Source organism: Dermacentor silvarum, chromosome 11 (genome assembly GCF_013339745.2).
Source record: "Dermacentor silvarum isolate Dsil-2018 chromosome 11, BIME_Dsil_1.4, whole genome shotgun sequence".
NCBI classification, from domain to species: Eukaryota; Metazoa; Arthropoda; class Arachnida; order Ixodida; family Ixodidae; genus Dermacentor; species Dermacentor silvarum.
The window spans coordinates 106,283,740-106,423,649 of record NC_051164.1 but is presented as its reverse complement, the minus strand read 5'-3'; the positions used below and the strand labels follow the sequence as shown (position 1 = coordinate 106,423,649).

At 45.7% G+C, this 139,910-nt stretch overlaps 1 protein-coding gene across 2 annotated transcripts; it reads left to right on the top strand.

The window, feature by feature from the left end:
- The first annotated feature begins 54,542 nt into the window (after window positions 1–54,542).
- LOC119432897 (kinesin-like protein KIF21A) lies at window positions 54,543–139,461 on the top strand. 2 transcript variants are annotated; one of them, XM_049658993.1, is made up of 33 exons: window positions 54,543–54,741; window positions 83,424–83,603; window positions 84,683–84,725; window positions 89,273–89,455; window positions 89,897–89,953; window positions 90,046–90,135; window positions 91,248–91,376; window positions 91,825–92,022; window positions 94,998–95,113; window positions 97,841–98,036; window positions 100,623–100,882; window positions 101,201–101,428; window positions 102,508–102,614; window positions 104,103–104,291; window positions 105,432–105,637; window positions 108,097–108,346; window positions 109,649–109,713; window positions 109,777–109,845; window positions 110,428–110,499; window positions 112,014–112,226; window positions 112,691–112,850; window positions 114,488–114,527; window positions 115,642–115,696; window positions 118,384–118,646; window positions 119,500–119,646; window positions 123,918–124,037; window positions 125,160–125,299; window positions 126,097–126,280; window positions 132,820–132,984; window positions 134,582–134,702; window positions 135,332–135,502; window positions 135,757–135,965; window positions 137,353–139,461. In XM_049658993.1, exons 2-33 carry the CDS (start codon window positions 83,458–83,460, stop codon window positions 137,459–137,461), a joined length of 4,701 nt encoding a protein of 1,566 aa, XP_049514950.1. In that variant the 5' UTR covers window positions 54,543–54,741; window positions 83,424–83,457; the 3' UTR covers window positions 137,462–139,461. The 2 variants fall into 2 exon arrangements, with proteins under 2 accessions (XP_049514950.1, XP_037555979.1); XM_037700051.2 differs by lacking the exon at window positions 54,543–54,741 and adding an exon at window positions 61,699–61,799.
- The last annotated feature ends 449 nt before the right edge of the window (window positions 139,462–139,910 follow it).

Here is a 139,910-nt window from a genome sequence, read left to right as displayed (position 1 = left end):
GGCCACGTCGTCTGCTGTTATTGTGGGATCGGGGCGGCTTCTAGCGGCAAGCACCGGAACTATGAGGGACGGACGCCGCCTGTGCATTCCGCTCCAACGCGCGGGCACGAAAACTATAGAGGAGGCTATGACCCAACATTAACGAAAGACTGCGCGTTTCTAACGCGTTTGTGCTAGCGCGTTACGGCCCGTGCAAGAAGCTGGTGTAAGACGCTGTGGCCTCTCCGCCTTACCCCCGTATTCATAAACGCTGATGGCGTCGGCAAACGCGGTGCACGTTCCGGCATGTGTAAATGGCTGCGTAAGACGCTGTGGCCTCTTCCCCTTAGAGTACTGTACGTTTCTAACGCGTTTGTGCTAGCGTCCCCTTAAGCGGGAGATGGTGCAATTATAATGAAGGGCGCTGTTATAAAATAGGAATGATGTCACATAGGGCGCGTGTCATTGGTGGAAGTCAATCGTTCGATTTAGTGCGGCGAGACTGGGCGAATTACACGGAAGATTCACGGTTTACCGATGATTCCCTCCGGAGCTTCGCCCACTCATCATCATTCACCCCGTGGATATGCGGTGTTTTTTTGCCTTTTCAATAATCTTTTCGAACTTGCGGAACAGTTCTACACCTATACGCGTAAAAGGGGTGGTCTCAGGAAGGAAAAAGTGCATTACCTTTGCATGGTAAGAAAAAACGCCGGAGTTGCCCGTTATGTTATCTGTGGTTGTTGAGATAACAGTTTTTTGTAACTTGCGGAGTGGTTTGTCAATGTTGCCTTGCTGTGCTCGATTATCAGACACAGACAAAGTATTTGTAGGAAACTCACCAAGGCTGCCAAAGCCCCAACGGGGTTTATGAACGATGGCATGTACCGTTGAGCGAATTAAACTTCGTTCCGAAGGCAACAATCCCTGTCTCTAGTCTCATTCGAGTCTATCGAACGCAATATGAACCACAGAAGCATGTTGGTTAGTTTGTTTTACACCTCATGCAAGAGTTGTTCACTTGTTAATTTTATGTACTCTTTTTACAGTATTAGGTGCGAAGCACATTATGCGCTCGGCTGTCGGCACCTCTGTCGCAATCGTCGCAGTCGTAGTCACGGAACGCAAGCGGTTCCTGCTCGCGCTTGGCACGCGCTCCTGCCACTGCTCCCGTGTTCGTCGTCGTGGTTGTCGTCTTCCACAGCTGGGTGCGTTGCCGCTCATCATTCCAGCGTAGAATTTCTCTTCTGTCGTCGTAATACGCAGGCCGCGTTTACGGGGTTGTGAGCAATCACTTAACGCAGTATATGACCCCCATTAGCGGTGCATCACTGCATGCTTCGCACCTCCCGAGGTTTCACGTTAGTGGAGCTGCATTTCGCTCAATGGGTCATTTGACACTCACGCATATTATTTTTATTCTTCAGCTGTAAGAAATGGCTTTGGTTCAGTTGCAGCGACTCCATAGTGTGTCTGCTTGCTTCTAAATACTTGTTTTGTTCGAATAAAATCTTAGATGTTGCTTAAACAGTCGTTGTTTCTATTCTCCGCTGTCCTTATTTTTTCAGGCCACCTCCCATTTTGCCACGGATACGCACTAACCCGCCCAAATTTGAATATTGGATGCTAGACTCGACACCGTCGAATTCCACCATGTTGTCAGATTCATTAATGGCGACGTTTTGCGCCAATCGGAGAGGCCGCAGCAGACCTCTCGGACAATCAGAGCAGACAATATGGAGAACTCGACAAAATGGCGGAATTCGCCGATGTCCAGAATAGCACCACTTAGCTACGGTACAAGGAGACTCCCAGCATCGTTATCCAAAATCGCAGCTCAATTTGCTGATTCGAATATGGCTAAGAATGTAGAAGCCACCTCGAAAATGTTTTGCGTTTCATCTTTATGCGCCAAGCGAACATTACGTGGCTCATATACACAACGTAGCTCGACCAAGTAGTACGTGTATTTTTAAACTTATTTATATTTACGGTGATTTAAGCAGACCTTTATCAAATCACGCAATTACATTCTTTAACGATAATTTTAGTAATTCATCGCATGATGACACAACTTTGTTAACTTGTATATGTTTTGACCACTCTTGTAACGCGATCCGATGCGACATATTATGGCATTCCTCGGTTCTTTGATTGCCTACTGGCTGTGCTTTTGTATTTATCGTGTATTTTGTATTTATAGTGCATCTTTTCGGGAGGAATTCTTCTGCGGCCCGCCGGTAGAAGAATCGCTTTGTTTTAAATGAGAATACAGAAAAAAACAATGTGATAGTCAGTTTCAAAATTACGGCATATCTAAAGGCTCTTCTGCTGAAGAGAGAGGGAGAAAACATTTATTTAAACCATTAAGGTCGCTCATCTTGAGGACGAGTGGATGGTGTCCTCATTCCAGGACTCCAATGGCCATAGCTGCTCCATGTACTTGCTGGACGAGAGCTTCTTGTCCCGCCAGGGTATCGCCGGTCAGCTGTACCATCCACCGCTCAAATGACGTGTAAAGGCTGTTTCACATGATGCGATTTTTCACTGCGATTTTCGCAGCTGCGATTTTCGCAGATGCGAAATTCGCAACGGCCGTTTCACATGGTGCGATGTCAACAATGCGACTGATGCGACGCCCAGGGTGGCTTGCTACCAAATTTTGTCCCACACGCCGCATAAATTCGTTTAATGTAATGAAAAAGACTTGCGCGTTAGAATATAATTGACCTCTCTTTATTAGGACCAAATAATACGTGCGTTTTGTAATTTAAAAACGCTTCAAAGTTTAATTTGTTATGGAGTGCGCAACAGCGGTTTGTGAAGTTCAATACGAGGAGAAATGGCGGACGTAAACAGCTGTTCGCAGGTGGTCGTTCAGCGTTGTGTGCTGTCTCGTGTGTGTTTTATGCCTGTGTCGTTCTTCCTGTGGTTAAACAAATTACAAGAGCTATCAACAAGCCCCTATAGCTGTTGTCATCGCATATGCAGTATTCTGAATTCGGCTGCAGCGAAGTCGTCATGTCAACACAGAGACCCTCGCGCTACCCGTGCTTAACGTCAGCTTCTGAAAAACGGATGTGTGTGTATTGCTCGTGATTGCGCATTAGCGGTTCCTGCTTCTAGCAATATTCTTGCACCAAAATTAGCAGCAAGCACCAACACAAAAGCTCACGTCTGCCCCTGAACAAAGCCGCAAATGATCTGTGTGTAACTACTGAACGTGCAATGGAATTTGTGTTGTGAACGTTTATCTTAGCGCCAGCCTGGCTCGTCCGTCTCGGTGCCTGTGCTGTAATTATTCATACAAGTGCTCTCTGAATATTTCAAAAGGCGTAAAAGCCGACACCACATTTTTTTAGGAGCTGCAGTCACTTGTGTACGTAGTATCGTATCATTCTGGTAGACATGGGCGTCGTCTATTTTCTCGTCCTGTTCTTGCGCTGTTAGTGTGCTGTGAATCTTTATCAAGAAGCTTAAGTTAATATGCTGCAGTACGTAGCGCAGCCGCGTAGCCACACGGCTAACATTAAAATACCTTGTTAGGAGTACGTTTGTTTTTTAATAACAATATTGAACGCTCAAATTTTGTATTCATGGTGGCAAGGGTAAGGTAATAAGCTATCGAAACTATCCGCTAATGGAATGCTTGTGCTTCTACCTGCTTCACCACGTTATCCTTAAAGTGAGGCTGAATACCCCTGATAACCAAAAACATATGCAACTGGAGCAGGTGCTATGATTCCTTTCCTGGAAATGAAAGCCAGCATCCCAGTCTGTTAAGCTAGTCATGTACTTAACCTATATTAGACCAATGTTAGAGCATGCTAACTGGAGCCATTTCAAACTAGGTTATTTGACCAAAATAAGAAAGTGCAAGGAAAGTGTCGAGGTACAGTCTAATCTGGTATTCCCGAACCGATTGTATTAGCAAAACTTTATGCCTCCCTGAATTGCCTGCATTAACCCAATGCTGAAAACAGGGGAAGCTGATTCCCTTTCTTGCTGTTGAAAAGCTGCTAGAATCTCAATACCAGACTACTTATGTTCTGAGAGAAAGTGAGGGGCACTGACAATATCTCGAATCGTTTGTATGAGCCTTCACCTTGAACGAAAATGGAATAAAAATATTTACCTTTGCAAGCCTCAGAATCCAAACATTCTCAAAATTTTGAGGAGCCACATTAAATTTTTGAGATATAAACAATAAAAAGTCTGCCTAAGTACAAGTGCACACTGAACACACTTGAGTGGTTGAGTGGCCAGCTGCGAATGCAAAAGCGTCCATAGCTGCTACCTCGAGGTAACTGCTAGGTTGCACGTGTGTTTCTCCTATAGCCCAGGTACCTGGCAAGGGGAATGGTTATACGTAGTCCTGTGCTTTTTTTTTCAATAGGTGGTGGCTAGCTGATTTCATCTGTTTATGTATTTATCATTTGCGTGCATCTTATGTGCATGTGTTTGTGTCATGTTCTGATTGTTATACGCGCAGTGATGCAAGCATCCTTTTTTTTAATATATTGCACTGCAGTCATGTATTCAACTTTGTGTTGAAATGTACAAAATGTGGCCACCCAGTAATGGCTAGGACAGCCAGCAGGATTGGCAAAAAATATGATGCAGATCCAATGCACTTGCTTGAATCGACATGAGGCAAAACTTTCACGCAACGATCAGTTAAACTCTAGAAAACTAACTGCAGTGTTTACAGTTGTCCTTATTTCACCCTATGCAACACGTACTCATAGACAATGTTTGCTTATTCACCGCACAGGTCACATAATGTAATGTATACATAGCACGGTGAACTCACTCATACGTTGGCTCACTAAGACTTCGAACTTCGTGAGTCTGAGTTCGTTTGAGCCTGACTGAGTAGAATTTTGGTGAATACGAATAAGAGCAAGCTCAGTTGAGTAAACTTTTAGTGAATATTGTCATGTGGTAGTCAGGGAAAGCTCATCCAAGTATAATTTTAGTGAATATGAGTCAAAGCAAGCTCGGCAAGTAGATTTTTGGTGAATATGACTCAGTGCAAGCTCACCTGAGTAGAATTTTGATGAATATAAGTCAGAGCAAGCTTGGCTAAGTGGATATTTGGTGAATATGACTCGGTGCAAGCTTGCCTGAGTGGAATCTTTGTGAATATTAGTCAGATCAAGCTCGGCCGAGTATATTTTGGTGAATATGAGTCGGAGCAAGCTCGGATAAGTAGAATTTTGGTGAATATGACTCTGAGCAAGCTCGATTGAGTAATGATGGGATATGGTTATACGAGTTCATGCAGTAATACATGTAAGTGCAGACTCATTAGCAACATTGCCTCCATCTTGATGGGCAATACCTACGCCTCGTGATGAGTCTGCACACTTTATGAGCGGTGGGCATGCAAGACACAACCACACTTGAAAAGATACTATCATTCACACGAAGGAAAGCATCCGGCTGACTTCACTGCTCAATTTTGATCTGCTTTTATTTAATGTGTTATCCACGACTTATAAAAACCAGATGTCTGCCTGCTTTTCGCATTATTGCATGCGTTTTACATGAAGTAGAGACAGAGAAGCAAGAAAAGGCAAGGATGTTTATGGCTAAGTAGTTTCTTAGAGTACTGCGATATGTTACAACCAGCATAAACAAAAGTAATTCAATGCACTGAAGTAAGCGAAATGTGCAATTACCTTTTAATGTGAGGGTTAATACAGATGCAGTAAGGATACAAAGTCTGCAACACACTGACGGTTTATTGGTTTTTTTATTCAGGAGAAAAATGATGCATCAGAAAAATGAGAAAAAAACTGCTTAAATATTGCTTCGAAAACAAATTGGCAACACTGTTTATTCCCAGTCAAAGCGTGAAACATGCTATTGTGGAACATTCATTACGATATCCAGTTTGCACGTTCGCTTTGCGTCTCGCAGCGGAAGTAACAGAACCTTGAAATGAGATAATTCATTGGGGAAAATGCACATGAAAGCCCTAACCAACCGACTGCAACTAAATGGTCGCGCGTTTAGCGTGACCTATTGACCATAGCATTTGTCCGTAGTTGGATATTCTTTAAATTGTTCCGTCCGTAAAAGCATACCGCGATAAAACTGTGGCGTTTTCGTATATAGCGAGCTGTCTCCAGAACCAGAAAATTGGGACGACATCCGAAGGCCATGCCTTCCCGTGAGGGACACCTGTAGTATTTACAAACTCGCAGCGCGTGTGAATAACGGAAAATCACGTAATAGTACGTACTATCAGCACCCGAAGCCAACCTAAAAAACAGCGTCGCCAGATTAGCAACGTAGCGTGTCAACTCCTAGAAATCACAGAACCGAATCTGACCTACGAGTCTTTATCTGCACTGTTCGCGTGTCGGTGCTGATGTTACGTACCGATTGCGCAATCCAAGGTTCCACTGCAATTAGTTGCACTGTTCGAGGCTTGTTGATCCAATATTTATATAGACAAAAAAGTATCTATAAACGTTGCGTTGAGCGACCGCCGCCATTTTCCAAGACAGACCGCGAAATACCTCTCGGCGCAATTTCGACGGAAAAATCGCAGCGATTGCTGCGACGTTGCGACGCTGCGACCAACCGGTTGGTCGCAGCCGAAAATCGCAGAATCAGCCCTGCGACTGCGATTTTCGTCGCATGCGACGGAAATCGCACTTCCGGTGCGATAATCGCAGTGGAAAATCGCACCATGTGAAACGGCCTTTATGCGTCTTTAAGCGTTGAGGTTTGCCCCCGAACCCCCCCCCCCCCCGAGATGTGGAAGTGTGTAGGGCGTGTGTCGCCGCACCAGCGGCATATGCCGCGATATGTTTGTGGGTATATTTTGCTGTATCTGCGTAGGTTTGGGAATGTGTTTCTTTCAATAACTCTGGATAAGTTATCCCGGGAATACGTCGCGAGGGTAGCTCTTGCAGAAGTAGTCCGAAGTGACACAAACTCGTTAGGCAAGAGGACCAGTGTAGAGTCCAATCGCTCAGAAAAGTGCACAAAAGCACAATGCGGGCAGGAGAAAATACCGGCATTGTCCCGAGGTGTTTGGGGCTCTCCGCCAGTGAAGGTGGCATTTGAGATGGGTGATTCACCCGCTAATCATTCAGACTGTGTGGTAGAGGTGGCAATCGTGAACGACGATACGCGTGCCGGTCACCACGAGATGCGAGCGGAAGTCTCGGAAATTGGCACCGGAAAGCGTGCTAGGAGAAAGAAGCGGTGTCGCAGATTCCGTAATGCGGCAGAGAAGGCAACGCAGCCTAATAAAACAAAAAGCGCTAATGCCTGTGGGGAGCGCAGTGAAGGATTTCGAAAGGCGCGTTGGCCGATTGCAATGTCTCCAGTTAAAGCGCGTCCGAGCCGCCGGGTGAGGAAGCAGGGAAAGGGCCGTTCGGCGCGGGGGCGGTTCGGTTCTTTGCAAGGGGTGCAAGGCTTGGCACAGGAGAGAGAGCCGGTACGGCGCCGCGAATTAAGTCATACGCGTCAGTGAAGTCGCAGTGCGATGCCTGAGAAACACGTTACCTGTCTGTACAGTGTCGGGGGTGGGCAGCGAGGAGAATGACCTCCGTACCCTTTGTAATTCCCTCGTTGACAAGACGAGCTGTCAAACCACGCCCGCCTCGAGTACGGCTTAAGGATATGGCACTAACATAAGCTACTTGAAATGAAAAGCGACGCAGGTTTTGTAGAAACAGTTTGTTTGTTTCTTTATTTTCAGTGTTCGGTTAATTGCTCCAGATCTCCGATACTAGAGATCGTTTCATTAATTAAGCAAGTTGTAGGGATTTGTTTAAATTGTTTTAATAGCTCTCCGATATTCTGAAAGAGCTGGTTAGCGCGCGCATAAATTTTTGAAACTTTGTTTTCTTGGTATATCGTTCTTTCTGTATCAGGTAGGCTTGTTTTTCGGTGAGATATGCTGTATCAGTTCATTTTACTGAAATGTTCGTGAGATTTTTTTTTCTTTGAGAGTCAGAGCTTTATTTGAGGGAGCCATTGTGTGGCCATACCTGTTAGAAATTGTTTGTACCGTTCCGTTAAAGCGTGTCTTGCGCGGACACCAAGGAGCACAGCGCTGGTGCGTGTCTCGCACGTGTGTTTGGAAGACGACAGCATTTTGCGTTTCATTTGGTGCGTGGAAGTACTTTGCAATATGCGCGAATGTTCTGGTAGTCTTAAGCGCGTATTTGGAGCCATTTTTTTTTTGCAGTTTCACTAGTACATGTATTAATCACGGACGTAGAGTGAGCAGACTGTTCATGGCGTTTGTGCTACATGTGATATTTCAAGTACTATTTATTTGGGGTCATTCTGTAGTTAAGTTGGAGGATTTTGGGGCTGTACACATAGACGTGTAGTGTTCTGTTCAATTTTTTTCGTATAGTACACGTTGTTATTCGATTATAATGTTATGTATACAAGGAACGGTGTTCTTTTTCTTTTTCTTTTTTTCTCTCGAAAATGCAACTCGCGTAAGTGAATATTATGTGGTAATATTCTGAATGTGGGGGGCATGCAGTGTCACGGAGCGGCATATTTTCGAGAGTTGTCGAGTGGTTTTGACGCCAATTAACGGCCGCCAAAAAAACGTCGTGTCCTCACTGTGCGGCAAATAATTTCGAGAAGGCGACACGCCCATTAACGGGCGTCAAAAACGTCGTGGCACAACCGGGTGGAATCTCGTTTCGAGAACTCGTCACGCCGATTAACGGACCCCGAGGTGTGCGTGTGCGTCCGCGTGGTGCAGTGCCGGGGTTCGACTTTGGAGAGAGGGGAATCTACCGTCCTCCGTCCCGGGTGAAAGGGGCGCGGCCAAGACTTTTGGGAGGAGTCACGAATAATTAGGTGAACTCTGCATTACCGGTAGTTCCCCTACATACGGAACTAGGGAAGTGAGAGGCTATTTAAGTACAGGTTTTGGCCCCTGCTAATTAGTCTAGAAGCTGAACCTATGCGCTGCTGAGAAGCCGTCGGCGGGCTAGTGCCGTCCAGTATCGCCTGGGCCGCCTGGCCACGTCGGAACTCCGAGGAACTAGTTGACGTACGAGACGAGAAACCAACTTCTGCAACGAAGCTCACGGTAGTTCGCCTCAAGTTAGCTCAACGTGCTTGAGAGAAGACGTCAAATCTAGACCCCCGAGAAATCCAGCCCAGCAATCTCATCCACCTCAGCAAGATCGACCCACCAGCATTCTTCGGGAAAGCTCTGCGCGCCGACTTCACGGTTTATGGCCTTGCTGCTGCTGCCTGGCCACGCGTATGACATCGTTGTTTTCTTTTGAACTTTGTTTTATTGAAATACTGTTAAGTGTAGTCTTGTATATTTGATCCACGCCCTGTTTCATTTTTATATCCACTGTTAATTGCTCGTCGTATTTATTCGTCTTCGTCATTGTGTTATATTAAGTTCAGGTGTGGTAGTCTGTGGTGTTTTGTTATTATTTTAATTATTTTATGTTATTAATTTGGCTATATTTATCAGCTGATAAATATCGTGTTCTTTTTTTTTTTTACTCCCGATTCTGACTCTTTCACTGTGTTCGCTTGAGTACGGAACGACCAACCGGCTGGTACACCCCGTCGATATACTTCGCGCCGACGACGAATCGAAGACAGCTGTGACAGCGGCATACGCAGAGCATTCTGGGAATGAATACCAGAGGACAGCATCGAGGAGCCGCTGACCGTGAGGTAGTGTTTGGCGTAAGAAGTTGCGCAAGAAGCTCCGCTCTTTGTTGACGGGCTCGTGATATGTGTTAAGTGGTGTCGCGTAATTGGCTGCACGAACTTAAGCCCTCGCCCACCGCACACGTAGTTTGAGCCGATGTCGATCGCGTTTTGCTGAGGTGAGACTTATCAGAGTCGCCGAGTTCGCGACATTATACTACCGGCGGACCTGAGCGACTGACCTGATGAAGAAAACAGATTTTGTAGTTCGGTTTTGACGATATGGATTTGTAATAAAATATCCTTCATTTCGCACAGTGCACAGACAAAAATCGAGAAACAGCGACACGGCGAACTATCATCATCGGTACGTTGCCGTTCTCGAAGGCTGCCAGCAGCGCTCGCCGGCCACTACCCTAAATTAAATATCATTACGCACATGGGCACATTTTAAGGTGTTTTCATGCTGACTCATTACTTATTTCACGAGGTGCAGTGTTTGCCGCTGATCCCAAATGAGCAACAAGCGGAGGCCCCTTCGATACAGCAGCGCAAACAGCCGCCTCGTTCAGCTGCCAATGGTGTCAGTGCTGGCATCGGCGTTTCCTCGAGAGAACTACGCATTCTCTCAATGAACGTTATACACGCAATGTTTTAATCTATCTATACGTTATGGAAGACATAAATTGTGTGCATGAAAAGAGAACGAGTAATGGCAAGTGTATAGCAGCATAACTACGGTACTATATGGTCTCGCACTCGCTGTTTTCGAAGGTGCCCGGTCACTCATACAAACGCGACTCAGGGTGATGCGACAGAACTTACATGCAAAAAAACCTGCGTGTTTTGCTATATTCTGAGATTATTGGATGTCACTGACGCGCAGCTTGCATAATATATCAAGCGAACGACGAGCTGTCGCTGTGCCATGTCGATGTAAACAAATGCACTGATCAATGCTTTGGACACTCTGCAGCGTTCTTGCGGGGAAATAGTGCGCTCTCTAAATCGATATACAAACGCGGAAAGCAGCATTCCACAATATCTTATAAGGAGTTTGCGAATCGCTAACTTGAGAAGGGGTCAAACACCTAAGATAGTAAACAGCACGTATCAAATCAGTGGTTAGGGTTACCCTTGGTCTGCGCGTAACAACACGTGTTGCGTTGGGCGCCGGCTCTCGTCGTGGGCGCTCAAATGCGAACGACGATTCATGGCTATTGAATTAATCGGAATCGTAGCTGTCGCTGTTTGGCAGCGCCGAAATGCTGGTGCAGCTGACACTGTCACCCGAAGACATTGTGACAATGGTACGGCGTGGTCACGAATCATCTCAGTGTCTGCTCTTCACTGTTTTCGTTGTCCGCGCTAACGGACCGGCATGACTTGCACGCCTTGCCCGCTGGTTCACCGCTCGTGACATCACACGAAGATGTTCGCTCGACGCCTCGGTCGAGTATCCGTTTCACTTTGGACTTTTTTTGCTTATTTAAATAAAACAATTTTTGAATTGCGGATCAATTCTACAAGTACGCGCGTGAAAGGTGGGCCTCATGAACCTGAAAGTTTGTTACATTGACATGGCCAAGAAAAACGCCTGAGCTGCCCATTAAATGCGCCATGTGTGAATGTTGAGGTAACAGGCTCTGGTAACTTGCGGAGCAGTAAGTGCAAGCTGCCTTGCTGTTCTCGGTGATCAGACAGAGACCAAGTATATGTCGGAAACTCACAATGGCTGCCAGAGCAAATGCGCGGTTTATGAACAATGGCATGTAGCGTTGAGCGAATAAAACGTGGCTCCAGAGGCACTACCCGAAGCGCCTGCTTGCTGCACGGTTTTCGATATTCTTTATTGTGTGCAATATGAACATCCAAGTCAGTCGACACTCCTTGATGCCTGTTAATTTTGTGTATTTTGTAAACACTGTTTAAGCTTATTTTAAATGCGAAGCATTCATTTCTTGGCGAACATTTGCCACTTTGACAGTATCTATCTGTCTAGCCGCCTACGTCTCGGTGCTCACATGGTCGTATCGTTAACTCGGTATTTACCAAAATTGGCATACTATGACAAGAGTGTATGACGAACATAAACGAAAAGTCATGACGTGAATATCATGACATGTGTGTCATGTAGGTCATGAAACAGCTTCCTACGTCTTGGTGCTCTCATGATCGTTTCGTTAACTTGGTAGGTACCAAAATTGGCATAGTATGAGAACAGTGTGCAACGAACATAAATAAAGGTCACGACATGAATGTCATGACATGCGTGTCATGTAGGTCATCAAACAGCCACCTGAAATGACAATGACCCAGTGCAAAAAAAAGCATTAACACTCAAAAAACATTAAATTGAGTTAGAACGTGGCTACTAAGAAGGCAACACTAAATGATGATGCTAGAAGTCATAGTCATGAGCATGACTCAGCAAAAAAGACAGACAGCGAAAAAAGGTTAACACTCAAAAACTATTCAAATGGGTTCTGACGTGGGTACTAAGTGAAGGAAACACTGAATGATGGTGGTAGAAGTCAGTCATGAGCTTGACTCAGCAAAATTGAGAATGACTCAGCGAAAAACGATTACCACTCAAAAACCACTCAAATGGGTGCTGACGGGTACTAAGTAAAGGAAACACTAAAGGTTGATGCTAGAAGTCATAGTCATGAGCATGACTCAGCAAAAATGACAGTGACTCAGCAAAAAAAAGATTAACGCTCAAAAACCACTCAAATGGGTTCTGACGTGGGTATTAAGTGAAGGAATCACTACAGGATGGTGGTAGAAGTCATAGTCATGAGCATGTCTAAGCAAAATTGAGAATGACTAAGCGAAAAAAAGATTAACACTCAAAAACACTGGAATGGGTTCGGACGTGGGCACTAAGTGAAGGAAACACTGGATAATGATGGTAGAAGTCATAACCATGGGCATGACTCAGCAAAAACTACAATGACTCAGCGAAAAAATATTAACACTGAGAAACCACTGACATGGGTTCTGACGTGGATACTAAGTAAAGGAAACACTAAAGTATTGTGCTAGAAGTCATAGTGATGGCCATGACCCAGCAAAAATGACAATGACTCAGCAAAAAAAGCTGAACACTTAAAAACTACTGAAATAGGTTCAGACATAGGTACTAAGTGAAGGAAACACTAAAGTATGCTGCTAGAAGTCATAGTCATGAGCATGACTCAGCATAAATGACTATGACTCAGCAAAAAACATTAACACTCAAGAACTACTCAAAGGGGTTCTGACCTGGGTAGTAACTGACGGAAACACTAAGGGATGATGCTAGCAGTCATAGTCATGAGCATGACTCAGCAAAAATGACGACTCGGCAAAAAAAAAGATTAACTCAAAAACCACTCAGATAGGTTCGAACGTGGGTACTAAGTGAAGGAAACACTAAAGCATAGTGGTAGAAGTCATACTGATGACTCACTTCAACTGATTGAAGTGAGTTGGGCCTCATGCTTCCCTCAAGCAGGTTGAGTTAACTTGAGGTGAACTACCGTGAGCTTCGTTGTAGACGTTGGTTTGTCGTTTCATACGTCAACTAGTTATTCGGAGTTCCGACGCGGCTAGGCGGCCCAGGTGATACTGGACGGCACTAGCTTCTCGACTGCTTCTCAGCAGATTACAAGCTCAGCTTCTAGACTGATTAGCAGGGCCTAAAACTTGCGCTTAAATAACCTCTCCTTTCCCTAGTTCATTAGGTCGGGGAACGGCACGTATGTGTAACAGTTCACCTAATTACCTCATGACTCCTCCCAAAAGTCTTGGGCAGGCCCCTTTTAATCAAGGGCGAGGGGACGGGTGATTCCCCCCCGCTATCAGAGGTCGCGCCCCCGCACTGCACCACACAGACACACATGCACTCACTTGGGTCCGCTGACAAGTAGAGAAGCAACAGCGGCCGCCGACCATATGGCGCCCGTTAGTCGGCGTGTTGCTGTCTCGAAACTATGCCATACCGCGAGACCACGACGTTTTGGCGCCAGTTAATCAGCGTGTTGATGACTCGAAACTATGCCGCTCCGTGACCGACATGGGCCGATCTTGGAGATTGTGTAGAAAGGGTCCAAACAAACTCAGTGGGACATGCCAGGGGCAAAAAAAAATGCCAGGCCTGCGCGGCACGCGCAGCACAGTCACAGCGTAAGCTATACGAGCGTTTCGACAGTACTACCTAGTAATTTAAGTGAATGCGTCAGGAACACGCTTGGGACGCCGTCGCGCGTGCAAGCGGACGCGTTCCATCGCCGAGGGCTAGTGCCTCTCCCGCTCTCGGATAGCAAGCGCTTGCGTGTCTCAGTGGTAGAGTATCCGCCTCCGACGCAGCGGGCCTTCATCCCGGCGGAGAGCGGGTACTTTTTAAAGACGATAGTCTTTCTTGGGGAACTTAAACGCTGAAAATTTGGTCGGTCTGTCTGTCTGTCTGTCTTTCTGTTTGTCTGTCTGTCAACCGATTCAGCCACCCGGCCAAAGTTGGACCACTTGCTTACCGCCCACACTACTTAAACTGGTACGGCTGTTCATACTTGTGAACGTTATCGATCAAAAAGTAAATATTACGCATATCTGAGGCGCAACATCACTAGGTAAGTATTAGGAGGTGTGTTCCTTTAATAGAAAATACATAGATACGTAACTCAAAAGACCCTAGTTTCTTAAGCTGCGCTGAAAATGCCACACTATGCGCGCCGACGAACGACGTCTGCCACGAAGGGAGGGAACCCTCTGCACAAGCTCGTGTTTCCCCGACTGCGCGCCGACGAGCGCCCTCTGCCATGGAGGAAGGAAACCCTCTGCACAAGCTCATGTTTCCCGATGTATTGCCAGATGGCGTCCATGTCTCACGCAGCACCTCCTCAATTTTATCAATGCCAGCCAGATGCGGCCGATTCCGCACTCAGTGTGCCAGTGGTACCAGTGCCACTGTGGAACGTGATCGTGCCTCACACCCTGGCGTCACCGGAGACGGGAAGGCGTCTACTTCGGCGCACCAGTAGTACATGCGCACAGCCATTGATCCTTCCACGCAATAAAATACATTCATGTCTCACAAATGGTTCTTCTTTGCAAACTATCATGCTATACAGTATACCACACGCGACCGAAACATTGCTGACATATCGTGGAGGTACGAACACATGGCATGCCAGCCGTGATAATGCGGTAAAATGAAATCTGTTCAAACAAACCTCCATTGCATTTATCATGCCAGGACGGAAATGGTACGAGAACAGCATCACGGGTGGCCGCGGATCAGACCAGCACTCATGTAGTACGGCCGGCAGAAGACTATCGTCTTTCGACGACATTTGCAGCGAAGCACGCAGATACGCGGCCATTTTTTTCACATACGATAGCGGCTACGGGGCGGCGGCGGCGGCATCATCGCGACCCGAAACGGCTATTGGAATGAGCCCATAACAGCTTACGCTGTAAAAGAGAGAAAGAAAGAGAGAAAGAAAGAAATCAAGTCACCTGTTCATATTTTGTATATATATATATATATATATATATATATTCATTTGTTCGAAAATAATAAATCAGTTGTCAGTCAGCGCTCGTATCGTCTCTTCCTCTGTCCTTCGTCCGGGTAGCGCTGCCCACCCCTACGAAACATGTGTTCAGTTACCAACTCGCCAGCTTGCTGTGTTAATAGAGAGATAGAAAGAGAGAGATAAAGAAACATATAGATAGTGAGAGAGAAAGAGATATAAGAGAAGGAAAGAGAGAGCGATAGAGAGGAGGAGGAGCAATAAACATTTTATTAAAATAGCACACTGAGGTTCTTGCGGGTGAAGCCCCTACTCCAGGGCCCCACTGGCTCTAGCGGCTCGTTCGGCTTGGTCCAAGGTTGCCTGCTGGCTTCCCAGGTCCTGCCGGGCGAGTCGCGCCTCCCACGACCTTTCAAGTTCGTTGCGTGTAACGAGGGGTGAGTTTCCCTCTGCTGGTCTTTGTTTGCAATGCCAAGTGATATGTATGAGGGTTGGTGTATCGCTGCACCAAGGACAGCAGTCATCGTATTGGGACGGGTGTATTTTGCTGAGTGTGTGTATATTGGGATATGTATTCGTTTGTAGGCGTCTCCAGTCCTGGGATTGCCAGCGTGTGAGTTTAGGGTGGGGTGGCGCCATTGTCTGCCTTGCGCGTCTTTGGCTGTCGAGGATATCTCGCGGCAGCGTAGGTGTGAGGTATTCCTCCCGGGTCGATGTGTCCGCGGCTCGGAAAATTAGTCCTCGAGCCAGGCGGTCCGCCCGTTCGTTTCCCTGTACACCTTCGTGAGCGGGGCACCATGTGATGATGTGATCTGATCGAAGGTTGTTTCCTAGAATGCCTAGGACGCTCCGAGGGAGAACGCCCCTGAGAAACAGTCGGCAAGCTTCTTGAGAATCCGTGAGAACGTGTGCAGATTGCCTCTTGACCTCTGCCGCTCGTATGGCTAGTGCTATGGCCGCCGCTTCGGCCACGGCCGTGCTCTTGCTACGGATCGTAGCCGACGTGATTGCTTCGTTGCCTCTAGTGACGACCGCAGCAAATGCTCTCAGCCTCGAGGGGTAGGGAAGTGATAGAGAACAAAGAGAGAACGAGAGTGGCAAAAAGAGAGAGAGAAGGAGAAATAGAGAAAGAAAGAGAGAGAGAGAAAGAAAGAGAAGTAGAGAGAAAGAAACAAAGAAAATCATCACGAAGGTCACACACGACAAGCTTTTAAGCGAAGCAACGAAAAAAGGAAAATAAGAGGTGAAAGACAGAGAGGTTAACCAGGTTAAGTGTCCAGTTGTCTACTCTACACAGGGGGATGGGGAAAGGGCCGAAAAGACTAGAAAACAAGAGAAGATTAAAAAGTAAAGAAAAAGAAACGCATCAATTCGCACATTCTATAGTTTTTCACCTAAGTCCTGTTTCTTCTTTAAAAAAAAGTTGTCGCAGTTTCACCCGAAAGGCGAAGCACCAATTGCGATAGCAAATTAGTAGAGAGCTATACGGAGTAAGGATAGTAGTTTTATCAGCTGTATAAACTTGGACATGCAGCAGCACCAGCAACGCGCAGAACTGTTGTCGACGCCAGTCGGCGTTCTGCCGCGTTCGCACCGAACGCGCGCGGCGTTCTTATATAAATACGTATTTGGTGCCGCATCTAAACGTCGCCTCCCCTCCCTCCCTCCCGTCCCCCCACAGCCTTTCGCGCGACGGGAAAAGTGGCGTTTGCTCTCTATGTATGAAAAGGAGGAAAGAGACGCTTAATTCTGCAGCCCTTCAGGGAGCACAGACGCGCGTTTGCTCGCCGACGTGCGTTCGCTCCGCGTGAAAGCGCGCCTCCCTCGCGCCCTTTCACTCGCACATACAGCGTCCGGAGCGCGGCGACGATTTCATCGCCGTTGACGTCATACGAAACCTCATGGCGACGACGACGGCGACGACGATAGCAGAAATCTGCTTTGGAGTGTCCATATAATTGCTATCGCAATAAAAGCATACTAGTGCTTTTAAAGCAGTTCGTTCGGACGTCGGCTGGGACCAGGGACCAAGAATTCTGGCTTCCGTAAGGGGACGGCTGTCTATCTTGTCTAGCGTGGTGCTGAGGACTTTTCTGTGTGCACTAAAACGACGACAATCACACAGAAGATGTGCTATCGTCTCTTTGCACCCGCAAGTTTCACAATCTGGAGTTGTGGCCATTCTGATAAGGTAGGAGTACGCGTTGGTAAAAGCTACTTCAAGCCATAGGCGACAAATGAGAGTTACCTCCCATCGTGGTAAGCCATGTGGAAGGCGGAGCATCAGATTAGGATCCAGGGAACAGAGGCACTGGTTTTTAAAGTCCGCTGAATTCCAGTGGGGCTAACGTAAGCTCGCGAGCAAGCGTACGGAGCTTTCCTGCTGCGTCTGTTCTGGACGTAGGGATAGCGACACAATCGGCACTGGTATGTGAAGCACTGGTATGTGAAGACTGCGTCTGCTTGCTCGTTTCCAAGGATACCACCGTGACTTGGCAGCCATTGAAAGACGGTGTCATGTCCTTTGTCAACTGCCAAATGGTAAATTCCGCGTGTGTCCGCGACAAGTCGTTCGTGGGGTCCACGGCGTAGTGCAGAGAGCAAACTCTGGAGGGCGGCCTTGGAATCACAGAAGATAGACCATTTCTGGGGTGGTTACTGATCGATAAATTCCATTGCTGCACACAGAGCTGTAAGTTCGACAGCCGTCGACGGTGACAAGTTCCATGTCCGGAATTTTATCACTAGATTTTCCTGGGACAAATACTGCAGCTGCTGAACATGACCGAGCCATTGGCGTAAACATGTAAGCGGTCACTGTGGACCTCATGTAGTAGCAATAATGCGGCCTGCTTCAATGCTGCTGACGGCATTTGTGCCTTCTTCTTGAGGCCTGGCATGGTAAGGCATATTTGAGGTGAATGCAGAGACCACAGTGGCAACGAAGGCCATGCAGCTGGGACGTAATTCGATGGTAGTGATGCTCCGTGAGTAGTCAGGAGACGGCTAAAACTTGTATGCGGCCTAGTTTTTGGCAGGCAAGCAAGATGGTGAAAGGGTGTCCTTGCGACATGTCGAATGTACACTCTTAGAGCGTCGACTGCAAGGTACGTTGCTATAGGGTGGTCACGTGCTATGACGATTGTGGCCGCTGTGGATGCACACTAAGGGAGGCCGAGGCACGTCTGCAGACCTTGGGCTTGCATACTCTGGAGTGTTCCAAGCTTCGTTTTACTGGTGCTTCCCAGCACGGGCAGGCTATGTGTTAGGAAGCCCATAAATAGTGTATGGTACAGCTGTAGCATCGATTGCACAGATGCACCCCAAGACTTTCCGCCGACAAGTTTTATTACATGCGCTATTGCAGTCAACCTCTTTTTCATATATGAAATATGTGGCGAACAAGACAACTCACGGTCGATGATGACTCCAAGTAAGCAGTGTTTTCTTTCGTAAGCAATTACTTGTCGATTTATGCGTAGAACATATGGAGTCATTGTTTTTGCGCGGAAATGCGACTAATGGGCACTTTTCGGAGGATAGATCTAGGCCTTTCATACGGAGATAAGACGACGTTTGTGTGGCCGCCTTCTACAGTCTCGCCCGTATCTGCGGACGAGTTACGCCGGACGCCCAGATGCAGATATCATATCTGCAGATATCTGCAGATATCATATCAGATAGCATATCTGGACCGTCCTTGGCAATGATCCAACGAGGCCTAGCAGTGCTACGTTGAAGAGCGTGGGGCTTAACACTCCGCCTTGTGGCACCCCCTTGCTGGTGACATGGTGGGATGTCATTCCATCTTCTGTAAATACGAAGAAGGATCTACCCTCCAAATAGCTATGAATCCAGCTCAGTGCACGGCCACCAAGGGCCACGTCGGTCAAAGCATCGAGGATTGCTTGGTGCGCTACATTATCATATGCGCCTTTCACATCAAGAAACATTGCCACCGTTAATCGCTTCATGCTCTTTTGGTGTTGAATAGATGTTACCAAATCAACCACGTTATCGACCGATGACCGACCGCGCCGGAAGCCCGCCATTCCATTCGGATATACCTCATTACAAGTACCACTCAAGACAGGTCAACACCATCCTTTTCATTAGTTTCCCAACGCAACTGGCAAGAGCGATCGGACGGTACGATGCGAACTCTAATGGAGATTTAGAGCTCTTAAGTAAAGGTATTAGCCTGCTGACCGTCCACTCACAAGGAATCAATCCTTCGCACCAGGATTCCTTGTATCTCTCCAAGAGTACACTGCGGGCTTCGTGGCCAAGGTTTCCAAGTGCCTTATATGTGACTCCGTCGGGCCCAGGCGATGATGACTTCCTACAAGTCGCCAGCGCAGCTTCTAGCTCCTCCATAGAGAACAAGAGATCGATTCGAGAGTCCTCGGATGCCGCACCATCACGTGCTAATGATACAGGTCGTGATGGCAAGCCAGCGATTATTGCGCAGAAATCCTCAGAAACGTCAATCTCACGTCGTCCTTGATGCAGGGCAAGAGACTTAAAAGGGTGGCGCTGTTGCGGAGGCGATTGTAGGCCACGCAGAGTTCTCCATACGTGGGACAGAGGCTCACGAGGATCCAAGGATTCGCAAAAGGATTTCCACTTCTGAGATTGTAGCGTATCGATGCGGCGCTGGATTTTCTTTTGGATCCGCCTCGCCTCCCTCAGATCATGAATACATTTGGTGCACCTGTATCTTCTTTCCGCGCGTCGGCAAATCGCTCGAAGCCTTTCCAATTCACCTTCATATTCATTATACTTTGCAGAAGGCCTGAAAGTGAACGTAGCCTCTTCCAGCGCATTTCTAATCTGATTCTCCAGAAATGATGGGTGGCCTTCTTGACATTCGTCTTCCATAAGCGATATGAACTTCGTGCAGTCTGTTCTACGGAGGGCAGTAGATAGAGACTCGGCCACTCCCTTGATCTTGATCTTCAAATAGGTAGGAATGTGATCACTTCCGTGGGTTTCTATGTCTGAGAACCACTTTATACTGCTTCGAAGACACTGAGAGACGAAAATGAAGTCCAGACAGCTGCTGTAGGTTAGTCCCCGTAATTATGTCGGGCTGCCGTCATTGAGACAACAAAGCTCTTGGTCCGAGGAAAATGCGACTAATTTTCTTCCCTTGGAGTCCATATTCACACTCCCCCAGAGCGGGCGTTGTGCGTTAAAATCTACACTAAGGATCCAAGGGCCAGGTGTTGCGGATAACAAAGCACCCAATCGTTGCGTGTCAAAACGACTGGTTGGATAAATATATGCAGCGACGAGAGTGAATGTAAGCTTCTTTGTTTTTACAGTTAAACACACGTATTTGTCGTCGTCGTGAGGCACAACTGAATGTAGCACGTAAGTGAGTTCACACCGAACATAAACGACGACCTTGCTGAGGACATTACACGACGCGGATGAGAAAGCTTCATAGCCCGATAGCCGGATTGGAGTTTGAAAGTTTGGTTCGCAGACGACGATGAGGGGAAACTTGTTCGCAAAAATTAAAGGTCGACAATCCAAAATTCTTGATCTGATGCTTTGGGCATTCCACTGAAAAAGGGATGCTTCCTTGACATCTTTATGGAACGACAGAGGTGAATGAGCCATGATGCCATTCATGACTTGCAAGTACTGGATTCATCGCGTCCAGTACCTGCAGTGTGCTGCGAGCATTCGGGGTGTTTAGGTTCGTCAGTAACGTACCCAACACATTCATGAGTGACTTCAGCATGGCGATCACTTGCAAGTCCTGGCCTTCTGCGCGGATTGCTGCAGGGCCTGCTGTCGGGCCATTCGTAGTTGTTGGGCGATTCGTGTCTCGTGGTTCTGCGAGCTGGCATGGCTTCGGTAAAGGTGGCCATGCTTGATTTGAATCATCTGCGCTGGTATTGCACGAGGTCAGCGGTTGACGACCAGCCTTCTCCGGATTGTGCACTTCCTTAGAACTACCACAGTGTTTGCTTGACTTGCGGTGCCGGGAACGTCGGCGTCGCAGTTTAGTTGCGGCTTCTTTATGCGTCGAATGGTCTCTAACCATCTGCCTCAAGATATCCTGTTCATTTTTATGGAACGGGCAATCTTTCGAAGTCGCATCGTGCGCACCCTTGCAGTTGGAGAAGTCCGTCGTGCGACAAGTGTCAGAGCTATGTGACTCGGCGCAACTTAAGCATATGCCTGGGTTCTTACATGCAGCACTCACGTGTCCACTTCTCTGACAACTGCGATAGTGTAGGGGCTTGGGGACTAAAGGTCGTACACTATGACGAAAATGGCCGACCTTACGTACGATGGTAGGCTATCCCCTTTGAAGAGGAGCTTCACGCAAGTTGATTTGCCACTACGATGAGCTTGTATTATGGGAATGCTCTCTGTCGTTGTTTTGATCAAAATAGGCAAATCACTGTCACAGATTGAAGCGTCGATGTCGTAAAGCACTCCTGCAGTGGTTTCCAAGGTCTGAGGAATGTGGCAGCGCCTTTTAAGCGAAGCTGTATAGGTTCACAAATGTCGGTGGTGTTGGTGGTGGTTGTGTCATGCTGAAAAGTGGGTCGATCCTGGCGATAGTGCAGAAAGGGTCCAAGCTCAATGGCACACACCAGGGACAAAAAAGAAAGAGAAAGAAAGAGAGAGAGACAAACAGAAATGAAGAGGGAGAAAGAAAGAAAGAGAGAAGGAAAGATAGACAGAGAGAGAGCGAAAGAAAGGGAGAAGGAGAGAGAGAAAGAGATAAAGAAAGAGCGAAACAAAAAAGAAAATCAACACGAAGGTCAGACACACACGGCAATCTTCGCTTACCGCCATTTTCTGGACAGGGGAAGGGCAGGTGATTTTTCGGGTGTCACATATGATGAGAAGCTCAAACGTGGTCCTCATATTGAGCTAATTGAGTCTAATGCTGCTTGTGCTTTAGGATACCTTGCCAGGCTGAGCAACCGGGGCTATGGGCTATGCCGAGGCACTCATATTATGACTAATAAAATGCATATGCACCCTATATTGGAATCCGGGTGTGTTTTGTTTTGGGAAGTCCTGCCTATTAAATTCTGTCCCTGGTCCTCTTAGAATCTGAAGCCCTGCTTCCGTGCCAGGGACTCCAATATTTTGTAGCAATCAATGTTCTATATCAGGAAGTGCCCCTATCAACATTACCTTTGTATTTCGCATCCTAATAGGTCAAACATGTTGAATGCGTAAGTATTTGTATACTTACTAAACGAGAAAAATGTGAGTCCTTCCCTCCGTCCGTCCGTCCTTCCCGTAAAAGGATCGCTTTCAAGATAGAGCCCGCAGCAGCGAGCAACTTTACCTTTCGTGCTGCCTGTCGCTTCAACGCGAACGAAGGCGCGAGAACACAGCACCTACGAAGGACTCAGCACAGCCTGCCCCCTTCGCAGATCGCTTTCAAGATATGGGCCAGCTCGTCTCTTTTCAGCGCGAAACGGCGAAAACACAGAGCTTGGAGCTATCAGCAGTGGGCGCTGTCTGTCCGCCAGCTCATCACGGGCTATGCTTTGGAAAGTGACAACATCGTGGCCGCGCCGGAAGAACTAACTACACCTGCCCTCCTCGAAACTGTCACCAGCGAAGACAAGGCACCGATTAGCGACGTCACTAAGAGAGGTACCGCGAAAATCAACATGAAATTGGTAGAATTTCAATTTACGAGGAAACAAATCGCCAATATGTGTGACACTTGAAATTGATAAAGATTGGATCGCACTACCGTCTCTGCAAGGCGTTGTAAACACGATATATGCATAATTAACTCAAACGCAGGTGCCGCACACAGAAGAAAAAAAAAACGGGCAATTTTGATTATACTTGCAGCTACTGCAATGCGCCGAGAGACAATGAAGACAGACATGTTCGATGATAGCACAGATTGTGCCGCTGTCCGGCGTGATCTTAACGCGACCGCGTTAAGTGCCCCGTGTCGGTGTCAGCGAAGACTTCCGTATACATTTAGGTAAATGTTTATGTCACGCCTTATTATGTGGCATGCGGTATATGTGGGTTATATTGCCCCACAATTCATCACTAGAGCTACTCATACCTTGTCTTACATTCTTGACAACGTTATTCCTGGGAATTTTGAGAATGACAGCTCACAAACAAACGTCATGAAACGAAACAGCGACAGTGCATGCATGCCTTCTGTGCTAAATTGTCTCAGACTGAAATATTAAAACTGCGCAACAATAACAGAAACCTTCTTCTTTCCGTGCTTGTACGTGCCCAAACCAGTTCTGATTATGAGGCACGCCGAAGTGGAGGGCTCCGGTTTAACTTCGACTATCTGGGTTTTTTCTACGTGCACAACAACGCAAGCACACGGGTGTTTTTGCATTTCGCCTTCATCGAAATGCGGCCGCCGTGGCCGGGATTCGATCCCGCGATCTCGTGCTCAGCAGCCCAACGCCTTAGCTGACTGAGCCACCACGGCGGGTCAATAACATAAACCTGAAAATGACGTAATGTTTTTTGGCGCGGCTGTGCACTACCTGCGGGATCAGCACACGCAAAAGGCCGCGCTTTTACCAGAAAGCTCGATTTCGTGCCTAGCGTTCGCCGCAAGCAGTTCCCTGTAAACACTACGGTTACGTAAGCTGCAGCGTGATGAGCAGTCAGGGATCTTTGGATGCTCTCGCGTTCCACTCTTAAATGTGAAGCTTAAACTTCATCCACCCTTTATTGCGATAGCAACTGTATGGACACACTAAGCGCATTTTTGCCGTCACCGTCGTCGTCGCCGTGATGTTCCGTGTAAAGTCAAACGGCGATAATATCGTCGCCGCGCGTTCGAGTGAAAGTGTGCGAGGGCGAGCCGGCAACCGCAGCTTAATCTCGCGCTCGTAAGAGAGGAAGGCGGGCAAGTCATCCAAGTTCCTGAACGTTTCGGGGCACCACAGCAGCAGGAGCAAGTTAGGATGACTTATGCGGAAGCCGTACGATGTCCATCGCTGCATAACACCTCAAACATCGTGAGCACCACGGAACAGATAGAAGTCGGGTTCAGGCGTCGTAATACGCCATTCATGAACGAGTCCAGGCCAAGAAAGAGTCATGTCTTGCGCACTCCTGGCCACAGTCCGCTCTGTTTTCATTGCAGTGAAGCCGGGAACATCTTCAGGACGTGTCGCTACCGACGCGTGGGTCTCCGTGGGTTCTCCCCTAAGCACCGCGTCCACGACCTGGAGGTGAGCGCCCGCTGGAGATCGAGAGCTTCTTCGCGAGTCGTCCCAATTTCTTCGAACAGCCAAGGCACGAGCCTCGCTCGTCATCACCGGCTCCGTCACGATACCGGTCGCCAAGTCCTGCTTTCCGTCGAGACTCCACTAGGCACCGTTCGCCCAGCTCTACAAATTGGGAAAACTGAGTTCAGCGACCTCCGGGGGTGATGCCGCTGACGCCGAGTGTACCGAATATCCTCCATTATGACGCAAGCGACGACAACAGACCGACGTTCAAACGCACTCAGGCGATATAAGGCACGTCGTAACAACGGATATACCAGTACGCATAGACGACGAAGAAGTCACAGCTTTAATCATCATCATCAGTGGACACCATAGTGGGTATGTGCCGCTACCATCAAGGCTTTACAATTACATCTACTGGCGAAAACACCTCTGTAAGGAGCAGAGAACTTGCCGCTGAACTGAAGGAAGTTTACACGCAGCGAGTACTTGCACGAGTGAATACTTGCGGCTTTACGTACGTCGGGTATTTCATTATCCTGCCGAGTTGTTCGAGAGAGTTGATCCTCGGAATGGATTTCCTGCAAACAAATGGAGCCATCCTTAATTTGCAAGAGTCGCGGCGCACGCCGTAGCAAGCAACAAGTACGGCAGTCATGACAACGCCTTGTACATCGTCGATGACAACATCGCGTTACCACCGAGTAGCATATTGGCCCTTGGGCCGTATTCTGAAACGTTCCACTAGGCGAAATTTCTTTTTTCGCTTTCAGGCGCGCGCTGATTGGCTGTTTTAGCAAAATTGGATGAGCTGATTGGGTCGTTGAGCCTGACGTCATTCAATTTTGCTCAACCAGCCAATCAGCGCGCACCCTGAAAGCGAAAAAAGAAATTTCGCCTAGGGGAACGTTTCAGAATACGGCCCCTTGTAACCTGCGACGCGTCCGATGACTCTGAGGGCATTGCCGAGCCAAATATTCCGCTGCTGCTTGAACGGTATAGACGAGGCAACCTAAAGTTTGCCCGCGCGGCACTAGCACCAATACTCCCCTGGCGGAAGGATGGAAGTGTCGAAGGTCGCCGCTGGGCCAGCGCGCGCCCGTGTTCTCTGCGGCGCGAGCAATCGTGCGCGTTCTTTTCGCAACGGCGAGCGCGACCTCATCAACCAGGAAAGGTGGCACGCAGTACTGCTGTGTTGTTGATTGCCACAAGAGCTTCGAAAGGTCGAAAGCCGCCCGTGAAGTCCTACAGAATTTCGGGGAAGTGGTACGAGAAGGACAGACGACAAGCGTGGATAACTGCGGTGCGCCGAGTCAAGTAAGTCACGTACTTTCGCATTCGCGACCGCTCGCTAAAAACGCAATAGTAATATGCCTGTATTTAGCGCATGGCCGTTTGTTTAGACATGTCGCGTAGTTGAATCGTACAGTGACATCCGCCGCGTTAGCTTAGCGGTAAATGCATACGTGTTGCTCCGCTAAGCTCGACGACGCGAGCTCGATTCCCGGTCATGGCGGCCGCATTTCGATGGAGGCGAAATGCAAGAACACACTTGCTACCGTGCACTTTGATTTTTGTGCACGTTAAAGAACCCCCGGTGGTCAAATTTATTCCTGAGAACCTCCATTACAGTGTGCCTCAATGATTCGTGCTTTTGGCACGTAAAACCCGCGAATTTAATTGATTGTACTGTTCGTTCACTAGCGATCGGCAAAGAGGAGCTCAAGATAATTATATCCTTTTTCCAAACGCTACAACATAAATTTCTAGTTGTGCAGGCAACAAAAGGGGCCGCACTTACTTGTCTTTGTGTGGTGGCAATCCGTATTTAATGCAAGCTGCGGTCATCGCATGCGTCGGTGAGCGGCAGATCGCAAAGCAGCTGCCCGAGACGCGCGCGTTATGTTTGTTGCTTGGCCATGCTTTCTAGGTTCACAATACCCAAGCATGTTTTAACGTAATTGCCACCTTGCACATTCTTCCTGCTTCAGTCTTCCTGCCAAGAATCTTCGTTTCGTGTAGTAGCCGGCCATCGGTGTGAGCTTACTTTAGCTGCGGCGGGGCCATTCGCCCGACGAGAAACTAGATTTGCTTTGATGAGGTATGTTTCGCTAATTCTTGCGCGCGTGTTGCTGGTCCCAAGATAATCGCTGGTTACCGTGATCTGGGTTCATTTCGCGGAGCAGTTTGTACGAGTGATTTCTCGTGACCAGTGAAAAGATACCTTGCTCAATAATGCAATAAGTTGCCATGACTCTACCATCTGCATTAAATAAGGCTTGATATACATTAAATATTTATGCAGCATGATATAAGACATTATGCACATATGTAGTACTTACATCGTTAATTAATTTTATTCGCTTATTGCTGCCTAATACATGTGTTCTTTCTGTTCCGATAGTGCTGATGCCACTCCCTGGGATCCTAATTGAGAGCAGCCGTGTGTGCGCGCCCAGCGACCAACGAAACCAACCGCAATCGTCACCGTCTCTGCACATCTCTGCAAGCATGCATGACCGCTTTGTGACTGCATCATAGAGAAATAAAAGTGACTAAATTACCGAACTCGGTGTGTACCTCTAACTCGATGTCGTATACAATCTTGGTGGACACCTCCAACACGCACTTGGCTTTCACTGTCACATCACCGCCCACAATTTGTTAAACACCACACACGTGTGGAAGCATACGCTCCCCTTTCTTGAGGTTGCCGCCACGAAAAAAAGCTGTTGGCGTCGGCAACCATCTTGAAACCGCACTGGAGTCTTTGCATCGCTGTTCAGCAAGCAGGCGATCTGCCGCCGTCGAAAACGGAGCGCCATCAGCACGAGCACCGAAGGAAAGCGCGGGCGAAACAATGTAAACAAAGCGAAGACTGCACCACGGAGCGACCACGCTGCTCGAAATTTCCACATTGGGGGCGCTGTCAGGAGGCGCAGCAGCGCCTTCAGACGATCGTTTTCTTGTCTATATCGGAATAGCTCGAGGCCTTGTTCAGTTGCAGAGCAAACGTTCACCAGTTCTTCTGACGAACTTCAGTAACGAGTTTCAGCACGTCCCTCAAGGCACGGCTGTCGCCTTCCTCAACGAAATTGCGGCCTTCTCCGATGTCGGCACTTAAGAGGTGACTTCACCGGACGTGACAAATGCTGCCATGCACGCTTAGCAGCCGCATTCACGCTAATGCCGGTTTGTCGGAACAACAGAAGCAGCGTCTATTAGGCCTCGTGAGCGAATTCTCTGGCTGCTTCTCCACAGAATCTCAAGTTCAGCGCACCTCTGCTTCCTAACACCATATTTTAACAGAGGGATCGGCACGCCCACTTTGTCGGCATCCATACCACGTGTCGCCAATGGAAAATGAGGCGATTAAATACCTAGTTAAGAAACGCTGAACGATGATGTGATTCAGCCTTCGACAAGCCCGTGGGCATCCCCCGTCGTTCTGGTAAAAAAGAAGGAGAATATACTACGCTTCTGTGTCGACTAGTTAATTAATTTAATTATGGGGTTTTACGAGCCAAAACCACGATCTGGTTATGAGGCACGCCGTAGTGGGGGACTCCGGAAATTTGGCGCACCTGGGGTTCTTTAACGTGCACCTAAATTTAAGTACACGGGTGTTTTCGCATTTCGCCCCCATCGAAATGCGGCCGCCGTGGCCGGGATCTGTGTCGACTACAGACGGCTTAACAAAGTCACCAAGCGCGATGTTTAGCCCCTGCCAAGGATTGACGACGCCTTGGACCGTTTACGTCATGCCCAGTTCTTTACCTCGTTAGATCTTAAGTCAGGGTACTGGCAAATCGAAGTCGACGAGTGTGACGGCGAGGAAACTGCATTCGTGACTCCTGACGGGCTATGCGAATATAAAGTCCGCCAATTCGGCCTGTGTTCCACTCCCGCCCCATTCCAGCGAATGATGGACACTGTACTCGCTGAACTGAAGTGGCAGACGTGCCTGGTCTACCTGGACGACGTCGTTGTGTCTTCAAGCACGTGCTATGAACATCTGGCACGGCTGAAGAGCGTTCTTGATGCGATCCGCAGGGCAAAACTCCCCATCAAGCCTGAAAAATGCCACTTTGGTTTTCAGGAACTCAAGTTCCTCGGACACGTGGTCAGCCCCCCAGGCGTTCGGCCAGACCCTGAGAAGTTGGCTGCCGTTGCTGAGCTCCCTCGTCCTATAGATAAGAAGGCTGTTCAGAGGTTTTTAGGACTCTGCGCCTACTGCCGTCGTTTCGTTGAAGGTTTCTCAAAAAAGTGGTCGCAGTTTCACCTGAAAGGCGAAGCATCAATTGCGATAGCAAACTTGTAGAGAGCTATACGGAGTAATGATATTAGCTTTATCAGCTGTATAAACTTGGACATGCAGCAGCATCGGCAACACGCAGAACTGTTGTCGACGCCATCGGCGTTTTGCCCGCGTTCGCTCAAAATGCGTGCGGCGTTGGTGACTGTTGCCGGAGCCTGTGATATAAATAGGCACTTGGTGCCGCAGCTAAACGTCGCCTCCCTTCCCTCCCCCTCCCCCACGGCTTCTCGCGCGTCGGAAGAAGGTGCGTTTGCTCTACATATATGGTGATTGTAAAGGAGAAAAGAGACGCCTACTTCTGCAGCCCTTAAGCGAGCACGGCGCGGAACGCGCGTTTGTTCTCCGCCGTGCGTTCACTCCCCGTGAAAGACGCGCCCCTCGCGCCCTTTCACTCGCACATACAGCGTTCGGCGCGCGGCGACGATTTCTTCTACAAATGACGTCATACGGAACCTCACGGCGACGCCGACGGCGACGGCGACGGCGACGCCGACGGCAGAAATCTGCTTTTGAGTGTCCATATAATTGCTATCGCAATAAAACCCCAACTCCCAGCACCTGAAACCCACACCAGCGGGCCGTTCCTAAACCCTCCAGATGCACTCTCTCTCGAGGTGCTTGCCGACGACGCGCTCGTTATGTTTGTTGCTTGGCCATGCTTTCTAGGTTCACAATATCCAAGCATGTTTTAAAGTAATTGCCACCTTGCACATTCTTCCTGTTTCAGTCTTCCTGCCAAGAATCTTCGTTTCGTGTAGTAGCCGGCCATCGGTGTGAGCTTACTTTAGCTGCGGCGGGGCCATTCGCCCGAGGAGAAACTAGATTTGCTTTGATGAGGCATGTATCGGTAATTCTTGCGCCACTGCCCATGCCCTACAATCATTTTCATCCCTTCCCTCTCTCCCAGAGTACACAATATACTCCGATTTCCAAGCCACCAACCACCACATACAGAACCGCACACTACCCCATTCACTCGAACAGGAGGTCGAACGAACGGTCTCTGCACTGCACCCTTTCACCGTTTTCCTTCGCTGGGTCCCTGGGCATTCAGTGATTGACGGCAATGAGCTGGCCCATCAGCTCGCCCGTGAGGCTTCTAACCGGTCACCGTTGATCCCCTGGCCCAAGCCCTTGGAGGATGGTGGGCGACTCTCCCTGCGCCGCACCATCAAGGAAGTCTACCTCCAGCTCCGTCTCGACAAACGCTCCTACCCTCCCCCTCATCCGTCACTCACTGTGCCGGAGGCTCGCCTTCTGCGGCACGTCCAAATGAATGCACTGGTTACCCCCTCCCGTTTGTTTCTCTATCGTTATCGATTCGACCCCAGCTGTCCCAACTGCCCCTCTACATATGCGGACCTAGCTCATTACCTTTACTACTGCCCCCCTGCTCAGCAATCGCATTCCTATCCTCCCCCTTCCCTTTCCATCCCCACCTGGCTCGACTGGCTTGGCGCTGAAGGGGAAGAAGAACAGCGTAGACTTGCCGCCCAGGCAGTCGATATGCTAGGCCTGTAATTTTTGGCTGAATAAATGTCTTCTACTACTACTACTACTACTACTATCTTAAATAAGCAAAAAAGCCCAAAAACGAGGCCGATAAGTCACCGAGCATGCGAGCGAACATCTTCGCGTGTCCTCACGAGCGGCACACCTGCGGGCAAGGCGCGCAAGGCGTGCCGGTCCGTGAGCGTGGGGAACGAAAGCAGCTGATTCGTGACCGCTTCTTACCATTGCCACAGTGTCTTCGGGTGAAACTGTCAACTGTACCAGCTCTTCGGAGCTCTCAAACAGTGACATATATGATTCCGACAAATTCAATAGACATGAATCATCGTTCCCATTGGAACCCCAACCAGGAGAGACACCGCCCTGCGCAGCACATGGCGTTGTAACATGAAGACCAAGGGTAGCCCTAACCAGTGATTTGATACGTTCTGCTTGCTATTTAAGGTGTTTGACTCCTTCTCATGGAAGCGTTTCGCAAGCTTCCTATAAGATGTGAAACGCTGCCTTCCGCATTTGTATGTCGATTTACAGAGCGCACTATTTCCCAGGAAGAACGTCGCACAGTGTCCAAAGTACTGATCGGTGCATGTTTACATCGACATGGTACAGCAACAGCTCGTCGTTCGCTTGATATATTATGCAAGCTGCGTGTGAGCGACATCAAATAAAGTGGAAACATAGCAAAACACGAAGATTTTGTGTATGTAAGTTTTGTCACATCACTCTGAGTCGAGCTCATTTGAGTGACCGGGCAGCATATTTAGAATATGCAGTAGGTACAACGCATGGCAACCGCAGAGCCACGCTATTGGCTTACACGCCTGTGGGACGCTGTGATGTCACTCCTAGCAACGGCGCCAAGAGACTACTCTTGTTCTCGGTGCTTTATCACCTGGCTCTTCTTCCCCAGCGACACGGCTGTGCCAACGGCCGCTCGGTCGAGGCCGTCCGTGACTTGTGTTCGGACTGATCGGACTGTTTTTCTCCAAATGGTTTGTTTTTAACCGCTGTACGAACGTGTTCTGCGGCAAATGCCACGCCTGACTTTTTTTTTTTTCCTCCGGCTGTGCGCACGTTGGTGTTCGGACTGTTTTTGTTTTTTTTTTTCCTCGCTCTCTTCAAGTGTTTTGTGTTTAACGGCTGTACGCACGTGCTCTGTGACTAGTGGTAGGCCTGACTTCTCTTTTTTTTTTTCGGCTGTGCGCACGTGATATTTGGACAGTTTTTTTAACGCCTGTACGCCCGTGTTTTGCGGCTAGTGTTCCGACTGACTTTTTTTCTCTATCTCTCTCTCCGGAGTGTTTTGCACTACCGGCTGTGCCAACGCGGTTGTGCGGCTATGGCCGCTGCGGTCAGTGATTGTCGGACGTCGACGCACTTCGCGATGCAATGCGTGAAGGACCACGTCAATTCATGCACTGGTGTTGAAGTCCTTCCTTTCCAACATCACGAATGCCGATGACGCTTCTCGATGGATTCTATTCTCCAAGATTTATCTCTAATTCATGCCCAATAATTCTGTGCTCCTAACTCCTTGTGTGTATATTGTCTAAAGCGAAAACAGTATAAATTGAAAACTATGCCATGGTTGTGTCCTTATTGCGTCCTTCGTTCCAACATCACGAATGACGATGACGCTGCTCGATGGATTCTATTCTCCAAGATTTATCTCTAATTCATGCATAATAATTCGGTGCTCCTAACTCCTTGTGTGTATATTGTGTAAAGCGGAAACTGTATAAATTGAAAACTGTATGCCATGGTTGTGTCCTTATTGCGGTGGAGAATTGCCCACAGCTTTTTAGATATTGTAATGTTTGTATAGTATGTACCGCAACAAATTAAATGTTTCCCTCTCCTGCTTGGTGTTGACGTGATGTAGTGGTCGCAGAAAACATTGTCTAATTGCGACAGTATATACCCTCTGAACCATCCGCAGGCCAGAAGCAAGCTATACATGGAACGTTATGAATAAGGGTGGAGACCAAATCATTTAGAAGGGGTGCTTTATTGATGATGACACGTATTATCTACTAAAGTGTTCCGATAATGCAGTTTCAGCCAGTATATTAAAAAAAGTGTCCCCAGTCAGTGTCCACCATTTCGAATTGCTGTGCTTTAGAAATTCACATAAAGCAGTGCTCTTAAATTACAGTTTTTAGCTTGCACCATTTCCAATGCTATTAATGGCAGTTGTTCGCCTTTAACAATTTTAGCCCCGTTGTAGAATAATGGGAATTGCTTTTTGCAAAGCACTTTTTAAACAATATTTAACATGCACACCACTTACGTCATAAAACTGACATTGTGCATCTGGAACAACTCCAAAGTACCTTACATTAAGGATATCGCGACATGGAGAAAACCAGAAAAACAAAATAAAACCCGAGAGAGTTCTTTTCAACGTGAAGAAATTGGCACATACCTGCAACATTTATTGAGAGAACTTCGTGACATCGAAACAAAATAGGCTCTTTCTAGGACTGTTTATTACGTTTTGTGCAAAAGCACCTAGAGGTTAAAACAATATCCAGTGCTTTGATGCCGTGTCGATGTCGAATTTCATTGATAGGACGTAAGCTACAGAATAATCGCAAGGGTGCTTTGCTTCACATTGAGGGCGTCGCGCTATTTGTCATTAGTAGTAGTGGTGGAATACGACATCTCATTCTCACAGGTTCCGATCTTGTCGGGATGGATTTCACGCATCGATCCTCGCCGCGTAAGCTCCTGCACATATAGGTGTCAATTATATCAGTCGGTAGGGCACGAGGGCACTTTGGTGGTTGGGACGGAAAGTCGCGCTCTAGAAAACGTGAGGGCGTCGAAGCGCGAAGCCCAGCCACGACGCGCAACAAGAGACGCGAAGGGCGCTGGTGATGAGAGCACTTGCTAGGCTTGACACCGCGGCGGCGTCCCCACAGCCGGCAGCCAATAGCATAAACAGTCCGAATATCGCATGTGAACACAGCCGGAGAAAAAAAAATGTCACAGTTTCGCCCTAAGGGCGAAGCGATGAATGCGATAGCAACACAGCAATGTCATACGAAGTAAGGTGAGCGGCTTTGGTAGCAATATGAATTGTACTAAACATGAGCTGATTAAGTAAGCAGGTGTGCTGCGGCGTAAGTAGACCGACATGAAGAGAGACTCGATGACCACGAGAAGGCGCGTGTGAAACGGTGGTGTTGATGAGAAGCGCTTCCCGTGGGCAGCGCGTGCGAAGGGACACACCTGTAGCGCTGCACTGCCGACCCGGGCAGCATTGCATGTGTAGCGTGCGTTGGAAAATGTGGCCCAACTATTACTAACTGATTGAAGAAGCGTGGTGTGAGCGCGCACAAACAAACATGAATAGATGACACTGAATGATTGCAGACAACGACCGTCAAAACGCTGGCAGCGAGCGGATATATACGCCGCAGGAGCGGGCGAAGGTACGTGCGGTCTATCGCTTCAACGGAAACTAAGCGGCGAATGCGCATAAAGGTCAGAGCCGTGTGGAGATAAGAGACGGTGCGGTCGAACGAACGACGAGCGCGGTTGTTGGCAGCGTAGAAGTGCGCCCCCCCCCCCCCCCCCCCCGCTCCTTCCGGCGCTGGCTTCCCGCTTCCTTGCTTGCGCGTGGGAAAGAGACTGTGCGGACGAGCGACGAGCGCGGTTGTTGGCAGAGAAGTGCCGGCGCTGGCTTTCCGCTTCCTTGCTTGCGCGTGGGAGATTGAGTGCGTTCGCTCTCCGTGATAGCGCGCGTCCCCGCACGCTGCCTCTGGGGCATACGGCGCGCGGCGAAGATTTTATCTATACGGAACCTCACGGCGACGCCGACGGCAGAAATCCGGTTGAAGTGTCCATATAATTGCTATCGCAATAAAAAAAAGTCAGGCCTAGCACTAGCCGCAGAACACGTGCGTACAGCCGTTGAAAACAAAACACTTGGACCGAGCGAGAAAAAAAAAACAGTCCGAACATCCACGTGCGCACAGCCGGAGGAAATAAAAGAAAAGTCAGGCGTGACACTAGCAGCAGAACACGTCCGTACAGCGGTTAAAAACAACACACTTGGAGAAAACAGTCCGATCAGTCCGAACGCAACACGTTGGAACAGCCATGGCCTCTCGATCGCGCGGCCGCGGCACAGCCTTGGCTAGAGTGACCGCCGTGGCGCTGGGGAAGAAGAGCCAGGCGATAAAGCACTGAGAACGAGAGTCGTCGCTTGGCGCCGTCGCTAGGAGTGACATCACAGCGTCCCGCAAGCGTGTAAGCCAATAGCGTGGCTCTGCGGTTGCCATGCGTTCTACCTACTGGATATTCTAAATATGCGACCGGGCACCTTCGAAAACAACGAGCGGGAGACCATAGTAGGCGTTGTTATGCTGCCTACTTGTCATTACTTGTACTCTTTTCGTGCAAAAAAAAATGAGTTCGTGTGTTCATAAATTCATGTGCTCCACGTGCATGCGCTCGATAAAGTATATATAGATTAAAACATTGCGCTTATCATCGTTCATTTAGACAGCTGTCTTCTCGCGGTAACACTGATGCCAGTACTGACGCCGTTGACAGATGAACGACGCGGTTGTTTACGCTGCTGTATAGAAGGGGCCTCCGCATGTTGCCCATTTGGGATAAGCATCTCAGTGCACCTCAGAAACTAAATAATGAGTTAGCATGAATATAGCTTAAAAAATTGAGAAGCCATTCCACTCTTGAAAGTGGATGACCAGCGAATCTGTAGCACATCACACAGGGTACATGTACTTATTTTCCTCATTTCGTAAAGGTATATATAGTGACGATAGCTTTGTGATTACAGTGATATACACTGATTGGTTCGGTTGACCCTTTAGACAAATTATTGACCAAAGTTAAATCTATACACGACCGCTGTTGTGTAGATGAGTGACTTGGATTGATGTAGCACTTAAAACTCTCGTAGCACAAACTGAGTGAACCATTTCTTGTCTGGTTTTGAAAGGTCCACATTCAAGTCTCCAACGATGATCCCAGGGGTAGTGTCATCATGGATAACCCAAGCAATGTGTTCAGCGTAGGACGCGCCTGGGCATGTATTGGAATTTTCTAGAATGTTCTCGATGGTTCTATCCGCTGTCTGTTGTCGCCGAACCTTGTGTAATCTGATTGTATGCGCGACGAGAATTGCGTAGTACTTCTGGAAGACACGCGGGCACCAGCGGTTACTCTGGAACCTTCGACGACTCATCCATAAAAGCCGACGTGCTTGGCCCGCTGATCTAATTGTCGCCGATCGCCGACTGTGTTCGCCGCTTTAGTTGTCCTTTGAGTGTAGCCTGTTTTTTGGGGCACCGGTTCGCCCATTAAAGAGTATGTTTGTCGTTCACAGTTTTGCTACTGCGTTATTGACCGAAACTGCCACGTGAAAATGTTTGTCGATAATTTTTTCGCAAAATCAAAAATTAAATTGCCTCAAATATTTAAATAGTCGCTTAGCACATAATCTCACTCACGGACTAACTAGTAACATAATATGTACACATACCTCAATGAGTGAGAAGTCGGGAGTAGGCATTTTGTCCCCATCAATTGGGTGGTGAGTGAGTGAGTGAGTGAGTGAGTGAACTTTATTGGGTCCACAATAGACGCGAGTAAACTCGATGTCACCTGGCTAGGCCCACTCGGGGACCATCAGGTCAAATATGATGGCCCTCTCGCGGGCCCTCTGGACTGCCAGGATTTGAGAGGTCTGATCCTGGGCCTTAATAAGCGTCATCATTTTCTCTTGGGTGAAGGACATGCTCGAAGTCCGCATAACCACTACACGGGGGGCATTCCGGGCTTGGGAACCGTTCGGGGTACATTGTGTGCAGTACTGCAGGGCTTGGGTAAGTGCTGGTTTGTAGAAGTCTGAGAGTCACTGCCTGGGCCCTGACCAGCGAGGAGTGCGGCAGAGGCAGGAGTCTTCTTGATAGGTAATTGTGTTTGCATATCTCGTTGTACGACCCTCGGGCTTCGTGAATAACATAGTCTGCGGATAGCATACGCTGCAGTGATCATGTCAACCAAGTTTTGCTGTGGTACGTGGTTCGTGGAGCTCACAAGAGGAGCGTGAAATCACCTTTCTCTCAAACGCTATCTTTTCAACAGGAACCATGATCCTCACTCTTTTCTGTGCGCTTTATTTCGTAACGTTGCTGCTACTGGTCGCTGCGGTCCGCTACACCGCAGCCGCCGCGGGGTGCCGCCACTAGTTTAATGGCTAAGCGCACCTCGGCTCGTTGATGACAACCGCGTTTGGCTTACATTTAGCGCGTCGTAGGCACCAAAATAGGAAGCCGTGGCATCTACGTTAACAGCCAAATGAAGTTTGAACTGCACGCCACGGTGAAATTTCGAAGGCGGAGCGTTGTGCCCCCCCCCCCTCTCCCACTGTAGCCTTCGCAGCGCAAGGCATTGAAGAAGGAACGAGAGCACAGCGGAGGCCATATTTGATTGCGAATAACTCCGCTTCTGCTGAACGCATTGAAGTACTTTTTGCGGCAAAGTATTTCTGAAATATCCTAATTTCACTACAAATCTCTTTCTCCACTTCGATAAAAAAATGTCACAGTTTCGCCCTAAGGGCGAAGCAATGAATGCGATAGCAACACAGCAATGTCATACGAAGTAAGGTGAGCGGCTTTGGTAGCAATATGAATTGTAGTAAACATGAGCTGATTAAGTAAGCAGGTGTGCTGCGGCGTAAGTAGACCGACATGAAGAGAGACTCGATGACCACGAGAAGGCGCGTGTGAAACGGTGGTGTTGATGAGAAGCGTTTCCCGTGGGCAGCGCGTGCGAAGGGACACACCTGTAGTGCTGCACTGCCGATCCGGGCAGCATTGCATGTGTAGCGTGCGTTGGAAAATGTGGCCTGACTATTACTAACTGAATGAACAAGCGTGGTGTGAGCGCGCACAAACAAACATGAATAGATCACACTGAATGACTGCAGACAACGACTGTCAAAACGCTGGCAGCGAACCCATACGCCGCAGCGGGCGAAGGTACGTGCGGTCTATCGCTTCAACGGAAACTGAGCGGCGAATGCACGGCGCATAAAGGTCAGAGCCGTGTGGAGATAAGAGACGGTGCGGGCGAGCGACGAGCGCGGTTGTTGGCAGAGTAGTAGTGCGCCCCCCACCCCCCCCCCCCGCGCTCCCTCCGGCGCTGGCTTCCCGCTTCCTTGCTTGCGCGTGGGTGATTGAGTGCGTTCGCTCTCCGTGATAGCGCGCGTTCCCGCACGCCTCCGCTCGGGCATACGGCGCGCGGCGAAGATTTTATCTATAGGGAACCTCACGGCGACGGCGACGACGACGGCGACGGCAGAAATCCGGTTGAAGTGTCCATATAATTGCTATCGCATAAAAGTGGGTCAGGGCCCCTTTAAGACTTCCGAATTTACTCTTGTTTTTAAAGCTGAGCTCTGGGCGATGATTCTTGAACTGCGCAAGCTCCTTTTATATGCAGTCACAGCTGTTATCACAGATTGTCTTTCAGTTTGTTCTTCCCTTACTGCCTCATCAAATTCACCAGTATGAAAAGTGTTCCTGTCATTAAAAGCGTCCCGCTGCACCTAAGACTCGTTAGATTACTATGCGTACCGAGTCACAGTATATTGGCGAGCGCAGTATGTTGGCCAGCGCCATCCTGCTGGCGATTGGCTTTTGCGAAGGTGCGATCCCTCTGGTCCGGCTCCGTAGTGGCTACGGCAGCCAGTCGAGCTGCGACGCGCTCAGCTACAGGAATGCCAGTGGCAGAGTTAGCACCGTGCGCCGCGAACGCGCGAAGGCATTGTGCTTCACACTGAAGTGGCTCTCGCCGGAGTAAAGCGAGATTCGCCCGTCGACGCCGCTGCCTTTCTGCGCCGCATAGCGCAGCAGTGGTCTTAGGTGGTGCCATCTCAAGCGAAGCAAGAGCCGATTCACTTCTAATGCACGTTGAGGCCGCAATCCGTTCTTGTGGGTTTGTTTATTGCGTTTTATATGTCTTCATTGTCGTAAATTTCAGAGCAATCTACACTTTACGAAGTGCAGAACACGCTGCGAACACGCACAATCGCTACTCAGTACAACGGTTCAGCTTGTCGAGATGTCCAAATCGAAGCGCGTCAAACGTCTCAATGCACTGGCTTGCCCGCGATGTTCTCATAAGAGCGAATTGATAAGAGTTTTAGGTCGCTTGTTGATGAATGCGTCCGTGGCGTAATGTTTTGAATATCGGGCTTCTCTGCTCGGGGCCCTGTGTTCGAATCCTGCGGCATCGGACAATGTTAATAATTTTTATTGTATGATTATTTATTGTGTCATTATTTAATCAAACTGTACACGAGGCTACACTTAGTTCTATGGCTGCACCGCATTGGAGCCTCCGCTTCGCTGTGACTACCGAAGCGCTCCCTGTCGGCGCTCGTTAGTCTCACGATGCAGTACTTCGCTTTACCGATACTAGATGGCGGCACCGGACCCGACGTCACATCCGTTGCAGGAAATCAGTTGTGAAACCCGGCAGAAAACACTTTCGTGTTAAAAAAAGGTAACGCACAAACACGAAAGAGCGAGACGGAAAAATAAAAAACTGTCAGCCCTTCCACTGGGGTGGAGATGGAAGACCAGAGAAGCTGTACTATGGTGGGAATTATGTATTTCCACTTATGACTATAAAGATTTGATGGTGCAATTTGTTATTTGAACTATTAAACAATGAGAAATATATATGATCTGATGGTTTTCATTTATTTAGTGACCACAGGAACAATGACCTTATGGTCGCTACGGTACACGACCATAGGGTGTACGTCAAAGGTTAGCACGTTCTTCATAAACACGTCACCAACGCCACACGCGTTCGGTGCGAACGCGGGCAAAACGCCGCCGCCGTCGACAACATTTCTGCACGTTGTTTGTGTGACCGCACACAAGTGCTTGTCAAAGCGCTGGCGTGAGCAAGCGCGCCAGCAGCAGCGGCTGAAGGTTCATGCGGTGTATCGCTTCAACAAAAATTGAGCGGCGAAAGCACAGCGCATACAAAGGTAGGAGCCGTGCTGCAGATCGCTTGCAAGATACGGTGCGCGTGACCACCCGGCGCCGCGCGAAGTACAAGTTGCTCGCATAGCAGAAGCCGGAACCCCTCCCTCCTGCGCTGCCTTCCCGCTGTCGTCCTTTCGCGTGGGAGATTGAGTCACCAGTTCCCCTTGCGCCCGGTCGCAAGATACGCATTTGGTACCGCAGCTAAACGTCGACTCCCCTCCCTCCCTCCCTCCCCTCCCCCCACGGCCTTTCACGCGACGGAAGAAGTCACGTTTGCTCTCCGCCGTGCGTTCGCTCCCATTTAAAGCGCGCATCCCACGCGCGCTTTCACTCGCACCTACAGCATACGGCCAATGAGAGTTGTTTTTTTAACACGAAAGTGTTTTATGCCGGGGTCCACCAAGACTTCACTGACGTATTTCCGTCACGGAAATACGTCATACGGAAATACGGAATGACGTCCTTACAATGTACACGAACATAATACAAAGAAAGAAACCAGAAGAAAAAGTTCCACAAACATGCAAAATTTGGAAATCGAACCCACGACCTCTCGGTCCGCGACGATAGATCGCCGAGCGTTTAACCCATTGCGCCACAAACGCATTTGCAGAGAGCTACACAGACGCGCCTTATATATCTAACACTCCTCCGTGTACCCGCGCTCTTGCTCGGGGCGGTGCCGCCGCCTACGAGCAGAAAAGAGAAGTACTGCATTATGACACTAACGCGCACCGACAGTGAACGCTTCGGTGGTCTCAGCACTACGACGCCTCGATGCCAGCATTCGAAGGGACGCTGGCATCAAGAAGCACTACCAACGCCACCTAGGTGGCGTTCACCGTACTCAGCACAGCGGAGCGTGGCCTCCGCAATTAGCTCTGAAAATGTTTCTGAAGTTGATCGCGGAGGCTGCAATTACGACGCGCTGTACGCGCTGATTTGAATCGGTGACGATTCAGTTACGTGCTTTGTCTTGCGCGTTGTATTAGTGTGTCAGTTACGTGCTTCGTCTTTCGCGTTGTGCTAGCGTGTGCAGCGTAGTGCAGCTTCCATATGCACGACGGTTGCTCATGGTCATCGACGTTGGTAGTCGTGATGGAGGAGACGTGCCACCAGGCGTCAGCGTGGGTGCATCAACGCCTAAGGGCGCTTTAGCCACAAAACACCAATAGACATTATATATCAATGTGCAATAAACATTACACTACTTCTGTGAAGACACGTTTCACTTTCGTGTTCTATACCGATTCCTATATAATAGGGATCAACCACATTTTTTTTCTACATCCGGACGCGACCATCGAAGACTGAGCCCTTAACAGCTTCGCGGTAAAACGTTACTTTGCAGATTCGCTATCTGTGCGTGCGCCGCACATTTGTGCACGTTGCAGTCGCGTTTCTCAAAAGCAGGAACATAAGGGGTGTTATCTGGGTGTAGTAGAGGTGTGTTATAGCATAAAAAGGAATACAAATTACACATGCTAGAAATAGGAGTGAGAATTTCTGTAACATAGAGGAATGTATGGCAGGTAAATCAGCAGGTGAAGCGGGATAGGTGCGTTTTAGTGCTTCATGACACTAAAATATGTCACGAAGCAGCTTGAAAAGCCAAATACATGGGGAAAATCTTTACTTCCAATCAAGAAAGCTACTCAGTGCGAAAAGTCCATTGAAAGTCGACGCCAGTGCAGCTGCCAAATTGCGCGTTCTTGCAGTCAATAATATTGTTCTGTATTATTGCAATGGCAAACATACAGACGCTCGAAGGGCTTTAGCGCCGTGGCAGTTGATGCCGCCGTCGTCGTACTGTCCCACAGGTCCAGAGGGTTGGGAAGTCTCCATAGATGCGAAATACGTCAGGCTGGAGGAATAACGAAGCGAATTGAATGCACCATCGACACACCGCTGAAAACGCACGGTGGCAGAGCCAAGGCAGTGCTTTGCCCTACACTGCTGGCATGAGCGTTGAGCGTTCGTCTTTGTCTGCCGTGTGTATGCACTGCTCTGAGCGCAAGGGGGGGGATGGCAAAAGTCAGCTAAAGTGACCTAGGGCCGTATTCTGAAACGTCCCACTAGGCGAAATTTCTTTTTTTAGGGGCGAAGCTCCTTATAGCGGCACCCGTTCCGTCCCCGTCGTCGTAGTAGTAGTGTGTAACCAGTAGTGTGTAACCATTCTGAGAAAAATGAGAAAAAAAATTCCGAAGTTGTGTCCGTAGCGCGGAGTCGAACCAGGGACCCCGCGCTTCCGAGCGCGCGGCGTTAGCCCACTACGCCACGAAGCGGACATGGACACACGCACCACGATGGCAATAAATACCCAACATTAACGAAAGGCCGCGTTTCTAGCCCGTTTCTAACGCGTTTGTGCTAGCGCGTTACGGCCCGTGTAAGAAGCTGGTGTAAGACGCTGTGGCCTCTCTGCCTTACCTTCAACGCGTTTCGAACGCGCTGCCCAAAGCGGCGGCAAGTCAAGTTCAAGTCGAGGAGCGTTTATGAATACGGGGGGTATACTCTCTCAGCAGTCATGTGATGGCGTCGGCAAACGCGGTGCACGTTCCGGCATGTGTAAATGGCTGCGTAAGACGCTCTGGCCGCTCCCCCTTACTAGAGAGTACTGCACGTTTCTAACGGGTTTGTGCTAGCGTCCCCTTAAGCGGGAGATACGATGATTCCCTCCGGAGCTTCGCCCACTCATCATCATTCACCCCGGGATATGCTGTGATTTCTTTTCGCTTCAGGCGCGCGCTGATTGCTGGTTGAGCAAAATTGAATGACGTCGGGCTCAACCACCCAATCAGCTCATCCAATTTTGCTAAAACAGCCAATCAGCACGCGCCTGAAAGCGAAAAAAGTTGCAGTGGCTTAGCTCAGCTATGCCAGGATATACGTAGCGTTAGCAAAGGTTAAGCTGATTATTCTTAGCTTTCCTGGTTGTCTAGATTGTCAAGGATTAGCTTGATTGTCATGCTTACTGCTGCTCCAATGACACACACGCGGTGTACGTATTATGTGGCACATGTATATAGCCTTCTTCTGTTCATTCCTCCTACGCTCAACCGGTAATTGCCACGGCAACTACTTCGGGATCCGATGAGTCAAGCTTCTCCGTTCTTCTGCGCTGTTGAGCAGCATTTGCGCTCTCCTTCTTCATGGCTATACCACACTGGCAAACGCCAGTCAGAAGCGAGAGGCCTCCAGCGCAGTGTCAGCCGGCGACTGGACAGCGAGCGCGCGCCGGCGCCAGTGCGTCTACACGGCTACGACCGTCACTCCTCTGGAATGCGCAGACCAGCGCCGGTGAGCCGCGCGCGGCGGCGGTGGATGTGCGCGAAGAGGTGCCGGCTCCCGGCTACGGTGCGCAAGCCGTGTAGCATCACTGATCCTTGCGCACTCCTCTGGAATGCGCAGACCAGCGCCGGTGAGCCGCGCGCGGCGGCGGTGGATGTGCGCGAGAGGTGCCGGCTCCGGTGGCTCCGGTGCGCAAGCCGTGTGTGACATCACTGATCCTTGCGCATGCGCAGCACGGCTCTTGATATGCCGCGCGAAACGGGCGTGGCTAGGCCAGTGTAGCTAACGCTACAAAAAGAAATTTCGCCTAGTGGAACGTTTCAGAATACGGCCCTAATACGATTGAGTGCGGACCAATGCTTACGCCTTCCCGACCGGCTCATCTTGTGCACCCTCGGGAGACGACGTCCCTGACGCCTCTGGTGGCATTCGACAGTACACCACCACTGAGGGACGACTAGACAAAGGCACAACTATAGACAAAGCCCACGCAGCCTGCGAACCGTGTTGGCGCGCAGTGACGTCACGGTTTTTCGTTCCGCCTACCGGTGAAGCGAGGAGGTTTTGGCAGGAGCCGGAGTTCTGGTGAGGTCACGTGATCCTCGGCGGGCTTGCGGTGTCGGTGTGGCTAGGCGAAGCATGTGCGCGGTAGCTGGGAAGGACGGCGTGAAGAGCTTGGCGATTGTGTGCGTGTTCCGCGTATGTGTGTGGGATATACTTGCGCACGTGAATTTGTGCGTATGCACGCACCTGTATGTGTGTGTGTGTGTGTGTTGCGTGAAGAGTACGCGTGCTTGTGTGCGTGAGTATGTGTGGGCTGTGTGTGGGTTGCGTGCCTTCTGTGTGTGTTTGTTGCATACATGTGCGTGTGCTGTGTGTCAGCAGAGCAATGCCCGCTTCGTCCTGTAGACCTGCATGCCTGTCTTTTATCATTCCTGTTGGCGCGTTCTGAAATTGAAGGTGTATGTTGCGTGTGCGTGCGTGTGGTTCGTTTACGTGTGTACATGCTAGTGCACATGTGTATAACCTATAAGCCAGGGAAATAAATTGCTTTAGATAGTTTGGCAAGACTATATTTAAACCTTCTCTTCCCTGCTATTGGTACGAAACACCCGGCATGTTTATCGCCTGCCTACAAAGCATCAGGTACGGGAATATACCGTTCATTCTTTCATTTTTCCTAATTTAGGTACGCAGGGATGAAACGAACACTACACATGAAGCTGGCACGAAGTTCCTCATAGCTCTTCTAAAGGATATACCATGCTTGACAATTCTTATTAGAGTGTTTCCATCGCAACTGCGGTCATTCTAGCGTTATTGTCGCTAGGTTTAGCGACTTTTTATTCCGTTTAGCGAAAACAGTTTTGATGTAGCGTCCGGTGAACTGTGTTGTGGCGACGTGACAAAACAATTGGCGATATTCTAACGACATTCTAACGAGGTTAAGCAAGTCGCTTTGAAAGTTACTTTCCAGAACGCGCTTTGTCATTCATAGGAGTTATATGGTTTCTGAAGTGTTACTAAGTACGTTCGAGTGGTCAATGTTTCTAAGCGCAGTATTAAATAACTTACAATAGCTTACTGCAACGAATGTCGTGTTGACATTTATAACGCTGGACATGAATAATAGGACAGCTCAAGACGGATTGAAAGGCAGATATAACGGAGCAGCTGGGCTCATTCACGCCAGTCTGAACGCATCGCCTCTGTTTCTCAGGTCTTTCGGATAAACCAACGCTGCACGCAGCTTTCAAGGGCCTCAAGGGACGGCAACGTAGCATTAGACTTGTATAACTGTGATGTTGAATTAGCAATGAGAAAGGTGCAAACCCAGTATACTGTAGTCATGAGTGACTTCAATGCAAAAGTGGGGAACAAGCAGGCTGGTGATCAAGCATTTGGCAACTATGGCATCGATTCTAGAAGCGCTAGCGGAGAGATGTTGGTAGAATTCATGGAAAGGAACAGGTTCCGAATAATGAATACCTTCTTCAGGAAGCGTAGCAAAAGGAAGTGGACCTGGAAAAGCCCTAATAGAGAAACAAGGAATGAAATAGATCTTATGTGCTCTGCCGATCTCAGCATGGTGCAGGATGTAGAAATGTTAGATAGGGTAAAGTGCAGTGACCATAGGTTAGTGAGGTCTATGATTTCTCTCAATTTGAAGGAAGAAAGAATAAAATTTGTCAAGAAGAAAGAGTCCAACCTAGACGCAACAAGGGTAAAGGCAGACCAATTTAGGGTGGTGCTCGCAAAAAAAATGTGCAGCTTTAGAACAGGAAGATGGGGCAAGATATAGGTAATGAATGAAACTTTAACTAGGCTTATCTCAGAAGCAGCAATTGAAGTGAGAGGTAAGGCACCATGGCAACCAGTAGTTATGCTCTCCCAACTAACAAAGGCCCTAATAAAGAAACGACAAAGCATGAAAGTGTCAAATTCCTTAGATAAGATAGAATTCGCTGAACTGTCAAAACTAATCAACAAGAAGAAGTAAGGGATATTTGAAATTATAACGTTGGAAAGATTGAGGAAGCCGTAAAATATGGACGCAGCATAAAATCAGCGAGAAGAAAACTTGGCATAGGACATGGGAAGATGTATGCACTGAAAGATAAGCAGGGTAATATTATCAGCAATTTAGATGACATAGTAAAAGCAGCGGAAGAATTGTATTGTACAGTGCCCAGAGCACCCAAGCTACTTTCATTCGGAGTAGTGATAAACAGGATACAGAGGCTCCTTCTATACCTAGCGATTAAGTTAGACAGGCCTTGCAAGACATGACCAGGGGAAAAGCTGCTGGAGAAGATGAAATAACAGTTGATCTAATCAAAGATGGAGAAGATATCATGCTTAAAATGCTTGCGGCCCTTTATGTGCAGTGCCTCACGACTTCAAGTGTGCCAGAGAGCTGGAAGAATGCCAACATTATACTAATCCATAAGAAGGGAGACGTTAAAAAATTAATAATTATAGACCCATTAGTTTGCTTTGAGTATTGTATGCAGCATTCACCAAGATAATTTCTTATAGAACCAGGGCAACACTTGACTTCAGTCAACCAAGAGCACAGGCTGGCTTCAGGAAGGGATATTCTACGATGGATCATATCTATGTTATCAATCATGTAATAGAGAAATCGGCGGAGTACAATCAACATCTCTATAGGGCTTTCGTATATTATGAAAAGTATTTGATTCAGTAGAGATACCAGCAGTCATAGAGACATTGCGTAATCAAGGAGTACAGCAGGCATACGTGAATATCTTGGCAAATATCTACAAAGATTCCACAGCTACATTGGTTCTCCACAAGAAAAGTAGTAAGTTACCTATCAAGAAGGGGGTCAGGCAAGGAGACACAAGCTTTTCAATGCTATTCACTGCATTTTTAGAAGAACTATTCAAGCTCTTAGACTGGGAAGGCTTAGGAGTGAGGATCAACGGCGAATACCTCAGCAACCTTCGGTTTTCAGATGGCGTTGTCCTATTCAGCAACAATGGGGACGGACTACAACAAATGATTGAGAGCCTTAACCGAGAAAGTGTAATAGTGGGGCTGAAGATTATTATGCAGAATACAAAGATAATGTTCAATAGCCTTGGCATGGGACAAGAATTCAGGATCGCCAGTCAGCCTCTAGAGTCTGTAAAGGAGTGCGTTATCTAGGTCAATTACTCACAGGGGACGCTTATCATGAGAAGGAAATCTATAGAAGAACAAAATTAGGTTGGAGTGCATACGCCAGGCATTTCCAAATCCTGACTGGGAGCTTACCACTGTCGTTGAGAAGAAAAGTATACAATCATTGCATTGTACCGCTCCTAACATATGGGGCAGAAACTTGAAGGTAAACAAAGAAGCTGGAAACCAGTTAAGGACCGCACAAAGAGCGATGGAACGAAAAATGTTTGGCCTTACGTTAAGAGACAGGAAGAGAGCGGTGTGGATCAGAGGGCAAACGAAGGATAGCCGACATTCCTATTGACATTAAGAGGAAAAAATGAAGCTGGGCAGGCCATATAATGCATAGGATGGATAACCGGTGGACCATTAGAGTTACCGAATGGATACCAAGAGAAGGGAAGCGCAGTCGAGGACGGCAGAAAACTAGCTGGGGTGATGAAGTTGGGAAATTTGCAGGCGCAAGTTGGAATCAGCTAGCGCAGGACAGGGGTAATAGGAGATCGCAGGGAGACGCCTTCATCCTGCTGTGGACATAAATATAGGCTGATGATGATCATGAGCGGTGGCGTAATAGTTATTGCCACAATAACATGACCAGCATCGTGTCGCATAACTGGCTCCTGGTCGAACAAGCACTAAGAACTATAATTTGAAGGCATTACGCTGACTAAGGGCGCCTTTGTGCTAGAAAAATCAGGTGACCTGCGTTTTTTTAACCACGCTGAATTTCCAAACGTAGGATCTGAACGTAAATGCAAAATTTCAGCTTTCACCATACACATTGTTTTTTTTATTACATTAGTAGAGAAGGAGGAGAGTGGAAAGAAGGAAGGAAATGCAGAGAGGTCAACCAGGCGCACGTTCGGTTTTCTACCCTACACGGGGGAAGTGTTTTAAGGGATGAAAAGAAAGAAAGGAGAGGGAGGGAGGAAGGTACTCTCAGTGTGAACACATGCGGGTGCCCATCACTCCACGCCTACAATCAGTCCATAGTCGGGCAGTCAATTTCATGAACCATAGCAGTGCCCGTGTCGCTTTGTAAGCCTGTGACACATGGGGCCATGGTCGAATAATCTTTGTCACGGGAAATGGTCTACTGTCCAATCGGTTTAACACACTTTGAAGAACCTGTATCGAGAACTCCTGTATGGAAATGAGCATTGACTATCGAAAATAGGGCACATCCAGGTAGCATTACGTCCAATGATATAACCTCACTTTCTGCAGATAATGACTGGTAACTAATCTTAGATGTATGACAAATGTTCGATGAGATGAAAAATGCTAATTCCTCTCTACGAAAAGGGTAGTCTAGACGAAAACTGCTATAATCCTTTAAATAAAAACTCTATTCTGTTGCTAACCAAGTTTCTTGCAAAATAATCAAATCAGGAGAAAATTCTTCACATAGATATAACACATCAGTGGCTGCAGCTAAAATGGAACGAAAGTTCCACTACAGCACTTTCAAGGTTCCGATGTTAAAGATATAACGGCAGTATTAACTGCTGTTTGTATAATGCTGTCCATTATGAAATCACCCTTTGATAGGTTGTCATTTTGACTCGTTTTAGCTTTTAGTTTAGGCACGTTAGCAGCTCTCTGGAAGTATGGATAATCGCGACGTTTACACGGTCGAGCATCCAAATCCATGATCTCAATGATATGTGAACCTGACTCGCAACGGTTTCCACCCTCGCGTTTGACGTGAGTTGCGGAAGGTTCAGTGTCGTCAAGACTGCGGGGCGAGACCTCGACTGATAAGTATTTGTCTGTATTCTCATCAGTAACTGTACTCCCAGAAGTAGGAAGGAAGGAAGGAAAATAAGAGGTGATACTCCCAGAAGTAACGCTTGGGAACAAGCATTCAGGATCGCCAGTCAGCCTCTAGAGTCTGTAAAGGAGTGCGTTTATCTAGGTCAATTACTTGTGAGTAATTGACCTTGATAAACGTACTTCTTTACAGACTCTAGAGGACCTGATCATGAGACGGAAACTTACAGAACAACAAAATTAGGTTAGAGTGCATACGGCAGGCATTTCCAAATCCTGACTGGGAGCTCACCACTGTCGTTGAAAGGAAAATTGTACAATCATTGTATAGTGCTCGCGATATACGACGCCTATAGAACGCCGCCTGTATACGAGCGGCGGGAGGCACGTCAGCACACAACGAACGCAGAGATGCCATCTGTGTTTATTTCGCGCGTCTTGCGCAACGCTGTGTTGGCGCTGCAATCGGGAGCGCGCTTAGGGCGCGCCCCTACAAGGCTTCCCCCATGGAAGACAGGTCGGGGGCAGAAGCCGGGGCGAAAAATTCACCGGGCAGGCGAAGGGGAAGTTTGTCACAAACCCATGAAGTTCGCGCGTTGCGAGCGACTCTCATCTGGACGAAAACCTCCGAGCCGCCGCCAGAGGCACCGGCAAAAATCACGAACGCCGCGCGCGTTCGGCGCGAACTTGGGCAAAACGCCGACGGCGCTGGTGCTGTTGGGCCCCCGGCGAAAGTCGGGAGTCTGAACGATACGAATCACGCTGTCGTACCGTGGCCGGTGTCGTACCATGGCCGGCGTCGTACTGAGGCGGTGTCGTACCGTGGCCGGTGTCGCACCCAGACCGGTGTCACACCGAAGCGGTGTCGCATCGTGGCCGGTGTACTCGTACCGTGACCGGCGTACTCGTACTGTGGCCTGGTGGGCGCCGTGGCCGGTGAGTGCCGTGGCCGGTGAGCGCCGTGGCTTGGTGAGCGCCGTGGCCGGTGTGCGTCGTGGCCGATCACGTGCGTACGTCCGGGTTCTTCGGCGAAAATCGCGGGAGACGCACCTGGACGTTTGAGACTGCTTCCATGTCGATGGCGAGGGAATGGTTCTCGTTGCTCATCGTTGACTGCGGTTGCTGTTGAGTACCGTCGTCCGCCGACGTGGGACTTGTGTTCGTAGCCATCACGTACGTACGTCCGGGTCACCAAGCTATAGTGCTCGCGATATACGACGCCTATATAACGACGCCTATAGAACGGCGGGACGCACGTCAGCACACAACGAACGCAGAGATGCAATCTGTGTTTATTTCGCGCGTCTTGCGCAACGCTGTGTTGGCGCTGCAATCGGGAGCGCGCTTAGGGCGCGCCCCTACACTGCATTCCACCGGTCTGCTGGATGAACACATCGTGTATAGCATTGATAAATGCCGCACATACTGTTGCGTAAGTTCTGGTACAATGTAACAGTAACACTTGGTCCCGCAGCAACATGCAACGTTCTGCCAAGCAGACACTTCATCGTCGACCCCTTCCATTACTAGAGTAAAAACACTCTAGACCTTGCTGATAAATTTACTATTAGTTCCTCAAAGCTTGGAATTGTTTTTCTTCGTTTTGTGCAAGTGTGTGTGGTGGGAGAGGGAAAACAGAAGGGATAAAAATAGGCCCACTGTTTTTTTTTTTTTTTTTTCCTGTGGCGGGATTCTTTCCGTCCACATTCATTTTTTTTTTTTGAATTTTTTTTTTTAACAAGGGGTGTCAACAAAGTAAGATCCGATTAAACTTCAAGTAAGGCACGGACAAAACAGAGAAATAATGTCTATATTATCAGAGAAAGTGATACACGGCCGGCTTTTTCCAGATAATGACTACTCATTTGTCGTATGTATAGCTTTGCGCTCCAACGTAACGTTAATGTGCTGCAATTACTGACCCCAGGGTGTCACGTGGTGTCCCCTCTGCCTGGCGCGAGCATTGTTCAAAAAACGATAAGACACTGCTGCCGACCCTGCGAGAGGACCCGCGTTTCAGGTTTCGAGATAGTAAAAAGATGGTCCACCGGATGAACACTTCATTTAGAGATGCCGCGTATATACACTATTGAGTATGTTCTGGTGCAATGTAACAGCGTCCATCTAGCGATTAAACTGGATTAGTAGTGGAAGCACTTTATAGGACCATGACGCATCCCACTAGAAACAACAAACTTGGCACAGCATAAACTGAAACGCAACTCGTAAATTATTTTTTGACCATGCTCATTTTCACCGACCTCGTTATTGCCAAATTTGCGTGCTGCGGAAGCTTGTCTGAATAATTTGCTGGAAGGGAATAGCTTGTTTGAAGGGAATGCCTCTCTGGTATTTGGCGTCTTGAGATGTCACAAAATAGCGCCATATATACCATCACAATCTTCTTCCTGTATGCATTATTTTTTCAACATTGCGCTGCTCCATCCTGTGATATGTCTAAAGTTTTTTTTTTTTTGTATTTTTCGCGAGCACAGTCTATTTTTGCAAAATTTAACGCGATATTCGTAAGATGGTAAAGCAGGCCCAAATTCGTAACGAAAAATTCGGGAGAGTGGGCAGGTGTGGTACTGCCTCTAGAGGAAGACTTTTCTTTGAAATTTTCGCTGTTTGAAGTTTCAGCAGTCACGCCGAGCAGCCGTCTGATACTTTGCAGACAGGATCTACGCGTCGCGCTTTTCTGCTTGCAATACCCAAACCTTGTGAATGGCCCAACCAGGGGCGGATCCAGGTTTTTTCTGAGGGGGGGGTCAGCTTCTGTCAATGATGATGATGATGATAGTAGCCTTTCTTATTTACCGAAATTCACCGTTTCTGCTCACGATAAAACCGCGTTTTATAAGGCTAGAGCAACACTTGTAGCCCACCGTGATGGCTCAGACAGCGTTGCGCTGCTGAGCACGAGATCGCGGGATTCGTGGCGGCCGCATTTCGATGGAGGCGAAATGCAAAAATGCCCGTGTGCTTGCGTTGTAGTGCACGTTAAAGAACCCCAGATGGTCAAAATTAATCCGGAGCCTTCCGCTACGGCGTGCCTCATAATCAGAACTGGTTTTGGCACATAAAACCCCAGAAAGAGGAAGAAGACCTGTAGCGAAACCAGGTATCGGTTTCTCGAGCTTATAGGAAAAGGACGTTACCCAATACAGCCATGGGCTTGGCGGCTGCGCCTGATAATACCGGGTGTTCAAAACTAAGCTTTATGCTTTTCTTAAAATTAGGCACTGGGAGGCACACGAAGACCACCTGTGCAAATAAGTTATGTGGCCAGGGGGGCACAAAGTGAGATGATAATTATCGCTGTGAGCAGCCCAATTAACTAAAATTGAACAATTATTTTTTGTCGACTGCAGTAAGTGGGTATGTTTGTATTGAAAACTTAGAGGCAGTCGTGTTTATTACTGCACTCAATAAAAAGCTAATTATTCAATTTTAGTCAGTTCGGCTGCTGACAGCGATAATTATGATCTCACTTTGTGCCCCCTTGGCCACATGACTTATTTGCGCAGGTGGTCTTCACGTGCCTCCCAGTGCCTAATTTTAAGAAAACCATAAAGCTTAATTTTGAACACCTGGTATATCTAGCCTGTAATGTTTCTTAAAATAAAATTTGGGATGATCTGTTGCAGGTTCGTTATAAATGCGTAAGCACGGGTCCGTCTTTGGAGTTCTGTTGGGACACCTTGTTTTCTTGAAGGAGATGCTATGTGTTCGGCTGAGACACCTTCGTTTGCTTTGGAGCTACAACGCGGCAACCACTACGCTGGTTGTTCACGATATGCGAATCACCGCGTATGAAGACTCACGACGCCACCTACAAGTGAAAGATGCGGCGTAGTAGCCGAGAGCGCGAGCCAGCGTCTTCATGTTTTGCTTCCCACGCGACGCCATCCTTTTACACAAGGCGCGCATCTGCTCCCGTTTCTCTAACCACGCGACGCCACCCTAGGCCCGCGCGCTGGCGTTGGCCGTCACGCTCCGCCACTTCGCAGCCGCTGCTCGAGGCTTCGCCCCGCTCCGCAAGAACGCCCACTCAGATAAACGGATCCGGCTGCTTTGAGCCTCCTATGCTTAATGTATGACAATAAAACTGCGAAGTTACAATAAAAAACTTGTAGCGTACTGCGCTCGTACTGGATATTGTCAACGTCTAACTGTGATCACAAGAGTGCTACAGTTAAAAAAAGTTGCCCATGCGTAGTTCTTAGTTTAGCTGTTAGTTGTTATTATTTATACAGGGTTTGTCCGAAAAGTAATGTCAGTAATGTCGATTAAAAGAAACTATTGATCAGATTGGTACAACACAATAAAATGTTTCAAAATAGGCTCCTCCTGCGTCGTTACATGGCTGCTAGCGAGATTTCCAACCATCGAAGGCGTCATTGACGGTAGGCCTCCTTAGGAATGCCCTTTATAGCCTTGTTGCAAGCCTCTTCGACTTTGCCAACTGTCGCGAAATGTTGTCCTTTCATGGGAATTTTCAAACGCAGAAAGAAGAAGCATGGGAGAGCCACGTCAGGACAGTAGGGCGGCTGGGGAACCATTGGCATCTTTCAATTGGCCAGGAAGCGGGTCACGAGGAAGGCGGTGCAGGCTGCATGGTGCAGTGTCATGGTGAAGTTTCGAATCACCCCCGATATCAGGCCAGGTGCGATGAATCCTTCGTTTCAGTCGCTTGAGCACTTTTGACCTTTGACTTGATAATTCTGGTCTTCTTGGGGCGAGGGGACGCCGAGCTGTGCCACTTGGCACTTAGCCTTTTTGTTTCGCGGTCGTATTCAAACACCCAACTTTTGTCACCTGTGATGACATTGTGCAAAACGTGGGGGTCACATTCGCACAAGTTCCAAACCTCCTGGCACGTTTCAACTCGGTTCGATTGTTGGTCGTCCATTAACATTTTGCGCGAGATCTTCGCGCACACTTTCGCATCTGAAAATTATTCGTCAAAATCTTGTGAACGGCACTTTTTGGAATGTTTACTGTCTGTGCCACTAAACGGACACTCAAACGAGGGTATGAGTACAAAAGATCTCTCGCGGGCGTCACATTTCGTCGGTGATGGTCGTTGATGGCGGTACAGAGCGGGCTTCATCGCTGACCTCTTCACAGCCTTCTAAAAAGACCGTGCCCCCGGTAAACTTGATGTTGTGACAAACAATTATCATCAAAAGCTGTCTTTATAATAGGAATAGTTTCCTCTGCAGACTTTGCCGAGTTTCACACAAAACTCGATGGCGGTCCTTTGTTCCAAGGAGCGCTATATTACGGCTTGCACGGTCAATGAAAATGAGTTGACGAAAAAATGCCAGGCCTGCGCGGCACACGCAGCACAGTCACAGCATAAGCTAGAGGAGCGTTACTGCCTAGTAATTTGAGTGAATGCGTCAGGAACGCGCTTGGGACGCCGTCGCGCGTGCAAGCCGACGCGTTCCATCGCCGATGGCTAGCGCCGTTCGGCCCAGCCAAGCGGCGGACAATGCAACTACGGCTGTCACATTCGCTCCCACTGCAACGCGCCCGACGCGGCCTGCTTGGGACTACGTCGCGCGTGCAAGCCGACGCGTTCCATCGCCGGCGGCATCATCGCGACCCGAAACGGCTATTGGAATGAGCCCATAACAGCTTACGCTGTAAAACCTTGTCCTTACTCTCCAGATGGTCGCAGACGACTGAGCGACCGCGCGTGCGTAAGCTAACTTCCCCCTACACCAATCGCAACTGGTCTTAGCGCGCTGGGACTTATAGTCGCTTCACAATATACTCACTGGCATTACTTTTCGGACAAACCCTGTATATGAACACTTCAGCAAGTGATCTCTTTCATCAAGCAGGTTGGTCGCGGAACCGATGACAGCCAATGAGGCAACCGATGACACCCCAAGGGGCAACTAAGTTGATCAGGCGCGAAGGCACTCGCGCGGACATCGGCGTGCTTGGCAAAAGGGAGTTAAGGGACGTCTCCTCGTTCATTCGACGGCACCGACGGGACGAGTAAGGCACCGCCGGCGCCAAGAGGTCGAGGTGTTCATGAGAAAAAATAACTACGGCAACTTCGCAACACCACACCCCGACGGAATACAACTAAGCTTGTGAGCGAGCTAGCTTTACTACCACATGGCTGATATCACTGGTACTCGCGAAAAATACTTTTGAAGAATGCTGGTGGCCGCAGTTTTTCGCGACAGGGCCGTCCCCCTGTCAGCGAGGGGCCGATGCGGAAATCTGAGGGGGGGGGGGGGGGGGGGGTCAGGACATCCGGACATCCCCCCTGGATCCGCGCCTGTTTGAGGTTACTCGCCGTTAACCGAGTGTTTCTTCAATCTCTGGTGTACAATATACGAGACGTATTGGTTTTCACGTTGCCTATCTGCGCTCTTGTACCCCGTGTACAGCTGTTACGTGGCTGCGAACATGTGACGGATCTGCGTCGCAACACCAACCGCGATCCATCTTGTCATTGCTGAGACGCGTCGGCGAAGCAGATGCCTGCTGCGCGAGCAACCGGTTTTGAGCGTGTAGTGTATAACACGCGTTTGCACGTGCTGCTTTCGACACGAGCAAGTCATGCGGGCGTAGTTTTTTCGTCTGCTGGTGCGGCGCAGCTAGCGCGCGGCTTCAACAGTACGATGTCTTCAGCTGTGACAGTAAATTGTCTAATGCCGAAGAACGTAGCGGTTAGAGGAGCCAGAACAAACTACAAGGTGAGACAGATGGCTACGCCGCGGTGATGTTCCTAATTCAGTGCGCCGTGACGTCATTGCTTTTTGACAGCGCCTCCCCGCGGCGTAGTCATTTTTTGCCTGTAAAATGGGCTTCTGTTGATTTTTTTTTTTTTTTTTGCGACAGGAACAAAAGGAAAAAAGGCAAATTTGTGATATATCTTTTATGTTCTCTACTGTTTTCTCTTAGCTTGTTAGCTACGTTAAAATTTTTGATTTCGAAGGACCGAGAAATCCCTTTCTCGATTTTACGAACTTCCCGGTTTAACGAAATAATGCGAGCGTGGTCATCACGTCGTTAAATCGAGTTTCAACTGTAGTTTATTTCATTGAGGGCGTAACTTTTCCTCTCCTCATGACTGCAGCTTTCATGTAGCACGAAAGAGTGAAATGCTGGGATGCGGTTGTAACAGTTCATGTATGTACAGATGAGCACGCTACGTAGAACGCGAGATGTGGCCACTGGCAAGACGTCCGGTGTCATGACACCCGGCATTACGCGACATTGCTCTGAGCTCCACGGCTCTCCCTGATTGCCGTTGTATCATGTGTTCAGAAATCAAGACCAATTTACTGGCGCATGCGAGGTATACACAAATGTAAATTGAGGATATTAAAGAGACGAACAAATCTCATTTCGGTCACAGTATGGTTGACTCATTTCTCATTTTACCGTATGGATAGCAATTCTGTTAAAAACCAGGAAAATATTGTCTTTTGACCATAGGTCAAACAGAACGAAGTATTTTTTTAGCAAATTGTTCTCTTCCATCTAAATAAAATTTCTATATTAAAAGTATAAATTTCCAGATCTTTTTCTTCTTTTTTTACGTTTATTTTTTTTACAATGTACATCCTACTTCAGAGGAACCGAACTCTGAAATTAGCAAAGTTTAGGGAACTTCTACAATGGCCCAAATACGAGACAATACTTCGAAATCAACGATGTCGTGCTGACGCATACACCGACACTCGCGCGAAATTCGGAAAACGAAACGTTGGTCGTCATTTCCTATACAGTAAGCAACCTTTTACCACGAAATTAGCGAATACCATTTTGAACGACCACTTCATCTGTCTATAAACTGATTCATCAGTCTAAACCTCTTCGAGCCATAATCGCCTGAAGGCACGTCGCACGCGGACTTGTCTCGTGCCCGTGACTTGAGCTCTTAATGCACGGCAGCTCGTTCGCGGCGCTCGCTGCTGTATTAACCGATGACTTTCGCATTCTTTCCGGTGTCGCCACGAGATATCGATAAAATATACGCTCGAAAGTCACTGCACGTACGTACGTACTTACCTCGGACGTATACAGCGGTCGTCTTTATTTTTTATTTTTCTTATTGTTTCGCTACTCGACGCACCTTTCTCGGTTTCTCGAAAGCAGTGTGTGTGTGTGTGTGTGTGTGTGTGTGTGTGTGTGTGTGTGTGTGTGTGTGTGTGTGTGTGTGTGTGTGTGTGTGTGTGTGTGTGTGTGTGTGTGTGTGTGTGTGTGTGTGTGTGTGTGTGTGCGTGGAAAAGCAACAACGTTGAAGGATTTCCCACTAAATATCATCTGGGCAACTAAGCGTGCGTTGTTTTCACGAGGGTGATTCGTTGGCCTGCCTATCAATCGATTGCCTCTTTAATTGAAATGCGCGCTAAACCGAGGTAGGTGCGCGGTAGGATTCGTAACGATTTATGTTGCAACATGCAGCGCGGCGACCTCTAAATATACAAGTTTACCGTCAGGCTGCCTTCGGACTGCTTTACTTTCTCTTAGCGTTGTCCCTTGGTTTGTCAAATACAGTTGGGGCGTAGACAAAAGTTCTTATAGGTGTGATTTTGGGTCTATTTATGGTTCACACATTAGCAAATTGTTGTTGCCTATATACGTTCCATATTATACTTGATATACTGTCTTCTATTGGAGATTTTTACTCTAGTTTCTTAGTGTAGAGCTTTTTCCGTGGTATAAGGGAAACTACTTCAAAGACTGAAGAAATTCTCGCACCTGCAGTTGATCAGTTTCTCAAAACCCAGGCATGCATACAGCCGCGTATAAAAAGAAAGTATATGGCCATAGTAGCCTTTGTGTCATTAAACGCTATGAATCATCATCATATCATCCTCAGAAGCAGACGCCTGCGCCTAATCTGAGCATGATTCAGTCGTGGGACGTTACAATACCAATTTATTTCGGTGACGAATGGAGAGATGGCCGTTCACAATTGCGCACACGCTTATTATTGCTAGAAAAGCTCCCATCAGTCCGCGTGCCAGCTCCTTTGTCGGTGAATGAAATTGCGGCACCAAGCCAACACCGGTTTCGACAGACAATCGTGGCGGTATACCGAGCCAAGTGCGGGTACTTAACTTTGTCGAGCGAAACTCGAGTGTTTCCTTTGGGCAGGTATTAATGCGCAGAGCCGTGTTTGGGGCCTGTGTAAACACAGCCGCACGATAACACCGCACGATAACGGTGTTGTGTGTGTGTGGCCTCTCAGAATTGCGCGTGCACTTGGGGGAAGGGGAGGAAGGCAATTTCCGTGTTCAAGTAACCTGTCTATTGCCAGCACGGTTTCGAGCTCGTTTTAAGAGAACGGGGTAGGCGCTATACCTCCCATCTATTTTAGCCTATGGATGTGACGTTTTTCTCAGGATCTGCTTGGTTTAAAGGATTCATGTTGGTATCAGTGTATTCAGCTATCTGTGCTCTCGTTACTGCAGCTAGAATTATTGTTATACAGTTAGTTCTTTTTTTTTTTAGCGGATCCTCCAAATGTTCAAGCTAAAAGGGACAATAAACGGGTTGTCAGACAAAATTTTCTGCATTAATTTCTATAATTATAGTTCAGTACACTCTCCCTTGTGTTGTCTTGGTAGTGGGGAAAAAAGATAGTGCTTGTAGCTTTTGTGGCTCCAGAGAAAAAGGGTCAAACGTCGCAAAAATGGATGTTTTGATATAATTGGCCTTGGAGTGATACCGGCAGCGTCTAAGGATTTGTCTAAAAGTGGAAATATAGAGGCTAGAAGGGTTCTTCTAGCCTCTATAGTGGAAAGCTGGGCAGCTATTTGCTGTTGCCAGACGAGCAATAACCATTCCGATAAACCTAGAGAGAGCCTGCGCTTTTCTTTTTGATTGTTCTTTTTTTTTTTTTGACACAGTAGAGGTACAGATCACGTATATGTGGAAAAAGGGGGCGTGGCTGGACACCACCGAGGTTTTGGAAAAGGTCATTTTCCTGTTAATTAAATCTCGCACGCGTAAATGACAGTCAGCATTGTTCAGGAAAGTCTGGGGATTCCAAATCTCTAACAAACAAAAAATTGCCCTACTCTGTTTACTTAAGTCACCATCGTTGTGAAGCAATGCGAGGATCAGTCAAATGAAAACCTTCAATTTGTTATGCATTTCAAGTTCTCGTGATACTGACCTGTAAGTTCGCAAACTTGTTGCCAGTAAATAGTGCGAAAGATCGTCACCGTCCTAGGTGTAAAGATGGCCGCCCCACTTAGGATGTGCACCATGCAGGTAATCATTTCTGGTATCAAACTTGAAATTCATTAAAGGGTGAAAGTTTAAGTACGCTAGTACATGTCTACCAGCGCAGCAGATGCGGAAAATTCGCAACTGGCGTGACATCTGTCAAATATGCTCGTCACTCGGGGCCAGTTGTGACGCCAGAGCATAATGCTCGTCCTCGTGTACCACCCTTGCAACAGTTGCGACCATTCACAACTTGCACATTGAGTGTCAACCATTTTCCTTATTCGTAAGATGGCGCACCGAGTGACTGCCAAATGTTTGTACCGCTCAGTGAGATACCGGAGGAAACAAGTTCGATAAGATGAAGAGATAAGCCGATGGCTGCATGGTTTAGAAATTCAGATTTTTTTTTCTCCATGGGAATACAGATGCTTCGCAAGCGTTGGAACATTGTATTGATCGTGGGGGAGATTACGTGTAAAAGGATGCTAAAGCGTTTCTCACTCGCTCAATAAACTATTTTAAAAATAAACGTTTTCATTTGACTGACTATCGTATAAAGGTGACACTAATGGCTTTGACAGATCAGCACATGAAGCTAAACGTGTGTAGTTATATTACAGGCTTTGCTGTGCTCAAAAGTCTTTTATGTTATCTGGGTACGTTTCTTTGCTCGACCGTTGTACATCCTATATCTGTATTCTATACGAGAACTTGTACTGCTTTCAAATCCTCGTGTAATCATGACAGATCTAATTGTAAACAGCAGTGCTTTCTCGATTTATCGCATTCATTGCTTTCATGTTTTGCCGTTGCTTGGTTATCTGCAACGAGCGATACGCCACCCTGTATATGGCGGAACCAAACTATCATTCACGAAGATTTTAAAATATGCAAGTGCCACGTAACTGGACAGAACCAAGGTAATGTGGTTTGCCGCGTCGCTTGGAGATACTCGGACTATTTTTTGCATTCCGCCTAATTACATAATTAGTCTTAATTCACAAATTTATCCTACTCAACATTACCTTTGTTATGTCCAGCTACGGGGCATTTGCATATTTTTAAACCTTCGCGCATGATAGTTGATGATTATGATGATGATTTAATGGCATCCCCTTTGAAACGGGGCGGTGACAGTCACCTAGCCTGCTTAATTCAATCAGGCATGATATACATGTTTTTCATCTAGCAATCTTGTACACATCTCAATAATCCTTTTTATTTTTCCCTCAATATCTACCTTGTACCTATACCTGTGACTAAGAGATCAAATCAGCTCGTATCAATCTCTTCCTTGCCTTTTTTCCACCAATACTCTAAACGTCTTGCTTACCTCGACTGCTGACCGGTTGATGCTTCCGTCCACTTTAAACCCAAACGTTTCTGGAAGGTGTACGTTACCTGCTGTTCTCACTGGCCGAATCCCTTCGCATTCCATTAAGATGTGCTTAGAGGTCTTCGGATCTTTGCTGCCGCATACACATGCCTCATCTAGTTCCGAATATTTGCTCCGGTATGTCTTGGTCCTTAGGCAACCGGCTCGAGCCTCAAATAGCAAGGCCTTTGTGTTATCGTACAGATTATCCCTTCCAATTTCTTCCTTCGCATTCTTGTGAATGTCCATCCTGTATAGATGGCAGCGCTCTTGCCGGCCGCTTTAGGATACCTGACCAAAAACACACGCGCGTACGGTCCTCCCCTCTCGCCCTCTACTCACCGTAGTTTTGTAATTCGTGGCGTCTACACAGCGGTGACCTGCGGAAACGTGACATTTTGTGCGCACGATGGAAGCGTGACGCCAGCGGCGACCGCACGCCCCCAGACCGCCGTGGCGAACCATCCGTCACCGCCCGACGCGAGGGTAGTAGGCCAAGCGTGTCTGTATTCATAGTATATACGCCACTGGGTGACGGTACCACGGCTGCTGGTTATTAATGCCGCGGCGTGATCTAGACAGTGGTTGTCCCAGCTTGAATGAACACTTCGACGCGGTGAATGCAGCTGTTTCTCGATTTATTGCATAACTATAGTCGTCAGCGAATGCTTCGTTGCCCAGCTATAATTGGTCACTTAGTGCCAGCTGTTTAAATTGGTTCGTTGATTTAACGATCACTTGGCTAATTTGAGTCGTACGAAGCGTCGGGAAGGAGGCGATGCATGGCTTGTCGCTAGCTTTTTGGTGTTTCTGAACTTTGTTGTACCTTGGCAGTTACCTCAATAAAGATATAGCATGATTAGTTTAATTTGGCTAACTGGACTGACTCCATTCGCGTTGAACCTCCTCATTATCATCTCGGTTACGTTCCCGTGAATCTGTCAAGCCAGCCTGTCCCGATGCTGTTTAATAGGTTCAGCGTGGTGCAGCTTTGTTAACGAGCTCTCGCTCACAGGCAGCCCGATGCCGTTCTGATCTTTCGTGCTTATCGCAACCACACGCGCACACTTTGTCGAGCGTCCTAAAGCCACTGTATACGCTGCTGGCTGGTCGGCCGGCTTTTGCGCCCGCATGTACTAGTTTTCAAGAATTAATGCGTCTACCGCTCTCGGAAGAAAGACCAACCTTTGTAAGCAGAGAGGAATAGTCAAGTCCGTCTATTTTCTGGATGAATGTTAAGTATCTGCAGTTACATGGGGTGAAAATCTGCGACCGCGTGTATTGCAGCGACTCTGGAATAAATGTGTGAATCCCGGCCACGGCGGCCGCATTTCGACGGGGGTGAAATACGAAAACCCCCGTGTACTGTTATGCACGTTAAAGAACCGCAGGTGGTACAAATTATTCCGGAGTCCCCCTCACTACGGCGTGCCTCGTAATCAGCTCGGGGTTTTGGCACGTAAAACCCCATTATTTCATTTAATTTTTTAATAATTCTTGACTTTTAATAATTCTTGGGTTAATAATAATTCTTGAGTTTGGGAGTGCAGTTGCCTTATCAGTCTTGTATGCACTGCCGCGCCCTGCGGCAGCTTCAGTATACTTAACTTTAGTCGAGGGCTCTACTTAAAGTGCTGTCTGAAACTGGGCTTTTCGTAAGCGTAGGTGCCGAGAGCGTATCGGTTGCCAACCCGGACGCTGATTTGCTTGTTAAATGGAAATCTTCGTTACGGCATTGCGATGATTTATAGCGCCTGTTCGTTTGCGCTCGTCAGAGTTAATAAAATAAACTAGAAATGTTCAACTGTTAAAGCGCTCGATGAGCGGACCGCGGCAACAGCTGTTCCGCGGTACACTTGTGTCATTGTTTTTCCTTTATGCAGCTGATGGCCTTTTTACCTTTCCCAGCGCCGGTGATGAATTACTGTTAGCGCGCTCTTGTTGACGCAGGCACACAGCGTCGTCAGTTGCACGTTAAGCGCTTCTGTCTTGCACGCTGAAATCGCGGCTTTGCTTCTTTGGGCTTCGCCGACGCGTAAAGGTTTAACGAGCTGTAGTTACGAGGACAGCGGCAGCCCCTTTGATAGCACCGAGTGCGGAGTGAATGCTCCCTGCTGTTCCGCCGTGGTGCTCGCATCGTGAACGATGCCTGCATGCACGCACTGTCTCGTGGGAGACTGCGCACTGCAGGTAAAGAAAAGAACGAAGTGCTTCAAGAGAAGGGCATCTGATGCCTATGCCTGTTTTGCATGTTACCTTCCTTGTCGCGCGTTCTTATGCGTGTGCAGACCTCGCGAAGGCCACATTTTGTCCGTATCTGCATCAGTGTACTTGATGTTGTGATTAAGTTGCGTTATGTTGGCATTGTTATGTAAAATAGATAGCGGGAACGTTTATGGTAAGTAGGCTTGATTTCTTTTCTAAGCAGTGTACTCAAGGTTTGTTGGCGAGAACTACACAGGTTGGGCGGTTTTGCCAGCGGGGCATATACTAAGTGTACTTCAGTGCATGTCAACTTGGCGAGTACCTGGTACGCTAGAAAACTCGGGTAGAAGTCGTGATAAAGAAAACAGCGCTAAAGACGAGCTCCAGGAAAGCAAAACAAGACAGCTGCATCGTCTTGTATTTTTCTTTCCTTGTGCTCGTCTATATAGGGGCATTCACAACACCAACTCATGCCATGTCATCATGTCACCACACCAACTGAACTCGTCCAGCTGTCCCTAATTTCGCGGGAAGATGGGTTTCGTGTTGTCCGTGCCTTCGAGGCTTGACGGACCCTTTCATCCCGAGGTGTGAGTCGCCCTGTTGTGAGCCCAGTATACTCGTGTTGGCACTATAGTGAGTGGCAGGCGGGTGTCGGAACTCACGACTTCCCGCAGCCGAGGAGGCCACTATAAGCCGCGGGAGAGATGCAGGACTAAGGGAATACGTACGTGATATACAAGTATTCAACAGCAGACTTAACACCAACACCGTTAACACCGTTAACACCAACAACAGCAGCAACACCGTTTTTCAACAGCAGACTTAACAGAGCTGCCGATCATAGATATTACAGTCGAGCAAAAAGGATCAATAGTGCACATGGGTCTCGCCGTAGACTCTCGTTGTACGTCGTCCACAGAGCTACGATAGTGCGTGTGCAATTTGAGCGGCGGTATATCGTTCGCGCAACAGCTACTGCTGAAGTTTATACGTGCCTATTTTCATCTCGGTCGTGAATAGTAACGCCTGATTTGCGCATTATATTGTGTGGGTGCGGCCGATGACTGCGTTGCTCTCTGCAAAGCATGTATAGTGGCCTCGATGACAGTGCCACCGCCAATTCCCCGTTGCTGTTCCTTGAATTCTATTTTTGCTGACCAACAACTGGTCGGCCGGCTTTGTGTTGAGCTTCGTAAGACGCGTCATATAAGCGGCGGCAGGTGCGTGAACGCCTTGCGCGCACTATATGGGCACGCAGCCGAGGACGCCGGAAGCTGCGCGTCTCTGATGACGTGCGGGTCCCAAGCCGCGCGAGAGGTAGACAGGGGGGTTATTCGGAGCCGCGTTCCGGTCGGCTACACTGCTTGAAGACGGGGGGCGATGGTCTCCGCTAAAGCAAAGCACGCTCTTTGTCACTCCTTTGCCTGTCTTGGCTCGAATGACGGGGTGAGGTCGTCGCCCCTCTGAGGCGTTCAGGTATACGCGTACTTTTTCCTTTGTGCGATAACCCTTGGACTTTGTCTCGAGAGCTGGTGCTCTCAGTAGGAACACATAGGTGTAATGATTTGCTTATTAAAGAAGTATAACATGCTGTAGTGAATAACTGAAGCCCTAATAGAAAATCATAAATGGGATAAAAGGACAATGTTAGTATGCTTGGTTAGAAACACAAAGTATGACACACAATACCACGTAACGAGTGAACTAATCGCACTGTTAAAATAACGAAAATTACTCATTTCACGCTCCTGACAAAAAGATTCAAGGCCAGCCGGCAGCGACCTGCGACACCATGTTTACCGAGTGCTAAACATGATTGCGTATACTCATACATGATATAACAGTATGAATATTGCAGATACATTATTACTAGTGCATCTGCATAGCATTTGTACTGAACGATGTAAGCGGTTCAAGACATTTCCAGTGCACCGAAGCGCGCATTCACTTATCTCCCGCGTGTCTGATCTTTTCTCAGTACTACGCGATCAACGACCCCTAGTATCGATCCGGGCAGGCTTTGTACGAGCCATGCAGAGCGCGAGCGTTTTGAGTCTTGTCTTCCACCTCTTCTTTCGGATCTTACTTTAACCGTCCTGTTTCACTTCACTTAACGAGGCACCAGCGCGTTTGCCTTCATTTCCTTCTATTCTTCTCTCGAGTCTCTTAGCGCGAGTGTCATTTTGTGGCCACAGAAGTATCGACAAAGCGGCCCCTGCAAATACATGTCGTCTGCGGCTGTTAGATGTTTCGTGCACATAACTTCACCGTAGTCGGGAACGGTGTCCCACTTCCGTGAATAATTTCGTGCAGCATTGCGCACAATTAGAAAGCACAAGGTTCTCCCCCAACCGACCCACGCCAACTGCGTCCACCTTCTACATTAAACCTATAACCCCCTGTACAGGGACACTAAATTTTGCATACCTCGCTCGCCTTCTGCCGCCTGCTGCTACGTTTCGGTTCAGTTATCTACTGATAGATGGCTCGCTATCTATCTCTGTCCGGTCTGGCATTGCTGTTTTTCTTTTTGCTGCTCTTCTCATTACTGTGTCAGTCACCTACTCCTACGTTCCCCATGTTTTCGACCTTGACAACTGCTCGATGTTGTATTGCCACTTCCTTGGTATGAGCACAGCACAGCAAATGAACGACAGTTGGTTCATTCGCTCCGATACTGTAGCCCTTGGCTGTTCTCATTACGTGGCCGTTTAATGCCTTCTATGTGGATGTCTGTTCATTGTCTGTAGTTCTTCCGACCTCCACACATATCCTTGCCAACATACTTCAGTCACATTCAACCTCCAAATGTTATTCGTTGCTTTTGTTTCAGTTACATTTTAGCTTCACTCTTGTCTTAAGTCACGGTGGAAGTAATTGGTTGACTTTCAGCTCAAGTGTGCGTAAATCCACAGGTTTGATTGATCGATTAAAATGTTCCTATTAATTGGCTTAAAATTTTCCTCGGTGCCCACCTTTCCCTTCCTTGGCGCATTTGTTGCGCTGCTGGCTTTCCACGCGAAGACGGGTACATTTTACGCGAAAATTCTCTTGTACCAGTGAATGCAAGGCCACGCTATTCATAGTGCGCTAAGCTTTGACCCACCTATTCTAAATGTCCCTAATGTGCAACTGCTGCGTTATATATCATGCTGTAAATAGTGGAGGCGTTTTGGGACATCGCGGTGCACCGAGCACACAGTGCACAATTATGCATGATGCTTGGCGGAACGTTCCAGGGCATTTTTTGTTCCCGTTTATTAATATTTTTTTTTTTTTCGAGAGAGAGCGTCGCATGAGGGAAATGTCCAAGGACGCCCAGCGACCACCGGCGTCGAGTCTGCGGGCCGTAAAAAAGTTCTCTCGCAACATCTTGATCGCGCTCGTCATCGCCAGGAATTAATCCCCCCCCTCCCCTCCCGACGTTGGTCCACGTTGGCCCCGTGCAGCGGAAGACCAGGGGCTTGCATAGTCGTTTTTCGTGTATGGCTGAGTAGGCGTATGTTTGCCGAAGGCTACATGGCCGCTGCACGGCTGCCATCAGAAGCGGCAGCATGTCTCTCGTCTAGTACCGTGCAGCATTACGGAAACGTTGGCTGGCGCCTGCGAATGCCCGAAGCTGCGCCTAGCACGCAGAGGAGGTGTTTGATTGGACGGGGCATAGGCAGCCCCGTGCCGTTGAAACATCTAACGCCGTCGCACGAGACGGAAGTTGGAAAATTATTGTTCATGGTTATGCTGGGTACGTTCGCTTTAGTACGTCCGCGCTTTAGTACGTCTATACAAAAAACAGATCACCATAAGAACAGTGTCGCGTTGCACCGGTTAGCCTAAAGTAGGTTAGCCTATTCCTGCACGCAACAGAACGCCAAAGCCATCGCCGCGTTTTGTCGACGTCTCTGGTGTTGCAGTAATACGGTATGTCGAAACGTAAGGCCTCAGTCTAGATACAACTCTCTATATTCTCCCTCTATAGTGGATTATCTATAGTGGACTATCACTAAATACACCTCCTTGCACGGTTTTATGCAGAGCAGTTAGGCGGCGTGTTACGGGACTATGGAAAGTTCGGGTTACGTAATAGCTATATATGGTTATGGAATACGGCGCCTTAATCGGGCTTGCGTCGGTCTCGTGGCCTTTCATTTCTCTCTCTCGGCTGCCTGATAATAGCTGACGCCGCGGCTTAACAACTAACGTCCATGTGTTGCACGGTTTTCCAGGCGCAAAGCACCGGAGCGCGTCTGCGGAGGCCACACATGCGTGCACAAGTGCCCCCGGACGTCCTTCATTCACTCGTGGGGCACTTTTATGGGCGGCGTTTTTTTCTGCGTCTCCGTTTTATTTCTTTTCCTCTTTCCGGTCTGTCGCCGCGAGGACCGCCTTTTGTTCTCTTTGCCGCCGCTGCCAGAAACAAGTGCCAACCCGCACTCGGGAGGGCCCCGTTATCTGGCGGATATATCTTGCTTCCCTGCCCCAGTCGCCACTCAATACCGCGTTTATTGACGCGTGTTGAGGGATCCCAATCTTCGGGCACTCTAAACGAAAGAAAAATAATTGATCCGAACCACTTTCGCCGAACTGTTTCGATTCAACCCGAGTACGCGAGAATTTCGCTGCGTTCCGCGTTCCGTAGCTGGTATTGCTAACCCGCATGGTAACACTGACTGGTATGGTGACGCGCACTCGTATATTCTCGCATACTGCCAGCTGCTCGCTCAAGTGCAGACTCGCACGCCTAATTAAGCTGCAAATGCTGCTCGAATGTATACCTTAGAACGACTGAAAGTCGAGCAAGTTGGTGTACGCGTATTCGTGGTATACGGGAAGACAGGCGTGTGCAAACACGGACATCCTGCCGTTCCGTATCGAGTTTACAGCCACCATAAATTGAAACACGAACGGGAAATAACTGGTCAGAATGCATGCTGGGAGTAATTGCACGCTTGTGCGACGTGTTATAGATATGTAGCCTGTTTCTATACATGGAGTACTCCCAAACGCACGTTTGGAATCTAAATCACCGGGGTCTGAATTAAGTCACTGTTACAAACGCAGGCCAACCTGGAAGCTGAACAACGCGTTGGGACATAGTTTCGAAATCATTTGATCGTGCTTGAATTTATGCTGATAGTACCTATTTTCTCATCTGTGTTAAACTCTGTGCTAAGGTTGCAGTGTAATTGATAGGCGGTTGGGACCAGGGCTAAGTTTCAGAGGAAGCGAAACAGTTGCGAGGTAGACCGTTTATTACTCCCACGAGACGCAGCGCCTATACTTGCAGCTTAAGCATACTGTTCAATGTCGCACTGAAGTCGACGTTCCACCTAATGCAACGTTGTGAAGCGCGCCGCTGCAAGTATATATTATCTCGCCCAATTCTATTTTTTTTAACTACGGTTGGTTCTCTCCAACTTGCATTAAAAATGTCTGTAGTAATTGTAGAGAGAAAGGTACTAAAGCGTTCTCGTCAGTGTCTCTCGTTATACTTGCGCACATCGGCGTGAAAAATGACAATAAATGGTTAATGCCAAGTAGACTCCCTAATGACATTATTTTCGGAGCGTCTGTCATAAGTGCAAATTTCATTTCATTTGGCACGATGACGACAGCTGTCCTCTGAAACAATTTTTGCTGCTACTTTAACTGTAGGCATGCCTATGCGACTTGAAGCTCTATTTACCAATATTTCATTTGTAATGGTACCTGATATACAGTTATATGTGGTGTGCCTGGCTTGTCATTGACAACGCATCATTTGAAGCGTTCCTTACGATCAGCCGATCGTATACAGAGGGTGACATCATCATCAGCCTATATTTATGTCCAATGCAGGACGAAGGCCTCTCCCTGCGATCTCCAATTACCCCTGTCTTGCGCTAGCTGATTCCAACTTGCGCCTGCAAATTTCCTAATTTCATCGCCCCACCTAGTTTTCTGCCGTCCTCGACTGCGCTGCGCATCCCTTACCTTGGTATCCATTCTGTAATTCTTATGGTCCACCAGTTATCTATCCTTCGCATTACATGGCCTACCCAGCTCCATTTCTTTCTCTTAATGTCAATTACAATATCGGCTATCCCCGTTTGCTCTCTTATCCACACCGCTCTTACCTTGTCTCTTAATGTTAGGCCTAACATTTTTCGTTCCATCGCTCTTTGTGCGGTCCTTAACTTGTTCTTGAGATTCATTAATTGTTAACCTCCAAGTTTCTGCCCCATATGTTAACACCTGTAGAATGCAATGATTGTACACTTTTATTTTCAACGGCAGTGGTAAGCTCCCAGTCAGGATTTGGCAATGCCTGCCGTATGCACTCCAACCCAATTTTATTCTGCAAATTTCCTTCTCACGGCATAGGGTCGATCTAATGATATTCTTCGAACAGCATGTGAACAGGACGAGTGAAGAGCACAGGACAGCGTTCTGTTCTGTGCTCTTCACTCGTCCCGTGCCGCGCTGTTTCTGTATTTTTCTAATTACGCATTTCTAGACCGATTGAGTCGTAGCGAACGCACTAAATACCCAATGAAATTAAGGCAAATGACATAAGTTCGCCCACTTCTGCACCACTCGGATCGAATGGCATTAGAATGAAAAGTATCAGCTAATTAGTGCAATGTTGTCTGTGTAGGGGCGGAAGCAGGAGTCATGGGCTGAGGCTGCATATAGCATCACCATTTTTTAACTAGAAGCACCAATAATACCCATATACTTTAACGAGACTTTGTGTGCCTTTCTTTGGCTCTTTGCCCAAATTAACCTTAGCTAAAATAGAATCATCTGTTCGGCGCAGGGTTTAGCTCTTAGTCCGCCAACAATTCTCCGCTGGCTCTTGACCCGAGGGCAAATTTGTGCCACCGCTCAAAATAAGAAACGTTACCTATGGGTCTCACTGGGTGAATCCCTTCGCTTTCCATTAGGATGTGCCGAGTGGTATCCGGATTTTTTGCTGCAGCGTACACATGCCTCATCTAGTTCTGAATATTTGCTCCGGTATGTTTTTGTCCTTAGACATACCAGCTCGAGCCTCAAACAGCAAGGTACTGCCCTTCGTGTTATCGTGCATACTTTCCCTTCTAACTTATTTCTTCCCATTCTTGTAAATATCCATGCTCCTTTATGTTTACATTCTTTGCATCCACTTCGCTGTCTCCGTTTCTCTCACTTTCTTTCTGATGACTCCTGGTTGTCTATTTACACTTTCAATTACCCCGTACTTGGTTGCCAACTTTCTTGACCTCTTCCTCCATTCTGTGTCCACGCTTTTCAGGTACAGATGATGGTATAGATGTGCCCCCCTATGTTCGAAGACGGCGGAACCTTCCGTCTCGGTCCGCTCGGCCGAACCCGTCCTGCGCCCAAGGAAAGCGCAGTGCGCGCTAGGGGCGATTTTCGTCGTTGCGTGGCGGCGCCGGCGCGGGCCACGTAGCGTGACGCGACCCTTCTTTAACTTCGGCGTGTGTGCGTCCGAGCCAGAGGAAAAAATAGACGCGCGCCCCTCGTTTGGCCGCGCGGTGTTTCTTTGCCTTTCTCGGGTGTTTCTCTCTCTCTCTCTCTCTCAGCCTAGTGGGAGAGAGAGAGAGTACGACAAAAGGCAGGCGCACCTGTCGGCCCATTTAGCGCGAAGAATGCCCGACGGCGAGCCCCTCTCTCGCGGCGAACAACGACCGTTGCAGCCGTTGGGAGGGTTCGTCGCCTCTTTTGAAGCCCGCGGTGTGGCGGCCTTGCCGAGGGCCGGACCTACTCGGCGGAGGAGAAGGCCGACTCGGCATTAGAATTCTCGAAGTACTAGAAGACCCGTTAATCGGGTCGAAACGAAAAATTGAGTCGCTTAAGTATCCTTACTTGATTTGAATGCGAAAGCATTGTGACTTCGAAATTGGTTACGTCCGTTATAAATGACGTCACACATTGTCACGTGTCCTTCACAACTCTACCTTATTCCACCTTGCTCTAATTTTTACCATATTTAATCCACTTTAATCGACCTTAATCCACTTTACTCCACCTTCATGCACTTTACTCCACCTCCATGCACTTTACTCCACCTCCATGCACTTTACTCCACCTCCATGCACTTTACTCCACCTTCATGCACTTTACTCCACCTTCATGCACTTTACTCCACCTTCATGCACTTTACTCCACCTCCATGCACTTTACTCCACCTCCATGCACTTTACTCCACCTCCATGCACTTTACTCCACCTTCATGCACACCCGCCGTGGTTGCTCAGCGGCTATGGTGTTGGGCTGCTGAGCACGAGGTCGCGGGATCGAATCGCGGCCGCATTTAGATGGGGGCGAAATGCGAAAACACCCGTGTACTTAGATTTATAGGTGCACGTTAAAGAACCCCAGGTGGTCCAAATTTCCGGAGTCCCCCACTATGGCGTGCCTCATAATCACATAGGGGTTTTGGCACGTAAAGCCCCATAATTTAATTTTTTTAACCTCCATGCACTTTACTCCACCTCCATGCACTTTACTCCACCTCCATGCGCCTTACTCCACCTCCATGCGCCTTACTCCACCTCCATGCGCTTTACTCCACCTCCATGCGCTTTACTCCACCTCCATGCGCTTTACTCCACCTCCATGCGCTTTACTCCACATTCATGCACTTTACTCCACATTCATTCACCTTATTCACATTATTTACACATAATTACTATTAACGTTTTCATACCATTTGTTATCTTTTGTATTAGTACTGACGTCATACAAGACGCTGATGACGTCACATTGATTTTTGGTATCACTCGTTGCGGAGAACAACGCCGGCTTTTCTGCCTCATGGGACATATAATGCTATGACATTAATTACTATGTCTAGCAGTTAAGCGTGCCAGAGATGCTCATCTGCCAAAGTTGACAAAAGTGGTCTAAATTTTCCCGATGGCCAGTACTAGTGTCAAGCTGGGCTAGTTAATGATTCCGTAATGAGAAAAAAATAGCGCGAAAGACGTGGTCAAGAACTAGAAGACGACGACGCGAAGTGCTTACTTGCGACTAAATACAAGGTCTTGCTAAATATTTTATTCCGGAAACAGGTATTGTAAAAGCAGTGACGTCGATCGGCTTCCCGGTATCGGGTGCGGCTGCTGGACTTGTCAACCCCTATTACCCGTTAAGAATAGGAGGGAGTGGCACTCCCTTTTATTCTTAACGCACATTTTGTATACTGAATGTGAAATAACTTAAAATGGGGCAACGCTCCTATTTTTGCCCCTAAATTGAGTTGTGTAGAAACAACACATTATAAGCGTTCTAGAAATTGTACCGCTATAGACACTGCACACTTAAGCCCACAATGAGCAGCTAAAGTATTATACACAATCTAAACAATGCCCTGCACGATACAAACAGTGCTTGTAGCAATATATAATTATTGTTCCTTATATTCGGAAACCGTTCTTTTTCCCCGAAATCATTTATGAAAAGTAAAATATTGAGCGAGAACTTATAACGGAGCTTAGTACACCTCGGCTGTACTTAAGGCATAAAGAACAAAATTGAGCTCTCGCGTAAATACATTGAAAACATTGCCTCCTAAGCTTGTCCGTTCAACTAGAAAAATCGCATGGATATGCATTGCCGCAGTAACGCCGCCGTTCAGCGGGCTGCACTGCACCCCTTCAGCTGGTCGCATCCACTTCACGCCTTCGCCAGAGACGGTCATGTGTCGGCAAATATAGAGCGGCAAGTTGAGCTACTTGGTGGATGTTCATCTGGTAAAAGGGGATCCTGCACTAGAAACACACGAACATGTCAGTGTGTTTCTACTTCTAAGACCATGTCCGTGTGTTTCTAGCGCAGTATCCCCCTTTTAAAGAAGGTCGGCAAATATGTGAAGTGTGTGCTATACAGCAAGTAGACAGGGTGTCCCAACTATATCATGCACCAATATTTAAAAATACGGCAATTTTGCGCGTATTTACGGGCTTCTTTCACGCTCGGAAAAACTTTTATGTAGCACGTATTGAGCAGTATAATATTTGAGAAGTTGATTAATAATCAAAACTGATTATGTAATTAGACGGAAGGCAAAAAGTAATTTGAATGTCTGAGTATTTGCATATTTATAAAGTTTGGTGGGGGCATGATAGTGGGGACACCCTGTACAATGCTAGGGTAGCTAGAATAATAATGCCCTTCGTTTGCTGTTTTCTGCTGTGCGCTCTGCGTCGCTAACGATTACGACAGGGAATATTCCACAGAGAGAGCTCCTCTTCGTGAACTGTCTTCGTGTGCACCTTGTTTTGTTCAGTGTAAACTGAAGCAATATCCTTTGTCGTACGATGAATCAGTTGCTGTCGGCTTCCTGTTTTTTTTTTTTTTTTTTTTTTTTTTTTTTTTCACTTTGGCCTCGTGTGCATGGAACATCGTCCATTGTTCCTTTGTTCCTGCGTCTGTTACCTGCCCAGCTGCCCGCCTTCCTGGCGGCTTACTTCCCCCTCGGTCCGCTTTCTGCAGCATCGTCCGTGTTGCTCACTTTCTCAGACCCGGCAGTTCAGACGGACTCGCACCACTTCCGTCCGGCGACGACGATTTGTATTCGAACTGCAGAAGCGCGTTGCAGCCGTGTGTTGCAAATATTTGTGGATGTCGCTGCCTTACGTCATGACAACCGTAGGCCAACCGAAAGACTAGATTTAGCGAATTACCTTTCAGTCATTAAACTAAGGGAAACCTTCAGCATAAATTCGGTAGATTCATTCATTCATTCATTCATTCATTCAAAGAGAATTTAAAGGGACGCAATTAAGGAGAGAACGCGCCTACGGCTGTAGATATAAACTCGTAACTTACGCATCACAGACGTCATAAGTACGTCACTCCATTTTACGGAAACGGCAGGTGCAGGCCTGCGTACGGCGGCAGAACTAATCAATACGAAACGTTATACTTGTTCAGTTTCGAAACCTGCGTTGAAACCTGCGCGTCACCGCCCGTATTCGCAGAGCTGTCTTCGTGTGCTTGCATCGCGACCCTCAAGATGTGTCCTTGGCGGACCGGTCCACGTGGGACGTGTCAAGCAATTAACTCTTCGATGTGCTGAAACGTGAGCGTCGTACTGTGCGATTTCGCCATTGGCACGCTGTCGCCTCACGGTGGCATGCACGTCGACGCGTCACGTGTGTCCCGTTAGGACGCTGCAAAACCAAGGGCATGCGCGGAGCTCCTTTCCGATTGATTAGCGTCGCTTTGGACATTGCGGTTTTCGAGGTGTTAAGACAAACGCCGCCGCGCGCAAGACAGGTGACGCGCGGCGTCAGCGGAACGCACGAGGAGCGCTTGCGTAGTACCCTCGAAGGCGTGACGTACTCCTTTTCCCACACCTGCGGTGAATCTCACTCGACATTTTTTTTTTTTCGAAGTAACGCGTTCGCGGCCGCGCGTGATAAAGCTCGCAACGCGGTCACGCGCCCTCCCCGATCGAACGCTATGGGCGCGTTAAAGCAGCGCTGCTGGCGCGAGCGCGAGACACCAACTGTTGCGATGTCGTACGTTGCTCGCGCTGTATATGTGCACGGCGACCTCGGCGGAAGGGAGCAACCGCCGGAAGTTGAGGCTCCTGCGGGGTCGACCTTAGCGTTAATAGAAAGAAGATAAAGAAAATACGGAAATTAAAGTGGTAGGTACCTGTTTGGCGGAGCGCGGATTGTTTTTGGTTCTGTAAGAGCGCGAGAATATACAGGGACACTCCCGCCTGAATATTCTCTGCGTCATTGCGTTTTAACGGGCAATTCGATCGGGCTGGTTGGTGCGATTCCAGAAAGAGGAACACGCATAGACGTTACGTGTGGCGTTTGTGAGGCAAAGTGCGTATCACTTGAAGCTACACCAAGCTTTGAACCGAGCTACATTACTTTACAAGTATAACGAGAACTGGGCGAGCTGGAATATTTTAGTGATCTGTCAGCGCGACAACTAGACAAAGAATCTCACAGTACTTCTTTGCGATAATCTATATGCACAGGAGTTATCAAAATGCGGTCTGGAAGATATGTAAATCTGCACCTTTTCGCATCTCGTTTTAGCGCTGTCCTTCGTATTGACTCCAGCTAGCTAACCTTGTCAATTTCGCGCTGCATGTTATATCTGCGTATATGGCTCGGCTGTCGTGATTGACCATCGGTGTAAAGGCGGCGCATCGCTATTTGTTTTTCAGAAACGGGGGAAGGCGGTCATCGCGCGATCGGCCAAGTTCCAATCAGCTGCAGTGCTTTGATGAAAAGCACTTCTCGAATCTCTGCTGCGTCTTTGCGCTTGCTGTCGGGTGAATGACGGAAATATACGAAACTTCGCATCGCGATAGCAGCAACGTAGGGGTTCCTATAGCGTTGCACGCCGTCTGTGTTGTGGTTTCGGTTCTGGTTTCGTTTTCTTTTCTCGGCGCGGCGCGGCCGCTTCGCGCGCGCAGTTATGGCGCGTTGCCCTGAGGATGAGGAGGTGAAGCGCCAACCCGTTTTGTATGATGTTTGTGTTCGCCGCTTCCTCCTCGCCGCTCCGTTTTCAGCTTCCGATAGAGTGCAGTGTCGTGGAAGTTGGAGGCTAGCACTCGGCTCAATCGGGAGTGCAGAATGTAGCAGGAAGCCGGGTGGGTTCCTCCGCGACATCTCACGACCGTGATGACGCCGTTAGTCTGTTCCGTTGTGACGTAGGGACACTCGAGAAACACCGAATCTGTTTAACCTGCTAAAGGATTCGACTTGTCGCTTAAAAAATGTCGAACGCACTGTAACACTCTAGCGAGAAATCCTATACATTGCCATGGAAAGAATTCGTTTCATTCGAACGTGAAAGCATGCTGTTTCGGTTAATTCGACCCCACCGGCGCTACTAAACCGATAGAATTACTAAAACCTTGAAAGCACAACAAATTGAGCAGACGGCACTACTGCTTTTCTAGGCGTAAACCTTGTTTTTATCTTTCAGTGCCTGGACGCCCCTTGCGCCCGTGAAGCCATCTGTCCCCGCTTGTGTAGTGTCATGTCACGCCCACGTTGTACGGTGTCGTGTGGCCATTACACAGCAGTATCTATATGCAGATCGAGAAATTCGCCTAGTGTATCTTTCTCGATCTTGAGAAAGATGTCAGTTCGTTCGAGTTTGCCGCCGTTTGTTTATTCAACCTTTCGGATAACTCGACCAGGGCTAGCGCTCCCGCGAGGGTCGAATTAGTGCACGTCGTGAGTCAGTGTTTAATAAACAAAACATGGCGGCGTTTCTTGCGCAGCTATACTAAAAACTCCGCGTACGTACGCGCTCTTTGAACTTCGCACTCTTTTCGGCAGCGCACTGTTATCCGGCTCTGCACCACCCCTCGCATGTCACGCAGCGCTGCACAGTATTTGACGTAGTACCTCCCCGGGCTTTACGAGCTGCTGGTCGCACGTCCGGTCTGACGGGTTCTCGGCGCGCCGCGAGTGTGTGTACCGCGGTGCGGTGCGGTGCGGGGCTCGGGTGTTTATAACGCCGCGCGCCGAACAGCGGCTCGCTTGCCCAACAGTCGAGCCGAGGGGAGGAAGTGATTAGCATTTTGTTGGTTTCGTTCTCGCTCCCCCGCCTTGCAACAGCCTTGCCCCGAGCTTATCCGATGCGTGTGTTATAAACGCCAGTGGATTCCTTCCTGCCTGCGACGCGTGGTTGTTTGCATCGCAAAGCCGTGCCGGCTTGCCGGCCACCCCTTCGTGTTTAGCGATTTCCCGCCCTCCAGGTCTTGCCGCTTTCCGATGGCGCCCCGTCGGTTACTGGAAACCCGACTCTCACTCGCTGAAGGCAGTGCTTAAGGTCAGGGGGAAAAAAAACTTACTAGAACATCGTTTTATGCGTTGAAGCGCAAAAGTAACTGGAACGCCAATGCATTTCTTCGCAAAGTTCGGGAATTAATATCCCGAAACTGGTGTCATTCTGAGAATTCGTTCCAAGTGGATCCGCCTTGCGAAATCCACGGATAGAATTTGTAAATTGCAATATGCGCCGCAGGGTAACTAGTTAAAAACTAGATTATTGCCGATCTGTCGTAGAGGCCGGTTGCTGTGAATATGTGAGCCAAATATTACTGCACTGCATGTAGCAGCGAATTTAGTCTCCTGTCGAAAACGGCGAAAAGTCGCTTGCTCTCGCTTCCGGAATGTCGTCGTGTTACGTCCCCAATGTCGTCGTCTTACGTCATCGAAAGCAGCTGGCCCATCAACGCTATTGGCTGATTTCGTGATCGCGAGAGCATTCTCAGTAATGCAAAATTGCTCACATTTAGTTAAATTAATGAAAAAATGTATGTCTGCGATTTCAAAATACAGCAAAATCATTTCATATTTGCAATGCGCGTAGCTGCGTCAGTTGTGCGTTGTCTACCGCGGCCTCCACGGGTTATCACGACGAGCGCTTTCGGTTTACTTCGATTCTCCGCTGTGTAGCTTCCAGCATCCTGCGGATATCGGTGCGATAACTCCACTTATAGTTGAACGATTCGAAAAATTTTTGCAGCATGTGATTCGTGAGACGACGTCTTTTAATAGTGAGGCCCTTCTGTGATAAGTTAGAAAAGCGTCTCGGGGTTTCTTTAAAAAAAAAATGTAACCAAAGAAATACTGATGAACGGCTTGGCGACGGAAGGACCTGTCTACAGCAGCACCGCTCGCAGAAAGGAAAGCTGGAGAGCGCCACTTGGCCTGCAGTTTAACGGCCGTCTTGTCCCTCTCGTTCGTGCAAGGATTGTTTTTCATCTGTAGTCCGGGTTAATATAGCTTTAACAAGTGTGAGTGGAAATGACGACGGAAGCATCATCAGTGCGGTTGTCGTCCGGTCGCCGTCCCCTTTGTCGCGCTGACGTCTGACTTTAGCCTGAGCCAACTGGGTTATATTAGCCCGGATTACACTAATCTAGCCACGCTGTAGGCCTCGTCACGTGACTGTGTTTCGTACGCGGCAACGCGCACGGCCAGGCAGCGCCGACTGAAGCAGGGGTGCGGGGTGCCCTAAGTATACGCAACTAAAGAAAGTGTAATAAAGAACTAAAAGCAGGGAAATAAGCGACGTCGTGAATTCGTGTGTAGTCTTCCTTCGTCGGCGGCTCCATTAAATCCGCGCCCTCTGAAGTAACATCCTTCCTGCTCTTGCGAGCCAGCCTTCGCGTAGTCCCCGTAAAACTGTGCAGCATAGGTGGAATCCAGACGGGAGCATAACCCTTTCTTCAGTGTTTGTCATACATATTGGTGGCCATTGGAAATAGTAACGCCACAAGCTACTTGTAACGATGACAAACTGTTTTGTTAGAATCGTTTTCACAAACTTTGTTACAAGCGTTTTGGTCAATCCTCTTATGGTCGGGTGGGGTCAGAATACGTTGTAACTCTGTACCAAGTTATTTTCCTGCCCTTAGGTAAGGATTAATAATAATAATAATAATAATAATAATAATAATAATAATAATAATAATAATAATAATACATGAAAGAATAATAATTGACGCTCAAAAACGCAGTCAAGCCCCTGTCGCATGTTTCTGGGTCATTTGTAATCTCAACGTTCTGTTTAACGCAACTTTCCCTTATAGCAGTCATGTTTTTCACAATATTTGCGCAATCTTTCACACAATTTGCAAAAATGCGTAGGAACACTTGTGACGTTACAAGTTGTTTACGAGGAGTGTGATTCCCTTCTTGATTTACTAGCCTTCTTACAGTTCACTATAGTTGCTAGCAACCTAGCAAGATATTCGACGCTGTCACTCGGTGCCTTACAGTTTAAATACATGCGAAATGAAGGAGGGCTGGCAACCACTGAACCGACCTGAACGCATTCTTTAGCTTCTCCGTGTCGGTTCGGAAGCGTATGTTTGTTCAGCAGTTTTCGCAAGAAAAATAACTTGAAAATGCACGAATAAAAAAAATAATAATGAAGCGCATCTTCTCCCAAATCTGTAACTCAGCACATAAAATAGATTTGGCAGTTCTATTAAGCCGCTCAAATGAGAGCACGTCTGACGTTGACAAATTGAGTATATTCAGGTTACAAAACTCGCGTAAGCGAAGTAATTATTTTATGTAAATCTTCTATGCAGACGTCGTAATAACAGTTGCCATACCCGTCTTCATTGTGGAATTAAAGGTGGCAAATTTATGACTGCCATTTTCAATTTTTTTTTTCGATTTACGAGCAAGAAAGATTTACCTTAACAAAGCGAATCACCAGAATGTATTTTATAGCAGCAATCTTATTCGTATCGGTTCTTCGTTTTCCTCAGCGGTTCTTGCCTGCTGCACGGTATTGTGGAGACAAACGAAAGCCCGCGTCGTGGATGTTACGCAGTCTAGTCGCGGCTGAATGCTGATGCGTTCTGCATGCCCCGGGGAACTTTCTTTCTTTCTGCCTTTTTCCTCAACTCTTTCTGGCGTATACAATTTGTACGATTTATGTCCATTTCGCCGTAAAACCACGTCCCTTCAGTTCCCAGCTCGGTGGAGATGGATTCTACTCTTGCGTCGCACTTGTGCTAGCTGTGCGCCGATGCGTATAGCTTTATTCGGAGCATCGTACAGCGAAAGCTTTCTGGAAATTAAACGCGAAAACGCTCAAAAATAACCGGCCTAATTAGAGGCGTCGCAGTTGACTTAATTTGAGGTCTGTTACGATCGGGCTTTCAAGCCTCGACAAGGAAAAAAAAAAAAAAAAAAAGGAAGTGAGCTGCGCTCACGTTTTCTATAAAATACTTGTCAGCCAGTGGCGTAGCCAGAAATCTTGTTTGGGGGAGGGGGGGGGGGGGGGGAACGCTGCGTGGGCCGGGCTTTCAAGGAGCAAGGTCGGTCAAAATTGGTTACTGATGTCCTGGTAATTTTCGTATTCGCATGATAATTTTGATCATGATGCTGTTACAATAAACGGCAAACATTTCTGCGGTTTTAAAAGCTAATGAACAGTCATACGTTTTCATAATTACGAGTTATGGACCTGAAGGCACAGAGCTATTTACTTGAATTGATTTTTGCTGCTTCGCTGTCTAAAGAACAAACTTCACCCGGCAGGGAAGTTTAGCGAAGCGGTCAATGATTTCGAACACGTTGATGCCGACGTCTCTGTGGGCGTATAAAAGCGCCAGCCTAACCATGCGTTCCTCAGACATTGTAGAGCGCAAGTAGTTTTTTAGTAATCTCATGTTTGAAAATATTTGCTCTGCGCTGGCAGTGGTCAAATCTTCAGCAGTTTGTACACATTTACGTAGAACCTCCAGTCGCAATGAGAGAGGGCATCTATTCCGGTGCGGTGCTAAAACCCAAAAGCACTTCTTCAGCAACATTCCAGCAATATGCGTGGTTTATTGAGCAAGTACGGAAAAGCAGCCTGCGGCGTTTACTTTTGCATCTAGGCTTTCTTTGATAATTTAACCATAAATTTCTATAATTTGGTTTTGTACATCTGGGCTTAAATACGAGGCATTACTGGGGCAGCTTTCCTAATGGTTCTTCAGATATGTAGCAATCAGCTCGCATGCAACGAAGCGCTTTGAAAATACTAGTATTTTCAGCGGGGGCTTTGCTTAAATCCATAGGACCACTGTCCCTATATGGCCACGGAGAGCCAGACTTGGTCGCCTGCAAAAAAGAACTGTCTCCATAATAGGCCGTTAACATTCTTTTGTTTTCTCTTATTTTGCTTTGCCTGCCCTGGTCCAGCTGATCGATCACATTGGGCGCGCTTCCTGAAAATGTTTGGAGAAAATTATCAGCTGCCAGCTGACAGTCACGGTGATATTTAGTATTTTCGTGTATGGAAGATTGCGAGCACGTGCTTCCATTTCTGGAACGGCGTGAATACGGGGGCTCCAGTGCCCGAATGTTGGCCCAAGTTTATAAGAACATTAAACCCATAAAGTTCCAGAATTGACAATCTAAAGCACGCCTTTGGAAATGTCAGTGCACCTTTCGCGTCAAAAGTTTGAGAACTTTATGGGCGTCTTACGCTGGAGTTTGAGGTATGGTAGGGGCGTCTGGTGGCGGCGAGAAAAGTTATCTGGGTAGTTCCAGCTTGGGTTGTATTGAGCCCTGGCTGTGGCGAAGCACGTTTCTAGCCCGAGTTTCGCGTCGATTCGCACTTTTTTTTTTTTTTTTGCCCTGTTGCGAGTGCGAAAAGGCTCGTCACTTCTCACAGACTACGCTGCAAGCTGGCCGCAGCCTAGTTTAACGAAAACGGACTCTCCCTGTGCCGTGGGACGTAATGCTGGAAGCAGAAGACATCGGCGACGCCGATCGGGAGAGACCTAGCTCAGCCTCGAAAAAGCGTCACCGTCGTTTGCTGCGTCGTTAGCTTTCACGAGCAAGAAGGCCTGAACCCCAACATAGATTCTACCGTTTTTCGTGAAGGCATCACGAAGCGGAGCGTCGGGCGCGCTGGAAAACTTCACTGCCCCACTACGAGCAGCACAGGTTTGAGAGTTAAATGTTATCATCCTTCACCTCAAGCCAGCACGTTGAGGTAGCGCAGCAAGGCAGTATTGATTACAGCACATCGATGTTCGAGCGCTGTCATTAAAAGCTACATCAAGCGAACAGCGCACGAGCTCGCGCTGCAGCGCGATTCACACGTAGTACGTTACTGCGAGCTCATATGCATTGCATCACTAATGATCAGTTATTTATCAGTTGCTAAAGGGACAGATGGCCGCTATCTACAGCGCATGCATAACTACTTGTCTAGCGGCATGCAGTCAACAAAGATTGCAGGAGGCCCGCCGTTTCGCGGCATGCTGAAAGACCGCTGCCGTCGCGGCGCGTACGATCGTGCGCTCGAGCAGTTCGTACATCGCGGCATGCTTATGTACACAAGATGTTTGCTTATCGCTGCTGTGAGTTCATTTATAGCAAGCATTTTCTCGCGCTGGTACGCCTGAATCTAGCAGCGTGCAACCTTACCTTCGTACGCGACTCGCTTCACTTGTCATTGACACCGCGCTAAAACTACGCCGTTCATTTCTTGAACGGCGTACACGTATTCGGCGTTGCACAATTTCTTGCCTATACGCAGCGTGCCACCCCTGAAAAAAATCTTAGGCGCCAGCTATTCACTGCAGGTCGTGGTACAACACAACCGAAAGTAGCGGGTCTGTATTGTAAACGTGCTTTCCGAAGCAGGCGACCGAGCTTGGTTCAGGACAGAGGGTGCTCTTTAGCACCATTTTCGCAGCGCCCCCTGGGCAACGCAGGAGCCCCATACCCACAAAGTCTCGGAATTGAAATCCTTGCCCTCCGTAGATTCCACGGCCGCTGCGAGATGCCGCGTCGCGCCCGCTCGCTATCGAAAAGCCCTTGAAAGTTTGTGCTCGGATTGGGCTCCTGCGTTATGCGACTCCAGGTGCACGATCGTTGCCACGAAATCCAGCCCGAGTTCGCAATGTTCGTGCCGAAATGTCTTTTCGAGCGTGAAACAGACGTTGTATACAAAATCCAGAATGATGCCCGGCGCCGGTGGTGGTTTTGGTCGGCGGTGCATGACAGCACGGGGGCGAAAAAAATTCGAGGGGAGGGGGAGGGGTTTAAGCCCCATCAGCTCCCCCCCCCCCCCCCCCCCCCCGGCTACGCCCCTGTTGTCAGCGCATTTTCTGTGCCGCGTACGGGTGCGTTAGTATCCAAATATCGTGACGCTTCTAACGCTAAGGCTCAACCCTAGCGAGTTCCGAATACATTCTTTTGCGCAGTAGTGACCCAAAGCGAGCGAAAATGCAAGTTGGCGCCAAATCCAAGAAAGGAAACTGCCTTTCACTTTCTTGACAAGTAATCAACCTTAATAAAAATGAAGCGGTCTTGTATAAATACGTTACTTGTAGTACAACCTGGCTTAGCGTCGCCCTTTAGTGTCCCTTTAAGCGGCTTTCCAATCGCTTATGCATTCGCGAACCGTTGGGCGCGGCTAATCGTGCGCGTCATGATCGCACGCGAATCGAATACTCGCGCGCGCGTGCGTGCACTCGTGCGTACTTGCTTGTTTGAAGCGTTCAGCTTGCATGCTCTTCTTTATTATTTTTCCCCTTGCTCATAGCGTCTAATTCTGATCGCTTGCCGATCCCTCCGCGCCGCTCGCATCGGCAGCGTCGGGACCGCGCGAAGCTTGCGATCGTGAGAACCCGCGCGCACGCTTCAGGCGCACGCGTTTCGTTATATGCAGGCTCGTTCCGTGAAGTTCCTCGATCCGTGGCCACACAGAGAGACCTCAAAGGCGCGGGTCAGGCACGTTCGGTGCCTAGCCTAGCCCGGCGCGCTCCACTCCCATGTCAGCTTCCTCTCTCGTCTTCATTTCTTCGATCGAGCTTGCTTGTTCTGCGAGCTGAGCGGAGGCGGGTGTCTGCGACGCGTAATCCCCGCACCTGCGCGGCGTCAGCCTTGTTTGCTCTTCGACTTTCCTGCTGGCTTCTTGCGGGGGATGCCTGCGTTCGGTTCGACGAGGTGTACGTCCACTTGTGGCTTTTGAGGTGGACGCGATCGCAGCTGCTGTCCTGGTTTGCCTTGCACTTGACGTGGCAGTTGTCTTGACGGACGAGCGCGCATCGGAATGGGTTCCGAGAAACGGCGCGTCGGGATCGTTGCGTAGAAGTACTCGTTGCTGAGAGTGGGACGGGAGGATTACTGCAGTATATTAAACTGGCGCTGCAGAATTGAATTTTGTGTACTTCGCAAGCAGCATCTGTCAAACCGACGTAGTGGCCTTGCTGCAAAAGATTACACAAACTGTTGCCATGGTTCACTTTAACCCTGTGATGCCCTAATAGTACCACATTCAAGGAAAATTACATGTTCACCATTATTTCTGGCCTTCGTTAGTATAGTAATTGGTGATTAGTTTGCTGAACTATACAAGTGACACTCACTTCAGCACATCGAAAGTGCTCCTATATGCAATGCGTCATGTTCTCCAATCTTAAATGAACATTTTGAGGTGTTAAATTCAGATGATTATTTATAACACAGGGTTAATAAACAGGCATATGTAGAAAATGCATTGCGATATGAATTACAAAGCAGTGAGAACTCATGTTACATGTCTAGTCATGTAACCTCTAATCATTAGTTGGTTAACATGGACACACCAAGAATCTTGCGTAGAATATAATTTGTTCTGGCATGCTCATGTACAAACTTGTGGCGGTTGGTTGTTGGGGATAAAGCCTAAATAAGCCGTTGTACTGCCTTGGCATCTTACGTTTAAAATTTATATCATTGATAACAGTGAGATCTACAGTGAGCTATCTGCATGGATTCCCACAGAATCTACTGTTAACAACTTCACAAACTCTGGGCTGGTTCTGCTTTTACAGCTATTGTGGGTTCCTCTTTGCACCCAAAATGATGTTGAGGCAGCATATATCATCAGTGCTATGCTGTTCAGCCTTGACAGCACTACTCGTTAAAAACTCGCTGTAAGAATAGCAGTTTCTTCTGTTTATTAATTACGTAGCAAGCCATTCTAAGACACAAGAATATTTTCTGATATGACACTATAGGGTGCTCTTAAATGTAAGCCTAATTCAGAGATCTTTTGCTTGGCCGCTTTCTAGTGGCTTTTGTAAAAGCAAGGGCTGACAAGTGCTTCCTCTTGTCTTTCCAGGATACGCCCATTGATCCCTCGGGAAGTGATAGACATGTGTCATGCCTGCACCAGTGTCGCCGCTGGTGAACCTCAAATCTGGGTGGGCAAGGAAAAGGCGTTCACCTTTGATCATGTCTTTGACTGTCCTTCGGAGCAAGAGACCGTCTACAACTCTTGTGTCCGACAACTTATTGATGGGTGAGATGGTTTCTAGTGCATCTTTTACAACAGTGTAAGGGGCTTGTATTGCTTGGTATGGTTACAAAGTTCTTGTGTTTAGGGCCCACGATTGCAGCACTCCATGTTTCTGTAAAAACTTTCGCAGTTGCAGTGAGTGACCAGTGCACTCAAACAATTAAATAAAGGCTATTTGCTTTCACACAGTGATCATGCAGTAGTACCGTACTTGCCTATGCATTTCACATACTGCTTATCCATGCTTTACCATGTCTGTCTGTAGTCATCAGTATATGCAGATGTGATTTTCAATTAATCTTCACTGGCAGTAGAGGTAGTAGTGAATAGAGGTAGTAGGTTCAAACTTATATAGCAGCCATGAGATGGTAAAATCCCAAATGTAGCCATTAACAAAGTTGCAAGGAATCTTGAAGCTTGGGCAGACATGTTTATCTGCACCCAATAAATTTAAACCATGCAGTGTTGGATGCCTCCACAAGTTATTTTTCCTGCACGGGGTTAATGTGCACTATCCCTGTCCCTTAACTACTTCTTTGATAAAAAGCAAACAAAAAAACATTGTTCAACGTGGGGCATGTTAATTTGTGTGTGCTGGCACACATTGCACCAATTGGTCTTTCCTGGCAGTCTTCAAGTAACTTCCTTGCTGCGACGACGGACTGTTCACGTTGCAGCTAATCAGTGCCCTCCTGGTAGTCAGTTTCCTTTTAATATAAAATTTGGCAGAAATACTTCAAGGAAGGTGTATTTGGTAAATGAATTTAATTAAAGTCAAATTGTAATTAATATAAAATTGCAGGCTGCATTGAAATTACAGATTCTTTTATGTGAGCTCAATATAAACTGGTTTGGCCATGACAACCTATTCATACTTTTGCAGATTCAACCGTATGGTAATCATGTACTTGAATTTGAAAATTTGATTGACAATTTTAACAGATGTGGAGCAAGCAATAAAGGTTTTGAATTATTTGCTATGAAGCGTGCCCTGTTTAGTTTTTCTGAATGATGTAACAAAATTTGCAAAGTGTTCTTTACCTCTGTGCTTCACGAGTCCTCTTTTGCCCGTTACCTTTCAGATGCTTCGAAGGATACAACGCTACAGTACTTGCCTATGGCCAGGTAACCAGTTATGTTTCCCTTGTCTTGATTTTTTTCCTTTGTTCTCTGTTGTCCTGGTTTGGCACACAATTTCTCGCGCTAAATTAAAATTTTATTGGTAGTAGGTTATGTTTTTGTTAAGCAAGAGTTGGTGCACATACTTGTACATGAGAAGCCAGTTGATGCATATTTCATGGGACTGTGAAAAAGGATACAAGAGCTGGAAAGACGTAAAAGTTGTCGAGCCATAAAGCTATGGGCTTTGCACTGATACTGTGTGCATGCAGTGTAGCGGTTGGGAAAACGTGACGAATGGAAATGTGTCAATGATGAACTACAGCAAACTAGTAGGAGGACTTGTACATGCAAGAACTGTGCTTGCATTCTGTCCAGTTACAGAAACCATTTCATTTTGAGGAACTGAAAACACACATTTAACACTTTATGGATGAGACATAGAGATACCCAAAGCTGTGTGCTATGCTAAATGTACTCACTTATTCACTCAGGAAATTGTTGTTGCTTGGGGGAGATATAGAACAAAATCCGGGTCCTGATTTGGCGCAAATCGCTAAACACCTTAAGGAAATTGCTTCGGATATTAAAGAAATCAAGGAAACTCGTCTGGTAGACATTGAGAAGAAATTAGATACAATTTCCGCTCTCGAAGAAAGGGTAACATCATTTCAGGATCAGATTAACTGCATGCAAAACGTAATTCAAGCACTTGATCGTTTACGGACTTGCAGAAGACGAAACAAACACAGCACTTGAAACTGCGGTAAATAAAGGCATTTTTCAGGATGTCCTTGAACTTGACAGCGTTCAAATCGTGCGTATACATAGACTAGGCAAGCGACGACCTGACTCGACGAGACCTGTGATTCTCAAACTCTTAGATACAAGAAGTAAAAATGCAATACTGAAAAGCGGTTTTAAACTAAAGGGCACGTATCTTTCCATAGGTGAAGATTTTTCACAACGAATTCGTGACATCAGAAAGAAATTGTGGGCTAGTGCGAAATTGAACCGCGACAAGAAAGATAAAGTTTCACTAGCATTCGATAAACTATATATTAACAACGTGCCTTTTCTCTGGGACCATGGTTTGAATGATAAAGTTCCGTTGCGAAAAAACGGCAAAATGACTCCACGCGCAGAATCAAAGCAAAAGTTCAGATACCAGGGTGATAATATAAGCCCTTCCACTTCCTCTAAACATGTACATCCATCTCGTAAAGCTACTCGTAATACCCACAATGCAACGAAACGTACGGATAAGAACTTAAGAATCCTAAATATAAACGCACGAAGCATTCTAAATAAAAAGGATTCTATTGAGGCTGCACTACTCGAATACGACCCACACATTACAGTAATCACTGAAACGTGGTTACGAAATGAAATAAGTGATGATTTAGTTTTTCCGCCGAGTTACAGTGTCTTTCGTAAGGACCGGACAAGTAAGGGTGGAGGTGTTGCTATTCTTATCAAGCCGTCAATACAAGCGATTGCTTTAGCAGATGTCACTGAGCTTGAGTGTTTGTGCATTAAAATAACTTGTTGGGATCACTGCTTTGTGCTATATGCATGCTACAGGCCACCAGACGCTGCGCCTGAATATTTGCTAAAATTGCAAGAACACATGATACAATTTCAGAATTAAAAAGCTCTTTCTTATAGGTGATTTTAACTTGCCAAATGTTGATTGGGAACTCGTTCAGGCAAGCCACAAATCGAACAAAAATGCTAACTTCGTCTTTGACATCATGCTTACTCATGATCTAGTTTAAGTGGTCAAACAGCCTACTCGTGAACAAGGTTCGTCTCGTGCAATATTGGACCTAGTGTTTCTAAGCCGTGATTTTTATGAATATACTGTTTTAATTGAAAAAGGCCTGTCTGATCATCATCTTGTAAGTGTTACTATTCCTCTAATCAACTGTGTCACTCCCAAACGTGCAACTGTACGAAGCTTCAAGGATTATTCAAGATCTAATGATGCCTCTATTGTAGAATACATGGAAAGTTGTTACACTGATTTTATTGAGCATGACGGTGATGTTGATGTGCTATGGAGCCGATTTACTGAAATGTGCCATCACTGCATAAACATCTTAATAAAACTTGTTGTTGGGCTAGTTGGTACATTCTTCATACAACGATAGGACGCAACACATCAAGGAAAAAATACAGGTGAAAGGAAAGAGCGTCACTCGCAACTAGTTGCGAGTGACGCTCTTGAAACACGACCAATTATCGATCTAAAACGCAAATTTAAATGACTGAAAAAGAGTAACCCACGACCCGCTGTTATTCATGAGCTTAAAATAAATTTGGCACGCACTTTACGCGAATCAAAGGCTTTTTACTTCAAAATAACCCTACCAAACTATCTAAAATATGACCCTACTAAGTTCTGGAACTTCCTAAGCGATGGCAAGAGGCAGGTATCACAGATCTTAATTAACGGAAAAACAGTTACGGATCTGAAAGTCATTGCAGAGCATTTTAACACCTTCTTTCATAGTGTCCTTGCTAAGACAAGTCTCACTACGTCTCATCCAAGAGTGTTTCAACGCACTGACGTTGACTTCATATCATACTCTGGTGTCATTTCAATGATTTTGAACTTGAACACAAAATCATCTTGTGGTCCAGGCAACATACCTAATGTATTTCTTCGGCGCTATGCAGAAATTATTGCTCACTTTGTCATTGTGCTGTTTCGATGTTCACTGTTAACTGCAAAACTACCTAGTGATTGGAAGAGGGCTCGTGTTGTTCCCATCTTTAAGAAAAGCAACCATTTACTCTTAGAAAATTACCGTCCTATCTCATTAACATCACCAATTTCTAAAATGCTTGAACATGTAATATCTAAACGCATTGCGGAATTCCTCGAACAAAACTCTATGCTAACTAACTTTCAGCATGGCTTCAGAAAGGGTTATTCAACCGTAACTCAGTTAGTCACAGTGGTTCATTCATTTGCAGAAGCTCTGGATAAAAATGGTCAAATGGACGTCATATTCCTCGATTTTAGTAAGGCATTTGACAAAGTTATTCATCACAAACTAATTACGAAACTTAAGGACATTAATCTGCCAGATATATTTATTGCATGGATTGAAGACTACTTGACGGAACATGCCCAGTTTGTTTCAGTAGATGGGAACAATTCGAGCTTTCTTCCTGTAACATCAGGCGTGCCCCAGGGCAGTGTTCTGGGGCCATTGTTGTTTTTACTTTACGTAAATGACATTGTTAGTGTAGTACTACCAGGAACTCAAATCAGACTGTTCGCATGAAATTGTTAACGTAGTACTACCAGGAACTCAAATCAGACTGTTCGCGGATGATTGTGTGCTTTTTCGTCAAGTTACTTGTAATAATGATCAACACATAAGCTTAGAAATTCTCCTTCTAACATTAAACTTCTCAGTTACTTTACCTATATGAGACCTAAACTAGAATACTCTTGTGTTGTATGGGACCCCTTCACTAAATCTAACATAAAAAAATCTAACATAAAAAAAATTTGAAGCTGTACAAAGAAAGGCAGTTAGGTTTGTTTATTCTAAATTTAAAAGTACAGACTCACCGTCTGAACTCATGGCTGCTAACAACATTGAAAAACTTGAACAACGACGAAAAAAGAACCGCCTCAACTTTCTTTACCTACTTCTTAATCATAAGTTAGCCCTTGACCCACATGCATATTTATCTCCTCTGTCCACTAGACACACACGATATCACCAAGCTCATTTTTTAACCCCGTACTGTGCTAAAACTAACGCGTTTAAGTTTTCCTTTTTCCAGTGTACTGTGTTAGAATGGAACCGTCTAACTGATCTTAGCCAATTTTCTGTTACTTAGAGCCTTGATACGTACTGTTAATTGGCATTTCCATTTGCGTTATTTTTTCCCATGTTACGTACTGTTAATTGGTGATACGTACTATTAATTCATGTGATGTTTCCATATTACGTAATATTTCTCTATGTTATCTTTTGTGTTTGTACATTTATCCTACCGCTTGTACCTGTCCTGCTTGGACCAATTCTTGGTCTGCAGTATGAAATAAAAAAAAAAAGCTCATATTTTGACAGTGTGCAAAATGTGCCACACATAAGGATGTGCAACGAAAGGAAATATTTTCAGGTGCCTTTTTGGCTATAGGTTTGTTGCCTGTTTGCAACACCAGACAGAGCACTGAAAGTGACATTCACCCGAAGCCACCTATGGCTTCATCTGGAACTTGTGCAGACAGTTCTCGTCGGACTTAAAACAGAGGTGTACACAGCATTAACTGCGTGATGCTGCTGTAGCCGGGGATTTGGCATCGCTCTTTTTCATATGACCTTGCTTTCAAAAGAGTCGTGCACCAAACTTTTGCTTCTGCATGCTCTTCTGCATGCTTATTATTCAATGTTGTCCGAAGACCTTAACCGAAAAACTCCTTACTTGAAACCTCCATTCATCAGCTTTTTGCCCTTTTTTATGTAATAGCATGAATGGTTGCTTTGTTGTATCATGGACTACCATTGCTGAATTTCCTTATGCAGACTGGATCTGGCAAGACATACACAATGGGAACGGGCTATGACCTGCATGTAAATCCTCACGAGCAGGGAATTATACCACGGGCCGTGCAACACCTGTTCGATGGCATCACTGCCCGCCAGCAAGAAGCAAGAGACCAAGGAAACCCTCCTCCAGACTTCAAGGTCAATGTTCAGTTTATGGAGGTGGGTGTTCTTATTCATAACAGGCATTTGGGGGAGTAGACTACAACCAAATAGGCCGTAGCAATTTGTGTCTGTTCCAGCAGCGACAAATGCATCCGCCATGATATCTCTGTAGCTATGGCTTCGCGCTGCTGAGTTCGAGTTCGCGGGTTCAATCCCACCTGCAGCGGCCACATTTGAATGAGGGCGTAATGCATAAACGCCCATGTACTTAGAATTACGCGCACATTAAAAATTCTTAGGTGGTCAAAATAAACCGACTACTCATAATTGGATCATGGTATTGGCTCTTAAAACCCCAAATCTTGTCAACTTTGTCATCATAGTTGATGTCAAGCAATAGCGTGTTTCTTTTAATGACTGCTTTGTGCCTGTCTTATATGTTTATGAGCATGGTAAATTTGCATTGCTTCTTCTTGGTCATCTGCTTTATTTTCATAGCTGTACAACGAGGAGATCTTTGACCTATTGGGCCCTGGCAAAGACACACATGATCCGGTAAGCGACACCTGAGTGTAGTATCTACAAATTCAGGCATGCTGTGTTAAAGATCTAAGTGTTTCACTTATTTCTCATTACTGCTGCATCAGGGTAGGAAGACTGTAAAGATTCACGAAGACTCAAAGGGAGAGATCTACACGGTTGGTGTGACTGTGAAGGCTGTACAGAATGCAGAACAGGTGAGCACTTGTCATTATTCTGTACCTTGTGTTACTATTTGGTGCTTGCTGCTTTCATGGTATTTCATTTCGAACATATCTCAAAACGTGTTCTCTAAAGGAACACTAAAGGAAAATATTAAGTAGAGTTGGATCAATAGATTATTAGTCTAGAAGACCATCATTGCTTTCTGTGTGCCAATATACAATTTTGTTGCGTGACAATTTCCACCTAAGGTCCCCCTGCAGCTCCTCAATATGAACTGTCGGCGCCAAAATGGACTAATTGACATAATATTCACATGACCTCCCTCTATGCATCTCTTTGTGAATCAGCCAGTGCTGACATCGCATGAGAAAGTACCATAGTTCACAACAGGTTGTGCCACGCGGATTTTCCATCTTCGCTATTTTCTTGCTTACAAAAGCTCAGTTCTTGCTACGAATGACGAATCTATAATTAAAGAATCCTAATCTTTCAGTCTTGCTCGACTTAATATCTTTCTTTAGACCCGCCAAGATGGCATGGTGCCTTTGGCGTTGTGCAGCTAAGCTCGAAGTCGCGGGATAATATCCCGGCTGTGGTGGCCGCATTTTGATGTGGGCAAAATGCAAAGGCACATTAAAGAACCCCAGGGTGGTCAAAATTAATACGAATTCCCCCGCTACAGATTGCCTCATAATGTTGTGGTTGTGTTGTGGTCATAATGTTGTGGAGGAACATCAGAATGAGTGCACGTCTGTCTAGCTTCAGTGGAACATAAAAATTCTGTTATTTTCATCGGTGTCCTGGCCATGCGACAGCTTTGGGGCTCCGATGCCAGCTGTGTTGCTGTCTGTTCTTTGGCAATTTCATACCGACCACACTGCCACGCACCACCACTGTGTGAGAACTGTTGCGGTACTCCGCTTAACAGCTCGCTGCAAAAGGATTCCATAGAGGCATGGCAGGGGCAACATTTCATTGCTTGTAAATCTGCTCTCATACAAGACTGAAAAAACTGTTGCTGGAAAAGGATTGTGTGAAACGCCAAACATATTGCATACAATTCTTCAGAGGCATCGGGGCTCTTCTGAGTTGTTCATTCATCTGTAGAATGTTGCTACATATATGAATGCTTTGTTGTGTGCAGGTTATGAAGTGCCTTGAGTCGGGAGCTCTCTCGCGAACAACTGCCAGCACCCAGATGAATGTACAGTCATCTCGATCACATGCCATCTTTACCTTGCACATCAAGCAGCAGAGGGTGGTCCAATTAAATGTGAGTGCTTATTGAGGGCTACCTGAAGGTGTGCTTGTAATGGGGGCTCCCATAAAAGACCACTTCTGGGTCGGCACATTGAGTTTTTCAAACAAGTTTGACTTTTGCCTTCATTTATTTTGTCTAGACCTTCATTACTAGTACCTCACTTTTTCTTTCAAGAAATAATTCCTGTTGTTACCCCTGTATTGACTTCGTCAAGCCCGGCATAAGACAACGGCTGAAGTGAGTGTGCCCAAGGAAGCGCAAAGAGCATCTTGGGCACGTCCACGTCAGGTGCTATCTCTAGCCGGACTTCACGCAGTGCCTTCAAGTTAAGGTGCATTTCTGAGTACAGGGGGTTAGTGTACTTGCAGTGTGTCTGTGTTTAATAGCATTTTGCATGCATGTTATGGAACCACTTGAAATTTTTCTGCTCATCTAAAAATAAACATTTGTTCTTCCACAGGTAGACGATGGCGATGCGGAGGACCAGGAGGCAGACAATGCCCTTGCTAAGGTCAATGGCGAAGGTTCATCAATTAGCGAATTCGAAACCCTTACAGCAAAGTTCCACTTTGTAGATCTAGCTGGCTCAGAACGGCTAAAACGTACCGGTGCCACTGGGGACAGGGCTAAGGAAGGCATCTCCATAAACTGCGGCCTCGTAAGTTTGACTGTCTTATCGTTTCAATGTCCTTGCGTCCTTTCTCTTACTACAAAATAAAGCGTCCATTGGGTTGCCTAACCCGTGTTCTGAAAAAAGCGTGCTGCTGATGGGAGGTTATTTGCTCATTCGGACATTATTTTCTCTGGTAGGGAATTATTATGCAGAGTAGTGTATCTCAAAATTTAGTGTTAAGGGTGATTTGAGACACATTTTTTTTTAGAGACGCAGGTTCGTACAAAACACATGCTCAAGTAGTAACATACAGACTTAAAGTTGTTACATTTGTAGCTCCAAGATTAAAAATTGGGTGCTGTAATGTTGCTTACACACAATAAGTGTTGCATAGCCGAGGCAAAAAGAAAAAATAAGAAAGAAAAAAAAGAAGTTTCTGTTTACTTGAAGATTAGCATTATTTCTTGTTTTGTGGTTTGTCTTGTTTTTGTTTGCTGCAAAACATGGCGAAACATGCCTGCTGCAGAACACGGCTTTAATATCTTTCTCCGTTTTAATGATGCCACATAAGTGGCTATGAGCATGCTAACTCGGTGCCCTATGTACTCCGAAGAACATTTAGCATTTTGTTTATATTGAGGGAAGTCAACAGCACTTACGAACGGGACAAGATAACAGACATAAGCGCTGACTATTCTCCTCCTCTTGTACTATTCAAAAGTGCTGTTTTTCCCCAAGTATGCACCGCCTGGCTCAAATTAGCATGCTGTTGTTAGTATTTGCCAATTTGTTGGCCAAATGCACATGCAAAGAAACAAAGTTGAAGTCAGCATAAATTATCTATTTAACCAGCTAATACACCTTAGGCTCTACCCATTTAATTTGGCTGGGAACTAGGCTAGTATCTGTTTAGTCTTGTAACAAATATGCTGTGCAACTACGGGCTTCTCTTGCCACTGGTCACTTTCTTGTCAAATGCCTGCAGACTAGTCTGTTGAATTGTAAGCTCGCAACATGTGTAGCATTTACAGATAAGGTCAGTTGGTCTTATGTGCAAGGACAAAAGAATCAAAATCAAATCTTCATTTACATCACCACACAAGGCTGTTTGGGAGCATGAACAAAAAGCCATTGTGGAGGATTGACTACAGGCCCATGCTCCCTTCAAGCACGTAAAAATGCTTGGTCTTTGGTGCACACAAAATGATTTTAACCACTGAGCTTTACTTGTCCTAGCTGGTCGTACCAATATCGCTAAACACGAGCTGTATCGCATCCGTTCCACACCTTTTCCTGCTTTGCAACTTTCAGGCTAGGGATTCTGGGAAAAAAACCTCGCCTTTATTTCATATAAATGTAATTGTGCTCGACCCTTTCACCTGTGCCTTCAAGGGAAAGTCTCTTTGAGAGCAGATGTCTTTCATTAATATTTCGGGCGAACACAGAAAATAAATTGTACGTCTAATATTTTATCAAATAAGGATGTAGCGTGCAATAATTTGCTGCAATGAAGAAAAACCACTGTAAATTTTGTGCCCCTTTTTTTTTGTATGCGTAGAAAGCCTATTTTCATACAGTGTTAACATAGAGCAGCCGTCATGCAAAATTTTACATTTGAAATACGAGTGGATGCATCACGAAAGGCTTGCAAAAATAATTTTTCTTAATACAGAAAGTGAAAAAAATAACATTTCCGTTGCTGCTCGCTGAAAGTGGCGCATGACCTTCGAGAGTAGCCACTGCCTGCAGTGCACTGAAAAATCTTAGGAAGCAACATGCTGCGACTTTCATCATATTCGCTAACCACCGGGTGTACGTATATAGTTTGCTTAGGTGCTATTTAAAGAGACATTAAAGCAAAACAAATTAATTTAGACTGATAAAGTAGGCTTTGAAAACTCTTGTTGTTAATTACAGGATAATAGGTCAATAATTAGAAGAGAAAATGAAGCTGTTTATTTGTTTGAATTGTGCACCGATACTTCAGTGCGACATCAAATCTTTAGTATTTTGGCCGCATTGGCTCAGTAAAAATTCACGAAACTTGCCATATTCAGTCTTTGGCTGCTTGAGAACACAATGTATTCATTCTGTACTACTGAAGAATTAACTATTGTAGTTAAGATGCCGTAAAAATCCACGACGTCATGGTGAGCTGGTGTGGAAACATCAAGGTGGCGTCGCTACCTGTCTTTTCCGTTTTTCCTTTTTTTTCTGGCTTACCATGCGTCTTCTCGTGGTAAAAGTGGTGTTTTCGGTATTGTGGAAGAGTAGTTTACTGATATAGAAGAAATCATTTTTCTCTTTAGTGTCCCTTTAAAGACTGCTAATAGGAAAGTACCAGCCCTACAGCTTTGCCAAGATTGCTTCAGTAGTATATCCTCCCGAGACCCGAACTCAACAGAGGTGCATAATCGCTCTTCAAGGTGGTTTTTATTGTCTATGTTATGTCATGAACTTGAAAAACAATTATTAAAATTGGAATACCAAGGATAGATGCAAAAAGCTCCGTCTCCATGTGCGTGAAAAAAATGACTATCTCCATCATCTCCTCATGTTAGCTGTGGTAAAAACTGCATTTAATTGTTTAAACGCTGAGATGAAGATTGAACTACCTGTAGTACATTGCCATGTTGCTGCCGCGTCCAGTATTTTCACGCAATCTCGGTGACTTCGAAACACGCCTCGAGGTTGCTTTCCGCCATTTAGGACAACACAGAGGCCTAGACCAACTTATTGTGAAATTTTGCGAAAGCTAATGAGAAGAATAGGAGTAAACCACATCTTTACAGTTACACATGCACCGTACGTCATACCCAGAGTGAATATCTTGCGTGATTACTTCCGAGTGAATTTCGAAAAAAAATTCAGGCAATGTGCAATATATTGTGCAAGGGGTCTTAGGAGGATATAGTGCTCATTATTACCAACTTCTTAAGTGAAATTTCGTTTTAAAAGGTGCCCAGAGGACGGCTGTTATCCAGGTTGCTTCCTTCAATGTGGTTGTTCGTCTCTTGCAGCTTGCACTCGGCAATGTCATCTCTGCCTTGGGTGATGCTTCCAGGAAAGTGCTGCACGTACCCTACCGAGACTCCAAGCTTACGAGGCTACTACAGGATTCACTAGGTGGAAACAGGTTTGTGCACTATGTATTATTTTGTGCTGCTTGTCATGCTCGCAGCAGACTTCGAATGCCTTCTGCAGTTTGGGCACAGGAAACCGCAATGGCACAGATTTGCTGAGCAGTAATGGTGTTGCTGTACAAGAAATTAACCAAGCGCAAAGTGTGCTCGATTCACCTATAACATCAAATTGCTCATTGAGCAAAAAAACCAGCGTCTGTAGCAGTGAAACGGTACCTAATTTGCATTGGCTGCGACGCCACGTGCGTGCCTCAATGGAGCAGAGTGGGCAAAAGGGAACACTTGCTGCCACCCTGATGCGCCAGGTGTTGCGTGAGGGGAGAGGGCATTTCCGCGACGACACGTCACCCTCGCTCTCGGAAGCCTGTGTCATCCGCACGTTTCTTGTCCTCGCAAACTCTCGCCTGCATTATAACTTTGCCTCAGTAACCGCTATAAAGAAATTAATATATAAAAGAACAATAAATTCTAAAGGAAAAACGTTGGCGGTAGTGAGTTTCGAACGTACGACCATGCACTCGGAAGCCGAGTGTCTTACTCACTGGGATAAACCAGTGCCTCCTAGGTAGCAGGCCTGTGCAGTCTGCTTTAGGACATCATGCTACTTGAACTGAAATTTCCATTGCCAAGTCCGGCGTGAAGAAAGTGATGACGTCAAAATCACAGCGGCTTACTTGGGAGCATCTCCATTAGATTCTGTGACAGACGGCCAAGGTAGCATGACGTCATGGATCGAAGTGCACCGGCTTTGTGCTTTCGCATTCACATTAATGCTTTCGCATTCACAACTCGTAAGAAGTGCTCAGGTGTCCTCGGATTTTTTTTATGTTATGGGTACCAAAACATTTGCTATAGGGAAACATGTGCTATTGGTGAGTTTATTCGAGAAAAAAGACTCCCTTTGCAGCCTATGAACACTATTGTCGGGTAGCTCAATTCTAGTCCATGAGCCGGTCTACTCGAAGAGGCTGACATTACTTGCACAAAAGATCGAAATGCATCATCGTCATCGTCATCAGCCTATATTTATGCCCACTGCAGGACGAAGGCCTGTCCCTGTGATCTCCAATTACCCCTGTCTTGTGCTAGCTGATTCCAACTTGCGCCTGCAAATTTCCTAACTTCATCACCCCACCTAGTTTTCTGCCGTCCTCGACTGCGCTTCCCTTCTCTTGGTATCCATTCTGTAACCCTAATGGTCCACCGGTTATCCATCCTACGCATTACATGGCCTGCCCAGCTCCATTTTTTCCACTTAATGTCAACTAGAATATTGGTTATCCCTGTTTGTTCTCTGATTCTTACTAATTAACAGAAATTACCTTATGGCATATTGCAATTTACAATTCTAACAGGTGAGACTGCAAGGTATATCTACTTGGAAATAATTGTGGGGATGACGCAATGTATGAGATATGCGCCGTCAAACTTGCGGTTAAAATGCACTGTCGTTCCACTTACTTTCTAACCAAAACATCGTTTTATGCATTGAAGCACAAAAGTAACTGGAACGCCAATGCATTTCTCTGCGAAGTTCAGGAATTAAAATGTCGAAACTGGTGTCATACTGATAATTCGATCCAAGCGGATCCGCCTTGCGAACTCCCCGGCTAGAATTTGTAAATTACAATATGTGCCACAAGGTAATTAGTTAAAAACTTAATTAGTGATTTTTAAAAATTATTTGATAATTCATTTCAATTTCTTGTGCATGTCCGCCTCTTTGAGTAGACCAGCTCATGGACTAGAATTAAGCTGTCTGCCACAGGCAATCAAAAAAAATGTTTGAAAGTGTTCGCTGAAACACCCCGTATATTGACTCAACATAAAGAGCATGCATACCAATGAACATAATAGTGGTTTTGCAGGTGCATCAATGTTTAGAGAAGCACAAATGGCAACTCTTTAATACAAAAGTAACTTCTGTCACCTAGGAGTAATGCTTCTGAAAGACAATTTTGTGCAGGTATTGTGCAGAACGAAATGAAAATAAAGTTGTTTTGGCTAATGAAGGAATTTTTCGTAATTTCGCATCCTTGTCTCTCACCAGTTATTACAACCATAACAACGAAATATGCTTGCAATATAAACGTGTCCTTTCTCTGACTGTTTATCTTACACAAAGTCCCATCCATATACACGCTGTGAGGCAAAAAAGTAAAACTTTGAAAATCAAATAAAAAAGGCCACCTTCGGTCTCTTTCAAACAAGCAGGTCTTAAAACCTGTGATATGATGCATAGATATGTTGCATGTTGCATAGATCTTAAAACCTGTGTTAAAATCTGCATAGTGACAAACTCTACAAGCTTTTCGCGATTCTCAAGTGCGTATTGTTTGTTCGGTGACGTGCATCTCATTGTTAACAAAATGCCACGGTTTCACGAATGTCAAACAAATTGCGAGATCTGTATGTCCAAGAAAATTACTCTATAATTACATCTCAACTGTCCAAAAGCAAAGCAAGTTATATGCCAAATTTCAGATGTTCTGGTTGAAAAAGCTTTCTACAGAAATTCCATTTGAAGTACAGAAAATAATTGCTTCTGTATGCTTTCATTCTTCATCTGCGCTATCTTATGGTTAAGTTCTAGGCACTATGCATGTATAACATCTTCATTTGTGTTGTCACTCAACTGCAGTTTTTTTTCCTGGTCCTGTTGCATGTTCATTCATGTCTGATTCCCTTTGTGTAACATTCATGGCACAATTTCTTTTCAGCCGTACCCTAATGATCGCGTGTGTCTCACCGTGTGATCGGGACTTCATGGAGACCTTGAACACCCTGAAGTATGCCAATCGAGCAAAGAACATCAAAAACAGGGTTACCATGAATCAAGACAAGTCAAGCCAGACCATCACAGCCCTTAGACTGGAGATCCAAGAGCTGAAGTTGGAGCTGATGGAATACAAGCAGGTAAGAGCAGCAATAGCAGTACGCCTGAAAGATGGAAGTTTTTTTTTTTTTTCTTTTTCAGTAGTGTTTGGTGTTTACATATCAATCTAGTAAATCTGTAAAATCTTGCATGGAACCTCAAGGAATGAGAAATGTGTTCTTATTAATGGGAGTTTCATTTACTGAGAAAGATGAGCAGGGGTACAGTGCTATATGTTGTATACCTTGTTAACACTGTTGCCAGAAATGTTACGCATGAAGTGAATATAGCAGCTAGTTCTACCAAAACAAACATAAGAAGAACAGGTTCTTTAGCACAGCATTTACAAAATTGATTGGCCATCAACTGCACATGATATGCATTAAAAATGAGTCTTTGCTGCCAATCTTAGAGCATGGCTTCCCACTGTCAGAAGTGTAGGGGGGGGGGCAAGGTATGCCATTTGCCCCCCCCCCCCCCACACACACACTTTTGAAAGTGGCCACTTTCGGCTGCATGCTGGAAAGTCCAGAAAAACTACAGCTGAATTTAAATTTTCTTTTTTAATAGAGTGACCACGTAAGTAACGCTTTCCTTTACTACGTATCATTTGCTTGGGCAGCGAGGATCGTCTTTTGTGCCTCCTCAGGATGCACGGTAGCGTATGACGCACAGGATTTGCCACTCGCGTATTAACGGGAGTTTCATTTACCGAGAAAGATGAGCAGGGGTACACTGCTATATGTCGTATACCTTCTTAAAACTGTTGCCAGAAATGTTACGCATGAAGTGAATATAGCAGCTAGTTCTACCAAAAAAAAAAACTGGTTCTTTAGCACAGCATTTACAAAATCGATTGGCTACATGATATGCATTAAAGCACATGATATGCATGGAGCACATGATATGCATTAAAAATGAGTCTTTGCTGCCAATTTTAGAGCATGGCTTCCCACTGTCAGAAGTGGAGGGGTGGGGGGGGGCAAGGTATGCCATTTGCCCCCCCCCCCCCCCCACACACACTTTTGAAAGTAGGCACTTTCGGCTGCATGCTGGAAAGTCCAGAAAAACTACAGCTGAATTTAAATTTTCTTTTTTAATAGAGTGACCACGTAAGTAACGCTTTTCTTTACTACGTATCATTTGCTTGGGCAGCGAGGATCGTCTTTTGTGCCTCCTCAGGATGCACGGTAGCGTATGACGCACGGGATTTACCACTCACGCTCGCATTGCATAGGCCTGGCGCTGGGCAGTTACCGCCCTAACAAATGTCAACTTGCGCTCCTTGCATCATGCCCAGTTTTTTGGACCGCTATATCCGTATTTGAAAGCGCAATCAGCTTGCTATATTTAACCTGCGGGAGAGGGAGAGGTCCAGGTGAAATGCTATAATCAATCGCGCGCAATGACTGGCATGCTTTACGGCATGAAAACGTTGAATTATCATATGCGGTAACTATTTTATCTCCATAGATAGCCTACATAGCATTGCAGTCTCAATATTTTATTACCATCAAAAATCTAATCAAACTTCGTACAGGTATAACTGTCGAATTTCATTGTGTAATCACGACTTGTCGTAGATATGTTCGTACAAAAAGGTAGCAAAAACAGCAGATATTTCATATTTTGAAGAAATGATGGACCCTTTTTGGTGACGTGTACCGAAAATTTGAACTGTGTAGGTTGCTTATGTGTTTTGAAAACATTTGCTGAATACTTGCTTTCTCCCAATTTTTATGCGTTACACACGCCATTTAGTTATTTCCCCCAGTATCCTCGGTAAACTATGCGGGACATGGTGTTTATATTTATTTGAAGTACGAAGCAATGTTCTGAGTGCCGAGCGATAAATGTTTATTCTATGTAAGTTCATTACAGACTTTGTAGAATGTTACTCATTGAAGCGTTTCATGATGATACTGCTGCTAATCAAAATTGTTTCCCAAACTCATAAAACTACAACACAAGATACGACGCCAGTAAACACTATACATCATCATCATCATCATCATCATCCCTCCCGTTGGCTCAATGCATATGTGCCGCCTGACACTGGGCTGCACATAAGTATGCCATTCAGTGAGCTTCCGTCAAGTTGAACTCCGTCAAGTTGAGCTTCTGTTAAGTCAAACTCTAATTGAGCTTCCGTTGAGTTTCTGTTGAGTTTCCGTGGAAGGGTTCCCTAATTGAGCTTCGTTGGTAAAAGACGCTTACGTAAAAGTTTTTGCACGCAAAAACTTTTACGTAAGCAGTTTTTTGCCAAGTTGAAAGACGACTCCGCTTCTAGAAAAGACCGCTTCTGAAAAAGAGATCGTTCCCTGTCGTGTGTCTGTGGGTCAAACTCTTGTTGGGAGAAGTCTTGTTGCTCAAAAGACTTTTGAGTGCCCATGTGACAGAAGTATAAGTTGAAGTCCGTGAAGTTGAAGTCAATGAAGTTGAGCTGAGCTTCCGTTCAATTGAGACTGTATCTGTTAATTCATTGCATCAAGGTTCAAGTAAAGATTTTCAAGGTTATCTGCAATGTCCACCCTGTTGGCCATAAATGACCACTTATTGTTACTTTGCAATCATCCAAAAAATTATGCGGCATGTTTAAACCGTGCTGTTGTTTCTTTTCTTTGCAGGGCAAACGTGTGGTCGGAGAAGATGGCACAGAGCAGGTGAACGACATGTTCTATGAGAATACCATGCTCCAGACAGAGAACAACAATTTCCGCACGCGGATCAAGGCCCTCCAAGAGACTATTGAACGGCTCACTGTCAAAAACACTGAGCTTCTGGCTGAACAAGCGGCTGGGGCATGGGTTGGCCGTGGGGACTCTGACACTGGTGACGGCGTCAAGAACCTCATCCAGGGATACCTAAAAGAGGTTGAAGAGCTCAGGTATGCTGTCGTCTTGCAGACCGCTTAGCTATAAAAAATATCCCAGACAGTTTGTGATGAGCTGCTACCAGAGCATATCAGCTAATGTTAGGTGCAGCCAAAAATTCACGAACTGTGATAGCATGAGCTACACTGATTTCAACGTGGCTGTTTTTTAGTTTTAAGATAGAGGGTTTGGTTTGTGTGTTTGGTGTATGCCACTATTTAGAACAAAACAATTTCATTAAGTCTTTTGTCTTGCAAGATGGCAGCCATAACGATCTCAGTTGGTGGATGCTGCCATGTAAAGTGCACATGTGGTGTTGGTCTTGTGTGCAGGACCAAACTCATGGAGTCTGAAGAGGTGTGTGCCCAGCAACGAAAGCAGCTTCAGCGCTACCAAACTCGCCTCAGCATATCTGCCAACACAACGGTCGCCGTGAGCGGCATCTACGATATCGGCTGTAATGTCGAAGAGACCAGTGTAGAAGACGTGCTTGCGGAGGCGAAGCGCGATGTTGAGAACCTGAAGCGAAAGACAAAGCACTTGTCATCCAAAGCGAGCAAGTATGTGTACACGCCATTAATTTTTAAGGAATATGTAAAATACAACAGAATAGATGGAAAGCACCTCCAGTGCTCTTTAACAGAATTGAAACAACATACGGGAGGTGTATTCCTGTCTCTGAATGCCACAATGCTGCCTTTGTTGTTTGCTGAAGTTAGTATGCGTGCAACAAGCTCACTGCTAAGCTCCCTTTCCTATTTTTTTTTTTTGTCCAACAGTAAGTCATTGTCTAAGCTGTGTGTGTGTGCCATGTAAAAATGTGAAATATTGCTTGGGGTTCTTGCTTCAATGAACATGTTGTCGTATATGCCAAGCATTAATTTTTAATTCAAGAAAACGTAATGACTCGTCAATTGTTGGTACTTCAAACATCTACAAGCTAAAGTTATATAACAGCACTTTTGTGCCGTTTCCCTCACCCAATTTGTTTCAATTGCATCTGCTGAATTTCTGCATTTAGATTGTTGTATGTTATACTTAAAATGTACTCACAGGACTGAGTGAAAATAGTAAAGGCCTATAGATGAAATTAAAACCATGAAATGCTCAGTTCTAAGCAGTGCATTCACCTCAGCATTCTCATAAATGTAAACTGTGTTTAGAATTAGCACAAAATATTGACACTGTACATAGTTAAGCTTTATTTGGTGATTATTTTTCACCAGCTAATAACTGTTACAAAATTATTACTTGGCGCAAGAAGTGTCTACATGTATCTGAAATTTCTTGAATGTTGTCACCGATTCTATAGTTGTCTAACCAGACTGTGCACACGACGTGAATATTGGTGTACCTTCTCGAGCGTATGCAAGCACCAGCGATTATGCTGGAATGTTAGACGAGTCATGTATAAATAGCCGGCGCACGTGACTCGTTGACCAGATTTCAATGACTAATGTGTGTGCTCACCACTGTCATTGTGCTTTGAGTGTTGCTTGCTTGCTTACTGGGAACAAGTTTGCTCGATAAAGTTTTAACTAGCGCTTTTGGCAGCTCTATTCTTCACCGTCACTTTGTGACAATTTCATGCGATCTGCTTGACACTTTTGGTTTGTTTTTTGCTTGTTTGTTTTTCTAGAGAGGAAGAGGACAGTGAAAAGAAGTCTGATGCCGATGAGGACACTGCAGAGATCAGTGGGAACAACGAGAGTTCAGACTCCGAAGCAGAGGAACTAGAGGAAGATGGTAAGGCTGGAAAAGCACCATGGACAACCATTTTGGCGCTGGTGTTCAGTCCCTCCTAATACGGCATCATGAACAAGGTGCTTTTTAGGAATACTAGTGCCTTGCAGTGAAAGGTGCTGCAAGCTGATATCTAGGGAGAACAAGGTGGTGATGTTAGCAGTACCATATTTTCCGGTCTATAAGTCGCACCCCCTCCAAATGGCACTTTCTTCCGGAAAAACGTATATAAGTCGCACCGGTGTATAAGACTCACCTGCTCATTCGGTAAGCGATTTAAAAAAAATTAGTGAGGTTTCACTTCGTGAATGCAGGTCACGTGCAAACATATACGTGCCATTCGGATGATTCCAATGTAATTGCAATAGCAATGATATGGACACTCCAGGCGCATTTGTGCCATCGTGGTCACCGCAATGTTTCGTATAATGTCCAAGGGTGGTAACATCGTCCCCGCGCGCTGCATGCTGTATGTGCGAGTGAAAGCAGGCGACGGTGAGCCGAATCACGCATAAGGGAGGAAAGGGGGACAACCGACGAAAAATTCACGAAAGAAAAACTTATACACCGGAAAATATGGTAACTGCAGCTGTTGCCTTTATGAAGTTGTGTTATATGCTGCCAGACAGCCAGTTTACCATAACTACTTTAAGTTAAGGAGAATAATATATTGAGTTAATAGGTATTTCAGTTTCAGTGGTAGCTGGTCATTCCTGCAGTGTGAAAGTTTCCCTGCAATCCTAAGCAAATCTCCGCCCCGTCTTCAATATTAAGGCATACATTTATGACAGTGCTACTGATTTCATACACGCTCACCTAGTTGGACAACTCGAGATGCGAAATAGAAAGGGGTGCATCGTTTTAAATCAACACCATATTTAATGTCCTGCCTTTGCCTTATTTCTTTTGCCTTGTGTACTGAACACTTGAAGACACAAGATGTGATTCAGAAATGTATGATACTAGATGTATTCTGTGATTCTGCTTTCCTGTGCATTTTTTCCTTAAGTACAATTGGTCCTTGCTACAGCAAACATGGATTAACAAATTATTCTATATAATGAAGTAAATCTTGATGTTTTTCTAGTCTATTAGCTTCTAACAAATATGTGCTTATAGTGAGTATTGGATAATAACAAAGACATTTCCATCTTGCATGGAAATGTGACTGTTATGTTTGACTATACTGCTTGCACCCCATCCCCCTTAAGTAATTCCAGCTGATATTTATGAAAATGGATGAGGTTTCTCGCATCAGCTGCAACAGTCACTAGAGCTAACTCCCTCATGGACCATTAAAGATGCACAAGTATGCTCAAACTGCATGAAAAATACACATGAATGTGCATTTCTGAGTTAACGTACCAACAAGCTCGGTTCTCTGCAAGTGAAGACTCAACTAGTCTGAGCCAACTTTCTAATGCTTAGTGCATCACATTTCGTATCTTTATCAACCATGCTTCTTCCTTATGTGTGTTCTGTTTCATGCAGAATCGATTGGAAAGGACCTGGCGAACCTCACCACAGAGATCTCATTCAAGCAGAAGCTCATTGAACAGCTGGAGCAGAGCCAGCGTAGGCTACAGACAATGCGCATGCACTACGAGGACAAGCTGATGCAGCTGCAGCAGAAAATACGCGAGACTGAGATAGAGAGGGATCGCATTCTCTCCAACATGAGTGAGTTGGCTACAAAATGGCATGTCAGTGGAGGCTTGCCATTTCTTTGCTTTTCGGAACAAGGGTTTTCAAATTTCTAGGCCATGATTACACCCACTAAAATTTCCAAAAGTGCCAAAAGATCCCAGTGTCACCTTCTCTCACGTACTGATATAAGTATTCATCACCATCGGCTTATTTATGTCCACTGCAGGCCAAAGGCCTCTCCAATTGCCTCTGTCGCCAGGTGATGCTATCTTATGTTTGCAAATTTCCTGATTTCTCCACGCCACCAAGTCTCCGACTATGCTTTCCTTCTTTTGGCACCCATTGTGTAACTCTAATTGGCCGCCGGTTATGATGAAACCAACAAATTGTTATGAACGAAAATGGTCACAATGAAGCGCACATCGACAAGACGGGTGCCATTCTTGTTTGCACGAAAAAACAAGGACAAAATAATGACACATCAACATGACGGGCGCCAAGTAATGCCAGACATATATTGGTATTATGTCAACTTCCAGTATGTCTGGCCAACTAGTTCTGTCAAGAGCTCTGTTCCCCCACATACGGGCCAAGAAATGAGTACATGTTCGAACATTTCACCGTACATGTTCACATTCTGTGTATTCGGTGTTTGCATGGATTAAGGAAGTAAAAAAAAAAAAAAAGCTTGAGAATGTCAGTGTCCTCGCTTTAAACTGGAAGTACAGTACGTGGCACATAAGTTATTTTTTTATTTATTCTTTTTTTTTTTCATTTAGATATTTTGATCATTTCGGTCATTTCGATATCAATACTTCACAAATTCTGACATACTCACCTTGTTATGCCACCCTGAAATGACACTGTAAGATGGTAATACAGTTAACCTCTCTAATCAATTGTTTTAGGAACTCTTTTTCCTGTAAATTCTGTTGAGTGAAATAATCTTACTAATGATGTTAATGCAAGATACTTATTGTTTGAAAGCCACCTCACTTGATCTTATTTTGTATTGATGCAAGATTGTTTTCTACTTCTCTGTTCTCTTCCGCCACCCCTTTCTGCATGCACCCTGCTATGATCCTGTACTGGGTTGCAGCAGCCATAACATTGTCAGGAATGCACTTGGTTGCAACAGTCACTTGGCACTTGCGTGTGCTGCGTTCTGTGCAGGCTCGGCTGGTGCATCAAAGGACACCGACGAGAAAGTGCGCAAGATCAAGAACGACTTTGAGCGCAAACTCAGCCATCTGCAAGGCGAGCTTAAGAAGATGCAGTCGGCCAAACGTGAGCATGCCAAGCTCATGAAGAACCAGAGCGAGTATGAGCGGCAGGTCCGCAAGCTCAAGCAGGAAGTGGCCGACATGAAGAAAAACAAGGTCAGCAGTACTTGGGGGGGTGCACGTATTACTTCTCTGTACCTGTGCCATACGTGCGATGTTAATGTCATTATACCTGAAGTTGCTGTTATATGCACACATTTAATGACATTAAATGTTGTGTTGATAGCTGCAGTGTATACATCAAGTTAAATTGACAATCTTAATACCACAAGAAATATATATTTTGATGGCAAAAGTACAAGAAATAACTCTAATAACATTAATGGAAACATTTTCTGTGGCATTTCAAATAATTTTTTTATAAAACAAGTGGGAGTTTATTATTTAATGTGATAACTGCTCACATGGGAGCGCGTGACGACATTTGGTGGCCAAATGAATTGTGAGAATGCACTACACAAGTGGCATTAGATTTGAATGCCTTAAGTGTATGCATGTCGCACCACAATAATGTAATTTTCTGCGCCCATGTGGCACAGGCATTAAATGGACCTTGTGGACATGCAGGGAGTGAGCAGATAAATAAAGTAAGCTCTGAGAAAGTGTATTAAGCCTCCCATTTCTGGTGGCAGGTGCAGCGTGTAATAGTACAAAAAAATTAGCAGCATTAAACAAGTTGTTTACTGTTCAGAAAAGTACTAATGCATACAGTGCAACCAAAAACAGAACGAGGTAGCTTGCCTATAACAACCCATCTGAGGGTTCTCGTAAACCTTCACGGTTCCTTTTATTCAATACCTAGTTATATTATAAATTGCATGATGTACAATGTGTGAACAGACACATGGTGCACTAGCACTATGAACTACGATTTAAATAAAGATGTAAAAGTTAAAAGTCAACGTCAAAAGTCAACGTCCGACTTTTTGGACACCCTAGGGGCTGCAGGTAACGTCCGAAAAATCGGGCAGTCCGAAAAAGCGAATGCATGCCTTTTACGGCCCCCAAGGGCTCAAATTGCCACAGGCACGTCTGAAAAAGCTTTAAAGGCCTGCCAGTGCACTTATTAGGTGTACTGTTGCTGATACTGTGATAAGAGATGGTGGGTGCACGCCTGTATAATTAAGAGAACCATACCATGTCCCAAGACGATTGCCCCTTCCTAATTTTGGTATTCTTCACTGCGTAACACTGCTGTATAGAAGCGAAGCTGACTTTTGGGAGCCGGCATTATGCAATGCGCCTGCTTTCAGAGCTTCAAAGCGATTGGCGAGGATTACAAAGGCGGAGTCAGCACCATTGTTAACAGCAGCGAGTTGTTTCAATGAAAAACATGGCACCGAACAGTAAGAAGCTTGGTAGCGAACGTCGAAGTAGCCAGGCCTAGCGTTGTCGCAGTGGTGGCTGCCGGTGGTGGATCTGCATGCGATAGTGCCAGTTCGAGGCGGCGAGATAACCAAAATGGCAGTGGTGGTGGCTTTGATTAATGCCTTTTCGCGCCTGCAGTCATGGCAAAAAGTCCGTAAGTTTCAGACATTCTTACACGTTGATTCTTTGGGGTATGTGGCAGTGCCGCGAAGGCGTCCGAATTATTGGGCATGTCCAAAAAATCAGGTGTCCGGAAAATCGGTCGTTGACTGTAGTATGTTCTTAAAAGCCTTTTCTCACTACGAATTTGTGAAAAATTCGCTTTCGTAAGGCTGATAAAGAGTATTGACATTTATGTTGCTTTTTATATCAGCCTTACCAAAGCCTGGAGCCTTGTGCATCTGCTAGAATCCAGTCTCTGTTCCAAGCAAGTAGAAATGGATGGCACAAACTTTTTGCCAATATAACTTTGTTGCGAACCTTGTAGTATAATGTTGTCATAGCAGGGTGCCCACAAGTCCTTGAAACACTTGAAAACTCTTGAAATTGAAAAGTACAGTTTTCAAGGCCCTTGAAAGTCCTGGAATTATTTTTTTCTCTTGAAATCCTTGAATTTCCTGACCCCGCACAACACGACTTCGTCGCAGTCACACCCTCTCGCACTTTCTCCAGTCTTTCTCCTTCCACCCCTTTCTTCGTCGGTGCTTGTCGGACTCATGTTTCGGAAGAGTGGAAAGGCGCGCGTGGATGGCGACGCAAAGTCGATGTAAAGACATCATCGACATGGCATGAAAGCGAATCTTTGGTCACGGACTCACAAATTCAAAAGAATGACTTTTCCATCATGAAATTTGTTTCTCTTTCCGATTGCGCGATGAATGTAAAAAGCTTTAAGGCCCCTTCCGTGCAGGAAAGATATGTCAGCGACTGTACTTATTTGCATAAAAGGTCCAATTTCGATATGACGAAGTAAAGTGCCAATCTTGCCAACTTTGTTATCTCTAAGTTTAGCCATAGTGTTTTGAGAACATTGTTATGGTAAAAAAAATTGCTACATGGCCTTATTCTCCTCAGTTCCTAATCTGTGCATTAACAAATGCACGCGGAGGGCTTTTTCCTGCCAGGGATCTTGGCTCGAGTTGTGTGCCCTGCAAATCTTGAAAGGGGTTTGTTGTTCCTCTCTGCAGGTGGCCCTGGTGACCAAGATGAAAGAGGAGAGCCGTCGACACCAGGAGGCTGAGAAGCGCCGCAATCGGCAGATAGCGCAGATGCTTAAGGAGAGCCGTCAGCAGGAGAACAGAATCCGCTCCCTTGAGGCTCAGAATCGCACCAAGGAAACGGTCCTGAAGCGACGCCACGAGGAGATGGCCGCCCTGCGCCGCCAGGCACGGCCCATGTCGCAGCGTGTTGCTGGCCGCGTCCCACAGCAGAACCCAGGTAGGGTAACCAACAGTGTGTGCACACTTCAGATGGCTGAGGTGTGCAGTTTAAGAGGGCTACCCTAGCGATTTGTTTGTTATGTTGGGAACGTGGTCGTTTCGGATTTCTCTGCACCTGCTGCGGAGGCTTAGGTGCCACTACGGTGTTACACTATCAAGTGCGAGCTTGCGGGGGTGGCTTCATTCCGATGTGGGTGGAATGCAAAAGTGCTCATGTACCATGCTTTGGGTGTTACGGTAAAGGGACACTAAAGAGAAACGCTGAATCAAAGTAGATTGTTGAAGTATTCTTGAAGAACTCTATTTTTTGTTGATTTCGCAGTAGTAGGTTGATTATTGGAAGATAAAATAAAGGTGTTTAATTTTTGATGAAGTAAAATCAAATAGCGCAAGAGACGGGACAGACAAGTGATTATAACTTGCAGAAATAAAATAAGTGCATAGAACAATGCTCACATGTTTTCAAAAAGTCTCTATTCATGGAAGTGCAACTTGTCCACAACATATCTTCAGCCAGTTGTCTGTTCCCCCTCTCCTCCACTTCGGCGCGGCTAGTTAAAGATGGATTTACACTATGGACGTGATGATGGATGAATCGACGAATGATGACAGCGCAGATGGAGCAGCCCTTGCATGGGCAATGGCGATGGAGCAAACACGACCAAGCCAAAAATCCCATCAGTGATTTGGCATTTTCGTCGTATTGTGAAGCATTTTGCCCGGACCGAGGGAGTGCTGCGGGAACGTGTGACGTATGATCACATTGATATGCAGTCTGCAAGCACGATTTGCTCTGGCACTGTATGCACTATTCACCATGGAGGAAGGTTCTTTCCTTCCTCCATGATTTGCTAACTACTAAACTCAAAATGGCAACCTGTAAAGAGAATGGGCGAGCATGAAGGAAGGGAGAAGGGAGCTTTAACTCACAGGGGTGGGGAGAGGGTGGGGTTCCCTAGGAGATAACGAAACATTAAAGCATTAAAACATTAAAGCAGTGCGACACACACTGCCATGAAGGTGCACCTCAAGGCAAAATTCGCATATAGCCCACACCCCGACTTTAATTTTTGGTGGGGGCTATACACACAAAAATACGGAACTCTCCATGGCCATAAATAAAGGTGATGGGGAATGGTTTTTGGTCATTCTGGGGTAAACTCTGCTGCTTACAAAAAAAAAAAAAAAAAAAAAAAAAAATTTTTATGAACCCATTTGGCCTACCAGAAACTGCATTCATTTATCAGCTACTACCATCATTTAATTTCTGGTGCTACAACACCGTATGCGTTCATTGCAGCTGTACGGAAGGCCCTGTTCTCTCCGAAAGCCGCTAAGCAGAGGTGGCAGACACTTGAGAAGAATGTAAGTCTTGATGTAGCATTATGACAGAGACAGAGTGTGATAGCACTGATTTTTCATTTGCAGATTGACAAGCTGGTCTTGACAAAGCAAAGTGTCTACACCTTAGAGAAAGACATGGAGCGATCACTCTTGGTGAGCTTCACAATTGACTGTTTTTTTTGGTTTTGTTTTTTGTAAAATTGTAAGCTTCTCACTTGGCCATTGAGTACAGTTGGTGTGCAATATATCTTCTTGCACATTCGACTGGTCACTCTTAATTCTCTGGAGTTCTCTGGTGATTTGCTTTGAAAAACTGAGGGTATTTAATGCAAGAATACAAGCATGGACATTCTAAAAGTCGTGGTACATGCAAAGGGCAGTGCAAAGTTACTTTGTTAGAAAAATAATAGTGACTGTAGCACTCGGTATATTGCTTTTAAGCAGTCGTGCTATCTTTGCATATAATGAATTACACCATGCACCGATGCTGTAGAATGTGCAGTTTTATTAGGAGTATTTTTCTTTTAGAGCTTGGAGGAGGAACAGGACTCCAGCATTTGAATTGGATCAGAACTGCATCAAATGTATTGTGATATAGTTGTGACGATTCCAACAGTGCAAACATATCTGCAGCATTGTTTTGGCGGCACCTTAATCTTTGCGAGGCTTCTTGTGACTTGCATTTGTGCTGACTGAGCTGTTTTAGATTGAGCCCATTCGTCTGTGTTTTTTTAGGAACGAGAGAAACTAACACGCTACCTGGAAAAAATGGTGCGGAAGCGAGACAGAGCATGTCAAGCTGGAAGAGTAAGCTACACTTTTTATATTCTGTTCATTTTTATGAAATCTTGTGCAGTATTTTAAGGATGGCGTGTTTTTCCGTTTCTGGAGCAGCCCTTGACCTTATCTACTTCAGTACTGATAACTTATCAGCTAGTATCAAAAACAAAGAAAAAAAAGTATTTGCAGCAAAAATGGCAATGGAAAGCTGAACCTTCGTTTTTCACTTTAATCACAAGTGCAACGATCTCGTAATGTGGCATTACTGACTATTTCTTATTTTTCATAAATTTTATGCTTTTTCGGAAAGCTTTGTAGAAGTTGCCATATGAAATTATTTAGTATCTTATCCTGATCTCATTCTTGGAATAACTGACATTAAACTAGCTTTTACCGCTTGTTCACCTAATAGCTTAAAAATTATGGATCCAAAGTATGAGACCCCTAAACAATTTTTGGTGTGCCACTCTTGAGTACGGAAGAGCTGCTAAGCTTTAGAATTCTCTGCTGAAGTACATGAGGTGCTTCAGGAGAGAAAATAAAGGCCTATGCAAAACTGCAGAAGAAAATACCAGTTTATACGAACTGTAAGAAAGAAATCGGTATACAACCCCAGAAAGCTCGAACACTATTCCACATCAAGGAAAATTAGAACTTGTTTGTCTTAATTTTGCCATGGAGAATACATTTGCACACACAAGAAAAAAAAAAGAAAAATCAGTGAACATTAATTTTAGTAAAAATTGGCATAATTAGTTAATAGTTTACTGAACTATCCGTAACTGAAATCGAGCGTACCGAAAACAAAACTACGGGCTTTGCATAAAGGTTATTGTGCTTATATCTAAATTTTGAGACATCAAACTCCGCGTATCAAAAATGTTGGACTGAGCTTTGTGGAGATAAGGGGAAAAAAATGGGAACCCTGTTCGGTCCATCTTGGCTATCGTGCAAAATAAAGCAGATTGAGAACCCATGCTATTTCTCAAAATTTTTGGTGTTTCAAGTATGCAAACACCTGCTGCAGTAGCCCAGTGTCTATGGCATTGCACTGCTGAGCTCGAAGTCGCGGGTTCAATTCCATGCGCAGTGGCCATATTTTTATGGGAGCGGAATGCAAAAATGTTTGTGTACTTATATTTAGATGCACATTAAACTGTGGTCTCATGTGGTCTCATTAAACATGCCTCATGATCAGATCATAGTTTTAGCAATCACAGAATTCAATTTTAATGTTGATTCAAACCTGAGACTTCAGAGCTGCATTGGGTCCTGTGCATGTGAAATCATGGCCCACTATTTCTTTGGGTTCCCAAAGTGCTTGGGTTCCCAGTTTTAAACATGGCATTCCAATTTGTCTTTGCTTCCCGTCATCGCAAAATTATGTTTGCAGTAATAGTGTCATTATTTGTTGCTTCAGCAAGTGTTAATCTACCACCTTAGTTTAACTATCCTTTGCTTACATTTTCTTTTCTGTACCGTTGTTTTCTTTGAAGAGAAAACACTTGCTGTAAATTCTACTTTCCTTTCATTGTATGCAGGACATCCGGGACTGGGACGATCAGATTGAGAACATGAGGGCAAATCTGGATTACCTGAACGAGAACATCCGGGAGTGCCAAGCTAACATCCTCCAAGTTGAGGAAACCAAAGATGATACTGAATGCCTGGAACTGGACACCGTTCTCGATGGCATGGTGGACACACAATCTCGCTACCTGGTTGACAAGCTGTTGCACATGGCAATAAACCAGGTAAACGGCAATTTACTCTGCACGCCACCAAGGTTGTCACAGAAACATGTCACTAATGATTTAGTTCTAGCAGATAGCTATGGAGGCTGAGAAGCAATAAAAAGCGAATTCGTGGTAAAATGTATGGAACATGCACTGTTGTAATGCCACATACATTAGCCATCATGTTGCAGCACAGGGCAGTCTTATGTTTATGTTAAGCTGCCTTTAGTGTTGTCTAGAACTGCTGTGATGACTGCACTATATAAAGTTATTCCTTTAAGCGTAAGTAAACCATGGAATTAAATCTGCCTGCTGATGACCATACCGAGTCCTGTTGTCATGACCATGCCCTCATCACTGGCACACTGTAGTTTGCCAAATTGTTGTAGGCAGGATGTTGTGCTCTGTGCGTCTACTTGTCCTTTGGTGTGCATTTGCTTTTAAGTACTTAGGTGTCTTGGATCGTGTCTTATGCTTCCCAGAGTCTTCAGGCAGCGCAGAGCAAGAGCAAGGTCCAGGAGTTGGAGGCCAGGCTGGAACAGGTGGAGGCTAGCGATGCCATTCACCAGAACCTGCTGCAGCATACCATGAACCAGATGCAGCTCGAGACCTTGGCACCACCCAGCTGGTCGGAGGAACCGGGTGAGTGGGTGTTATGCGATGCAACCAGCCTCGATTTGTGACGAATGTTTTGGGCTCAAGATGCCTGCAGCTCTCTCTGCCTTGGTAGAATTGTGCATTCATCCCCTGGAGATGCAAATTTGTAGCAGATAATTAAAAGGAGAAAGATGTACCTCTCATTCTCATAAGATTTTCATTGTTTTTTGCATCCAATGCTTGCAATAACCGAGGTGTGGTACCCAAGCGGGGCCTGCAAGTGAATTAATCAGAATTCATAGTGTTAGTTACTTATGCTTACATACATGTTGAAAGTTCAGTCGCAATGATTCAAGTACCAAAACAAATTTGGGACTAGCCATACCCGGAAACTGACAGCTCAGTGCTGGCATGTTGCACTTTGATGTAATTATAATTATGATGCAGTATGTGGCAAGCATGCAATTTTATGCCGTAGAACTTTGCATGTAGCAGGTTACATGGTTATGGCTCTCAATGTAAACATTTCTCCTTATCTTCTCTCTGGACATGCTTAATGACAAAAATTATGACGTACTACACCATAACATTTTTCAGTCACAACTGTACAAGCTTTCTAAATACAATTGAACCTCTATTTATTGAGCACAAATATAAATGATCAGGTGTAATGAAGCAAATGTGACATTTTCTTGCTGATGTTCAATGTGTAAAGAATGTATATGCTTATAACGAATATTGATGTACTGTATTTATTTGAATATAAGGCGAGACTTTTTCCCAGAGTCTTTAGCCTCGAAGTCACCCCCCCCCCCCCCCCCCCCCGCCTTATACGCGAATTTCGCCTTTAAGTGTGGCTTCACGGCAGCACGACTTTCGCCTGATAGTGCAGCTTTACAGCAGCGTGCATGCAATGCCGTGAAGTCGTAATAAAAGGCGACATTCACGCTGCCGTGAAGCAACACCTAAAGGCAAAAATTCACATATAACCCACATTCAATGTGTTGGAACACCCTTCCCCCATATTTCATGGTCGCATACCTGCCAAGTCTCCCGGATTACCCGAGAGACTCCCGGATTTGGAATATTTCTCCCGGTTGTATGGTTGACAAGAAAATCTCCCTGAAATTGCACTTGTGTCCCGTTTCTATGCGCGTCCAGCGCTTTGTCAGGCCACATCGGCAAAAAGAATCCAACCCAATCTAATCCAGTTGGAAATTAATCGCGCAGTACATTGTTAAGAAAGATGTAGGCAAACCCTATACATGCGCTGTTTCGTTAACCGCGGAGCCGCTGCTTACTCTGATGGGGTTGTTGAGTGCCCTAGTAGCCCTAGACTCGTAAAGCTAGCGAGCGTTCTCCTCGGCGTCAGCTGCTCTGGCATTGCGTCAGTCATGGCTTTAAAAGCAAGGAGCACTAGCGCAAAAAGTATCTTCAAGTATTTTTAATGGAGTGCTCAGCCGAAGTGACGCTGGGTATTCGGCACGCGGAAATTGTAGGCACGTCTTGCGCCCTAACAGTGTAACGTTGTAAGGTTGGTTAGACAGCAAGATATGGTCTTCGGAAAAAGATAAACAATGTAAATATGTCAATATTTAAGCACATAGTGCAAAGACAAGCGAAGGGACAAATTACCGACTGGCTGTCTAAGCTAATGGTCACATATTTGTTGCCTTTTTCAGAGAGTGCTCCCAGCACGAGGTCATCATCACCAACCGACATGTAAGTGCTCCTTCCTGCCTTTCTGCAAGCCAAGACAAGTTCTTTGTAAGCAAGAGAGAGACCTGTTCTCTCCTTCTCAAGAAATAATTTCTTGGAAGTTTGTGTACTCTATAATTGATGTTATCTTCCAAGTAACAAATACAGTAAAACTTCATGAACACGGATATAACGAATAACAAGATCTAACAATGTTTGTTGCCGATTACAGGTAATGAAGGCATCATCATGTTAGATGTAACTTTGTTCGACTGCTAAAATCTTGGATCGGCAGTTAGGTTAACCGGGAGCAATTTCACCCTTGTAATAATAAACTACATTTTACTCTCTAAAATCCTTTAACAGGCAGATCCGTTCTTTTCTAATAAATTAATTTTTGACCACACTTGATGGCAATGTAGCTTCGTAGCCATTTTCATTTTTTGTGTAATCTCCTGTTGTGTTGCTTAATTAATACAGTGTTTTAGACAAACTTCTGAAACCTTGGGTTCTGTAACCACTCCTGCAGTAGCACTTTCTGGGCTGCAGTATGTTCTAATAAATAAAATAAAATGAAAGATGTAGGCAAGAACATATAAATGCAATAACTCTTGCTGTTATGTATTTGCCCACAAACACCCGTGCACACATCACCCAGTAGGCAGTCTATTTCAGCTGCAGCAGCGATGATTCCAGGACCATTATCACTGAGACATCCACACTGTTAAAAGAAGCAGTTCGCATTTTTGCTGGCATGGTTCATCCAAAAACAACTATACCTTATTTGTAGTATATGCACACTTTGCCATCTGAAAAGAGCCACGGCAGAAACATCAGATTGTCTTGCCATTTTTGGGCTGCTAAAAAAAAATGTAGTCGTACATTGCCAAGTAGTTTTACTGAACGATGCAAACCATGCAGTGCGATCTTATTACCAAGTGTGAATGAAAACAAAGCAGCGGTGAGCACAATTTTTTTAGAGTAGTTGGAATAAACACACAGGTCATTGTAGATTGTAGCATTTGAAACTAAATTTCATTGACATCAGCTGACAGTTTCATTTTTCTTTCCTGCATTGGAATACCATCATTATTGTAGTGTTCAGAAAAATACTGTTTTTTTCTTGTTCTTGCAACAGGTCAACATCCGATGCTCAATCCCAGTGCACGACAGCAACATTTGCGAGGAGTAAGGCAAGTATGGTAAACCATTATGCATGTTTATGCCACTCATCAGATTGATATCTATTGACTGCTGAGATTTCTCACTATTCCCTGCAGCCTCTGAACTAAATCTGTAGAACTGCACATTCAAGGAGGACCTCTATGACAAACGAAACTTCACAGGCTTGTTTTTGTTGCTGGTATATCGATAGGTATCAAACATTCGAGAACTGTTGTGGGAGTAGTAATGAACATTGAGTAAACATGGTTATTAAAGCTTGTGGTGTAGCTTTTACGGTCATTCATTCAATATAATGTTTGGCACCCAACTGCACCGGGCTTAGTATCAGTTGTAGCCTGTTATGTTGACCTGCTGACCAACATTATTGCAACAAAATACAGCTGCTATCAAGATTTTTCTTTGTTGCAACCTTTTATCCTGCCACTTGTTATAGAAAAATACCAGTTACACTTTATCTGCTAGTCAAATTACATCATCAGGTTCAATATTCTTGTATGTAAGACCAGATGATAACGAATTTCAATATACAGTTGAGTCCCGCTACAATGAAATTCACGGGACATACGAAAAATTTCGTTGTGGTGGAACTTCGTTGACGCGAATGTACGTACGCCAAATGGCAAAGCCGTGAACGAAACGAAAGCCATCGTCCGGGAAATCTCAGCAAGGGCGTGGGGGAAAAGATTTAGACGTACAGAAGGCAGTCGATAAAGTGTCAACTTCACGAGAGAATGGATTTCTCGCCGCTGTTACAGCATTTTTCGTACATTGCGACGGACGCCTAACCCAATGTGCGAAATGCTCATTTTGCGGCACATGCAACGTCGCAATGAAGTGGTTTGAATTATCACAATTTCACTGTATATTTATGACAAAGTCGGCAAGCTTCGGAAGTTTTATTTCCAGAAGTTTGTCAGCCTTTTATCAGTATTTCTTACGCTTCACGGCAAGCAAAGGCAGTCTCATAGAGTCCGTTAAAAGAGCCATTGCAATGTCCTTGTCGTCGGTTCTCATAACTTTTCTGATGAGGTGAAAAGGATCCATTACTTTCAAAGCAGTCGCCGGAGTTAGTGAGACGAGACGTTAGCAGCTTGTTCACAATGGCGGCGGCGGAGTGGCCGCTAGGGCGCTATCTTGAAAGCAATCTGCAATGTGCACAAAGTGAGCGCCCACATGGGCTTCATGTTCATAGCGATCTGCGATGTGGGCAAAGTGCAACTAGTGCCAGTAGAGTCGTGTGCGCTGTGCTTTCGACGTTTAGTTCGCCGTGAATAAGCGAGAGACGGCACGGAGATCAATTCGCTCGCTGCTATTGCTGCGCCTTCTCACTCCAGTGTGTTGACACCGAGTTTCCGCGGTCATCGTGCGATATGTGTTCATGTTTACCTGCGCGCGCGTGACACCGTGCTCGGTAATTTAGTTTGCGAATGTTTGCAAGTTTTAACAGCCAATAAAACTACTATCCTTAGTTCGTATAACTGTCTACTAATCTGCTATTGTAATCGGCGATCATATGTGCCTTCTCCTCGAGAGAGAGAAATTTACGCTTCTTCATTGGCGTAGCCATTTCGACCGGATACAGACCACAGAAAACGGCAGCAATTGCGGTGATCTCCTGCAGTCTCACGCAGGCGCGTGATGACCACGCATGGCTATGGATTGCAATGGCTTAAATCGATTCTTTGAATTTGATTTCGTTCGCTAAAACCTCATTCAAGCGGACATACGATCGTCACAGCTTTGGAAGGGCCTTCTAATTTTACTACTCGGCAGTTGCAATTTCAATTCAGTCCGTTTTATTCTCGAAAAGTTCGTTGAAGCGGAAATACCGAATAAAACGCCTTCGTTATGAAGGGACTTTTTTTGTATTACTTTCTATGGGCAGCCTACGGGGAATCGGAAAATCTTCGTTGTGGTGGAAATTTCGTTGTACCGATATTCATTGTAGGGGGATTCGACTGTAATAATTTAATTAGAAGCGGCTGCTGGTGAAGACACCTTTCAATTTGCGCCCTCGCGACCGCCGAACAGAGCAGCATCATGTGCTGTAGAAAGTCCAAGCGTGATAACTACCCTAAGTGCAATATGCTGTGGGTGCGGGGGAAGGCGTGCGCAAGTGAGAACCGGGAAGGATGGTGGCTTGATGAGTGCCCTCTGCCCACGCGAACAAGGGGAAACGGCTGGAGGGGAGCAAGCTTGGCGTGAGTCTCCTTTTCTATCGCTGCCGTGGCTGCTCGTGAATGTCAGCGAAGCTGAGCGCATACGCATCCTGCGTGCCCCGATTTAGAGGCAATCTGCAGCAAGTGTGAAGAGTGGGCGTGCCAAGATGGCGCTTTTCATGATAGCGTCATCTTACTGTGAGCGACACTATCAGCCGCAGGGACAGAGTTTGCGCGAAAGTGTCGTTGGGTTTGCTTCGTACCGCCAATGTGAAGATATTGTCTACATGTCGTGAAACCCTATCTTTCGTCACCGTCTCTCAAATTCAACGAAATGAATTTTTTTTCTCATTATTTGCTTTTTCTGATTGCCCAATAATTAAAAAAATTTTACGGCCCCTTCCGTGTAAGAAGAATCCATCGGCGACTGTACTTTTTTGCATAAAAGGTTGAATTTCAGTGTAACAAAATTTCGATATAACCAACCAAATTGCAGATTTTACAGACTTCGAGGTGTAACTGTACTCTCCTTGTAGGCACGTCGCAAAACTGCCACCCCTCAAGAGCTCCTCTACTACCAATCCACACCAATGGACGCGTCGCTCCCATCTCTCTCGGCCGTCGGAGAAGACACTAGCAGTGACATGACATCCTCTGTCATGACTTCATCCGCCATGACTTCATCAGTGTTTGGTGAAATTCCGGACTCTATGATCATGTCTCATCCTGACGGCGGCTGCCTCAACCTTGGAGTAGATGGAAATCTCCAGCGTGTGCTCAGTGCCCCAGGATCTCTAAAGTGAGTAGAAACCATGTACAAGCACACATTTTGCTCTTTCATTCTGGTGCTTAACTCTTGCTTTTGTGTGGCTTTAGGGCTGTGCTTTGATGCTCCAAGATTGCTATAGCTTCACTCCTTCGTTGTGCCTTTGCCTCAGACCTCGAGCTTTTACTTTAACAATGCTTCACACTCGCTTTTTCGTGTGCTTTGGCGCTGGGTGCGATGAGTCCGGTTCAATTGAAACTCGCCACAAAGCTGCTACCACATAGTCTCTTACTAGAGGTTTTGAAAGTATAAGCAGCTCCACATAATCTTACTAGAGGCTTTGAAAGTATGCGCAGGATTAGGATTCAGGCCGGAGAACTTCTATAATGCTTTGCACCAAGAATTCAGTATGATTTACGCAACTATACTTTTCCATTGAAGTGTAGTAAACTATAAATGTCCTGATGATTAGACTGTGTAGCTGTTGCTAAGGTGACGCAGTCCTAAATGAGCATAAATGTGCAATTAGGATATAAATGCTTATTTTATTGCATACTCACCTGAATTGCGCTTATCTGAATTTCCCATCTTGCAGCTATTTCACTGTATTGTATTTCTAATTTATGCTGCATTGCTCTATATAAGGGTAAGCTTAAGCATAAGAACTGAACTGAAACTAAATCAATAGCTCACGCGCAGGAAAATTGAAGCCAGGTGTAACTTCCATGGTTGGATTGCAGTGGGAATATCGCAAAGGCAGTAAGAGCCTTGGAATTGGTTCCAAACCAGTATGCTTCACTTTGCAAATTTTTTATTAGCCTTTAGACTGAGGGAAATGCCTCGCTCATCATGTAATGCAGCTGTGTCGCTGCCTCTTTGAACGCAGAGAAGTGGGTGTTGACTCAATGCCGCCTCCGCGAGGTGTGCCCGGACTTCGCCTGACCAAGCCTCCCGCCAGGCGCTTGCCCCTCGAGCTCTCACCTATGCTTAGGAGGAAATTCAATAACTCTAATTGTAACCAGCAATTAAGAAAGTAGGTGCCGCTCCACTCTACCGACCTATGTGCTGCACCAGTGCTTGCTTCAGACGTTCGATAGTATAGCATGAACGAGGAGCATGCAGTTGTACTTGCATGTCCAGAAACTACGGAAACCCCACAGAAACTAGTCATGTTCACATTAAACCTAAAATAAGGATGACGAATTCGCGATAGCTCCAACATGGTATATATATATATATATATAATATAATAAAATATAAATATATAAAAGTGCATGACATAGCCGTTTGTAAGCGAGCACTAGATCGTGTTTGTTTTGTGAAAGATACAAGGCCCGTTCTTTGCAGTACAGCGTTCCTTTGAATTTGCTTATACAAGCCGATTGCTTCTATCGGAAATTGACACATTTGTTTCTTTGGGGAGCGCATGTGAGTATTGCACAATGCTTGTGCTTTTCCTTTCTTTTTACCCCTGTTCACGGTGCTTGTCTCTCAGCATTAAAAGCATGTCATACCCTGGTTTTATATTTTTCTTGCGCAATTGCACTTTCTGAATGCTGCTTGCAATTGATCACTCTTTTTTGCTGTTTTTGGGCTGTCAAACCCTCTTGCTATCGAATTCCTTTGCTAATATAAATGTTTCCTTGATGCATATTTATGCATGTTTTAGTTTTGACTTCAGCTACTTTTAGATTTTTTAAAGATTCTTATAGGGGTGTGCGAATACTTTAAATTTCAAATACGAATCGAGTCAAGATTTCAATATTGTAAGTTGCCAAATATCCGTTGCTGTTTGAATAGGAGGAATGCAAGTGGGAACCGTTTTAACAAACCCACAAGGCAATTTACTACTCCTGAATTACTTCAGTCAACTACCGTATTTATTTGATTATAAGGCAGTCACGATTATAAGGTGAGGGTGCCGACAAATTATTCAGACTCTGCAGAGATTGCCTGAAATGCTGAATTACTAACACAGCCAGAACGCAAAATGGCGACCATGAGAGGGGGGAAGGGAGCTTCACTGCGCCGAGTGCGAGTTATCTGCAAATTTTGGCTCCAAGTGTGGCTTCACGGCATAGCGGTGCGCGCTGACGTAAAGCCATACTGTAAGGAGATATTCGTGATGCCGTTAAGCCACACCTAAAGGCAAAATTCGTGAGGCGGGGGGTGATTTCGAGGCTAAGGATTCTGGGGAAATACTTTGCCTTATATTTGAATAAATACGGTAATCGGAATACCTTGCTTTTAGGCAAGTCGTTTTTCATTCTTGCCATGTTTACGTCCCTTCAAAACAGTGTGCGGTGCCATAATATACTGCACAAACCTCCTTCAACAAACTCTGTGTGCATCTGGTGAAGTTCCATTTCCCTGTTCCATTGCTAAATTTTACGGTACACCATATATCTGGAACATCGGTAGACCAGATGTCCGATCACAAACTGCGTAACATTCTTATGATGTAAATAAACCTTTTGTTTACCGAACAGATTCCACTTAAACATTTTATTTCACTTTACTTAGAAATAGAAAATACTTGATTCGATTCTGAAATTTTCGCCATTGTAGCACCCCTATTTGATGCTAGTCAGTTGCTAGTTGCTAATCAGTGCATAATGAGGTAGACAACTGTTGATTTCTAGCTCGGACTACCACGCTAGTCAATGCATTAGGAAGCACTGCTCTTGCATGAGACAAAGACAGTGGAATCTCGTTGATACGATCATCTTGGGAACCGGAATCCAAAGCAATCTCCAAAAAATATGAAAATAGGCATACTCCGTGACAAACTCGGTTTTCTTCTGGAAGTTAAAGAAGGAGCCACAGTTTCCTCACTCAACTGAGCAGTGGTGCACCGCTAGCTGGTGTGGCCGCACTGCCGCAGCAATGTTTTACCACCGTCGACACGCTGCGTGCGTTTTTCCTCGAGTGTGGCTGGGGCTCAACACATTGTTCGCAGGTTGTTGGAATGTTATTTAAGCTAATACGCTGGAATATAAAGTTCAAGTTTAGAAATAACATTAAGAGCCCACTTTTGCAGTTGTATTATACAATTTCAGGTGAAAATGCAGTCAGCAACAGCCGTATAAAAATACATTGCTCCTACGTTGGCCTGGAAAAGAAAAAAAAAAAGGTCTCGAAAAACGTATTTAGAATCGTATCAACGAGATGCGACTGTACTTGACTGTATGGTTCATGCCATGTAATTTTTATACACCTAGAGTTGTATTAGCCTTTTATCTGTGTTTGCATTGTAACAATTATTTGTTTGATTGCTGCCTTTTTTTTAAATTCAGTCCCAGAATATAGTTGTTTGACTTAATTTGAGGCAACTTTTTATTTTGTTTTTGTTATTATGTTTTGGTTCTGATTTTTAAAATTTTGATTTAGGTATTATGTCAAGAACAGCGGATGAGTACAAAATAAACATTTCAGTTGCTTTTAAGCCTGTTTTCGTTTTGCTTCTTATTGGCTCTACTGTCTTCAGTGTCTTAACAGTTCGGCCATTGCTCTGCAAGGCAAGAGGCTCAGTCAATCTATTGTTTGATAGTTTACAATGGACATGGCCTTAAGAGTGTTACGCAAGTGACTGTCTTGCTTGCTTGACTGTGTATGTTTGAAAATGTCCCAGTCCCAAGCTAACCTTGTCTTACTTGCGTGTGGCATAGTCTGCTTAAAGCATTGCTTATTGACATCTTTTAAGCCAAGGTAAGCTTTAAGTGGATTTGCAATGCTCTGAATTTAGCTGTTCTGCATTAAAACTGTGCTGCAGTAGTAGTGCATTGCATTCATTTTAGCTCACTGGCCAACTCGGCATGCTGTTTGTAATCCTTTGTGTTCTATTTGAGGAAATTGTAATTCAGGAACAAAATTCTGGACAAAATAGTTATACAAGAACAGTTGTGCGGAGCCCTATATAACACACTTCCTGCTTTTTGCTTATCACCATTAAGTGTAGCTACACTTGAAGCAATCTGGTCCTAGGAGACATACATATTATTCAGTGGCATCGGGTGCTGATCACATCACAAGTAGTTCGGACAAAGCCCTGGGGTGTGGCGAAGTGGGAGTGCAGCAAAGTGTGGAGTGTTGCGAATGTTTGGTGGAAAAGCAACTTCGTCGTCAAACGAAAACACAGTGGTGGAGAATGCAGTGCCTGAGAACTGGGGGAACCATGGGTTATAATAAACTCCTTCACGGTCCATGGAACACTATGTGGGAATATTTAGCTTGTTTTTCTTTTTTTCATCTCGCATGGCACATTAGCCATGTGCCTGTAGGACTTGGTGATCATCGTTGTAGGATCACGCATCGTTGGTGATCACTGATTCTTGAGCAATGGGCACAATAAGAGTTGTGCCAGACTGTGGTTTCACTTTGATTCAGTGAAAGTCGTGCGATGGTGGCCTACTTTATGGAAGCCATCGGCCAATAACTACAGCCTGTTTAGTGGTGGTGTCATATTGAAATAGAAGTGTAGTGCAAGCAAAATTTGGAGAGGGAAGAGAACATGAATGCAGTGTCTGAGAGTTCATGTTCTCATCAGTGTCCTCGTATTGCTCGTGCTACAGTGGTATATTCAGAGACACAGCCTGCATGCTGCATTAAATTTCGCGACCGCATCACAATGAACGGTTAATTGCCAGCCATCTAGCCATCGCCATCTCGCCATCTGAAAAAATTCCAACCGAAGGTTACTTTAAGAAACGTTCCAGACATTTCGGAGCCCGACCGGCTCCTTCAGGAGTAAGATGGTGGGAGGCGCAGCAGTGGTTGTATGCATTTTTGGTGGTTTTCGCACACCTGTCATCGAATAAACTTTGGTTGGAATTTTCACAGTCTTAATTCAGCTATTGCTCTCTGCTGAATGTTTGCGTTAGATGTGCCTCTCACTGCTGCAAGCATCTGCCGCTGCAGCTTCACTGCCAAGAAAGGCGCTTGTCGCTATGGGTGTCTATCATTACGCTAGATGATTCTCTTCACAATTCTCACACAATTCACAGTTCTCTTCACAATCTACAGGCACATTGATGCAGCAAATTCTTTTTTCTTCCATTTTTGATGCTATCGACAGTTCGATCATTTTGTTTAACGGTTCGTACAATTCAACGTAAAATGTTTGCTGTTCTCTGTTATTATCAGAGATGGCTGTTATCTACCTCACAGACCAGTCTTTACAGCCATGAAAGTTCAGTCTGTGAGCCATACAAGGGGACGACAAGGTTGGACTGTGAAGGGACAACTGCTAGTCTGCCTCAACACTAGTGTCACATGCTTGCTTGCTATGCATAAATTTTTATTCAGAGATGCTGGCATCGATGCCACACCACCGCCATCACCCCCTGTAAATCGGAAAGTTCGAGACAACAATGTCTTCTCCAGGCTCACCAGCACATCCACGAATCCATTAGTCAAGCCAGACAGGTATTTGTTTTACTACTTTTCTTACTTTCAGTATTCATACCGCAGTGCTTGCAAAACACTGGTGCGTGACTGCTATCGCAAAAAAAAAATGCATTTGTGCCATTAACTTCCTCAGTCCCTCGGCACCCATTGATTCTTTCTTCAGAACTAACCTGCAAGCAATTATGTAACATATTCATCCTGGATATAAAGCCAGATTTATGCGCAACTGAATGCATGGAAGTGGTTTAAAGGGAATTATTGCCATCAGCTTTTATGAAGATGATCATTGATGCGGAATAGCCATCACATTGAATAGACTGCACAGACAGCAGGTGCAGATATGTGAGAAATTGCTGTTACTGTAATTTTGTCCACAAGCAGCCATCTGAGCAACAGTAATCGAAATTTAGAGAATTTTTCTGTATTGTGTGTGTGCCCTTGCCATGTCGGTGCCATCGCCTATAGATGTGGTGTTCAGTGATGATAGGCCTTTCTGATGCCAAAGCAGTGTTTTTTCAACCAAGTTTCATAGCTTGCTGCATTACTGGCACAAGCTGCAACCACATGTAAGCCAGGCTGTGAAGCAAAACAGGGATAACAGTCTATATATATATATATGCATGTAACAAATATCAGATGTAACTTATTTGTATGTTGGATGTGACTTTGTTAGATGAGGATCGGCTCTATTGTTTGATAGTTCTCTGTTGCCACGAATAACACTTATTTTTATTGCAGGAAGTGTTGAATAGCAATATATGGAAGTTTGATGTGTTTTTTGGGAGAGAGGATAGAATGAAAGGAGCTTTGGAAGATCAGCCATGCAAGAAGTGTGCCACAGGGTTAATTGCATTTTCAGAATATGGCACAAAATTATAGAATAACATTCACACTAGCTACCTCATAAGGAAACCACAGGTCAGCATAGCACGTCCTGTGGTTGGTCTAGTGTACTGTGACACCAAATTGCTAGGTTGCCATTGATCTGGCTTGTCTCCATTTCCTTGCCATGATTTGCCAGAATTTCAGCTCTTAAATAACTGTGTGCGCGATGGCTGTACAGCCACTAAACCTGCACGAAGTGTTCCCGACTGTTCTGTGATGTGCGATGTCATGGGTGCATGTGTTCTTCAAATCCAGAGGTGTGATCAATGTGTTTGAGGGAAAGCCGGGATACTCGCGGAGCTCCCCTCTGGTCTGCACGCACGTGGCAGAGGGCCACAGCAAGGCTGTCCTCTCCCTGGCCGTCACAGATGACGTCCTGTTCAGTGCTTCTAAAGGTACATTTATAAATATTGCTAGCACTCTGTTTGCCACTTTACCGACACGTACAATGTGCATGCCACAAAATTATGAACACGATGCTTTTGTCTTTCATAAACACCTAAGATGCAGTTTCAGACTACAGCAAACCGCACAGTTGCTGTAATACCTTGACCACGCATTATTTTGTTCTGTGTTCCACACAGCCACATTGGTATTTACTAAACTGTTTCTTGGAACAATGAGTGACCTAGAGAATAAGTGTATAGGTGTTTAATGATTGTAATGGGGCAGAATACGTTTTATTTTCCAGTACATGAAAGGTATTTTAATTGGCAATCCGTGTCTTGTTACATGTTCACCACTGTTGATGTGACAAGCTGTAAATTTCTTAATAAGATTGTTATAAGTTATCTACAATTACTTCACATGTGCTGCTGCTGTTCATACATTCAGCTGCAAAAAAGAAAGCTTCAAAAGTACATGGATACATTGCTCTTCATGGCATTAATTTAGCTTGGCAAAAAAGTGCTGCGCTCTATTAACCTTTCTGTACACTATACTTGCATAACGCAGGAATATGGTTGAGGTTAATTCAAAATATGGCTGCATTTTTGCTGAACCATAGTTATAGTGAGGTTCAACTGTGATTAGTTGTGATGGCTGTGTGCCATGACACACACATTCGATTTGAGGAAAGCCTGCGACTTTAATTTAAGCCATGGTGATGGAACTGCATTGCAGGCAGATTGCAGATATTTCCACGTACCGATATTGACAGGAAGTCACAATTTTTCACCTTGTTTTCCCACAGACCGCACAGTGAAGGTCTGGAACCTGCACACGGGCCAGGAGATTCATTGCCTGCGAGGCCACCCAGATAATGTGGTGGCCGTGCGCTACTGCGAATACCAGCGCCTTACCTATTCAGTTTCCACGGCCTTCATCAAGGTGTGGGACGTGCGAGAAAGCCCCGCCAAATGCATCCGCACCCTCTTGTGAGTATGCGCTGCTGCATGCCTTCCTTGCATCACTATCAACTTACGATAATTCGGCACTGGCAAATTCAGTCACCCTCCTGATAGCCCAAGTTTTACTTGAGCCATGGATTGTGCAAAAATGCACATGTTAGTGTGAAAATGCTTTGTAAGCTTAAATAGCCATAACAATTTAATAAACTTGTCATTGTTTTCATAGCACTTGCCTTGTTGGATTTCTTGATTATTAATACACTAACTGTGCAGTGCTCATGGAATGAAATGTGTCAGCTTAGGGCTAACTAATGTGCATACTTTCGTTTACACCATCTGCAGGTCATGTGACATCGGCATAATTTTGGCTTGTAACTTATATCAGAGCCCGCATGACATGACATGGTACTCCCAAGTAATTGCACGTGTGGATTGTTCTACTTCGTTTCCCCGAGGCATTTCATTCCATGAGCACTGTACAGTGTAGGCTGCTTATAACGTAAGTTGCTGGAGTCGCGAATATCCGCACTATAAGCGGTATCGCACTATAACCAAAACGATTTTCAAGGCCTGCACTTATGCAAAACATGTACACCAAGCAGCCACGCATATCCAAGAATCGAAGTGTGTGACTGGAAGTTTTGCATCCGTTTAAATTTATGAACATTGAAAGGTTAATGTCCAAGTACCTGTGGTCTTCGCATCAAGCAGACAAATAATATTTTTTTAAAAAAGATGCCGACTGAAGTTTTAGGCGCAGTAAGTGTCACATCCGATTTCTCGGACTGATCGGCGTATGCATGATGGCGACCGCGGGCCAAGTTGTCGCCATTCGAGTTTTGACTGTGCCTTCACTTTCGTTATTGAAGTGGTTTCTCTGGTTTTCATGTGCCGTACAGCCATTGCAATGCATTTCGTTGACTCGGCACCAAACCACAACTTTATTGCCAATGAGGTGCGCTGGTTAGGCCTAGCCGGCGAAAGCATCGGGCGGCATGCCGTCGCCCGAAGCTTGCCCTTGATATGTTCGTACCCGTAGGCGCTTACGTAGACGACGCATGCGATCGCACGCACAGGCTGAACTGACAGCAACGTGAACGAAGCAGTTTGGTTTCTTGGGCAATAAGCCGCGGCAACTACAACGAATGCCCACCAAGTTTGTATGTACGGACACTGGTACAAACGGCAGAAGCTCAAAAGTGCACATAAAACCTAATAGCTCCAAACCATGGTGTAAGATATGTATCTTACACCGTGGTTCAGTGCAATGCACACTGCTGATAAGCAGCCAAGCAAAAGGCTTCTCAGTCACCTAGGCAACCACCGTGCGCCCGCATCACGCCGCCGCCCCTCTCACCGCCGGCGCTGCCCCTTTCTTTTTTTTTTTTTCTTTCGTTCGTTCGCTCCACATCTCATGCTCCTCCTGCACATCGCCCTCATGCTCTTCTCTCCCATCGGTGGGTGCACCTCGTTCAGAAGCATGCTCGCTACCGTGCTTGTCGATGCGATTTTCCGTGGAAGTCGCATTATAACAGGCATTTCATCTTGCACGGCTGCACTGTAAGCGGTATGCATTTACATGGAGTTCTATGGGAGGGTAAACGGGAGTCAGAAAGGGCACGTTGTAGCCAGTTCTGCACTATAAACAGTTACGTTATAAGTGGTGTAAGCTGTATATGAAACTGTGCGGATGAAATATGCCATTTACCCCCCCACACGCACACACTTTTGAAAGGGGGCACTTTTGGCTGCACGCTGAATAGTCCAACAAAACTACAGCTGAATCTAAATTTTCTTGAACTCTTCCCCTACCGCGGCCATTGGGCATAGTTAGCCTTCTATTGATGGTTTGAAACGTAGCTTTCGAGACCTTCCGCGTCGCTCACGGACGTACTGCGCTATCGGACGTGAAGGAGAACTATATTTTTGTTTTCTATGCAGTTCGCATTTTTCCCGCGAGGCGGTGATTTTTAAACGTGCTCCGAAGTTTTGCGTTCCTCAAACAGTGTGCGTACAGGTCTTTGAAATCCTTGAAAGTCCTAGAATTTTTTTCCTTCCTTGAAAATCCTTGAATTTTGTGAGCAATGCACTCTGATATCGACATTGCGACCTCCTTTCTGGGGTAAATCGGCGTCGATCTGACAAACTCCCCATTTCAGAAACAATACGCCAGCGCGAGCACACATGGTTCCGTTTTGCAGAACTGCAAGTAAAAAATAAAAGGCTTCACCACGTCAAACCGCGAACGGAGCGAAAGACCCGTGCCGCGCTTCGGTGCTGGCTCGGCTGGCAGTGTTTACGCTGCTTTCCTCACCCTATCGTACGTTTCACTCCTCGCCCGTCGGTCTGCCTTGTCCCACTTTCACTCTTGCGCTCGAGGTGAAGCTAAAGAGAGCTATAGTGGAGCAACTTTACCACTGATGCTCAGTGCCTTTGGGTGGAACATTACCTATGCTGAATGTTTTAGAACTGTTTGATGAACCAGCCCAGCTAATACTGCAGAAGCTTGAGCAGCTGTTGCGAGTGTTCGTTATGTAAACTTTTAATATTGCGGACTTGAGAAATGATAAAGACAAGACATGTTTTACAAAATTGCAATATACATCTATTTGTTATAATATAATGGATGTGTAGCAAGACTAATGTACGCTAAACTTGCCCAGTTAATACTGGAGAAGTCAGAGTAGCTGTTGGGAGCATTCATTGTGTTTCATGAACTTTTTTTTTGGTATTGTTGTGAGCTTGCAAAGTATTCAAGGCTTGGAAACCTGTACGAACCCTGCTCAAAGCAGAACGCAAAGATGTCCGGCTCCGGAAACGGCGCACGCGCTTCGGGAGATCGCAGATCGCGACTCCGCTGCCTCTGCAACTGATCTTATCAAGTACAACGAATAGCAGCGAGTCAAAGACGCTGACTTTTCGTTGGACTGAAAGCGACGACGCAAACCAGCCTGGAACATCAGCGGCCGCAGCCCGGCACGCCCTACTGTAGTGCTTGCAGTTAAATTTTTGTAACGAAATACCTGTTCAGTTAAATTTTTTAAATTTTTTCAGAGATAGTGCCTAATAGAGAATATATTTTGTATATCTCATAATTTTCGTAACACTTTTTTTCTTAGTAGGTACAAGCATCTTTACAAACTTTGTTCAAGTTTATCGCACAATCTTGATTTTAACAATTTATATCTTTTTTATGACATCTCGTTAATGAACCTTTTATGCGTGAAAAGTGCATTCATTTTGCTTTCTGTTTATGTACTACATGAAATATTGAGTGCAGTAGTTCCTTCAGAAAAAAACATCTGCCCTAACATACAAAAAACACCTATTTTCCCCATGGTAGGGAAAGCGTTAATAGAAAGCCCACGTAAGTATTGCTTTTCGTTACTATGTATCCCCTGCTTGGGCAGCGAGGATTCTCTTTTGTGCCTCCTCGAGACGTGCTTTAGCAGACGACGCGCAGGATCCGCCATACATGCTCGCGTTGCAGAGAATGTGTGATGCTGTGCAGTTCCCACCCTAACAAATGTCTGCTTGTGTTACTTGCAACATGCCCAATTTCTTGGGACCGCTATATCCATATTTGCAAGCACAGCCAGCTTGCTATACTCAACCTGCGGGTGAGGGGAGGTCTGGTTGAAGTATTATAATCAGTCGCACCCAACGACTGGTGTGTCTTACGACATGAAATCGTTGGATTATCAAATGCTCGAGCTATTCACTCTCCGTCCATAGGTAGCCTACATAAAGCGTTGCAGTCTCAGTATCTTATCACCATCAAAATTCTAACCAAACCTCTTACATGTATAACTCGAATTTCATTGTGTAATCACGACTTTTCGCAGATATGTTTGCGAAAATGGCCTTGGTCGAACGTGCAGAGCCATTTCAATGCGAATAGAACACTGACTTGATTTTTTTCATAAGGCATGTGTCACTTCTGACTGTCAATTTATTTTCGGGCTGTTTCTAAATAAGAGCTACACTATTACTTGTTTCTCGGCAGGGGCGAAAATAGCAGATATTTAATATTTGAAGAAATTAGGTGATTTAGGTGATTTTGGTGACGCATACGGAAAATTTGAACTGTGTAGGTTGCCTACTATGTGCTATGAAAACCGTTGCTGAATATTCGCTTGCTCCCAATTTTTATGCGTTATACACGGCCTTTAGTTGTTTTCCCCTGGTATCCTCGGTAAACTGAGGGGCATGGTGTTTATATTTATTTGAAGTACAAAGCAGTGTTCTGAGTGACAAGCAATAAATGTTTATGCTGTGTAGGTTCAATACAGCCTTTGTAGAAAGTATTCCAGGGTGTCGTACTGCTGCTAATCGACATGTTTCCCAGCACAAGATACAGACTTGAAATTCTGTGAAAATGGGGAAACTTTTAAGCCCAATGCGTTGCAAAACTTTCACTTTCTTGTTTTAAATGCAAGTGTTTTCGTGCGTCTTACAGGATTCGTAGTTTGTTTCTCTGGCGTCCTCAGTGAGCTAAACAAGGCATATTGTCTATATCTGGAGAAAATTAGGAGCATGGTATTGGTAACGTGTAGGCAATGTTCCAAATGGGCTGGTTAGATGCACCTTTTCTAGAAGAATACATATGCAAGTGAACCATAGCGTTATTAGTCTGTTTTACGAGCAGTGTAAAACTTGGACGGCGGCACTGGCATAATGACAACAACAACTGAGGTCAAATTTTGTGGGCATAGGGGCAACAATATGCAAAATTTATGTGCGATGGTAAATGCACGTTGATGAAATACAGCTTTCAAAAAAATTGTATGCAAGTCTTTGGAAGTATCACGCTGATGTTATCAGCTAGGCTTCACAATGTCCCAAGCCAACTTTGCGTTTCAGATAGTTGTTACTTTGAAGGAATAGGTAGCATTTTAAGTTCAATGTGTCGCATAGTTTTAATGTTTTTTGCTTATTTAGAAGCGTTACAAATAATTATTGAAACCTTTTTTTTTTTCCATTTGTGATAGATTAAGTTCGTTTGGTGTCCTTGCTGAAATTGTCCTCGCGTGTCCTCGCGTGTCCTCGCGTTATTGTAAAGGCAAGGTAATGGGTGATGTGTATGTAAAGTTCAAAATAGATCGGTATTATGTATGCAAGCCCTCTAGAGTGTTATGAGCATGTCTAACGAGCAGGGTAGTATTTGCCCACTGCCCTGGCAGAACTATAAAAGCCATCAAGATCAAGACGCTATGGAAACTCTGTGCGAAGTTAGATACGGTTGGATCAAACGCAGTCTTCGTAAAAAAAATTCTTATTCAAGTGTTAGAGCGTGTGATATGGCTGCTGTCAGTTATGGTTCCCAGTTTCCTGACTTAGCTGTTGGTTGCAACGGTTTATATTTCGTGGAAAGGGGGGGGAGGAGTCATGGCAAGTACAATGTGCGACAAAATTTTTACGTTAGTGAATTATTGAATTATACGTTAGTGAGTTAGTGAAATTTTTACGTTAGTGAATTATTGGTAATTATTCAATTATGCATTTCAATTTCTTGTGCAAGTAATGTCCGCCTCTTCGAGTAGACCAGCTCATGAACTAAAATTGTGCTATCTGCCACAGGCAACCTTTAAGAATTTTTGAAAGTGTTCGCTGAAACACCCTGTATAATTACAGGACACTGAAACTTTTATTGAAACTGTTCTAAAGAAACAGCGTCGCTGGAAATTGGGCTGTAATTCTTCAAGGTCACACACATCTGCTGTCTTTTCTTCTTGTGAATATTGCAAGTCATTTATGTTGAGTATAAACAGTCATTCGTTGCATATAGCCTCGACAATACTATTGCCTAAATAGTGATATGCTGTGCACTTATACAAGTACAATTCTTTGCTTAATTATTGAAATAGCTTGTAGCAAATGTGAATTTTTTATGTGCACAGGGGGAGTATTCTGTAAGTGTCCACCTAGTGGACATGTCCATTTCGTCTGCTGCTGAAGTTCTGATTGACTGCGCGAGGGTACACATCAGAAGGAGACAGGCGCCTTCAGCCAATCAGCACTTCAGCAGCAGCAGTAACTGACAGACGTTTGTGGTTTTTCCCCTACTCGAGGAATAGTTGGTACGCCACTGGCATTTGATGCCTCGAAATTATGATTTATCACAGGGAACTTGTCACCTACATTGAGGCATTTATGGTAAGCTGGAGCGAGTTTTCAGTTGTATATAGTGCAGAAAACCCATTACTAATTGCTATATAGTAACTAAGCTTTTACTAAAAACATTTTATTGTACAAATGCACTTTCCATTGCCAAAAATGTATTGCTACATGCCTGGAACTGGTTGCAAGAGATGGGGGCTATCATTCTCTCTACATAGCTTATGTGTACACAAGCTTCACAAAGTTAGTCTAAGTAGTCCAAAGTTTCACTTTTCTACGTGATTCTACTTGATTTTATCCGCTGGCTTTGACCTGTGCTTTACCCAATTGGCTATGCCAAAAATCTTCATTCCTTGACGTTTGTGCACTCGTAGATTTAGCGAACTGTTGTTTACATAGATAATGTGATGTAGACATTGAGTGAAGTCTTTTTTTATCTCTGCCAGCTCTTCAGGCCAGTGTAGCAGTGGGCCTGTTGTGGCAGAGTCAGCATCTCGCAGCCTTCAGATTCCACAAGGGGAGACGCGCATCAATGCCATAGAGTTGAGCCCATATGGTACCCTGCTTTTCTCTGCTGCTTCAAACATTGTTCGCATTTGGGACATCCGGAGGTAAGCGTTCCCTCGTCATATTGAAACATGTGCGATGCAGGCATTGATGAACATTGCATTTGCCCATACAGTCGAACCAATGACTGTACGACATGGAGAAACAGTTTAGATTTACATTATATTCGATAATGGGTTATACCTGTGTCTTTTACATGGGGGAGGTTCAACTTGCTAATTCTTTAATTGCAAATTACTCGGGGATGAACGGTCTAGGACTTTCAGGTGTGGCTGGCTGTATACAGTTGCACAGTGAAGTTGTCTACGTGCACTGGCATCTAAAGAAATGTTGTGCTTTTTATTGGAGAATTTTATTATTATTAAAAATAGTGGCACTTGGCTTTCCTTCACTTCTCTTAAAACCACCATCTATCATGTACACTCGAACCTCAGTAATACGTTTTTTAGGGGACCACGGGAAGAATGTATGATCCAGGCAAAATATTTTGGGCTTAAGGTATATAGCCATGCCAATTGCATTGATTCCATCTACACATCATTGGGAGAGAGTGGCAACAATTAGTGCTAGTCGTTTATGGCTGTTTGCATTTTTTGTATAAATACTTTCACACAACCTTATTTGAAGTTTAATAGGAAGCCAACAAAAACGTGCTTAGTAAAGCTAGCTAATGTTGCCTAGCAGTTAGATTGAATGTTGCATACTTTGCGCGCTATGTGGCGAGAACACAGAGCACATGAAGCGATCAACACTAGCCTCACTGAGCCCCCATCGCAGATTACTTCAAAGATTGGAGCCCTCACATCTCTCAACGCAAACTCAGCGGCTAGAACACAGAGCACATGAGGCTGTCAGCATTTGGCGCGCTGTCGCCATTGCAGATCGCTTTCACGATACGGCCCTCATGGGCGCGCCAGACGCAGTCGCCGTCGGAGTGTGGTTGATCATGGTTCATAATGGGTTGACGTGGATGGATAAGGCGCTAAAGAGCGATAACAGCTGATAATGATCGGAACGTCATCAGCACACCTGGCACCACCACCTGCAGTAGTTTGCTTGGGTCACCAATTCACCTTGCACACCGCCATCGGCAGCAGTTCGTGTTGCCACAGCGCTGTCATATGTACTAATCAGATCAAGTTTCATAACATTGATAATGACACCGGGCTGCGTGGAGATGTGCAAGTGGCACAATGCTTACGCACACTTAGACAACTCCCAGAGGAGTTTCTGCATAATTTTTTTTTCACCCAGTTTCATTTCCCTTTAGCTTATAATTTCTACACACTTCAATTAAATACTACAAATAATTTCCCCTATGCTTTCCTTGGCTTTACATGGTTGTGACTAACAAAAATTGGGCCGCTCTGTTCCCCTTCTTCTCGTTCATTGAATGAATATTGTGATTTCCATTTGGCACTGGTGTCGAATTTTGCATACCAACCCCATTTCAAGCACTTGCAGCCCTTTTTCAGTTTCAACGCAGACTTGTATATCACAGCAAGTATGCAAGGTACTGAAGTTCCCGAGACAGTGTCCAAAAATGTAGAGCTGTGGGGTGACCTCCTGTGGCTTTGTCCATTTCCTCTTTGCATTTACTTTGTGTTTACTTGTCCCAAAGCTTTGTGTTTTCATTCTCAGGTTTGCCTGTGTTGGCAAGCTGGCAGGTGGACACCAGGCAGCAGTGATGTGCATGGCAGTGGACGAAGTGGATAACGACTCCAGTCTTGTGATCACAGGCTCCAAGGACCACTATATTAAGGTTAGCAACATGCTCAGCAGCGAGTTCTTTTTGACTCTCGTGCATCAACAAAGTTGTTACATTGCACAGGTTTGGCAAAGTTGAAAGGTGTGCTTTTTTTTGTTTGTTTTTCGTGCTGTTTTCAATTCAGGAAACACACAGCTAATGGCCTTTTCAATATAATTACGTGCCTGAAAGCCAACTATGCTTACGGCGCAAAGCTTCACGTGGACGAAAGAAGAAACTAGGGTGCAGTCAGCGCTGTCTGTGTCCTGGCCTCTTCTTTTGTCCACGTATAGTTAAGGCTGACCCACCAACTAGCTCAAACTTTTACTTCTGTAGTTCAATGTGTGTAGTTCAATATTGTGTAGTTCAATGTATGCTGCAAGTATTTCTGTGCACTAGAAACTAGGCATTTGTTGCCGGCAATGCATATGTTGTGGCAACGTACTCGGCAGTCACCAGATGCCTGGTACCAGTAAACTGTCACCACACCATCAATTGTGTTCAAACGTGATGCATTTTTACACTGCAGGCTTGTGCTTTGACAGCAAAGGTGGGTGTTAAAGGTTATTAGACTGAAATAGTAGGTGGTTGTGTTTTGTTGGTGTCGCTTGTCCAAGCCTACATTGTCGTTTTGTGCTGCACAGGTGTTTGAGATCCCAGAGAGCGGGAGTGGGGTCTTGACCCCCAAGGTGAACCTGGAGCCGCCCCACTACGACGGAATACAGAGCCTTGCTGTCTACAATGACTACCTGTTCTCTGGCTCGCGCGACATGTGCATCAAGAAGTGGGACCTTGCCAATCGGTGCCACATTCTGGTATGTCCTGCCCATTGCAAGATACAACCCAAGCCAATTGCATTGACTGTATGGTACACATCATTTGAAGACAGTGGCAAGTGCTAGTACTTGTTCCTCAACACAGCTAGTTGGGCGAGTTTGTTGAGCATTGCAAAATGGTACAAAATTCTAATCATTAGTCGAACGTTCATATATTTTCACACCCCTATTCTCTAATGATCATCCCAAGATTGCTCCAGGGTGATTTATTCTCTTCCGCAATTCCTCTGTAGTCGCTGAACCAAGCCCACAAGGATTGGATCACCGCTCTTAATTTCATGCACAATGGTACTGCCCCGCCCGTGCTACTGAGTGGCTGTCGTGGAGGCATGCTGAAGATGTGGAACACCGAAAACTGCTCGCTTGTTGGCGAGCTTAAGGCACACAGTTCACTCATCAGTGCCATTGCCACAAACTCGTCCTGCGTCTTCACAGCATCCAAGTAAGGGTTTCAATACTTTCTTAAATTTTGCAGTTGAAATCCTCTTGTTTGCCCTTAATGTGAGCTGTCTGTTCCGTATTTTGGACACTCGTGATCTCGTGTTTTAACAAACTGTATGGTTGCATGTTCGTTTAACTTGATCTTGCTCGGAAGTTATACTGTGGCAGCCAAAGTAGTTACCCATTGGCTGCCAAAACTGGCAAACTGCTGGGCGTGACAATGGAGGGCCATATTGCCAAAGCCGGCGATTCACTTTTCGTGAATGGTGCAACAGCCAATATGAGCTGGACAAGGTCATAAATGTCAACAGATGGCACTGTGTGTCCATTGCAGGGGGGTGGTTTTATTTTTGTTTTTTTTTTTTTTTTTTGTTTTAGTTTGAGTTGATATTTGTAAAATGTTTGCGCACATTCCGTACTTCCCACGTCTGATCACACCAGACCTTTCCAAACAAAATCAGTCGTGGCCGTGCAAAGTGTGCAGAGCAGAAAGGTAAAAAACAAAACAAAACAAAAACAGCAGTTCAGGTAGTCAAAAATGCATTACTGCTGTCTACATGCCCGAGTATTTCGAGCTTTTCCGCATGAAAACAAATACTGTTGTAGTTGGGGTGCTGAACTGAAAAAGCGGCTTCATATTGCAAAAGCTTGTTTGTTTGCGCAGCCCGTGCCGGGAAAAAGTAATCGGAATGGAGGGCCTCATGGCGTGCGAAAAATATATAGACGCTGTTGCAATAGTATATTAATATTTTAAAAGAACAAGGCATTTCAGCAAGTGTCATTTGCTTATCTGTAGATGAGTTTCGAATAGATGCTCACATGCTGCACAGAAAGCCAGACAGAAATATCAGAAGCACACATACCTTGAGTGCGCACTTTAACCCCACAAAGCCAAACTTTTATCATTTGATATGCTGAGTTTGATGCCTTGAAATGCTGATTAATTCGCAGGAAACCTAATGCAATAGCTGCAGTAGTGTTTTTGATAAGCTGGAGCAGTTTCACTTGTGTATAGCTCAGCAAACCAAATATTATTTAAAATTGTGATAACTAAAGTAACATTTCATTGTCTTTTGTATGAATGTATTCTCCATAGCCTGAAATAAAGGCATTAAAGTTTACTTGATGTGGAATGGTTCTTTTGGTGCAAAGCACATAAAGATAAGCTGCATGAACTGTCCAATGAAGTATGTGCCTTCTTTCAGGTTCTGCACATAATGGTACCTGAAAAGAGCATTAAAAGTTTTTTTTCTTGCTTCATATTATTAATGTTGCTTAAAATATGTTGCACGTTCGTATCAGTGGTGCTGAAATTAATGTCTCGAGTCCAGATTCTCGTGTGGCACTGTTCAATCTGGGTTCCACTCTGTGGCGTGTGAACTTTGCAGCAACAGCGACATTAAGATATGGCGAACCCCGGGCTACTATCTTGAAGCAGAGGTGTGCACCGAAGATGCCGAGGGCAACAGCACCAAGTTTGGGCCTGGGACAGGCTAGGCCACCTACAATCGGCTGCATGTCAAACATTAACGTCCGCATCCCGTCCCAGTTTACTTTTGCTTATTTGTGACACCTCGCACGAAATGGCCAACCTGCACTAGTTATATTTCATTTTTCTCAATTGTGGTTAAGTAATCCTTGCCTTTGTTTGTATTTTACATTTATTTTGTGCATTATATGCATTAATTGCTTCAAAAATGCAGCACATTAGCATTGCATTTTACCAGATCTGATTTATGACTAAGTGTAGTGCTTTAATGCAGTAATCTCCTTTGCTGTGAAACTCCTCAACCTCCACTTTTTCTCTTTTTTTTTCTTTTGGAGTGTAATGCATAATAGGCCATAAGAAAAGTGCATAGGGTAACTATCTTTTTGTTACTTCATTATGGTTCCCAAGCTTTGTCATGACAGCCAACCATAACCATGACATGGCTACCAAACATAAGTCAAATTCCTTAGAATGCTTTACACACTGTGATGACATTGGAAAATGTGGATTATTCAAACATTCCTATAGCAACATTGCCAGCAACCTTTTTTGTGATAGTCCTTACATGCCCAGCGTAGAAGGCTGCTTGAGCATTCATTTCCCACACTTTTCGCTTGAGCATTTGAACATGCTCCCAACTCAGCTGTTATTTTAATTTGCATTTTTTTATTATTTAAAAAAATGCCCTCTCATCTTTCAGTTTGTCTTTTTTTTTTTGCCGTTACATCCTGCCTGCATGTTTAACCAGAACAATCTGCTTCCTTTCCGTCCCTGCCACGCCCACTCCCCCATCTCCCGTGCCTGCCACACTCTTCAATTTGCGTCAATGTCACCACCAACCAGCGACAACACCGTGCGAGTTTGGCAAGTGCGGAACAGCCTAGAAATCTCCTCAGACCTCCCCGACTACTAGCGTCCGACAAGGATATGCCGGACGCCTAACCTACCTCCAAGGGTGACGGAAACAACTCGCACCACTGCTGTGCTGTGATCGAAGTGGACTATTGTTGCAGCGACAATGTTGTCGTCGCAGCAGCGCCCCCTGTCATCCTTCAATGTTTTTCATTTTCACTCAAACCATTCCAAATCAAAAATGCTTGAGGCAGCCCCTTTAACATCTTTTTTTCCATTTCTGCGAGTGCATTTCGACTGCCCCTAGTCTTTCACACTTATATTTATAGTTTCCTATTAAAAGCGTCGTCCAATTATATTAACTTTTATTGTTATTAAGTTTATTCAGCTTTTAACGAGTTTATTCCAATATTGACCAAAGCTGTTCTTGGCTGCCTCAGGATCTTAGTTTTTTCCTTTTTTTTGAAAGTGTTGCCAATTTGTAGGCTCACATTTTTAAATCGGTGCAAGTTTGTGCGCTGATTAAAAGCAGGAACCTTCCATTTCTCTTAAGATTGTTCTAATCGAAACTTATTTATAAATTTCATTCTTTCAGCAACCTCACGACTATATATACTTCAACTATCATTAATTTATTAATATGTCTTAATGTGTTGTGCTTATTAAAGGCTGCGAGAAGAAATCTCATACTTAGCAAGGCTGCACATGCTGTGTGTGAACCAGATGAATCTTATGTGCGAGTGGCTGCTTGAATGCTAGAGAAAGTAGGTTATTTTTAAATCTGGGAGGGCATGTCTTGATATAGCAAGACCCGTGGCCACTAGCGAACGCCAGCATAGGCTAAAATTTCAGCGATACATTCCAGACGTGCATATTTTATTTTAATGGGTGAGCTATTTATTAAGCAATATATTTCCGCATGTAGCCATTTACACTCTTTTACTCCGAATAAAAGTGTTCCCCTTTTATATTTACAAACTGCGACAAATTTTAGTGTCCTTGTAGTACCTGTCGATGTAACGTCTGTTTTCTTGAGGACTTTGAAGACGTGAAAAGTGTGTTCTGTCTTGGCCAACATTCCAGTGCTGAAAGTTCTGTACATGTACAAAGTGTAAGTAGGCGAATAAAGAAATGAGGACTGCACGTGAGTCCACTTACGATACAGTATCTGCATACTGTATCGAATCCACTGGCAGCTGCACGCATGCAACATTTGGTATTGTCCTAACATGTGCTATCGTAAAATGTTAATTGTCTCATTACCTGTCATGTACAAGGTACACTACAGAAAGGGTGGGAAACCTGCACCTATTCCGCAATTTTAATACTCAAGCAAAGTGCTATGCCAAATTGCACCGAAACATGTGCAAACATCACGTTTTCTTTCACAGCGTAAGCTGTTATGGGCTTAGTCCAATAGCCGTTTAGGTTGGTGATGTTGTCCAATGCCGCCAGTGTCCGTCGCAGCTATCACCAGGAATGAAAAAAAGAATACCCATTTCCCGCAGGGATCAAACCCGGGCCCTTTGCGCGGGAGTCAACTACTCTAACACTGCACCATGCCGTTGCATGCTAGCTGCTGCAGAAACGTGCCCTATACAGATG

Excerpts from the sequence above, each read along its gene's own strand:
- LOC119432897 (XM_037700051.2), top strand. The coding sequence starts at position 61,714 with ATGCTCCCTGCTGTTCCGCCGTGGTGCTCGCATCGTGAACGATGCCTG. Across the intron at positions 89,954-90,045 it reads GCAAAGACACACATGATCCG|GGTAGGAAGACTGTAAAGAT; the intron begins GTAAGCGACACC and ends CTGCTGCATCAG. Across the intron at positions 92,023-94,997 it reads TCTCCATAAACTGCGGCCTC|CTTGCACTCGGCAATGTCAT; the intron begins GTAAGTTTGACT and ends CGTCTCTTGCAG.